Below are 112057 nucleotides of genomic sequence, written 5' to 3'. Positions count from 1 at the left end.
TTATACCAACTTACAATTAAACCCTTACCCCAATAACCAATTGGACTTGTTCTGTAATGATAATCTCTCCTTGTAATACACGACTCCCAGTACATGACTAACCAATTGTGCGGATCCTAGTACGTGACTTCAATTACCAACTAGAGAAGGTTGTTGGCTGCAAAGTTCTTCAGTTCATCCAAACGATGAATATCAAGAAGATGCTTGGTCACAAAACCCAACGATGCACATACACAGCAACTTCTTCACAAGAATGATGAACTAGGGCAAATTCTGTCTCTGGTCACAATTTGCTTGAACAAAATTTGCTCAACACTTGTGCAACTTGTGTTACCTTTGATTGCCCTTAAAATAATCTTTTTATATGTCTAGGGTTGTGAGAAAAGAAAGTCCAAACATACAATCACGGATTGGAGTCAAAACAGTCCTGAATTTTTGTTTTTCATAAACCTTGATAGATACCCTATCTGTCGAGCTGCTGTCGAGCCACGGGTTTCAACTACTCTTCAAGTCTCGATAGATAGCTAGCTGTCGAGCTTTAATGAACAACATTTTTCACACTTGAATCTTGGACAGACTTGCATGCCTTCAACACTTGAACTTGAAACAAGGTTTCTTGAAATATTAAACACATTCTAGATCTACCCGAATACAAGCAAAGTGCGTTTTGTCAAAAGATTAGCCAATTATATAAAATAATGAAATATGTTTCTAACAAATGAATCACATATGTCCTAACACATTAGTTGAATATATTTAAAATTTATAATGAATATTTCATTTATATATGTATATCTATAATTTTTTATAAATTTTATTGAGTGTTTGTGTATCTTACGATACATGATACGATACAATACACGATACGGAAAAATAAAAAATCAATTTACAATACAATTCACGTTTTGACAACTATGATAGTAATAAACATCAAATTATTCAAGTCATATTATGTAATAAAATAACTATATTATTATATACTATTTTTTTTAAGGAAAATTACTATATACTGTCTTTATAATGCAATATTATAACATCTATAAAATCAAAGAGAGTAAAAAAGATAACAACTTAAAAACATAAAATTTAATAACATCAACCTAAAGTAAAGTTCCAAATAATACAAAAATTCATTAAACTAAAGTAGAGATACAAGAAAAAAAAATCAACCAAAAAAGAGAAAAAAAATGAGAGAGAGAGAGAAATAATCTTTTGTGTGTGGGAAAACTATGTATAGAATAGGAAAGAGAATTATAAATTTATAATAAGAGGAGGGGAATAAGAAAAGCAAAAAATAGAGGAAGATAAAAAGGATAGTGGAAAAGTGATATTAAGGTAGATAGTAATGGAGAGATGAAAAGGTAAAAAGAAAGAGAAAAGTTAGAGAAGTATAACAATAAGTTTGGAAATTAATAAGAAAATAAGAGAGTTTAAAATAAGAGAGAGAATGTTGAAAATGTGTGGATAATATGATCGTTGATGTGGCTTAACAAGAGCGTAGTAACAATAAATACTACGCTTCAGCTTTTAGATGTTGTAAGATAACAATCCCCACCTCCTTCATTTGTGGCCCCAGTTGTCCATGGCATGCTATCTACATTACATGATTTTCGTAGAGTTAAATTTCCCCGTGTTCATAGTCAAGATAACAAACTTGCCCATTTGCTAGTAAAATATGTTTTAGGCATTGTTAATTTCTCTGCTTTAATTGAAGAAAGTCATTGTTTTCTGTAACAAACTCTTCTCCATGATGATACATACATACATACATACATATATATATATATATATATATATATATTAAGAAAGTTCTCCATGATGTAATTTCATTTTCTATTTCTGAATAATATTCATTGTCTTCCCATATAAAAAAATAAAAAAATAAATAAAAAAATTGAAGTGAATTTAATATTTGTTATGACTTTTATGCATCGAATTTTCAATCATTTTTAATTTTGGTACATACCATCTGATTTCCCCAACAAGTAATAATAATAGTTGTCAAACTACTGAGCAAAAAATAATAGTTGTAAATTTGAACAATTTTATTAACAATAAACACCATTCGTGTACTTATATAGTTGTACCATCTCTTTTCTTCTTTAAAAAGAGTTATACTGCCTTCTTTTTCTTCTTTCCTATTTTTTGAATAGGGTAGGTCAGCTTTGTGCACATCATATATATATATTGAAGTTCAAAATTGGACCAACCATTTATTGATACAAAAAACTTTGAAGTTTCAAGAATTTGGAGGAAAAGAAACTGCAATTAAGGATTCACTTCATCATTGTTACCTAATAGCATCCCAAGGCTGATATGTGCAGTATTGCGATCTAAAAGAGAGGCAACTTGCATAATTTCCCACCTTTTGGGAGTTATTTTGCAACAGAGGATGTGCACATCAGAAAATCTACAGCTTTGAAGAAGGTTTCTTTGAGCTCCGACCTGCTATGAATTGCTGCATCTTCTCAAACTACTCCTTGGTCATTCCGTTGTAATAGTCATGAGCCCTCTCCTGAAAATAACAGTGGTGCACACAAAGTTATAATAAAGTAGGAGAAATAATAAATTGCAAACTAGGTTCTTAACAGATACAACATTCCAACTAGTCACGAACAAAGAAGACAGAAACATAAGAATTTTTCAATATAGCCGTGCAGAACAGAAAACAAATACTTAATAGAAGTAGAGTAACCTATTTACAGCTCATATAATTCTATGTGATGTGTAATTTAACTCTTGACTACTCTGTGAGGATCTGGGGGGAAATAATGACATACTGAAACTGAGTACATCTCTCTTGCTCAACTAAATACAAATCCAGAGCTGAAGAGGCTCTTCTTCTAATTAATGCAATGGCTGTTCATTCCACCTAAAATAATGCAAACTTGAAATGCTCACAGCCATGAAAAAGTGATGTTACAAGCAATATGAGCTCCATACATATCATCTATTAGTCTGACACTGTTTTGATATTCTTGTAGACGCCACAGATAAAAAGTGATGTCACAAGAAACATGAGCTCCATACACAACATCTATTAGCCTGAAATAGCTACACTAACACAAATTTCATATGCTTGCACACACCACCAAAAAAGAAGTACGTTACAAGAAACGTGATCTTTTAAAATACAGTACACAGAAAATGCATGTAATTAAGCCCATGCTTCAGAACAGGGTAAAGGCAGACCACAGCACCTTAGAAAATTTTGGTGAAAGCCTCCAACTATTAAAACAACTTTAGGATAATCAATTTCAAAAACAGTTTATTAGTATAGAAAGGAAAATGGAACAAGGAGAGAGAGAGGCTAGATAGGAGCCATGTAAATCATCATAAGAATAACACCAATTTGATATTAATGCATTATATAATATCATTCTTAAACGTATACCAATGAAATGGACATATTACCTTTTCCAATGCAAGAGCGTGACCCAAATCCAGCTTGAGGCCATCATTTATGACTGATTTATAACTCAACACCAAGTCTTGATTATTTTTCAAAATGCCTTCACCAATTTCTCTGGCTTTCTTCAACAACATAGTTGACAAAGCCCAACCTCTCAGCTACTTCTGCAGTTAGTGGCGTTGCTGTTAGGGAAACCTCACGCGCTTTGTTGGGACCAATTATGCGCGAAAGCTTCTGAGAGAGACCCCATGAAGGAAATATTCCAAACCTGCAAGGAACAATTTTGAATGTACACATTCATTTACATATCTAAGTATCTCATTTACGATAATTAAAAAAAAAAAAAAAAAATCATATCTAGGTATCCCATTTCCCAGAAGCACAAATTTTGTCTTTGAGAATGAAGCGCCTTATATTATAACATTAGTAGCCGAGGCCCAAGGGGCTTATTCAGTTATTATTTCCTCTCAATCAACAAGGGCTTGAGTCCCTTACAATCAACACAATGCACTAGCAGCACCTACTATAAAGGAAATTGTCATTGGACTATATTCATTGTAATTACGCAATTGTTTCTTGCGTTATCAGTTTTTTGCTTTTGGTACTGGCGTACCACTTGAGATAGCAACCCATATGATCTAATATATCTCAGGGTACTCCTGTTTATTCATACTGATAAAGTCTTATAAAATACGCCTGTTATTGTCATCCAAAGTGTACTAATATCCAACTAACTTTTGCTCATATCAATCTTGGAATGCATCTCGTTACAATCATTAGGCTTTTATCACAATTGAGCAAGTTGCCTAATGTTCATAGGTGTAATGTCATTGGTGTCACCATCCATGAAACGCCTTGCAATGAGAACATTAGTAGCTTCAGTAGGATGAAATGGATCCCAATACACATACTTGGATCTGTCACTACAAACTTTTGAGAGAGGACCACAGGGCGTCAAACCCCCAAAGTGACCGACAAGATAGCAGCATGCCGAATTGGCATTCTCAAAACCTGTTAAATAAAACATGAAGTTCTCCTTAGAGCGAAGACATGGTTCAAATTCTTCTAAGTATACCGAAAGCTTAATCTGTTAGGAAATCGTAAATTTAAATGAGCATGACAATTTAAGATAATCCTATCCTATGTGGCCTGGCAAAAAAATCTTCTGCATACTCACCATAGGATATGTAGTTTTTCAGGATATCTTCTACGATGCTATAAGCATCTGCATAGACAAATTTTGATCCCTGAAGATTAGAGCTGAGGTCTGTGATAAGGCATTTCAGCTCGGCGTTGAATAATTGAGCCAACTGATTTGAAAAACTAACACAGTCGGGCCCCGTAGATAGATTGATATCCCTTTGATAAGGTATACACCCTATAGGTCCAATATTTGCCACAATAATCTTTCTAGCACCCAAATTGTAAAGCCTCTGGTAACAGAATCAATAATATTTGAATTGAACTTCTACAGTTGAAATAACGTGGCTTTAAAATAATAGGTTTTAAAAATATTACCATAAGTTGTAGTCTGTATCTTGAAATCATGGCACCAACAAATACATTTGGGGTGACTAACTTTTGCTTGACGGCTGAGATGACTGGTGTCAGGTAGTTATCAAGGAAATCATTTGAGCCTATTGTAACAGAGAAAAATGCTTTTCCAAACAATGTTAGAGCTTCGGGTGCTCCAATGCTTGAGATTATGTCTTGCCTGCTGTTTGCAAAATTGTCTATCTGCGCATCTAAGTTGATTCGACCTCCCTATGCATCATATACAAATTTAACAGTTTATGTAAACCTGATGATAGCTGTACACCTAAGTCCTAACACAATGAAGATAATGAAATGCTGCTCAAAATTATTTTGAATTCCATATTTATCAAATAGGACAAAAACTGCAAAGGGTACAAGCGTACGACTGATTAGTTTACTGGGAAGTTTACAACTTCATCTTCTTTCAGTGTTTCATTCACAACATCATTGGAATGGTTATGAGAATAGTAGTGTGTACGTCAAGCAAAATAGAAGTCTTAACAACCACAGGAACATAATTGTTTTACAGTGCTTACTGGGGAAAAATATTATACTAGTGGAGCAGAAACCTTACAAAGATCTTTCCAGTGTCATTAAGAATTCCACCTCCACCGGAAGCATAATTGACACCCTGCAGAATCACTACTCCTGCTGTAGTGGGAGCCAAGTAAGGAGGCAGGTAGTCTTTAAAACCCAATTCCTGACCTGGTGAGAAAATTCTGATGAATAAAATACTATTCGCATTTGCATATCTAGTACTCTAATAGCTTGTACTTTATGCAAAATAGAATTAGGCATGCGAAGTGCAGGAGAATTAGTACTTGCCTATAATGTCAACAATTGTTCTTCCATTTGTGAATCGGCCTGTTGGCATTCCAAAATCAATCCCATTAGGAATATAATTAGCCTTGGTTAGTGATACAATGTAGTTATTATTTCCAGGATCAGCCAAGGAATCCCCGAAAACAAAAAAAGCAGGAACATTCTGTGCAAAGCATATTTCCACTAGGATTGAGACTGTCAACAATGCAGGCACAATCCCACCAATGATTTGTCTATTCAAGGTGAAAGCCATTTCAAACAATATGAATCTAAATATTCCTTTTCAGTTTGGAACTTGGGGATTGTGCATATAAGAGGCAAGAGAAGATATTGAAAAAACGTAATGATTAAAAGAAGTCGAGAAAACTCAGTTGGAAGGCCAATCAAAAAGGAAAATAATATTAGATCAAAATAAAACACTAGTGTGGAAGCTATTAGCAATATGAGCTTTTCAGTCAAGTTGTGTGGAACAATTTAATGGATGGGAATGTAAAACATTCAATGCCCTGCATGTTCAGCACCAAACCTTATCTCTTTGTTAAAGTTTCAAAGTGAATTATATTGAAGAAAGAAGCAAAGTGAAACAGCTATGTATTCTAGCTCACACTATGATATTGGGGCTTTGGAGTATACAGTAAGGGTACGTTTGGTAGACTGTAATAGGCATTGTAATGTAATAGCTATTCCTATGGTATAGCTATTCAATAGTTTGTTTATGTTTTTATTACAGGGAATAGTCATTCCTTATGAATAGCTATTCTTTAAAATGAAGAATAACTATTCCTCTCTAAAAGAGTTGTAATAGCTATTCCTTAGTAGATGTAATAATTTTTAACATTAATATATTTCCAAATAAATAAACTTTTCATATCCACCTAACAATTATGAAAATAAAAAAATCATCAAAAAATAACTCATCTCTCTAAAATTTAAAATATATTATTTTCTAGGAAATATATTTGTATGAATGAGATATTTCCTAAAATAGATCATCATAAGTTTTATTTTAATGTTACAACTCACAACCAAACTAATGAATAGGCTTAGTTATTCCATTACAACACTTTTTATTCCTGGTAATAAAGATTACCATTCCTGTTGAAATCCACATTCAGTGTACCAAACGTATCCTAAACATTTATAAATGTTCACGGCTGCCAAATAAGCTAGAAGATGGTTTGGGTTTCAAACCAACGTGATGACATACCTTGGAAATTAACTGCAATTTTTAGGTTCTCTTAAAATGGTGTTGGATATATATCAACAATTTACTTTGTGATTAAGCAAAAGGAACAACAATTTACTTTGTTAGGTTCTCACATCTTTCTTTTGTTTGTAGCCTTCTACGACTAGTCTTGCCTTGTAATAGTCAATAATTCCATCAACTCTCATATTCTTAGGTGCTAGCTCCACTAATTACTATGCATAGATTTCTAAGATGGATTTAACGCACTATTTACAGTCTCTTTTCCAAGAAAGCACCTCAGAATATCGCTTCTTTAAAACTTTAAGTTCATCTTCTAACATTTAAATTAGAAAATTTGGACCAAACGAATTTGACGTTTATCCTTTTACTATGCTTAGGCTCAACTTCTCTTCGATCAACTCTTGATCATGAGAGATACTAAACACGGACTCAAACTTTCTTTTAAGAAAGCTTAACACTTGAAATATATTTTAATTAATTTTCATGCATATAAGAATAATAGATTCATAAATTAGAAAAGTACTATGCACTACTATTATGACCATAACCAATGAAAACATAATCAATGGTTCTTTATCCTTTAAGAATAGGAATCACTACCGTCATCAAACACCCCCACATTTAAAGAATTTATAGAAAGACGATCACTCTTTCCATAATTCACAAGGTGTCTTAGTGGTTTTCTTTTAAGGCATTTCAATGAAAAAATAAAGTGGAAATAATAGCTTTCTCCCACAAGTTCTATGGTAATCAAGAACTTATTACATTCATTGAATTATTTCTCAACTTCATTTTTATAATAAATGGACATCTCTAATGTCTCATCATTACTTACTTAATAAGCACTCATAACACTCTTATGCATACCACATTTTAGACAACTCAAGTATGTCAATTAAGGCATGTAACATATATTTCATCCAATGAAATATTATAAAACATATATTGGGATTAAACACAATAATATCCAATCAAGTTCACACATGCCCAAAAAAAGTTCACACATGCCCAAAATATATATACATGTATGTAATTAAATAAGACTATATTTACTCAAATACAACTATCATATATCCTCCATGTCAATACAAATAATTCTCTAAGATTTTATAAATAATATATCTGGCCTAGGGTGAACTGTACAGCCCCACTATCGTGCAATCCATCTTTTTTTTTTTTTTTCAACACCGAATTGCAGAAATAGAGCAGCACGGTACGAACACAGTAAACATAAGAATCTAAAAGCCAAGCCAAGCAATAAACCCTAAGAGACAAAATAAGCCTAATATTATATAATATAATCAAAGCCACCAACACTGACAAGCACGAAATCAGCTTTCTCAAATGCTTAGAAAATATCTAAGACACCAATCCAATGATTCTGTACAAATATCTAAATTCAACCCACGGAAAACAAAAATCCACAAACAGTATCAAAAGTAAAACCGACACCAAAACGTAATAAAAGACAAAGACCATTAACTTTATGATAGATCAAAGTAGATATTGCGTGACAAATCCACAAAATCAAAACCCAGTTTTTTAAAAATTGCCGATAACGATTTTCAACCAACCCGAAATTCCTTTCACCATAAACCACAAAATTAAATTAAAATATATAAGTCTGTTTTAAGATGGTTGGATATGTATCAACAATTTACTTTGTGATTAAGCAAAATGAACAACCTTATAGATCTAAATATAAGTAATAACACAAATAGATATGATAAACAAAACAATAAATAGATATGGTATATATAAGAAGAAATCTGCAAATAATTAAAAATCCATAAACCAAATGCGTGAAGAATGAATGATTCATATAAAGTTTTGTATTTGACACAATCTCCTTAAAGCAGATTTCGCCCCTCACACAACACTATGGTGCTTTTGAGACTCACGAATGCCTGCCTCCCAGGATAAAAATGATCTATAGCATGAAAACGAAGCACACAAAGTCATGCTCTACGAATTACTCAATGTCTCTTTCTCTCTCTGACACAAAATGAAAATACACAAAAATATTCTCCCCTAGAGAGTTTTTTGAAAAGTAGTTTTTATGAATGAGAGACTATGAAAAATTATATGTTAGACACTCTGTTTCAGTAATAACTGTTGTGCACAGACTAACTAACTCAAAAAATTAAAATAATAAAATATTATTATTTGGACAAGTAGGCCTAGTCCACATATATCAAAGGCAAACTCATATATTTTCTCTTTCCTTTTTTATGTGGGACTTAAAATTTTTACCACTTTTAATAATATTTTCACGTGAACATAGAAAAACACTAATCCAATAATTCTATACAAATATCTAAATTCAACCGACGGAAAACAAAATTCCACAAATAGTATCAAAAGTCAAACCGACACCAAAACGTAATAAAAGACAAAAACCATTAACTTTATAATAGATCAAAGTAGGTATTGCACGACAAACCATATATCAACAATTTACTTTGTGATTAAGTAAAAGAAACAAAATACATATCTAAATATAAGTAATAACACAAATAGATATGATAGACAAAACAATAAATAGATATTGAATATATAAAAAGAAATCTGCAAATAATTAAAAACTCACATACCAAATGCGTGAAGGATGAATGATTCAGATCAAGTCTTGTGTTTGACACAATCTCCTTAAAACAGATTTCACCCCTCACACAATTACGGTGGTGCTTTGAGACTCACGGACGTTTGCCTCCCAGGAAAAAATGATCTACAGCATGAAAACGAAGCACATAAGGTCGTGTTCTGCAAACTACTCAATGTCTCTTTCTCTCTCTTTGACATAAAATGAAAATACACAAAAATATTCTCCCTTGGAGAGTTTTCCGAATAAGCACTCTATTTTAGTAATAACTGTTATGCACAGACTAACTAACTCAGAAAATTAAAATAATAAAATATTATTATTTGGACAAATAGGTCTAGTCCACATATGCCAAAGGCCCAACCTAATATCCAACTCATGAGCATATAAACTCATATATTTTTTCTTTCCTTTTCTATGTGGGACTCAAGATTTTTATCACTTTTAATAACATCTTTAAGTGAACATAGAAAATACCAATTTCTTATTCACTCCATGTTATTTTTCCAACAAATGGTTACTCTGACCAGGAAAAAAAAAAAACAAAAAAACCTTTCTACCAAGCGCACACATTGACATAGGTATCATTTTTCTTTGCGTGCCTCACAAGGAAGAAGACACTATTACTTCTGTAATGACCCCATCCAAATTGTGTAGATATTGTCCGCTTTGGGGCCTCATACCCCTCACGGTTTTGTTCTCTCCCAAAGCACATAGCAGTGGGGGAAAATGCCTCTATACATTAAAGGGAGATCATTCCTTATAAACACATTCACATGTGCTTCCTTAGGTGATGTGGGATTCCATGGAATGCAAGACCCCCTTTTTTGGGTCACTACAATGCACCCCCCCTTACGGGCACACGCGTCCTCGCATGTGGGACCCACACTTCCGGCTAAGGTATGGCTCTGATATCATTTGTAATGACCTCACCCCAACTGTGTAGATATTGTTCGCTTTGGGGCCTCATACCCCTCACAGTTTTGTTCTCCCCCAAAGCACATAGCAGTGGAGGAAAAGACCTCTACACATTAAAGGGAGGTCATTCCTTATAAACACATTCCCATGTGCTTTCTTAGGCGATGTGGGATTCCATGGAATGCAAAACCCCCCTTTTTGGGTCACTACAACTGAATAGTGAACCATCCAGAATTTATGGCTTTTACAACACATGCTTATGGGTTTGGTAAGTTGGTTCATAATTTGTTGCCTCTAAATGTTAGGCATAGTACTGAAGCCAAATTTGGGTTAAGAGAGGGGCATCGCAATAGTGCCCGCCTTCATGCTACCAAGAGTTTGTTTTTGTTTTTTCATGAGTTTCATGCCTTTGGTGGCTTGATCTCTTCGACTTCAGCATCTTGACTCCCTAGAGAAGCCACCAAAATGTCAGGGTTGATTTTTTCGAATGGAAAAATAAATTTGATATTTGCCCAATCAACCTAGGTTTAAAAAAATAAAGTCAAGTACAAACTATTTGATCTTTCTAAGAAATAAATTTGAAACTTCAGTTATTTTATAATGAAAGTAAAATCAATAAATGACAAATTGTGATTGGTGAAACATAGAGTGGTACACAACAAGTGATACAGAGGGTTTGTATTCCACTTTACTAGGCCGATGAAAAAATAGACAAGAGAATATTTCAAATTTTAATTAGTCATAAATATAGCAAGATGAAGAAAATAGAGAAGATTATAAGAGAGAGGGACATAGAGTAGTATTTTACTGCCACATACACAAAATACCCTTAAAATATTTTGCTTATTATATATTGTTCAAAATCTTAGGTAGACAAAGTATTGTTGGTGCGGCAGTTGTAACTTGTAATGGCTTGATAATGTTAGGTTTGATAAATGATAATAAGGTTTTGTAGCTAGTTTGGGTGTTCTTTTCTGAATAAGGATCCAATATTTTACTGTTGTATTTCTAGAAAGATGTCAACCTTCATATATCCTTTTGCTAGGATCTTATGGTGATTTGGTTTAGTCACTATTTAACTCATTTTGTTTCGATGAAAAATATTTTTCTATTTTACAGTATTTGTTTTGTAGTAAAATATTTGGTCAAACTAAAATATTTTCAGTCAACCAAATCAACCTAGGCAAATTTGTGTAAAATATTTTACACTTAAAATTTTGGAAAAACATTTTACATTTGCTTTCCCTCTCATCTTGATAATTATCACTCCCTCACTACCTTTCACGCTCGTTCTCCCTCTCAGTTCCCTCCATAACCCAACCACTCCAATCCCTCTCTCCCACCTCCAATCCCTCCCTCACACCCATCACTAGCTCCAAGCTCTACTCGGCACCACCAACAAGCTCCAGCCTCCGCTGGCGAAACCCATTTACGTTTTCTGTCTTTTTAGATTATATTTCTTCTTTTCTTTTCGTTATTCTTCATCTCTAACCCTTCTCTGGTTCTTGTTAGGTTCGATCTCTACTTTCCTTGCTAGAAAAACACCTCAAAGTTTCAAGTTTTATTTTTGATGAATTATAATTTTTACACATATTTGATCTCTTATCATTTTTCATATGGGTTTTTTGGTGTTGATTTGGTTGTGTGAGATTTATTCATTTCTTTGATGACTTTGGCATTGGTTGTTTGATATGAGTTAGGGTTTATGATTTTTAGATCTGGCTTTTCTTTTTCTTTTTCTTTTTGAGTAAATGGGGGGGGGGGGGTTGTTATGTGTGGCATTATGATATTTGTATGATGAAATTAGTGTTGAATACTAGTTTATAATATGTGTTTCAGATCCAAGATCGCTTGTTAGAATTTGAAGTAGCAGCTCTAATATGGATTTATTGTTTGATTCCCTTTGAGGCCATGTTTGCACTTTGGTCCTTGGATTTCATGTAATTGACATTTAAAGGCTGTTGTAATTCTTTTAATCTTTTTCCCTGGTCCATCTTGATTACTATATAGTTTTTCTTTTTATTCTCTTTCAATTATTTTTGTTCTTCTATGAGTATATAACAAATGAAATGTATGTAGGTTTGATTATTTGGTTTCGGAAAACATAGAGTTCTTGATTTCTTTTTCTCTTCTTTTTCTCTGGATTGTTGTTGTTCCTGTTTTATTATTATTATTTTTTTCAGTGTTTCTTTGTGATATATATAACATGATTTTTTTTTTTTTTTTGTTTCTTTTTTGATTAAGCTTGATTTTTTGAACCCTTTTGGACAAAAACGACACCTACAATACAAAACCTGCTAAATTTGTCAAAACTTGTCAGAGAAATTTAGATAGATGTTTTCACTTCACTAAAAGTGGTTACCCCAAGACATGGGCTTGTTCATGGACTCCTATATTTTGCCATTGTCACCAGCCTATTTGACAAATCCTATGTCTTGAGCTCGTGATAAACTCCAAAATTGGCCAATATTTACCCGGAAAAATTACACTTTACCATTTTGAACTATGCCCTAAATTACGCTTTGCACCCTAAACTATTCGAGTGCACAATTTATACCCTAAACGATGACCATTATTACACTTGCACATGTGTATTGCTTAAGTGGCACAAATTTAAAAGACCAACCCCCCCCCCCCCTCTTCCCAATTAATTAAAAACAAAGATTTTTTTTTTTTAGCTCTTTCATGCGCATCAGCCCCTCTCCTCAAATCCAAATCCCTTGTAACCCTAAATCCCCAAATCAAAACCATATTTGGTAGTTTTGAGTATGTATACGCTGCTATGAGGTTTTTATAGTTTGGTCATAGTCCTCATGGTGGTGTTGTGAATGATATTGGTGAAGACTAAAGAGAATTGATGAGGCCAACAAAAGGACGTGGGAAGGAGACCTGCTCTAAAATACAGAAAGGACCAAAAAAAAAAAAAAAAGGGGAAGAAGAAAGAAATTAACACAGAGAGCCACGCTAGTTGCAATCAAATAAAGAAATTAACTCAGTTTTTGTGATGAGAAGGGGCTTTGGGTAAATGAATTTGGGTGAGCCACGCTAGTAGTAGTGGTATCAAATAAATAAATGAAAAAAATAAATAAATAATCAATTAACATAGTGGTGGAAAAATGGTGTGCCAAGGGGTTGATACACAGCCCCAGAGAGAGAGAGACTACGTATCCAAATAAGAGATGGTGCAGAGTATAATTTATAGTTTAGGATAATAAAGTGAGATGGTGCAGAGTATAAGAGAGAGAGAGTACGTAATTTATGAGTGCATAGAGTATAATTTGGGGCATAGTGTATTTTTCCAATTTACCTCCATCAAATTAATGTGCTCTAGTCTCATGTCACGCATAAAAAAAAATTACTAATAGAGATAATGGGCCCAAAAGGGATTTGGGCCTTACTTTGTGTGACCTGGAAAGAGTTTTAGCAAAATAGCCCCAACAATATGCTAGTGATATTTTTCTTTTTACCGAGACTATTATACAAAACAAGACCTCCTCCAGTGAAATGGAGATGGTGCAGAGTATAATTTGGGGTATAGTTTAGGATAATAAAGTGTAATTTTCCCAATTTACCTCCATCAAATTAATGTGCTCTAGCCTCATGTCACGCATAAAAAAAAAATTACTAATAGAGATAATGGGCCCAAAAGGGATTTGGGCCTTACTTTGTGTGACCTGGAAAGAGTTTTAGCAAAATAGCCCCAACAATATGCTAGTGATATTTTTCTTTTTACCGAGACTATTATACAAAACAAGACCTCCTCCAGTGAAATGGAGAAATCCATTTCATAGTTAAAATTTTAGTTTCTGGATGTGTCAAAGTACGAATTGCCAGATCATTTAAATTTTATATGAAATATTACTAGATACAAATTTAAATTTGACATATTTAATCTAAAGCAGAAAAAGAATTTATTTCAAATGGATTGAATTATCAGTGTGATTACAATACATAGAAACTATGTCTCTAGTTGGAAGTTATCGTTATAACTTATAAGTTATCAGTCTGTTACGTGTTATGATTTCTATTTGTTGTGAAGTTACATTGTATCGAATTAAACCACATGCTCCACCGTTTGTGCAGGTCTTGTCCATTCCTTTGATCTTATTCTTAGAAAGATCATACCATTTTTTTTTATCAGGTTGCACAGAAGGGAGAGTTGATCACATTGAAATCCAAATTGCATGTGATTGAGTGCTTGACTGGAACAATGGCCTATAAAGACCGTAATTACACAGATAGTTGCTCCTTTTTTTTTTCTTTTTTTTCTTTCTTTTTTTAAAGGCTTTAAGGCGAACCGTGTGGTGGTTTCAATTGTTATATCAAAGTGTTTTGTCTCCTCCATAAACAGCTGGATGTGGCCACCACCTCAGACAATTTTGGTTACAAATGTTGATGGGTCCAATTGCTAAAGAAATGTAGGAGATCTTTGAAACGAAGGGTTATTCAGTGTGGCGGCCTGCAATTGCATGTGCACTACTAACACCAAACGTGTAAGATTATCTTTTGAGGGTGTGTGAAGCACTTCAGATTGTAGCCCAAAAATCTTCCCCGTCCTTGCCTTAGCCACATGAATCATTGATGGCACTGTTGTTTCCTTTCCCTAATTAAAGGCTAATGCTGTTCGCCTATTGCTATAGTTCTTAACGACTGCACAATTTGCCATAACTTGATGATGTGATTAATGTGAGTGGTGGAGAATCACTTTCACACGAACTTACTACATTTTTCCATCACTCATGGTCAATCACTTTAAAGTTATATCATAAAAGTTATCCCTAGACTTTCTCCACCTACAAGAATTGTTATATATATTTAAATTAAGTTCATTGTTTTTGCAAGTTGCACCAGCAATTACTGAATATAAAGGATTCCATGTGCTTGTTTGGGAGAGTTTATTAATAAGGTGGCTCAAAAATACAATTATACTTTAAAAAAAAAAAAAAAAATTATACACAAGCCAAATAAACTCAAATATATATATATATATATATATATATATATAAGTTTAGGGTCAAGTTACACCTAGTGTAACTTTAAGTAAAGTTATACCACTCAATATTTTTTAATTAGATGTGAATTTTGATAAATCCACTGTTGGATTACATTATTTTTGTACATTCTTCATGCTTATAAAATTTAAAAATGATATCAAAGATCAATAGTTATGTCATTAATTAATTTTTTTAATTCAAGTTTTTATAGTTAAAATAATACATAAAAGATGAGTTTATGGATTGTATAGTAAATTACATTTGATTGACATAAAAATTGACATGCATGTTAAAAACATATAAAACATGTAATTCAACGGTTGAATTTTTAAATATGAATTTAATAACAAGTTATTGGATGATGTAACATTGTTTAGAGTTACACCATGTGTAACTTGAACTCAACTCATATATATAAATATATATATCAATGAATATTGTCCATCTGACAAATTCACCTTCAACTAACCACAAACAATCAACCATAGACTTTTTTTTTTTTTTTTTTTTTGTGAGTGCGTGCGTGCTCTTTGGTGTTTCGGTAGCCTGTAGTATTTATTTATTTTTAGAATGATAGCCTGTAGTATTTGTTGTAGAGAAGACTGTCATTATTTTATAGTGAAATTAGTTTTTACTGAATTAGATCTCATGGTAAATTCTCAATTGGAGGGTTTTCTATATAAAAATTTGATATCTTAATTGATGCTGAATTTTTTGTTTATATTGGCTTTTTTTGATTGGCTAATCGACGTGAATCATCAATAAAGTTTGCACCAAAGAAAAATTGAGAACAAATTTCCATTTCGTATTTTTATATTAATAGTCTAATTTTTTTCAAAAATTCTAAGACCACATAAAATACCACAACTTGTTCTACAATTATCCACGTGACAAACTGTGAGCAGTGGAATGAGTTCATATGAAAGTGACAAGCAACCAGTCATAATTTGACACATAAAATAGTTGTGACAAAAATTATAGTATTTTTTTTTTTTTTTGGTAAACAACGAACTATATTAAAAGCTAAGAACCAATTACATCAGGGGTAGCATTACATAATCTAAGCCGATACATTCCCATAGAATCAGCCAACAACAGGCGGATAACACAGTGGGGGGGGGGGGGGAAGCAAAATGGGAATTAAAATTTGTAACTGCAGATCCCATACGCGCAAGAGCATCAGCACAAAAATTAGCCTCTCTAAACACATGAGACAGCTTCACTTGAGGCAGTTGCAGCAACAGTTCCCTGCAATCATCAATAAGACTAGAAAGGTCCCTATTAGAATTGATATTGCTGGCCAGTAAGGAAATTGCTGCAGATGCATCAAGCTCAATTTCTACAGCTTGAATATGCGCATTAACACAAAGATGAAGGCCCTCTCTTAAGGCCCAAAGTTCAGCAGCGATACTTGAGGTAGTGTTTATGGACATTGCAAAGCCGTTAATCCAACACCCATTACTATCTCTAATTACTCCACCACAGCCAGCCAGACCATTAGCTCCCACCAATGAACCATCAGTGTTCAATTTATGCCATCCAATTAGTGGTTTGCTCCAACGAACCTCCTTCTCAATTGTACCCCTCTCTATGCCTGGATCAACTATACAATAAATAAATTCTCTGACCTGCATCTTAACAATTTTAAAGAGGTTTGGATTTGCATCTTTCTGTTTGAAGGCTTTGTTATTTCGTTGAAGCCACAGTTGCCAAATTCCAAAAAGAAAGAAAGAGCTCCAAATGTAATCTTTCCCTACTGTCATGAGCTTGGATTTGGCGTTCAAACATATCCAAGTCCTCCCTAAACGAAGGATCAAGGGAGAGAGGGCACCCGAACATCCTCCAAACCTTTTAGCAATCGGACAGTCCCTTAGGACATGAATTATGGTCTTCTCAGTAGTAGGGCAGAAATCACACCCACCCAGACCTTCAATACCTCTTTAGGTGAGGATACTCTTCGCGGGCAGACTATGGTGAAAGCATTTCCACAAGAAAATATGGATTTTTGGGAGGGTTTTGAGTTTCCAAAGCCATTTTCCATTAAACTCAGGCTCCACAAAATCTTCTCCAACCGCAATCAAATAAGCATTTTTTGGATCAAAACCTCCACTTGGGCTAGAAATCCAACTCCTCTGATCCTCCCTCGCTACAAATCTGCGTAAGGGAGTAGATAAAATGTTCCCTAGTAAGTAGGGTGGGAAGTAAAAAGAAAGGGTGCCCAAATTCCACTTCCCATCCTCAGTCACATTCTTGATGGTTAAGAACTCCTCCTCTCGGTTCAAAGGACCTTCCACGAGCTCTCTCATCGTTCCAGCACCCATCCACTTGTCAAACCAGAAGCTTAAGGAACTATTATTGCCAATAGTCCACTTGGAACCATTATTACATACTTCTTTGCCCTTTAACACGGCTGTCCACACTCTAAAATGTGCCTTGCTCTTCCGATCAGGTCTGACTTGGTATTTTTTTCGCAAAACTTCTGCCCACTTTGCATTGGTGGATTGATCCATCCTCCAACAGAGCTTGGCAGCAAGGGACACATTTCTACCTTTCGCATCATGGACTCCAAGGCCACCCCTTGCTTTTGGTTTTGTGATTTTTTTCCAACTCACCATATGCATCTTCTTAACCTCATCAGTAGACCCCCACACAAAATTCTGAATAATCTTGTCAATGCTACTAAGAACTCTTTGAGGGAGAATGCAGCCTTGCATAACATAGGCTGGGGTGGCAGAAAAGATTGCTTGAGATAAAACAACCCGCCCAGCCATAGACAAAAGCTTAGCTTTCCAACCTTGGAGTTTGTTTTGAACCCGTTCAATGACAAAGTTGAAATCTTGGGAGGTTGCACCCGAGTGTTTGAGGGGAAACCCCAAATATTTTCCTAGGTTAGGGGTGGAGCTGAAACCAAGCACATCACTGAGCTCGCTACGCTGGTCTATATCCACATTGGGAGAGAAAAACACCTTAGATTTTCTTAGGTTGACCTTCAAGCCTGAGAGATCACAGAAGGAATCTAAGGTTTCTCTAATATTCGTGCAATTTTTCAAATCAGCCTTTGTAGAAAGCACAAGATTATCAGCAAAGAAAAGATACGAGAAGGCTGGTCCGTTCCTTGAGGCTTTCACCGGGTCCCATAACTTTTCCTCACATTTCCCATTTATAAGGAACCCCAAAACCTCCATACACATGATGAATAAGTATGGAGATAAAGGGTCGCCTTGCCTAATACCCCTCGAAGGCTGGAACGGTTCCAATTTGCCACCATTGAAGAGGATAGAAATAGATGAGCTAGAGACACAGCTCATAATGAGATCAATAAGGCAGGAAGGCAGTCAATAAAGATTAAGAACATCCCTTAAGAAGTGTCACTCCAACCTGTCGTAAGCTTTTTCCAGATCAATTTTTATGGCCATAAAGCCTGCCCTCCCCTTCTTAAGACTCATAGTGTGAATAATCTCCTGGGTTATGATCATGTTATCCAAACCCATTCTTCCCGGAACAAAAGCTGTTTGAAGGGGAGAAATAAGTTTAGGAAGCAGTGGTCTAAGTCTTTTAACTATAATCTTTGTAACTACTTTGTAAACCGTATTGCAGAGACTAATCGGCCTAAAAGAGTTCAAGCAATCTGCCCCCGGGCATTTTGGGATGAGGGTGATTAAAGTTTCATTGAGATGTGGGGGGATGGTAGAGTCCCTAAAGGCTTTCCTCACTTCATCAAAGACAGAATTACCCACTATGCTCCAGAAGGATTGGAAAAACCCTGCATGGATGCCATCAGGCCCCGGGGCTTTGAGGGGTTTGAGACACCAAAGACCATCCTTAACTTCTGGCATAGACACCCCCAAGGTTAGCCCATTTGCCTCCTCCTCATTTAAAAAACAAGGCCAGGAAGGGATATTCCAGATGCTTCTTTGCACGCTCACATCACTTGTAGAGAAAAGATCATAAAACCCTTTCCTAACCAAGCTAGCCACCTCCCCTTCCTCATGAACCCAGTTGCCCTGATTATCCATTAAACAAGCAATTCTGTTCCTTTTTCTTCTGATCCGAGCAGATGAGTGAAAGAACTTGGTGTTTCTATCACCTTGAATAAGCCAATTGAGTCTGGATTTAATTGACCAAAACTCCTCCTCTTGCTGAAGAATCCCCAAGTACTCCTTTCTGAGCACTTCCTCAAGAGTCAAAAGATAATCACTAGGTCCATCAGCAAGGCTGGCTTGGATACCTCTAAGTCTTGCCTCCATCCGATTCTTCCTATGGAAAATGTTACCAAAAACATCTTTATTCCATACAATCACATCCTTAGTAAAACTCTCAATGTTACCCTTCAAAGCCCTGTCTTGCTCCCAGGAATCACTAACAACCTTTGGAAACAGGGGATGAGACATCCAAACAGGTTGAAAGCGGAAAGGTCGAGAGAGGTAAGAAGAGGGGGGGGGGGATCAAGGTTGAGAAGAACAGGGCAATGATCCTAATGAGTACGGGCTAGATGATACACAGCAGCCTCAGGATACAAATCCCTCCACTCAATATTGGCAAATCCTCTATCAAGCCTTTCTTGGATGAAATGACCCACCTCCCTCTTATTTACCCAGGTAAATTTAGGTCCATGAAAGCCCAAATCCACCATCCCACATGAATCAAGGCAGTCTTTAAACATCTATACACGTCTAGGGTTGAGAGGGTTACCACCAAGTTTATCATTACAGGAAAGTAACTCGTTGAAATCCCCCATCATCAGCCAGGGAAGACGATGGAGGAGTGCAACAGAAGATAAATTTTTCCACAGCAATTTCATTTCCTCTAATCTAGGGCTAGCATAAATAGAAGAAAGAACCCAGGAAAGGTTGGAGGGGCGTACCTTAACTTCAACGTGGATTTCTTGCTCAGTTTTTGCAATGTGAGTAACCTCCACTTTGTCCGAGTTCCATAAAACCCAAATGCCGCCAGAGTAGCCAACTGTATCCGCGTGCAAAGCTCCGTCAAAAGGAAGCCTACTAGTAATCTCTGTTGCTCTTTCCCCTCCTACTCTAGTCTCAGTGACAATCACAATGGAGGGAGAGTGAGCATTAATCAGCTCCATCAAAACCGTATGAAAACGAGGGTTTAAAGCCCCTCTACAATTCCAGAGAATGATCTTTATTGGACTAATTATTGGATAAAGGTTACTGACATCAAGCTGGGTTTGAGCCTCCGCAGTGCTCAATAATCTCCATCCCACTTCCCTCAGCAACTTTCTGGGCCAATCTACCCCTTTTGCAAAGGTCGCCACATGCTCTAAAATCCCTATATTCTTCTCCCTCGAGCATAGCATCAGACTGAACCTCGACATTGATGGGTCTATCAGGACCAAGGCCTTTGATACTTCGTTTCCCCAGCACCTCACCGCCATTGTTCTGGGTATCCATATTCTCCTTCCCACACCATTTTCCTCTACACCCAATTCACTCAAGCGTTGCGCCAACAAAAGCGGCGATAGGGCTCTCCAATTGAATATTTTCACTTCTGCTACCGATGGTCTGTCTGAGGGGAATATCCACTAAGGGTTTTCCCACTCCAGCCAAGCCGGGTCCGATAGTGGTAGGTACCTCAGCCTTCTGCTCTCCGATGTTAAGGGAAAGATGAGACGCCACGCCTTCATTTCTTCCAAGTCGAACCATCCCCAAATCATGGTTGGGCTTGCTCTTACTTGTGCCATTAGAGATGGAGAAAGAGCCATGATTTTCCCTTTTCGGAGGATTGCCCATTCCTGCCTTGGCTTTGTTTCCATTAGCTCTTACTTGGGCCTTAGTTGCAGGAGCAGTGCGCGTTTGGCGGTTCTGTGAAGACGGTCTGCCAAACTCAGTCCACTTAGGTTGGTCAAGAGCAATTGAGGCCTGATCTGAGCTTTTTGAACTAAACAAAAAATTTGAGGGAGGAGTTTGCTTCTGTAGCAGGGTAAGCAAAGGTGCCTAGGGTAAGGCATTTTCAGACGTGATGGGACTTGTCTTAACCCCACTATTCAAGGTTTGTTTCGTGTTGCCAAAATTGCCCTTACTCCTTAGACCATCCACAGGTTCACGGGCTCCTCTAGCATTATTTTTTGGACTAAATGAAGTCACATGAGAACCAATACCTTCAGTCTGATGGTCAGACCCATGTACATTGCCCACATTAGCTTTTTTATTAGGATTACGTGAAATACTACCTTTTGGTCCTACTTTCTCCCGTCTGACAAGAACCCAGGGGCCATACTCATCTTTCAAATTCGCATTACTAGTTCCCGCCTTTTGGAAGTTGTTACTTGCCATCACGTCAACTTCCTCTTCCCCAGGCATGCTCTCCTGCTCCGACGTGGGGGTAGAAGCGTTTGTCTTAACAGAATAGGGACACCCCTCTTTCCGGTGTCCTACGCGACCACAGGAGAAGCACAATGTATTAATACCCTCATATTGGATTTCCTGAATCGTACCTTCAAGCAGGATGCTCCTAATAAGAGGTTTACTCAAGTCCACTTGCACACAGATTCGTGCATACCTCCCTCTGGCCTCCGTCGTCGTGTGTGAGTCAACCTAAAGCACAGGACCAATGGCACTACCGATTTCTTTGAGAACCCCCGGGTCGTAGAACTCAAAAGGGAGCTCCGATAATCTCAACCACACTGCAACAAGATTGCATGTGGCGTTGGAAGGCCGGAAATTTGGTTCCCACGCTCTGATGGTGAGGAATGCCCACCCACAAACCACGGTCCCCCTTTAATAACGTTATCGTAGTCTTCAACGAGGCCAAACCTGATTAGAAAGTAAGCTTTGCCTAAATCAACACAGTCCAGTCTACCCACCGGTTTCCAAAGGTTCCTAACCTTTGCATGGAGGAAGTGGAAACCCATTGTCCGTCCAAAGACTTTAACGATAATGGCGTGTGTCCATCTTGCCTGAATGGCCTTCCTCGTATCTGGATTAAGTGTCACAGCTATCATACCCTTCATAGCATTTCCCAAATCCACCGGTTCAGCCGAAAAACCTTCATTACTAGTGCTAAGATTAAAAGCCTGGGCAAAAGCACCCGGAATCTCACCCACGAGTTTGTCCCTGTAGGAAGGTGGTGAGCCAAACTCAGGGGCGCCCGTGGACTCCTTGACTTTCTTAGTGCTCCGTTGAAGCTCGTCTTCTTCCTCTCTCGTTCTTTCTCTCTCAGTGAACTCACAGTCCATCTTTTTACTTGAGGCTTCTTTTTTAAAAAAAATTATAGTATTTTATGTAGTACTAGAACTACTTTTTTTGGGGGGGGGGGGGATAGAAAACAGTTTATTTTTCAACATTGACAACTAGTGCTTGTCTATAGGGATGGCAAAAGGGCGGAGCGAGGCTGAAGGATGTGGTCTTTGCCCCCAACTTGCATGACGAGAAAAATTTTCTTCCTACATCCTCACCCCATCCCTTAAAACTCTACTTTTTTGTTAATTTTCCACAACTATTACAATTTAAAAAAAATAAAAATAAACATCCTTCATTAATAAAATATATATATATCAAACTAATTTTTAGCAAAAATTGAATAATATTATCGAAGTGTTTAACAAGAGAATATCACAACAGAAACTAAAACCTCATAGTATAACAAACAACAAAATAAAGGCAGAAAGCCATGTTGGAGAGAATAAAATAAGTTAGCATTGATATGTTTGTTTAATAGTAGTGTTTTAGAGTATGAAAAATTTACCATTATAATATTTATCATCACATGACAAAATTGTCATCCCTACTTGTCAACAAAAAGAGTTTGTTACAGCAGCTACAGTATATTTTTATTTTTAATTTTGCATGTGAGCATGTATGTGTTTTCTTTCCCCCTAGGAATTTCACAAGCACCATATAGTTTTGCATGCTTCAAAATTGTAATCCATCACAAAACAGGCTTAACTGCTCAAGTCTTCCTTGCCACATTTTGGATTTACCTTTGGGCAAAAATGGGCTTTTGCCCCTTTCACCCAAAAAATGTAGCAAAATACCCTTATTTTGAAACTCGATTTTCTAAAAATCAAGTTTTACATTGTAACTCGATTTTTAGAAAATCGAGTTATAGGCAATCAAACTTATAAAAAATAAAAATTAATGGAACTCAAGTATGTGAATTTTTCCAAATAACTTGATTTTCATCGAATCGAGTTTTACATTGAAACTCAATTTTCAAAATTCGAGTTTCAAAACAGAGACATTTTCCTAGATAGTTTTAGAACTGAAGCATTTTGCTATATCTTTTAGACGAAATGGGCAAATGCCCATTTTGGCCTTAACCTTTGTCTTTCTTGTTATTCTTCGTACCTTCTTTAAGACGAAGTCAAGCTCATATGCTACATAAAGAAGAAAGTTATTTTTTAATTTATTTTCAAAAAAGATTTTGTTAAATTTAACTCATCTACTACGTAAAGTAAATAGATTTGTTCTTAATAAAGTTTCACATGGATTATGTTGTCATTTATTTTGCACAAAACATAATACATTTAATGTTGAATCTTTTTTTTTTTTTTTTTTTTTTGAATGGTAAATGTTGAAACTTAAGTAAATGGTAAACTCAACTTGTTGGCATCTCATTGTGTTTTTAACGGAAATATTCAGGGTTCAAATCTCCCAACTCTCAACTATCGAATTATCAACAACAAATTTTTTTTTTTTTTTTTTTTTTTTAATTTAGATTTTGGATCCAAAGTTAACTCTCAAAATTTTGAAAAAATAGTTATTAGTTTCACATTTACTTGTAACTAATTAGGCAAATTACAATTTTTCACCCTAAACTATCACACCAATTTCACTTAACCCCCTTAACTGAATGAAGTTGAAGGCCAACTTCACCTTATAATAATGTCGTCTACCAAGAACATATTTTTCTACGAATGCCGTCAACAAATTCGATGAACTACTGACTACTGGTGTTAGTCATAGAAATGAAACGTATTCCTTCATTACTACATCCAACACATCGCTAAGAATAATATGATAGTGAGAAAACTAGAACAGTGTACAACATACCTACTCAAATATTATGTGGTTTCCGTAAGCTTCATTGTCACTATTCTTGGAGTACCTCTATTTATTCTTACGAATTAATTACACCAGTTATTGTCATTAAAAGAGTACTAATCTCCTACTAACTTTTTCTCAAATCAATCTTCGAACGCATCTGGTTACAATCGTTAGACTTTGGGTCACAATCGAGCAAATTGCCTAAGGTTCATAGGTGTAATGTCATTGGTGTCACCATCAATGAGACGCCTTGCAATGAGAAAATTAGCAGCTTCAGTAGGATGAGCCATATCCCAAAACACATACTTGAATCTGTCACTACAAACTTTTGAGAGAGGACCACATGGAATCAAACCCCCAAAGCGCCCAGCAAGATTGCAGCATGAGGAATTCGCATTTTCAAAACCTGTTAAGTTAAACATGAAGCTCTCTTTAGAATGAAGACATGGTTCAAAATTCTTTTACTTATACCAAAAGCTTAATTTGTTAGGAAATCATAAATTTAAATGAGCGTGATAATTAAGATACTCCTATGACCTATCCTGTGTGAACTGGCAGTAAAACCTAGAGCATACTCACCATAGGATATGTAGTTTTGCAGGATATCTTCTACGATTCTATGAACATCTGCATAGGCAAATTTTGATTCCTGAAGATTCGCACTGAGGTCTATGATAAGGCTTTTCAGCTCAGCATTGAATAATTGAGCCAACTGATTTGCCAAACTAACACAGTTGTCCCCTGCAGCTGGATTGGTATCCCTTACATAAGGTATACACCCTATAGGTCCAACATTTGCCACAATAATCTTCCTAGCACCCAAATTTTAAAGCCTCTGGTAACAGAATCAATAACATTTCAGTTTAACTTTTACAGTAGGAAATGTGGCTTTAACATAATAGGTTACTAAAAGATTACCGTAAGTTGTAGTCTGAATCTTGAAATCATGGTGCCAACAAATACTTCTGGGGTGATCAACTTCTGCTCAGCAGCAGAGATGACAGGTGTCAGGTAGTTATTGATGAAATCATTTGAGCCCATCATAACAAAGAAGATTGCTTTTCCTAACAATGGTAGTGCTGCAGGAGCTTCAATGTTTGAGATTATGTCTTGCCTGCTGTTTGCAAAATTGTCTATTTGTGCATCCATGTTGATTCGATCTCCCTATGTACAAATTTACTTGTTTATGTAAACCTATAGATTGTTTTACATCTAACACAATATACGTACTGAAATGCTGTCAAAAATGACTTTGAAAATCATAGTTATCCAAGATAGGGTAAATATTGCACGGGTAAAGCAGATTAATTTACTTGAAAGTATACAACTTGATCTTGTTCAGTGATTCACAACATCGTTGAAATGCTGATGAGAATGGTTGTTTGTACGTCAAGCAAAATAGAAGTCTTCATAACCATTGGAACTTCAATGTTTATAGTGCTTACTTGGGAAAAAAATTATACATGTTAGCAGAAACCTTACCAAGATCTTTCCAGTGTAATTAAGAATTCCACCTCCAGCAGAAGCATAATTGACACCCTGCAGAATCACAGATCCTGCTGTAGTGGGAGCCAAGTAAGGAGGCAGGTAGTCTTTAACACCGAATTCCTGACCTGGTGAGAAAATTTTGATGAATTAAATACTATTCACATTTGCGTATACTTTAATAGCCTCTACTTTATGCAAAATAGAACTAGGCATGCAAAGTACAGGACAATTAGCACTTGCCTATAATGTCAACAGTTGTTCTTCCATTTGTGAATCGGCCTGTTGCCATTCCAAAATCAATCCCATTAGGGATATAATTAGCCTTGGCAAGTGACAAAATGTAGTTATTATTTCCAACATCAACCAAGGAATCCCCGAAAACAAAAATACCAGGAACATTTTTTGCGAAGCATATTTCCACTAGTATTGAGACTGTCAACAATGCAGGCACAATCCCACCAATGATTTGTCTGTTCAAGATGAAAGCCATTACAAACAATATAAATCTAAATATGCCTTTGCAGTTTGGAACTTGGGGATTGTGCCTATAAGAGGCAAGAGAAGCTATTGAAAAAACGTAATGATTAAAAGAAGCCAAGAAAACTCAGTTAGAAGGCCAATCAAAAGGAAAAGAATATGATACTTATATCGTTGGAAGTTTTAATGTAAAGAAGGTAAGCATAAGCTATATAAGCTTTTCAGTCAAGTTGTGTGGAACAATTTATGGGATAGGCTGTAATCGTGTAAAACATTCAATGCCCTGCACATTCATGACCAACAGTATCTCTTTGTAAAAGTTTCCAAGTGAATAATATTGAAGAAAGAAGCAAAGTAAAACAGCTATGGGGTTTCCAACCGTACTTCTAGCTCACACTATGCTATTGGGGTTTTGGATATATAGAGTAAACATTTATAAATTTTCACAGCTGCCAATTAATCTAGATGACGGTTTGGGTTTCAAACCAACATGATAACACACATCGAAAATTAAATGCATTTTTTTCTTTTCTTTTTATAAGGAGAATGATAAAACAATAAATATTATTGACAACTTTTTATATTTCTCATAAAAGTGAATGTCAAAACTTTCCTATTATAGTTTATTAACAATTGCCCTAAGGACATATGTTACTATGACCTTTTATATATTAGTAAATGCACTCGTTATGTTCTTATGTTCCCTTTCTACCAAGGGCGCACATATATAGCATTACTCTTTTCGTGCTGCACATGGAAGATGACACTATGACTGGACCGTGAACCAAACAGCATTTATGGCTTTTGCAACACATGCTTATGGGTTTGGTAAGATGGTTCATAATTTGTTGTCTCCAAATGCTAGGCAGAGCGAAAAAAATCTTGGGTTAAGAGAGGGGCATCACAAGGGAGCTTCACCTTCTTGTTACCAAGAGTTTTATTTTTATTTTATATTTTATATTTTCGCTTATTCATTCCTTGTCCTGATCCCTTCAACATCGACCTCTTGACTCCCTAGTGGAGTCGCAAAAATGTCAGAATTTATTTTTAGAAAAAAAAATAAAATGGATATTTGTTGATCAACCTAGGTTTTAAAAAATAGAAAGAGAGAAGTCCAAAACTCACTTTACTTGTCAAATAAAGGCAGATGTTCCGAGGTAGATTCAAGGGCACCAGCTCACAAAAGGGAAAAATAGACAAAAGAATACTTCAAATCTTTATTAGTCATAAATACAGCAGGATGAAGAAGAGAGACAGAGAGAGTAGTATTGTACTACCACATACACAAAAACACCCTCAAACTCAAAATTTGTTGCTTCGAATGTTCAAAAGCTTAGGTAGAAAAAGTATTTTTGGAGAGGTAGGCGACCCTCTAATTGTGGCGGTTCAACCGCCACAATAGAAACTCCTGCTAAAGACAGTTTTAGCAGCAGTTTTGAAGCGTCGCAATAGACTCTTTTTTTGTGGTGTTTGTAGCTAGACTGGGTGTTCTTAAGATCTTTTTTTTTTTTTTTTTTTTCACAATAAGGATCAAAGATTTTATTGTTGTATTTCTAGAAAGATCAACCTTAAAATTTGTTTTTGCTAGGATCTTACACGTACGGTGATCTGGTTTAGTCATTATTTAAGTACTTTGTTGATTAAGCCTGATTTTCTGAACCCCTTGGACCAAAACAACACCTATGAAACCTGCTAAATTGAATTATCAGCATGATTACAGAGGACTATATCTCAAGTTGGAATTTATCTATGTAAGTTATCATTTTGTTATGTGTTATGGCTTCTATTTGTTGTAAAGTTACGTCGTATTGAACCACCGCTTGTGCCCTACTAACACCGAACGTGTGAGATTATCTTTTGAGGGTGTGTGAAGCACTTTAGATGCAAGCCCAAAAATCTTCCTCTTCCTTGCCTTAGCCACATGAATCATTGATGGAATTGTTGTTTCCTTTCCCTAAAGGCTACTGCTATTGCTACAGTTCCACACCATTTGCCACAACTTGATGATGATGTTGTTGATGTGAGTGGTGGACAATCACTTTCACTAAACTTACTACATTTTTTCCACCACTCGTAGTTGACCATTTTAGAATTCTATCATAAAATTTGTCCATAGACTTTCTCCACCAGCAAGAATTGTTGAATTTAAATTGAGTAAGCTCATTTTTTTAGGTTCTAAATATTTAGAATTAAATGTTTAGGTTCTAATTTTATGTATGTTAGCAAACCGAGTACAATAATGTGTCTAGTATAAGATATTTATGTCTTAGAACAGTTTTAGATATTGCTCAAGTTGATATAAATCAAGATTCAAGAACATATAAGCTGCAGAAAGAAGAATCTAGAAACTGCTAAGCTCGATTGATTGAGAGATCAGTTCAACCGATCGAATTGCGATGTCTGTAGATTTTAAATCAGGTCCAAAAGCCCGCGAAACATTTAAGGTTTGAGACCAACACTACTAGGTATATAAGCAAAACCCTAATACACATTTTTCAAGACTTGTGAGTTACTCCTATAAGATTTGAGAGGTTTTGTAACCTTCTAACTCAACAAGCATATATCTACCGAAAAGAAAAGCAAACACAAGTACAGATGGAGATAAGTTGCTTCAACAAAATCAACTACTACTGATAATCTAAACCTTTGAGTGGGTTCTCAAAGTCACAAACATGAGTGTTTCTGTGCAACAAATTCATAATAGAAGAGTCCATAGATTCAAAACTGCGTATGGTCACATGAGTAAATACTAAAAAAGATGGCATTAGATTTAGGGTTATGCCTATTGTAAAACTTACATTCTATTAGTGAATTGTTGCCTTGTGGATTGTTTAGGTTAAATCCTTCACAGGTTTTTTAACTTGAAAATGGACAGTTTTATTAGTTTTCTTGGGTCATCATAATGCTTGTGTTCTTTACTGTTAGGGTCATATTTTATGTAATTGGCTAATCATTTGACAAAATGTACTTTTCCTGTAATTAGGTAGATCTGAGTTGGGTTTAATACATCAAGAAATATGTTGTTCAAGTATATCAAGTGTTCGTATTAAAAACATGAAGATTGATCCAAGAAACAAGTAAAGAAAAGCTGTTTCATTAAGTCTCAACAGATAGCTCAACAAATACTACTATTGAGAATAAATGAGTAGCTCAACAGTGGCTCGATAGAAGCTTGATCTATCGAGAATTACAATTTTCAAATTTCCAGTTCTGAAATTTGGCCCAAGCTTATGTATTTGTTTAGGGTTTCTTTTCTCTCAACCCTAGACATATATAAGGCTTATTTTAAGAGCCGTCACACACGGATACAGAGACCAAGAGTTTATTTTTCTCTGTGAGAAGCTACTGTATTTGTACATCATAGGGTTTTGTAACTAAGTGCTTCCTAATCTTCATTATTAATGAAATGAAGAACTTTACAGCCAAAAACATCCATTCAAGTTGCTGGAGTTAGTCACGTACTAGAATCTATGTAAAAGGGTTATTCACAGATTGGAGATTTATGCATCAAAGGAAAGAAAGCTACTATAAGATCAAGTCCAATTGGGTATTGGAGTAAGGGTTCAACTGTAAGTTGGTATTTCAAGATAGACCAAGGTAGTGTTAAGATTCCTTATACTTGTAATCACTTAATTGTTGATTAGTAGATTCTTGGGAGTGATGACCTTAAAATCACCTGGTGGGGTTTTTGTCTCCATTTGTCAACAAATCACCATGTCAATTTAATTTCTGCTGCATTTAGTTTAATTGGTGATTTGTTGATGCCTTCACGATTTGCATGCAATTTAACCTAATTAATCAACTTGAGTAATTGAATTAATTAACTAGGGTTAAGCTAATCTTAATCCAACATTTACTTTTTCGCTTTATGTGATATGATTGATATTTGTTTAACCTAGATCTGTTTAATTGAACTAAGTAATTACTTGGCTTTAAATTAGGTTAAATAATCTAAGTTTACAGGGGTCTAAAAAAACTAACAATTAATTTGGTTGCAAGTTGTACCAGCAATTATTGGATATAAAGGATGCCATGTGCTTGTTTGGAAGAGCTTATTAATAAGGTGGCTCAAAATTAGAATTATACTTCAAAAAAGTTGTACAGAAGCCAAATAAACTCGAAAAGAATATTGAGCACATAATATCGTCCAGCAACTAAGAAATTCTCCTTTAACTAACCACAAACAATCAATTATTGACTCTCTCTTTTTTTGGTGTGTTGTTGAAGAGAAGATTGTCATTATTTTATGGTGCAAGTTTTTACTGAGTTAGATCTCACAGTCTTTCCATTCTCATTTTAGGGTTTTCTATATAAAAAAATAAATATCTTAATAGGGGATTGATGCTGGATTTTTTCAGTTTATATTGGTTATTGTGTTTGGCAAATCGATGTGAATTACCCATTAAATTTGCACCCAAGAAAAAAAGAGAAATTTTTCCATTGCACCCAAGGAAAAAAAATAAAAAGGAGAAAATTATTGTTATATTAATAGTCTTTTTTTTCCTGCAGAAATAGTTTTTTTTTTTTTTCCAACATTGACAACTAGTGCTTGTCAACAATAAGAGTTCACAAGCACTAACTAGCATTGCATGCTTCAAATGAAACCCAAAAAAAAAAAAAAAAAAAAAAAAAAAAAAAAAAAAAAAAAAAAAAAAAAAAGCAGTTTATTATCGCTCGTTGGTCAATATAAACTAATTAAACCAAACTACCCAAGCCAATTATTGTGGTACCTGTTACATTATATGGTTTTTCAGTTAGTTAATTGTTAGGACATATGTGGAACTTGTTAGAATATATGTTATTGCAACTTGGCTAATCTTTTGACAAAACACATTTTACTTGTAATTGGATTGATCTAGGATGGGTTTAATACTTCAAAAAATATGTTGTTCAAGCCAAGTATTAAAGCCATGAAGATTGGACCAAGAAACAAGTGAAGAAAAGTTGTTCATTAAAGCTGGATAGAAGCCATGGACAAATTCTCGACAGAAGCTCGATAGAAATATCTATCAAGATTTACGAAATCAGAATTTTCAGATCTAATTTTTGGCCCATGCCAACATGTATGTGTAGGGTTTCTTTTCTCACAACCCTAAACATATATAAAACTTATTTTAAAGGTCGTCACATAAGAGAATACAAGGAGAACACATGCAAAAAGTAACCGAGTGCCTCATTCTCTCTACAAGAAGTTACTGTGTCTTTTGCGCCTTAAGGTTTTGTAACCAAGTACTTATTGATTTTCATTATTGATGAAGTGAAGAACTCTGCAGCCAACAATCTTCTTCAAGTTGGTGAGTTAGTCATGTACTAAGAGTTGTGCATCATTGGTTAGTCACGTATGGGGATCCGTGCAAAAGGGTGGCGTTCATATATTGAATAGTTTAGAGGTTTTGAAGCGGTAGAAGGTTTTTACTGTGGTAGAAGGTTTTTGTTGTAAGTTCATTTTCGGGGATTGTAGAGTCTAGGGACAAAAGTTTTGTACTAGATCTGAAACTTCTCTTTATTATAGTGGATCTGAAACTAATTTGTTTCATTGGTTTTCTTGGGTCATTATATCTTGTCTTATTTACTATTTCGTTGTGCATGATACTGACATAATATTGATGTTTGTTTGTTTTAACAAGATTTATTCATAATAAATCTAATTAACAACTTGGGTTTAAAACTTGTTAATTCTATCAATCGGGGTCTAAATTTCCCAACACTAATTAATATTTTGAGGTAGGAACAGAAGGAGGTATGAATTGAATCCCAAATTTCGCCCTTCATAAACACACTAAAAATCAATTACACCAAATAAAACAAATTCAATGTTCTCTACTCATTCTATTCAAAAAATTTATCGCTCTATCAACTATTTTACTAAATATCTTATTCATGATGTACGTGGTAGCTAGATGTAACAATAGAAAGTAAATGAGTAATATATAATACATTTGTCATTTAACCCCATTTGCTACTCCCTTACATCATTGTTATATATGAAAAAAATAAGAGTAAACATTAGGTCAGGCTGTGGCGTAAAACACAAGTTTTACGCCAGCCAATAGACCTTCACCACGTCACCTTTTGTATTCTCATCACTTAAATCAGATTTAGAGAAACAGAACAAAACGATTTTTTTTTTTTTTTTAAAAAAAAAAAGTTTCACGCCATTTGGTTTGGATCTACTTCACCTCTGCTTCCTTCATGTCATGTCCTCTCCTTCACACCATGATAGCCAAGACCCAGTTCCTGAGACCAATAAGAGTTCAAAGGCTACATATTCGAAGAAGATTGGCGATGAGTTAGGGAAAACTAAAGCTATTGCATCAACTGGCGTGAAGAAAGCTAAGGAAGGAATCGTTGTGGGTCTTCATTTGATCAGAGACAAGTACCAGAAGAACTAGCTGATGATGCATGTCTCGTTTTCAATAATCATCATCTTTTTTTGTTCTTCAATTTTACTGGGGTGTATATAATCTTCATTCTTCTGATACTTCTATTTATTTTCTTTGCTCCTACTTTTGTTTAATAAAAACTCGTTGTTGTGTACAGATTTGATTAGAGCCAGATCGATTACACTTGTCTCTTTATATATATGCAATTTTTCTTTTCTTCTTCTCTTTTTTATATTTATTTATTTTGTTATTGAGAGGGGTAGCAAAATCAGAAGGGATATAATCGTGGCAGGAAACCAATATATCATTATCAACAAAATCTGTATGAGAACTGTTAAAAAAAATCATGAAACCAGATTGTAATGGCATTTTATGTTTCCAATTTTTGTTTTGCAGACGACACGGCATGAAGGAAGCAAAGGTGAAGCAGATAAAATGGCGTGAACCTTTTATTTTTTATTTTTTATGAAATCGTTCTATTCTGTTTCTCTTAAATCTGATTTAAGTGATGAGAATACAAAAGGTGACGTGGTGAAGGTCTATTGGCTGGCATAAAACCTGTGTTTTATGCCACAGCTTGACCTAATGTTTATTCAAAAAGTAAATAGATGTTTAAAAGAAAGGAACACTATTTTTTATATATAAAATAACACTTAAAACAACTATAATCCATCACAAAACAAATAGGCTTAAGTCTTCCTTGCCACGTTTGGATTAACATTTTGCCATTCATGTTATTCTTTGTACCTTCTTTAAGACGAAATCAAGTGAAGGAAGTCAATATCATATCGGTTGTATGGGAAAATATATTGTACTGGCCATTAAACTAGTACCAATACTCCTCTAAAATGTACCCAAAAAATACCGAATTGTATCGGCTGTACATGACATATTTCAGGCATTTTGGCCAGTACAATTAAAATTTTTAAAATTTTAATTTTTTTTCAAAACATGTTATTTAAGCTTATATATTGGTAAATGTACTTAAAATGATATTTAGTTTTATAAAATATGTGGATTTTAAATTTTATGCTAACTTACATAAATATTTCATACATTGGTATCAATTGATATTGAAATATTTCATTTCCTTAATCAAACCGAAATAGCTTCCAATATGAAATTGACTCTCTTGAGTCAAGATCGTATGCAACATAAAGAAAAAAGATTTATTTATAAAATAAAAAACTTTTGATAGACTTAACTCGTCTTCTGCGTAACGTAAACATGTTTGTTCTTAATAAAGCTTCATATGGAATATTATGTTGTCATTTATTTTGTACAAAAGATAATACATTAAATGCTGAATCTTTTTTTCTTTTTCTTTTTTTTTTTTGAATGGTAAACATTGAATCTTAAGTTTTATCTACTAAGAACTTTGTAACTTAACTAGTTGGTATCTCTTAGGGTTTTTAATGAAAACATCTAGTATTCAAATTCCCAACTATCAAATTATCAACCAAAAAAAAAATCTTAATTTTTTTTAATTTAGATTTTGAATACAAAGTTAACACCCAAAATTTTGAAAGAGTAGTTATTAATTTCACATTTACTTGTAATTAATGAGAAAATTTACATTTTTTTTTCACCCTAAACTCTTGCCCCAATTTTACTTTTTTTTTTTTTTTTGGTTGAGAAACCACCCCAATTCTACTTAACGCTTAACAATCAAAACACATGATTAATCCCCCAGAGTTAGAACTTAGTTTTAATGCCTCCCTTGTTGTTTGTTTTGGTGTTGAGTCTAACGGGATTTAACATTTAAAGATCAATTTACCCATTTTTCTAAAACAAACAACTAAGAGGTAAATTGGTCTTTTAATACTAAATTTCATTAGAGTTGATAAAATAGATTACAAAGGGTTAAGTTTAATGTATTTTTAAAATTGAGAGGTTGATCATACGTTTCTTAGTATAATTGGGGTTTAGGGTGAAAAGGTGTAATTTACCCTAATTAATTATGTAAGATTACATATTTTATAGTTTACTATCACCTAAGTCTTTAAATGAAAAAATAAATAATAATAATAAAAAAATAAATTGGCCTAAACGAAAATCGGTTCCAAAGTTGTGGTTCTTTTTTAAAAAATGTTCTTATCACCTCAAAGAACTTTTTTATTTTTTTTTAATACAAGATAGAAATTCTACTCTAGCCTAATCTAAGTGTATATATGTGTGAAACTCCCTCCTAGAGAGTTAAACCCCGACCCTTGCCCCCACACCCCACAAGCACTTATACTTGTGGAGTGACCATCGCATCAAGGGTGTGCGGTGGTGCCGCAAAGAACTATTTAAAAACGCTTTTCTCCTACACCAGTACAGAAGGATTTGTTAGCTCCAACTTTCTTGTGTTATCAACACAAAATTACCTCTATAAGTCCGACACACAAAAATCGTACTACCATTGCTAAAGTGAAAATCTATAGTTAGATTTCTTCGTCTAGCCAGGCTCAAGATTCGATGGATGAATCCTACATAAGAGAACAACTAATAGGTTATGGCTTGAACACTGGTGGGTGTTGACCAAGGGCCCTCTGATGCCTTTGTCAAGGTAGTATAATTGTAAGCCATGTAAATCATACCTTTCTATGTGGAGTGGTGTTTCCTTTTATATGAGAGCCTTTGTAGCCGTTTGGTTGTTAACTCCCATAAATGGTGTGCACTTATAAGATTAGTGTAACATCTATCTCATTAATTGTGGCAATGACTATTTATTTGTCTATTGCTGGGAGAAACTATAGATCTTGGCTTTAAAGGCCAAAATTGGAAATTAACACTGGTTTTCAAACAATATAATTAGTAGACGTGGTTTTCAAACTATAATTTTTACTAGCATCTCGAGTCTAAGAGACTCGATTTAGGGCCTAGAAATCGAGTCTCAAAGACTCGATTTTCATGGTCTGATCACGTCTGATGTGGCATTTTTTCCACCTGAAAATCGAGTCTCTAAGACTCGATTTGTATTTGACTGAAAAGATTTTCACAAGTGTTTGGAGTACAAAACACAAACACAGATTAGCCACCATTAAATACAAGCACAGACCAGCCACTATCAACCCACAAATCTAAGCATTAATCCAACAATTCAGCATAAATCCAACCAAATCCACCCCTAACAACCACCTAAAATCTAGATTAAAAAAATAAAAACCCCAAAACCCACGACCCATTTGGCTTGTTGATCGGGGTTCTCTGCAAGAAAATCCAGAAACCCATGACCTTAAAAGTCGGACTGTCAATAATGGGTGGAGGTGGAGGAGGCGCAAAAGTGGTGGAGGCAAAAGATAAAGGGACAATGAGCGGTGGAGGAAGATGAGGACGAGAATCAGCAGAAAAAGAAGGGGCCAAATGCAAGTGGTGGTGGTGGTGAGAAACCTCGCTGTAAGCGTAGTCGCTGAGGGCGGCACCGGTGTTCTTGAGATACGTGGCGTAAGAAGAGTGCGTGGCGGCAAAGGCATTGCACACAGACATTGCCTTTAGAGCTTTCGATCTTTGCATCAAGACACAACTTCTTCGTTCTCGATCTTTGGCTTCTTCGCAGACATTGCCTCTAGAGCTCTCTCTCTCTCTCTCTCTCTCTCTCTCTCTCTCTTCTCTGATGATAAGGAGGCTAAAGATGCAGGATTTTACTTGTTTAGTAGGGTTGGCTTATAAATCGAGTCTTAGAGACTCGATTTCCAAGTGGTCGCCACGTGGAAAAAGCACCACATCAGACGTGATCAAACCATGGAAACCGAGTCTTTGAGACTCGATTTATAGGCCTAAATTGAGTCTTTCAGACTCGAGATGCTAGTAAAAAATATAGTTTAAAAACAGTGCCTACTAATTATATTGTTTGAAAACTAGTGTTAATTCCCAATTTTGGCCTGGCTTTAAATGTCGATATCTAACTGTTTGTGTTGGTATTAAAGGTTGCGTCTGGACGATGTCATTTGACTTTGGACAATTTATTCTGCACTTATCAACAACAATGTGTTCAACTCCATTACTTGGAGTATTATATGACTAAATTTCATACAATCAAACAATGAGATAGTTTTTCAAATTTTAATTGTTGTCCTTTGCTTCCTCAAAATTTCAAAAATGTTTCTGAGATCTCCCACATGCTCAGGCACCATCTTGCTCTTCGCCACCATGCTCAGGCACCACCTCAATTAGCTCTTCCCTCTCTTGGGGAGGTAGCTGGGAGCCGACCTGAAAGAACTTCTCCGGATCATCGTTAACAATAACCTTTTCTAGATCTTCGCACTTCGCTTCCTCGGTTAATCTATTATCTGACAATACTAGAGTTTTTGATTGCTATAAGCCCCTTTTAGCAAAGGCCAATGACTCAGTATTGGGCCGATGTAAAATGGCAGCCACCATGCACTGCCTAGCCATGGACTGACTCCCCACAATCTCTTTAACCTAGCCCTCCGACGAATATTTCACCTTATGGTGTAGGGTAGAAGAGATGGCTCCTAAGGCATGAAGCCAAGGTCTAACAATAATAGTTGTGTAGGGTGAGTAAGTGTCCACCACAATGAAATCCACTTCCACCACATCCGAACCGGTCTGTATGGGTAATCTAATCTGACCTTTTGGAGTAACAGTCTTCCCCTCGAAACTTACTAGAGGGGAATCATACGCCGTTAGGTCCTCAGGTTTCAAATTCAGCCCCTTGTACAGGTCAGGGTACATTATCTCGACAGCACTGCCCTGGTATACCAAAACTCTCTTCACATCATATCCCTTTATCCAGAGTATGGCCACTAGAGCATCGTCATGGGGTTGGATGGTTCCGATCTTATCTTCGTCCGAGAAGCCCATAACTTGTGGGGCTTCTTTCCTGGCTCTTTTTGGCTCCGAATTGTTGTCTTCGGTGGGTAGCCGAGCCACAGACATCACTCTGAAGGGACGAGAACCGGTCCTACCAAGAGCAGCAAAGATGACATTGATCGTTCCCAGAGGAGGTTTTGAATAAGCATCTTTCTAGGGGTCCGAACCTGTTTGCTCCGCTTGGCTACTGGAATGGTGCAGCAGATGCTTCAACTCCCCTTCTCGAACCAACTAGTCCAGATGGTCCCACAAATTCCTGTAGTCTTCTGTAGTGTGCTCCTGGTCCTAATGGTATTGGCAATAATGGCTCTGGTTGTGCCTCATGGGGTTTCCAACTATCTTGTTTGGTCATTTGAAGAACAGCACGTTCTTAATCTTCTCCAGAACCTGATGCACCAGTTCTCGGAATACTGCATTAACTGCCTAGGTGTTAGCAAACCCTGACTATCCAACAAAATCTCTCCAAGGTTGGTTATTATTAAATTGATTCGACCTGAAATCCCTCATTAAATTAAGAACAGCACGTTCTTAATCTTCTCCAGAACCTAATGCACCAGTTCTCGGAATACTGCATTAACTGCCTGGGTGTTAGCAAACCCTGACTGTCCAACAAAATCTCTCCAAGGTCAGTTATTATTAAATTGATTCGACCTGAAATCCCTCATCTCCTGAGGGATAACCTTTGCTGTACCTTTCTCTTGCTGTTGGTCCTCCTCCACCCTCTTGTATTTATCAATCCGGTCCATGAGTTGGATCATACTGGTAACAGGTTTGCCAGTCAGTGACTTCCTTAAATCGTGCTCGGCCGGGAGGTCGACCTTAAAAGTTGTTGATGGCCACGTCATCAAAGCCACCATCTATCTCATTATACATCTCTCAGTATCTATCCGAGTACGTTTTCAAGGTCTCTCCTTCTCACATGGACAAGGACAATAGTGAATTCAAGGGTCGAGGTACCCTACTACACGTGATAAAACGAGAGCCAACGGCCTGGGTGAGTTCCTTAAAGGAGTTTATGGAATTGGCTCTCAAACCATCAAACCATCTCATCGCCACAGGTCCGAAACTAGAAGGAAATACTTTGCACATCAAAGCCTCGTCCTTAGAGTGGACAACCATCCTCTGGTTAAACTAGCTCACATGTTCTACAGAGTTCGTTCGACCATTGTAAATGGTGAACGTGGGCTGATGGAACCGCCGAGGAAGTTTTGCCCTCTCTATCTTACGTGTGAAAGGTGATTTGGAGATTTAATTCAACGCCTTGCTCATAGCGTTGTTTCCCAAGCCTTTACAAGGGGGGCTCTTGTATTTTTGCCTGTGGTGGTGCTCTTCATTGTAGGAGAAAGACTCGCTTGGTGGAGTTCTTGACCTTTACCTATAACTAGCATCCTCTTCATCATTGGAGGAGACATCAGAACTGGAAGGGGTTCGTTTCCGTTGTGCATGGCGCAACTTCTTCTTTAAATCGTCAATTTCCCTTTGCATGGCTCTTTCATTCTTTTCTTGAGACACATGACTCCCAACCCGAGAATGACTTTTACTAGCATGTGTGGTGTGTGCGCTACTTTCTCGATCTCACTTGCGTTCAAGGTTAAGGAAATCATCCTATCGTCTAGAACCCATGGATTCTTTTTGATGAGGACCTGATCCTACCATATTTAGACGTCGTACTCACTATCACACCAGTTCTCCCCATAGACGTCGCCAATTGTAAGGACACGATTTACGGCACAAGCCCAAGATGTATGGGATTTTGGTCCAATGAACCCAGTACAACAAATTTGTAGAGAGTGGGTCAAAGAATTAGGCCCTAATGAGTTAGACAACGGCTAGTATTGAGTTAAATATCAATCAAACACAAATAAAATGATCTGATATCAATGGACTTTCAATCCGAAGAGGTCACCCTTGTATAGATTGATCACAATTGGATACAAAGACAATTTAGATTGTTACAATATTTTTTCTCCTTTTCTTCCAATCCTTTTCTCATGAAGGGTCTTTCACATTATATAGCTCCCTTAGGATTATCTTGATCCTACACTTATTGATCGTCTGAGCCCTTACTTGAGGGCCTGTCCCATTTAACACCCTCTTTAGCTTTCTGTGAGTTGTGGTAACTAAGGCAGCACTGTTTAGAGGTCTTCTCCACATAAATGCGACTAGAAAAGTAGCTGCAATGCATTTAATGCGGTGGTAGTAGCTTTTCCTTAGATATTTTTGGGTTTCCTTCCTTCTCGTATGTTCAAGAGGCACGTCCCTATCATTGGAGCTTTCTGGAGAGTCATTCTAATTGCTAGAATAGATACTTGAGCTCCATTCGTTCATTACTTATGAGACTTTAAATTGGAACCCCTAATAACTATTTGTTCCTCCTTGGACCTTTCAATGTTCTCGAACAAAGCCCAAGGCCCAATCCATGATCTTGGGCCCTTATCCCCATATATATATATATATATATATATATATATATATATATATAAACTAGATTAATAAAGGTTTCACGTTGGGATCGAAATCCCTAAATCAATCACGCCCATGGCCCCATCCCCAATTTGCTACATGTTTTGGTCCAAAGAGGAGAACGTGAATCTTGAAAACACATTTAGTAGATATACTTAAACAATGCCAAACAAGCTAACGCTTGGAGAGATTTAGGACATGAAAGAAGGGAATTGAGTTGCAATTGACTTCTTTGGATGGTTACGATTAGAGCCCTCTATTAAACTCTTTTATCTCCAACTCAAATGTTTGCTTTTATGGGATTTTTACTCAATAAGGTATGGGTACTGTTGGTGTGGGTAGGGCTTGTAGGTTTGCAACTAAGCTGGAGTGGACAATTTTGTATGTCTTGGCTGATGATGAGGATGGTATTGGTATGCTAAATCTACCATGTCCCCCCAATGAACCAAACGGTACTGTTCTTTACTTTGAGATCTGTTGAATTCCTTTATTAATGACATAAAGTATTCTCTGAACTCCTTTTGTTGGGATTTCTCCTTCGCTTGCCTTTGAACTCCTTTTGTAAGGATTTCTCTTTTGTTAGGCATGTGAAATTTTTGAGGTCTCACTGTTCTCTTCTCTTTGGACCAAAATGTGAAATAGATTGGGTTTGGGGTGTGGACATAAAGGGGGGGGGGGGGGAGGGGGGAGTCCAATGGCAACGCCACGTTGAGGCCAGGGTGTTCCCAGGAACACCCTGACCTTAAAAAAAACAAAATTTTATATATAAAAATTTAAATTTTTTTTTTTGTTTACTCTTAAAAAAAAAAAAAAAAAAGGAACACCCTCAAGAAAAATCAGGAACACCCTTAAAATTTTTATGCCAAACAAATTTTGAACTAAAAAAAATTGTAGCAGAGCAAACCCCAAAAAAAATCCCAACATCAATCCTAAACAGAATCAACCCTAACCAGATTTTTAAATCAAAATAATTATTAACTAAATACCAACAGCCCAACCCAAACGTATTCTCAAAAATAAAATAAAAAACCAACCAAAACCCAATACGAATACGCGTCCACCGATTCATCAATCATCAAATGGTAAAGCTAAAGCAAAACCTAAACTCAGAAACCATACCTAACCTAAAGAAAAAAACCACATCAACGACAACGCCTTACGCCTCCGCCTGAAACCTCATCACTGAGCACAACCCATTTTGGGAGAAAAAGAGAGGCAGAGATTGGAGAGGCCAAAGCTTAGCACGCAAAACGCAGCACCGACTAGGGGTAAACGGCATTGTAATGTTGAGGAAGAGAGGAGGGTGGAGAAGGACGAGGTTGCTCTGGATCTGGAACAGAGCGTAGATACCATATTTTGGTTTTGTTGTTGTGTCGTTTTTTATTGTGTTGGGTTAAAGTCCTTTGCTTTGCTTTGATTGATGCTATCGTTGTGGAATTCACAGAGAGAGGCAAATTGCCGGCTCTAAAAGGTACTAATTGTGCTGATGTTGTTTGATTGTGCCACGTAAGAATGAAAGTCTGATCATACGGTGGCCATGTTTCCAGTTGGATTGATATTTTAGTAGTTAGCAAAAATAAAAAATAAAGCAACTAAACACCAATAATTAATAATTTAATTAACCAATACATTATAGTTAGTTTTGACCCTTTCTGTTGCAGTAGTAACAGTAGAAAAAAGTTTTTCAACAATGAAATATATAAAGAATGAACTGGGCAATTGAATGAGAGATTAGTGGACAAATGATTGCTTGGTTGTGTATATTGAATGAGATGTAGCTTGTAGCATTGATAATAAGACTATTATACAACAATTTCAAAATATAAAAACTCTTAAAAGACAATTGTAAATTTTATGTATTTGCGTATTTTTTTTATTATTGTTGTTGTCGTCAATATATGAATTTCTCTTTTTATTAGATTGTGTAATTTATATTTTTTAAGGAACACCCTGAGAAAAATTCCTGGAGTCGCCACTGGGGGAGTCGCCACCTAATTTTTGCAATGGCCTAAGAACCATATATATAGCATCCTCTCAAGTAAGAACCTTTTGATCTTACTAGCAGAGATATGGGTTCAGAGTTAAGATACAGTCTTAGGAAAGTGTTAAGCACCCAAAACCGCCTAACCCTAAGATTGACTTCCCATCATTGTATCTTATGTCTTAACCCTATTAAAGGCACACTCAACATTGTTATCTAACTCACACACACAGTAACATACATCTGACAATCAATCATGGCATCAAACATCCCTAACCATACATCTATCATGCTCACAAACAAAGCCTACCATACATCTAACAAGGCATCATCACATCACACCCTAATCATACATCTAAGTATGCTTCATCACAAATCATATTACATCATAGCATACCCTAACATACATCTCATCACATCATCTTAGCATTCATCTAGCATGGCATCATATCATATTCAAGGCAGCAACATGTAACATTAAACCAAGGCAAAAACACAAACATAAGAAAAGATCCAAGCAAACATGTGATTAAGCATAACTCAACCAAACAAGCATATTCATCTCTATCATCAAAGCAAGATCATATCACAAATGTGTGAACATTACAAATGCATGACTTACCTTTACTTACCTTGCAACAACTTAGCACTTATTGCATTATGCATGAGCATGTGAATGCATGTTCATAGCATTGAAACCATAAAACCCTAATTCTAACATGCGACAGCAAACAAGCAATTAAACATGTGAAACATAGAAGTTGGAAGCATAAAAACATGGAAAAGGAAGCTAAACAAAACAAACATGTGAAAATAGAAGCAAAAACAAACAAATAAAAATTAGGGTTTCTGGACAAGTTCATGCACACGCATGAACTTCCCTACATGAGCATAATCAAGCCTGCATGTGCAAGTTTCCGACCAGAAACCCTAAAAACACAACCAAGCTTAAAACACTAAATCTAACACCCTAACATGCATTTTAAACATACAAAAACCGTAAACCTAAGCTAGATAAACATGTTAAAGCATATTTCAACAAAAAAACAAGACAAACAGAAGGATTAAAAGCATAAAAAAGAAAAGAAAAGGAAAAAAAGCAAAGTTTGAACTAATACCTCAAAGAAAAGCTCTTCAAACTTGATTTTTGATCATTACCCTCAGTCAAATCATGAAAGGCTACATATAGTGTGAAAAAAAAGGTTTGGAACAACTCCCAAACAATGTCGGATTCGTTCCAAACCTCAACATAAATGCAGAAAACTTGCCTTATATAGTTTCTGGAAATCGCTATGTGTGCACAAGATCAGGCCTGCGTACGCATGCAGAAAATCGTGTGTGCAGGCTGATTCTTGTGTGCGTATAGCGAGGGTTTCCTTTGGACTTATTTTTCAAAAATAGATTTATTTGCTCATTGAAAGTTAAATTTTTCATTTTAACACTCCTCAAGTCAATTTAACTTCTGATTGGGCCATAAACCAACCTTGAGTCTTAAAATTTAACATCATTGGTGAACGGAGGCTTGAATTGTAAGGGGTGAAAAATGCGGTGTCTACAAAGGGCGTGATTGATTTAGGGATTTTGATCCAAATGTGAGACCCCTTAGTTTTTATTTTCATTTTTCTTAAGTTTAATCAGCACACTTAGGATTTGAGTTAGCATAAAAATTATTTTTCATTTTAACCGATAGCCATGTCAGCATTTCTCATCCATCACTTAACGGTAGGGGCTAATTTGATCCAATAGCGAAAGATTAAGGACTAAATTGACACATTTGAAATGTTGGGGACCAAATTGACATTTAGCAAAAAGAATAGGGACTAAATTTGTAGTTTACTTAATAATTATTTATTTTCATGCAATCGCATGGGTCTGCAACTAATTTTATTTTTATGTGTATGAAGAAATTTGAACGGATGTATTTAGGAGGTGAGATGTATGAGTCTATGAGCTATGCGCCATTTTAACCAAATTAGAAATTACCAAGTAGCAAATAGCTATCATTTGGGCTCGTGTTGTTTTAGCTGAAGTGACGAATGGTTTTAGTATGGCCCAAGTACACATTAAAACAGGGAATTTTGCATGATTGGAGAGGAATTGTATCCCTAATTAGAAAATTTTGCGAGTTGTAATTTATGAAATTTTGTATGAACTTATCAAAGATGTTGATCAATGATGGCTCCAATTTTCCAAGTAATTAACTTCCATAGATTTTTGGTATGGCCAGCCTGTCTGAGAACTGCTACAACAAAGATATAATGTGAAAAAATAAGTTTTGGAATGTGTGATCCATTTAAGATGTTAGTCATTGAAATGAACCGAATGAAGTTGATGATCACTTTCACCTTATAATAATGTCGTCTAGCAACTTACATATTTTTCTTTGAATATCCTCAAAAAATTCAATCAGCTACTGACTACTATTGTTAGTCATAGAAATGAAATGAATTCCTTCATTACTGCATCCATTACATCTCTAAGAATAATCTTTTTTTAAGAAGAAAGACTGAATTTCATTGAAAGAAAATCAGCCGTGGTCAACAAAAAGAACAGAGTACAGGTGTGGAGTAACATCCTCCGTCTACACCGAGAAACCTCTAAGAATAATTTGATAGTGAGAAAACTAGAACAATACAACACACCTAAAAATATTATATAGTTTTCCATAAGCTTCTTTGTCACTATTCTTATGGCACGTCTATTTATTCTTTCTGATAAATTCCCATAAAATACGCCAGTTATTGTCATTCAAAGAGTACTAATCTCCTACTAACTCTTTTCAAAACAATCTTTGAATGCATCCCGTTAAAATCGTTAGACTTTGGGTCACAATCGAGCAAGTTGCCTGATGTTCATAGGTGTAATGTCATTGGTATCACCATCCAAGAGACGCCTTGCAGTGAGAAGATTAGTAGCTTCAGAAGGATGATATGGGTCCCAAAACACATGCTTGGATCTGTCACTACAAATTTTTGAGTGAGGACCACATGGAATCAAACCCCCAAAGCGCCCAGCAAGATAGCAGCATGCGGAATTCGCATTCTCAAAACCTGTTAGATAAAACATCAAGTTCTCTTTAGAGTGGCGACATGAGGATCACCTACTATGATGTTATGATAAACTTCTACTTATACCAAAAGCTTAATTTGTTAGGAAATGATAAATTTAAATGAGCGTTCTAATTTAAGATACTCCTATCCTATGTGAACTGACAGTAAATTCTACAGCATACTCACCATAGGAAATGTAGTTTTGCAGGATATCTTCTAATATGCTATAAGAATCTGCGTAGACAAATTTTGATTCCTTAAGATCAGTGCTGAGGTCTGTGATAAGGCTTTTCAGCTCAGCATTGAATAATTGAGCCAACTGATTTGCCAAACTAACACAGTTGTCCCCTGCAGCTGGATTGGCATCCCTTTCAAAAGGTATACACCCAATGGGTCCAACACTTGAAACAACAATCTTCCTAGCACCCAAATTGTAAAGCCTCTGGTACAGAATCAATAACATACATTTCAGCTTAACTTTTACAGTACCAAATGTGGCTTTAACATAATAGGTTACTAAAAGATTACCGTTAGTTGTAGCCTGAATCTTGAAATCATGGTACCAACAAATACTTCTGGAGTGATCAACTTCTGCTCAGCAGCAGAGATGACAGGTGTCAGGTAGTTATTGATGAAATCATTTGAGCCCATCGCAACAAAGAAGATTGCTTTTCCTAACAATGTTAGTGCTGCAGGAGCTCCAATGCTTGAGATAATGTCTTGCCTGCTGTTTTCAAAATTATCTATCTGCGCGTCCATGTTTATTCGGCCTCCCTACAAACAAATTTTCTTGTTCATGTAAACCAATAGATAATTTTACATCTAACACAATATACGTACTGAATTGCTGTTCAAAATGATGGCTTTTAGTTCTTATTAGGGCAAAAAAATTAAGTGGAAAAGAAGCCTTACAAAGAGCTTTCCAGTGTGATTAAGAATTCCGCTTGCACCAGAAGCATAATTGACACCCTGCAGAACCACAGATCCTGTTGTAGTGGGAGCCAAGTATGGTGGAGTGAAGTCTTTAAAGCCCAATTCCTGACCTGGTGAGAAAATTTTGATGAAGAAAAAAAGAATATGCCATTAACATTTGCATATCTAGTACTGCAATAGCCAGTAGTTTTGTAGAAAGTACTGGAGAATTAGTACTTGCCTATAATGTCAGTAATTGTTCTTCCATTTGTGAATCGTCCTGTTGGCATTCCAAAATCAATCCCATTGGGGACATAATTAGCCTTAGAGAGTGTTAAAATGTAGTTATTATTTCCAGCATCAAGCAATGAATCCCCGAAAACAAAAATAGCAGGAACAATTTGTGCAGAGCACATTCCCACTAAGATTGAGATTGTCAATATTGCGGGCACAATCCCACCAATGATTTGTCTATCCAAGTTCATGAAAGCCATTACAAACAATAGAAATCTAAGTATGCCTTTTCCGTTAGAACCTTGGGGCCCTTGGTTTTATCTAAATTTAACTACACTTAAAACTATATGAAGCAAGAGAAGCTATTGAAAAATTTTAATGATTAAAAGAAGTAAGAAAACTCAGTTGGATGTATCAAAAAAAAAAAAAAAAAATCAGTTGGAACTTGGAAGGTCAATCATAAAGGAAAAGAATATGTTACGTATAAAGTTCGAAGTTTTCATGCAAAGACAGTAAGCATATTCACTCAGAATATAAAGGTGAGCAGCAACAACTAGAACAACTAAATATGAATTGAGAATGTACGTGGCCCATCCACATAACCAACCCAAAATTTTAGGACTTTGGCTTTTAAGAAGGATGGAACAAAACACTAGCGTGGAAGCTACTCCATTAGCTATGAGCTTTTCATCTAGAGGGGCCCGTTAGACTTTGTTATGCCAACAAGGATTATTAAACTGACACACATCTAAATAGAAGATTACACCACAAAATACTGGGGGGGGGGGGGTGTGTGTGGCAAAAGAGAAACATAGCCTTATTTTTGTCTGGAAAAATTTAAGGGATGGGATCGATGTAAAGTGTAAACATTCAATGCCCTAGCACATTCAGCACCAACCCGTGAGAGTAAACTTAAACTATCTCTTTGTCAAAGTTTTAAAGTGGCAGTTATTGAAGAAAGAAGCAAAGTAAAACAGCTATATACTTCTAGCTGACACTATGCTATTGGGGCTTCGGATATATATAGTAAACATTTTTTAAATTTTCACAGCTGCCAACTAACCTAGATGACTGTTTGGATTCAAACCAACGTGGTAACACACCTTGGAAATTAAATGCACCTGTTAGGTTCCCTTAAAATAGTAACTTTGGCCCGAAAGATGAAAAAACCTTCCTACGAAGCACACGCAAATATATGATATATCAGTATTCTTATCGTGCGGCACTAGGGAAGCTGACACTATTGCTGGATAGTGAGCCAAGCAGCATTTATGGCTTTTGCAGCACATTATTGTCTTATGGGTTTGGTTAAGTTGGTTTCAAATTTGTTGCCTCCAAATGCTAGCCCATCTCATGAGTCATGATCATAATGGCACCCCATGATTTCAAGTCGAGGATGCGGTTTAATAAAGCTTCAAAGGGTCTTTAGGTTAAAAGAGAGAAAAGAGGGAGGAATTGGAGGAGGGAAGGGGTATGACTTATGAGTAAAATTTAGGCACAATTATTTAAATGTTGTAATTTAGATTTCTTCATCAATTCCAATCGAGAAATACTACAATTACAAACTATTGAAGGAGAAAATTCTTACAAGTCTTTATCAGGATCCATCATTAACATCATTTTTTTTATTTACCAATAACTATTTACTACATTAGCAATTTGTTACAAAAATTGTAAAATAATTTGTGTCTTTAACATTTTACATTCCAATCATGTGGCCGCAATGGCCAATAAACCATCAAAAATTATTTATTAATTTAATTGTCATTAAGAGAAAATAATATTATTTGTATCATATTGCTCAATGCAGTCAAATTGTTGAATTTAATTGAAAAACTTTAGATATAATACTAAAAAACTATTCATATTTTTCCCAAAGGGTATTATAGAGCTTATATCTTCATAAATAAGTTCTAAAATCAAGCTAAACTAACTATTTTAGGCTACACTTTCACTATTTATTATTAATTTAAGTTTCATAGTATTTTGTGCTTAGCTTATTTTGATTAATTAGTTTTGGGTAAATAATAATAGATCATTTTTGTGTTGATCCAAAAAAAAAAATTAGTTTGATTAGGATGAGTTATAATTTGTTTTGTTGATAAACTTTAGGAAGTTGAAAGTTTTTAGGTTTTCGAGTTGGCAAATTTTGTGTGACAACTCTTTGAAGGTATACGTATGTCAAAAAGTTGATTGAAGACATAGAAAATGTGAAGGTTCAGTAAAGCAAAATCAGGATTTGCTTAAGTGATCATTAAAGTCAAGCATAAAGTTTGCAAGACAGTTCATCGACTCTCGCTCAAGCAAGATCATGGAACCTTGGTTCCTATTTCTATATGCAAGACACACACTCTCTCTCTCTCTCTCTCTCTCTCTCTCTCTCTCAATTGCATACAAGTTTGTGCGTGGAGGAAATTTTATATAAGAATTCCATAATTTCGTAGCCACTATGGAGGGAGGCAAAAATGGCGTTTGTTGAGATTGCGTAAAGAATCTAGATTACAATGGTTTTGTATATTCTAATTCTAGTAACCTTTTTTTTATGTAGTAAATCTCCTAAGAAATTGGGTACTCCTAGAGTGGTTTTTTCTTTGAAGAGTTTTTCATAGGTTATCCATTTCATCACCAAATCTATGTTTTACTGATTTTATTACTTTTAGATTATTGTGCTATATTTGTGATTAATTTAATATTGTGATTGCACAATCTAATGATTTTCTAACTTCAGTCTTAATCATGTATCTACTCATAGTTAATCAATTAATACTTAAGTTATTAGGGTTTCAATCAAGACTTTTCAAAATTTTAACTTTATTTAATTGAAATTCATGTATAAGTGGAAAATGAATTAAAAATATATATAAAAAAGAAATTTGTTTCTAGTTTAATTTGAAGGTCTATTTTCAACAGTAGTATTTTGTTTTATTCCTACCCAACTTAGTCTTTTGTGTTGGGCATGCAGTGCACTCCAGTTGAATAGACATCGAAGTTTAACCGACTTAAGGATTATTATTCTTTCTCTATATGAATATGTGTGTATTAATGATTGTCCCAAAAATTTAAACTGTTAAAAAATAATAAACTTAATTTTTTAACCGTAATTTCTAACAGTGCAAGAGCTCTTCTGACTAGTTTCCGAACTCATACTGCATGATAGATTGCATCATTTGGGCCCATTGCAACAAAGTAAATCGCCTATGTACATATGTTGCGTGAACAATTTCTTAGTTGTAGCCTGCAGCAGCACCAATTTAGAACCATATATGTTATGATGAGGGCATACATGTTGATCTTCTCTCTCTCCTTTTTGTTTTTTTAAGATTAATGTTGATTTATACTACTCGTTCTACATTTTGTCATTTTAACCACTGAAATATGACATGATATGGCATATGCTACAATGAGACGTACATGCATTTGATTATACAGCTTATATGAGTCATATCAAAATCAAAGAAAATCGATCCCATTGTTATATATGCATGCCCATATGTGCATGACATATGGCAGAAATTACACATCAGTATTGTTGTAACTCATGCTATTGTCTGTTCTACTTTATAAGAAAATTCAGGGCGTAAATTCTCCCTCCTACTTGTTGTAACAATTGTACTAACAAAATGCACTTAAATTTTCTTTTTCTAACATAAAATGCCCATACTTATTACAATGTTTTTTTTTTTTTTTTCTAATTTTTTTTTTCTATGTTTAGAAGAGTTTTTAGGAATATCTTAGTCAAAATTGAATTTTAATTTGGTAGGATACTAATTATAATATATTTAGATATATTTTTGCTTAAAAAATAAATTTTTAGAGTATTGGAATTAAACCTTTTAGACACTGGGTTCAACTATTCAAATGATAATTTAGTGGCAATAATATCCTTTGTGGTGTCCTTCAAACATCACCTCTCCCTCTCCCACAATTAATATATATATATATATATATATATAGGATTTCAGATCTTTGCCTTAAAAATGATGGGTTTATGAATTCAAGATGATGGGTTTAGTAATATACTAACCCTTCTTTCGATGCATCATTTCCCCCACAAACAATCATATTCAACTAATACCATCTTAGCATTATCAAATGTGATATACTAAGAACTTTATTTTTTCTGAATTTGAATATTTTCCCCCCTTTAAGGATTTCGAACTAAACATGATACCACTTCAATGAAAGCAAACTTAGTATACCCTTGAACAGGGCCTGCTCAAAGTATTGTGGGGCCTAAGACGACAACTTTAAATGAGATATATTCTTATACTTTAAATACTAATATAATATTTATTTAACTTTTTTTTTAATTTAAAATCAATTTTTTTAGAAAAAAAATTACAAATTAAAACGAACCCATTGCATTACTCAAAGGCTATACAACTAAAATAAACACTATTTATTGAATGATGTAACCAAATACTAAAAAATTATGATTGAAAATTTTAATAAAGTTATATATTTGATATTTTTAAATAGAATTTGAGTATAAATTTATTTACTAGTGTAAGATTAATGAGGTCTTTTAACATTTATATGTGAGATTAAATGATTGACCCATCCAATGAAAATATTTTTCTTTAACTGGTTTTTCTTTGATAAAAAATACTTTTTATTTATGGGTAAATATTTAAGCCTTAATTAATACTTCTATTGGTACAAGAATATCTCTATTGGTAAAAATTTAGGAGTCTTTTTTCATTGGGGGCCTTAGACGGTTGCCTATTTGGCTCACCCATTGAGCCGCCACTGCCCGTGAATCGCATTGACATACACTACACCCCACATTAGTGGCAGCTCCAGAAATTTTTTTCAAAGGGTCATTAAAAAAATTTAATAATGATAAAACTTGAATATATTAACATCACAAAGTAAAAACACATGCAAATACATAAAGTTTTAAAATTTCCTTTCACAAGTTTTCATATTTTGAAATCATTGTGTGATATAATAGTCTCAATATCAATATTATCAGATACATCTTTTTTAATGTACACAACCAAGCAATTATTAAGCTACTGATCTCTCATTCAATTATTAACATATTTCCTAAATAACTACTAATATAAACAAAATGCATTATCTTTTCAAAAAAAAATATATCACATAAATCCAACAAATTCGGCTAAAGACTAATGTAAGCACTAACATACTAGCTATTTAAAAAGTGTGCATTTTTTGTATAAAAAAATAGCGATATTAAAATATGCCATTTGAAAACACAATTTAAAAAATCACAATTAAACATTTGATTTGAGATTTTAGGCTAATTTGTTTGTTTGGGCAATTTTTGAGCACAACATTTTTGCAACACTTTCACAACAAAGTCTAAGTGGTAAGTTTTTACTGGTTTTAATTTGAACTTACCATTGAAATTATTATTTTTTATTTACGACTAATAACAACCTGCTATTTAGGATTGTTATGAAAATATTGTAAAAAATATTGTGAACATTGCATTTCTTGTAATTTTTTTTGTTCAACATTCAATGAACCAAAATTTTGAAGAGATTTACTTTTATTTTTAATGGGCTCAATTGTTATTAAGGGTGTTTAAGTTTTTTTTTTTTTTTTTTTTTTTTTTTTTTTTTTTTTTTTTTTTTAAGGGTGGTAAAGTTGTTTTTCTAGGGTGGTCAAAAGACCTATATTAATTTAAAACTCAAAATTTTTTAAGGTATATTAAAAAAAAAAAAGGATGGTCTTGTGACCACCCTTATAAGTATGTGGCGCCACCCTGCTAAAGACTAAAGCAAGCACTAACATACTAGCTATTTAAAAAGTATGCATTTTTTATATAAAAAAATAGCAATATTAAAATTTGTCATTTGAAAACACAATTTAAAAAATCATAATTAAATGTTTGATTTGAGATTTGAGGCTAATTTGTTTGTTTGGGCAATTTTTGAGAAGTGTTATATCCACAACATTTTTGTAATATTTTCACAACAAAGTCTAGGTGGTAAGTTTTTACTAGTTCTAATTTGAACTTACCTTTTTTTTTTTTGGTACTAGTAACAACTTGCTATTTAGGATTGTTATCAAAATATTGTAAAAAATATTGTGAACATTACATTTCTTGTAATTTTTTTTTGTTCGACCAAAATTTTGAAGAGGTTTAATTTTATTTTTAATAGGCTCAATTATTATTAAGGGTGTTTAAGACTCCGTTTGGTAAAGTTGTTAAACAACTTATTTTCAGTTTTTAAACAACATTACACACTTTTTCACATACTTTTTCACCCACACATATTTCGAAAAACTACAAATAACATTACTCAAATTCTTCTACCAAACAGGCCCTAAATTTTTTTTTAAAGGTTGGTCAAGTTGTTTTTCTAAGGTAGTCAAAGGGCTTATATTAATTTAAAACTCAAAATTTTATAAAATATATTTTTAAAAAAAAACCATTATTAGTACGTGGCGCCGCCCTGCCCCATATTATAGGACCATTGGACCAACCCCATGAATGCAAACTTAAGTATCCCAGATTAATTAAGGTCTCTGATATATATAGACTGGTACTCCGGTAGTGGTCGGTGAGGTGCAATATTGCATAATTGGGATTTATTAGCTGCCTATTGAAAGTCAGCAATCAATGAGTAAAGATCGAACACTATGGTGATAGTTTGCATGTGTCTTGTATTAATATCTAAGCACCAGTTGGGAGTTGTCATGATGCCGCGCAGAACTGACTTTCATGAAACTGAAAGGCGGCCTAGCCCGCTGGCCTATATAATTCACTCTGTTGTAACTTGGAACCAATGTTGGGACAAGAGAGGTAGGGTTGTAAATGGTTAGGTTGTTTATCCGCGGTTCTAGCTCGGCTTGTGAAAAAAAAAATGTTTATATTTGATTTGTTTAGCAAACAAACTAAGGCTCGTGTCTAAGTTTTGTAGGATTTATTTTGTGAGTTCCAGTTAGTTTTATTAGTAAAGTTTCTAATGGTTAAATAAAATATCTAAGGTTCACTAGTGCTACACTGTTACGTCCACAGAGTTCACAATATCAAATAGAATAATACAATGGCACCAAAAAAAAAAAAAAACTAAATTAAAACCATAACGCTCCCAAGTCGAGTCCAAACCACATAAAACCAAGCTCCATATATATAGCCTATCAAGTTTAGGCTTGAGTATTAAATGAGTCAAACCCAAACTTAATAATTTGTTAGTGAATATGAGACTCAATTTAACTATATATAACACTATATTTTTATATGTATATTTGTCTATAAATTTGAGATTAGATTGTATAAGTTTGTAAAAAAGTTTATATGATACAAGTTATTTTTATGGTTTATTGATAATATAAATAATTTATTCAAACTAAAAAAACACATGGATTTGTGAAGGGGTAAATTTTTTTTGTCATAGTTTATTTACGGAAAAAAATAATTTAATCAAGTAGCACACAAACAAGGTCAAGTTTATTCGATAAGAAAATGAACTAAGTTTGAATATGTAATCTTATTTGGTGATGAGGTCGAGCTCTGTTAGGGTCATATTTTCTATGTAATTGGCTAATCATTTGACAAAATGCACTTTACTTGTAATTAAGTAGATCTAAGTTGGGTTTAATGTATTAAGAAATATGTTATTCAAACATATCAAGTGATATCATTAAAGACATGAAGTAATCCAAAAAACAAATAAAGAAAAGCAAGTGAAGAAAAGTTGTTTCATTAAAACTCGACATTAGCTACTATTAAGGATTAATGGAGAAACTTGACACAAGTTCGATCTGTCGAGAACTACGAATTCAAAATTCTCAGATCTGAATTTCGGCCCATGATGACTTGAATGATTAGGATTTCTCTCTCTACAACCCTAGTCATATAAAAGGCTTATTTTAAAAGTCATCAAGTATGAAAACAGAGACCTAGAACTTATATACTCTATGTGAAACCACTACGTTTGTATGTCTTAGGGTTTTGTAACCAAGTGCTTCCTGATCTTCATCGTTTATGAAATGAAGAATTTTGCAGCCAACAACAATCAATTAAGTTGCTGGAGTTAGTCACGTACTAGGATCCGTGTAAAGGAATTAGTCACAGATTGGAGATTTTTGCAAAGCAAAGAAGTCTACTACAAGATTAAGTTCAATTGGGTATTGAAGCGAAGATTCAACTGTAAGTTGGTATTTTGGAATAGGCCAGAGTGGTGGAAAGATTCTTCATACTTGTAACCACTTTATTATTGATTAATAGATTATTGGAAGTGATGACCTTAAATTCACCCGGTGAAGTTTTTGCCTTGCAAGAGGTTTTCCCCATTTGTCAACAAATCACCGTGTTAATTTATTTCTACTGTATTTAGTTTATTTAGTGATTTGTTGGTGTCTCCACAATTTGCATGTAATTTGACCTAATTAATCAACTTGAGTAATTAAATTAATTAAACAGGATCAATCTATTTTAAACCAACAAGCTTGACTCTTGTTTGAAATAAAATTAAATAAACAAACCTAAACTTTTAATATTCAGCTTAGCTCAACTCATTTTCAACCCTAAAGATAGGAAGCCAATTATTACATTTTTTTTTCAATCAGTTTTACTCTGTTAAAGATGGAGTTTTACTTGCTAGAACATTTGGGCTCACTCACTTGACACATAATGGTGGAATTTTTTTTTTTTTGGATAATTTGATTGTTGAAAGTGGGAGGATTTGAATCTTAGATGTTTCTATTGAAAATATCAAGAAGTGTCAATCAATTGAGCTAAATTAGTTTTGCATGGATCTTAGACTAATCTTGGCAATGCTTAATAGTAGAACTCAAATGCTAAATTAGTTTTACATTTTTCAAACCATGTGTGGGGGTTCGAGGACTGAGAAGGATCAAACTAGGGAATAATTTGCATAGTCCAAACTCGAAGAGATAAATATACTCTGAGGATTTTGCCCACCTGATGATGGAAATAGAATCAAGACAATTGGTGTCCTGTGGTGTTCCAAGGTAAGGAGAAGAGATAGCGATGGAGGCAAGGATGGTGGGAGGAAGTTTCCTGGAGGGTACACTTCCCCCCTCCGCATTGAATGTCCTACACTAACCTTATCAGCTGCATTAATGTGGAAATAACCCCTGAACAGTAATTTCATAGCTAGCAGCTCCTTACACCACCTTCAGTAGAGTTTTGATAGGACAAGTATCCTTAGGAATGCCTGGAGGGATACAGGTGGAAGGTTAGGATGCAAATAAATGGGATATAAAAGTAAGGGAATCTCCCAGAAAAAAGGGGATGGACAATTTTTTTAAGAAATAGAAAAAGAAGGAAGTGAATAGTTTATTATCTGGTGTAAAACCTGAACCAAATATATATAAGAGACTAATCCTCAAACCAGCCTGAGGAGAACATTATTCTCAATTACTACTTAAATTTCACTCATCTATTGCTCTAGACTCTTCGGCCTTAGACTTGAACTTAGCTAGGAATTGCACTTAAAGTATTTTCTCACTCTCTTCTATTGTTTAGGCTTGGTTTGAAGGATAAGGTACCACTATTCTTAGTAGGCTTGGCCCTTTATTTTCTGAGTACTTACACCATGCTATCACTAAAAAAATATATATGTCATTATTATAAGGGATTGTAAATCACTAAATCTTTCATAAGGTTGATATCCCATCTAGAGCTAACTAAGTCCTATTGTGAAAGAAATGGAAAAATCTTGTATGTGCCGATCTCTTGAGACCTATGTCTCACTGACATGTGGATCCCATGCGTGTGGGACCCACATGTCAGTGAGACATGGGTCTCATGAGACCAGCACAGGTAATACTTTCTCAAAAGAAACAAATAGTTGATTGTCTATAACCATTTCAACCCGTTTTGTCAATATTCGTAATAGGTAAAACTTAAGAAAAAAAATATGGGGAAAAGAGGCGAAAAAATAAAGAAAACAAAGGAGGCCAATGAATTAAATACATGAAATATACTATAAATAAATAAATAAAAAGATAATTTTTTTGTTCTCTCTTTCTTTTCAAGTTTCAACAAAACAAAAAAAATCAGCAAAACATAAAATAAAAAATAAATCTCCAAACTTCTTTTTCTTTTTTCTTTTTTTGTTAATATCATAGGAAAAAATTATTTATTTATTTTTTAAAATTGTTGGGTTAAGATAGCTTAATCCCGATTAATTAATTCAATTACCCAAGTTAATTAATTAGGTTAAATTGCATGCAAATCATGGAGGCACCAACAAATCACCAATTAAACTAAATGCAGCGGAAATTAAATTGATATTGTGATTTGTTGACAAATGGGGAAAACCTCTCGCAAGGCAAAAACCTCACATTTTAAGGTCAGCACTCCCAATAATCCACTAATCAACAATCAAGCGGTTACAAGTATAAGGAATTTTACCACTACCCTGGCCTATTTTGAAATACTAACCTACATTAAATCTTTGCTCCAATACTCAATTGGACTTGATCTTGTAGTAGTCTTCTTTCATTTGTTGCACAAATCTTCAATCTGTGACTAACCCTTTTGCATGGATCCCAGTACGTAACTAACTCCAGCAACTTGAATGATTGTTGTTGGCTGCAAAGTTCTTCACTTCATCAACAATGAAGATCAAGAAGCAATTGGTTACAAAACGTTATGGCGTACAAACGCAGTAGCTAGTAGCTTCTCACAGAGAAAAATAAACTCTTGATCTCTGTATCCGTGTGAGACGGCTTTTAAAATAAGTTTTATATATGTCTAGGGTTGTGAGAAAAGAAACCCTAAACAAATACTTCAACATGGGTTGGAAATTTTGACTTCGTAAAGCTTGATAGATCGAGCTTGTGTTGAGCTGCCCAGTAAATTTCGATAGTAGCCTTTTGTTGAGCTATCTGTCGAGTTTCAATAAAATAGTTATTTTTCACTTGTTTCTTAGATCAATTTTCATGTCTTTAATATAACCACTTAATATGTATCAAACTCAACTTAGATCTATCCAATTTACAAGTAAAGTGCATTTTGTTAAAAGATTAGTCAATTACATAGAAAATATGACTCTAACAAAAATCTTGGCCTAGCCCCCACTTAATTTTATCCATTTGTAAATTTGTAATAACTCTTATTTCGTCGTTATAATACAGCCTTATAAGCCAAGGGCATTGTAGCTAAATCGGTACCTCTCTATGCACAAACTACTTTGGGGTCTAGGGGAAAATGATTTGAACCGTGAAATTAGCAATATATTATAATTATCCATAAATAAACAATACCCCCTTATAAACCCCCCCCCCCCCCCCAAAAAAAAAAAAAAAAAAAATCCTTATGAGTCTCTTAGGCCTGGTGATAAATTAGAAAGGCTGTGAATCTAATGGACGGGTTTCAGTCAAAAAAATGGACGGGTTAGAACTTAGAAATGCAAGATAACAAACCCAACTCTATAAACGCACTAAAAGTCGGCCCAAGCGGGTGGATTTGAATTAAGCCCAGCTCGAAACCATCTAAACTTTATGAGACTCAGCCCAGCCTTAATTTGGAACCAATCTAAAGACCCGAACCTTAAGAAATTCAGCCCAACCTTACTATCATTGTTTTGTGTTACATCTCACAAGTATAATGCTGGCGGTGATAGCAACATAGTCAATGGTTGATGCTGGTAGGACTAGCAACCATAATGGTAGTAGTTGCTGTTACGTTAATGGTGATGTTGATGGTGATTGTAGAAGCTACAAAATTGATACTGACAATGACGGTGGCAACTACAATGTAAATGATGGGTGGCATGAGAGAAGAAACGTGGATAGAATTCGTAAAATTACACTTCGCCAGGAAATTTGAATTTGGAATTTGGATGTTTGGAATCCACATTTCCACTAAATTTTCATATTAACCCGAATAAAGGAAATCAAGTTTGGAAAATCCCTCTTTTGTTTCCTATAAAGAAAAAAGGTAATTCCCTTTCGTATAAAATTCCCTAATAAGAACTTGGAGTAAAATTTCACTTCAAATTTTTTTTCTCCAAAATCAGTAATAGGATTAAGTTTCATATGTTAAAGTTGTCAGAAACCAGCTGCTGATAAAAGATTGAAGCCCTAGCCCCTATGTCGTGTCCTAGCGTTCTCACTGAATGCCTAAAGCTTATAGCTAATTTTGATAATTTTTAATTAATCTTTGATCTAAACTCTAGATCTTTTCTGTTTCCAAAAAAAAAAAAAAAACCTCTAGATCTTTTCACAAAATTTCGATCGTTACAGTTAAATTAGACCCTCACAATTCAAATAAAGTTAGAATTAACCCATTTAATTATTTAATTGAACTTTTGGACATTCTTAATCTACTAAGAGAAGGTATATTAAATAATAAATATTGATTTTTTTTTAATAAAACTCTACACATGATAACCTAACTATAAGCAACTAATCTATCTTAATGCTTGCTCAAATCCCAAAGAAAAATCTTGCAGAAAAGTTATGGACATGTTAAAGGTGGATAATGAGCTTTCGAAGAGTCAGAAAGCTTTAGTAATTCAACAAATATAAGAACATAATATTTTTTATAACTTTTTTACTATTACTAATATAATTTATTATGATTAGTGCATAATAAAATAGTGTTATTTGTGGACTCATATAAAAGTATGAAATTAGTATTGCTCTAAACATAACAAACCATATTAATTAGTAATTATGAAGAAGAAAAAAAACAATTGTAAAAAATGTGTTTTTAGCATTACTTATAATAATTAGAAGCCTTGTGACAAATTTATAATAAGTTGGTCATGACTATAAAATTGTCAGCTTCTTGAAACATAGACTTGAACTTTAAGATATAGGGATCATGTTCATTTACATCACGTGACTACGTAAATATAAAATAAGTTGATAGTAAACTATCATCTCTAGTAGTTCAAAACCACTTAGTCTAATACATTACAACGCTTTCTAATAACACCTTGATTCAGAGAGCCTGAAGTAGAGAGCTTAACAAAGGCCGAGGAAAATGCACGAAAGAAATCATCCCAATCACTAGCAAAATGTTTCACAATTTGAGCCGTTCGAGGATCAGATACCATTTCAGCATCAATTCTCAGTACACCACGGCCTCCCATTGCATTCTTGTAATATAGGTTATCAAATATAAAGGCAGTAGGATCATTAAGAACAAAACTTATGTTCGAGGTTAAAGACCATTCAGGACAATTTAACATCAAGAATGCTTCACACCCAGGTTCCATTTCTTGATGAGCCTTGTCACCTTCAGCTTTGTACAGACGATTCAAAATGCTTGCACAATGTGTAACTCCTAGTGTATGCGCACCTGCAAATTTCACAACCATCCTCTTTAAGTAAAAAAAAAAAATTCCTAGACAATTATTCCAAGGCATAGGGTAAGAAAATCAAGATAGGCAACAATGTGTATATGCATAACAGCTGGAAACATGCCAACATGTATATTTTAAATTCTTGAAATAAACATATTTTTTTTAAATATGCCTAAAAACATATTAATTAATTGTCATAACACTGCTATGTAATTTTTCAAGAATTGTTGGTCTAGTGTCTTCTTGTGTTTCATGTTTGCGTCCATGTATATATTATGTATGACAATGAAAATTTCATGATCATTTGATTATATACCGATTAGGGCTACCGATTCTTGAATGGTCATTCCTTTACTAGTGAAAATGTGAAGCATGTCATCAACTCCAGTTGTGGCAGGAGGGATCCAAGCATCAGCTTGTTGATAGTTTGGAGCAGTGAAGGAATCCTTACGTCCCAAGGGAACCTCTATATGTGGCCCTCCGGACATAGCAACTGCCTCACGAGCAGCCAATATGAGAATGTCAGCACAAGAAACTTGCTGGGGACATGCTGCTTCCACCATTGATTTTACTATGCTGATTAACTCCCTTTTCTGAATTCCGAAATTTCTCCCTGAAGCCATTTTGGATGACACATTTCCCTCAATTGGATCAACAAGAATTGAAGCATCACACCCCTTTTTAATTATGAAACAATTAACTATATGTTAGTGTCACAATTAAGTCTAACCAAATGTAGTTGTCTGTGTGTAAAGGAGAGAGAGAACCTGAACTTGGCAATCATGCATGAAACATGAGCCTCAACAAAGCTGCAGGTGAGGTGGGATCAGTGACAAAGAGAGGTACTAGGCCAGCTCTAACAATGTTCTCAAGTTGTGGACAAGACTTATCATAAAAGTTATAATGGAGAACTTCCCCCTCAGTCACATTCCCAAGTACAAACAAAAGAACCATCAAAACTGTAGTTGTTAGATCCATGTTATCCCAGTGCCAAACCACATGGGAACTTAAATGTAGATATGCACTATTTATAAGCAGAGAACCACCACAGTACCACTAACTTAACAATAAATAAATCAATTGTCCTAGCAGTTACGTATTTACTTGAAAAGGAATAGAGGAGATGGACAAAATACTGTGGGTGGTTGAAGAAATGGATCCTTACCCACTGTAATTCTAACTTAAGCAATTAATTAATAGAGAAATCAATTGCCCTAGTTACGTATTTACTTGAAAGAGAAAAGAGGACAGGTAAATTACTCTGGGTGGTTGAAGAAATGAATTCTTATGGTCTTTGTTTGATATGAATATATTTGATTGTGCAAATTAAAAATTATTAAATTAGGATGTATCCAATGCCACTTAATTTAATATATATTAAATGGTGTGACACTATGTATGTTGTTAAATTCCTGAAAATAAATTCTTAATCATATAATGAATTCTTAGCATGACACTTTCTATACTATTAGAATATGAAAATTAAATCTTAACCGTAAAATAAACTTTCTATTTCAAGTGAAATCAATGAATGAGAACAATAGAGACATGTAAATTATTCCAATCTTAACAAAAATGATCATATTCACTTGAAATTATTTTATTTCATAATTCAACTTAAATATTATAAATTAATATAAAGATTTATCTTGTGTCCAGTTATCTAACATTTTAAATAACCTGGCATTTTATAATCTATACTTTATTATAAAATGAGTATAATTTTAATAGTGAAGTATTAACCAACTAAAAAAAAAACCGAATTTCCTGTAAAAGTTTGGTGGATGATAAGTAAGTAATTAATAAGGACAATGCCCAAAAACTTTTGTCAAAAGAGACTTCTCTTAGGATACACTATTCCCTCAAGAGTGAACATTAATTGATTGAGGGAATAGTTACATTTGTACACAAAGTAAAGAGCTTGAGCCTTGTACAGCTTAGCTTCAGCAATTGCTATGTGCCTCAAAGTGCTGACCAGTGAACACATAAGGAAAATTGTTTTCCGTGTGATGACAATACAAGTTCTAATCTTGAATCCCTGTAAAAGTTGCACTTCTAAAGCATCTTTTGCTTTAAATTTAAAATGTTTTAAATGCCATCTACCATGTTATAATTGTAATTTTATTCACTACGTACTTAAAATAAATAGGTTTAATTATTATTTTGGTCCATAAGATTTGTGATATGTTTTAAAATAGTATCTAACGCTTAAAATGTGTTAATTTAGTTCTCACAATGTTTAAAATGTGTTAATTTAGTCCATAACTTTTTGATATTATATCAAAATAGTTCATGTCATTAAGTAATGGATGAAAAAAAATCTAACATGGCCGATGGCTATATTAAAATACTAATTTTGATGTCAGGTACGGCCTTTATTCCCCTCCCACAAAAAAAAAAAAAAGGACACTTAGGGTCCGTTTGGATACAGCTGAAAACTGAAACTGAAAACTGAAAAACACTGTAGCAAAATAATTTTTAAATATGTGAATAGTATCGTGGGACCCATTTTTAATGAAAAAGTTGCTGAAAAATGTATTTTGTGGGACCCATGAACAGTGCATAAAAGCACTGTTCACAACAAAAAAATCAAAAAGTTTCGGCTTGACAAAAAAAAAAAAAAAAAATTTCTGAAACGTAAACGTGCGTCTGGGAAGCAAAACGCGCTTCCCAAACGCACTCTTAATGTACGTTTGGATACCGCTTATTTTACTGAAAACTGAAAACAATAAAAAAATATTTTCCGATTACTGTTCATTAATGAAAATATTGTACATTTGCCTTGATGCACTATTCATGTCCCATGAATAGTACACCAGGCGCTAAAAAAAAATATTAAAAAAAAAAAAAATCCAAATGAAGCTTTAGCCCATGTAAAGTTGTAAACATTTAGACCCTGTTTGAATTTTTTTTTTTTTTTCATCATCATCACTCCTTACTCAATTTTCGTCACTCATCACTCATCACTTAAAATACCCCAACTCCCTACACGAAGTCTGTTTGGCACCATTACTCAATTTGTCATCACTTAAATTTGTCAATTGTTTGTGGGCCCCATACTTGTAACTTGGTGCAGCTTTTACTTTCTTTCTTTTTTCTTCCCTCAACCCCCAGTACCTAAACTCACCGAACCCAGTGAAAAAAAAAAAAAAAAAAAAAAAAAAAAAAAAGATGAAGAAGACCAGACCAGACTAGCGTGAAAGGAAAAAAGAAGAAGAAGATCACCTAAAAAAAAAAAAGCCACCTAGTGTGAAAAAAAAAAAAAAAAAAAAAAAAAAAAAAAAAAAAAAAAAAAAAAAAAAAAAAAAAAAAAAAAAAAAAAAAAAAGATGAAGAAACCAAACTCACCGAACCCAGTGAAAAAAAAAAGGGTCAAAAGTTGCCACTGGACTCTAACCGTGGGACCCATTATATAGTTTTGATTACGAAAATGCCATTGAAAACAGAGTTATGAAAACTGAAAACACCTAAAATGTGTTTTCAGTTTCTATAACTTATCACTTAAAAATCAAAGAATTGAGTAATATATGTGAACAAAAACTGGAATCAAAAAACTAAACAAACTTCTTAGCCATGAGTCCCACCATTTTTGAATTATGGGTGATGGAAATAGAGTTATGAGTTAAGAAAACAGCAAATCCAAACAGCACCTTAGGATCTGAAAATCCCTAAACGTTTAAGAGATTTTGAGAGATTTGGGAGAAATTGGAGATGGTATCATAGTAATTCTTTTAGCTGTTAGAATCATTTTCTTTGCCCACAATGAGGTCAGACAGTAACCGAAAATTTTCTAATCTGCTTTTTTTTTGGCAACTCATTCAAGCCAGTTCCACCAATATCAAGATGATGCTAGTTTGAAAGATCCCACATGTTTTCACGCAATTCATCAGTAAGAGGATGACAATATGACATTATCATTATTTGTAAAAGGCCGGGAGCACAAACTGATTCAGGTAATTGAAGTATGAGAGAGCTCTATGTGCGGTAACTGTTTCAAATTGCCAATTGAATCAGGTAGTTTAGTGATATGATAAAGTGAAAAAGAAAAGCACTCGTAAGAATTATAGTTTGCACAATAAATTTGGGAGAAATTTGGAACCCATTTAACGGTATGGACTATTTTACAACAATATCAAAGAATTAGAGATTATACTTCAAAACTATTTGAGAGATGTGGCAAACGTCGAGGACCAACATGGTAATTAAAGTTGCAATGTCCATGCAAAGGATTGATATGGATTGCAGGATTGGTAACATTTATTTCTAGAAAAATAAGCCATGCAGGTCTATAACTTAAAATTCAAATTGGAATCCAACTAAGCAAATGACACAGGAAATGGATATAGGATAATTAATGTGGTTCTCATCATCAATTGTTGATGGTAACATATGCACCATTAGGTCCACCACAAATTTTTCTCATTTTGTTTGGCGCAGAAAGCCAGCATGACTCTTAGTAAGCTTCCTCAACATTCACATGGTCAATTTCAACATTGATTTCCTTTATTGGTTCAATCAGATTCCCACTTCTTTCCTCATTTATTTGCACATCTGTTATAGGATTGAGATATTATCCTTTCCTGCTCTTGAAAATTTCTTCATATTGAAAATATTTGGCATACCAACCAATTAATAGATTGGTTCTTGGTTTGAAAATGACTGGCTATCAGCAAGTATCAACCGTTTAATTCTTAATTAATGATTTGAGCATCCTCCTCACATGTTTGGATAACATCAATTAATAAAGTGTTAAAGTTTTAAAGAATTGGACATAAGCATGGTGCTTGATAATTAGAAGGTGATCTTGATAATTTTTTGAGGTGGATTACCTTTGGCATCTTCAACTTCACTGATGCAAAATCTTGAATTTTGTAGCAAAGTGAGAGTTAAAAGACAAAAGAGGAGAAACAGACTATGAACAAAAACGAGTGAAGCCAAAGTCTAAAAGAAGTGGGGGCTATTCAGCAGAAAAGAAAGAAAGAAGTGGGGGTAATAGGTAGGGAGGGTAGGGATATTTAATGGGGTTTTTAATTACCAGTAGTAAATAGAATTTTTTTTTTTTATTATTCATATATTCAGGGGTGTTTGGTTTGCCGTGATATTACATTACACTGTAATATTATATTATTGTAATCTTACATTAATATAATCTCAATACAAGAATACAACATCACATTGTTTAGAAAAGTGGTGTGATATATTTTGTAATTTTAGATTATGGTAATATTAGAAAAAATAAAATAAACAAAAAAATTTTAATATCACATCATTGTAATATGCATCAACCCAATGGGGTTGGCCGAGTGGTTGGGCACTCAGTCTCAAAGTGGCTACCTCGGGTTTGACTAGAAACTCCCTAGTTCAAGTCCGGGCACCAGCACTTTGAAAAAACTTTCTAGGCCAACGATTTACCCCGCTATGAGCTCACCCATCGCAAACAGTAATTAGTCTCTGGTTGCAATTTTTGAAGAAATACTATGGGAAATAAAAAAAAAAAAAAAAAAATTGTAATATGCATCACATCAAAGACAAACCAAACGTCCCATCAATATATTTATAGAGTCTAACCAAATAATTTTATATTATTTTGAAAACTAATTAATATTATTATATATTACCTAAGTAATTATACATTAAATAAGTAATAAACATATAATTATGATTAATCTATATATATATATATATATATATAACCGAAACCTTTGCTGGCACTACAATTTTCCACGTCAGCACAATATTTAAAAAATAAAAAATAAAAATAAAAACATTATAACTCCTCAAAACCCTAGCAACCTTACCCCTCTTTCAAGTTAAGAAATATAAAGCCAAGATTTCTGCAAACTCTCTCTCTCCAGACGTTCATTCTGAGTCTAGGGAAATACTATGGGGTGGACCTATCATGAAAGCATCTGGAGTGTGTCCACCTCTTTTGGGTCTGCGAAACCTTTTCTGTTATGGGTGGTCCACCAAATTTTATAGCTAATTAAGGTGGATCTCCAGTATTCGGTTTTTATATATTTTTTGAGGGTTTTCAAGATATACTGTTGGTAGTCTTCCTGACAGTTGTAGGGGAAGAACAAGAGAAATACATTTTGATAGGGTCCTAAGTGTCATTGTTTTTATGTTGGTATGCTCTGCATAATTAATTTGTGGAATATGTTCTTTCAAACGTTATGGTATGCTTGATTTCATGCTTCATTCTGTTATCTTTTTCTGTCACTTGAAGTCCACGGCGATGATTTTGTTGACTTTCTTGTGGATATTTATTCTTGTAAGATTTGCCATGCAAGATTGTCAATCATTATTTTTATTTTATAAAGTAATCTTTATTCCTTTGATGCTAAAAAGTTCAGGTTCTGCGTAATGCAACTATAATGATTTGTTGGATCTGGCACAGTATAGATTTTAGCTTATAAAGTTCAGCTTTTGTAAGGTTAGTTTTGTTTATATATTAATTAATATATAGTACTTTGTTCACCATTGAATACTCATATAATCAATTTCCAATTCAGTATTCAAGAATTAAACCAAAAATTGCTCATAAAGATGTATGCACATGATCTACTTCCCTTTGCTTTTAGTGAAAGATTAAATGCAAGCCAATGTTGAGATCAACCACTCTAAAAAAATAGTCTATGCAATCATAAAATATTATTATTAGTATGAATTTTATGGAGTTGCGGTGTTCAGAAATTAAACCAAAATTCTTTTAAATTATCTTTAATATTTTGTCCTCTGAAAATTTTCTCTCTTTAATTTTATTATATTGTGTTTCTTAAGCTATAGAGAGATTTTCTTCTTTATTTTAAATTTTATGGGATGTAAAGAGATCTTTAATTTCGTGAAATAATTTATACTCTCTCCTTCTTTGATTTGATTTACTTACTATCTTTGGCACTTGCCATCGGCAATTACTTAGGGCTACTCTTATGGACTAAATCAACTTATTCTCCAATCACCATCATTGATAAATGAGAAATCAAATCAAGGTTATAGTTTTTCTATTTGGTTGCTAGGGTTTTTGTTCAAGAAATTGCTATTTTCTATTTAAAAATTGCACCTGTAGATCAATATTTATATTTCTTAACTTGGCATTTTGCACATATGGCTAAAATTTGTGTGGATCTTTGGAAGTACAAAAATCTTTTCTCCATTCACCATGGTTTTTCATTGAGTAATTTCTTTCTCTCTTACTCCTCTTGACGAGTTTTGTTTTTGACTAGAAGAAAGCTTTTTTGCTTTGAAGGTCATGCAGCACCTGTCTCATTTTATTTGTCCTCACCACAAGGAAAACATCTAGGTAAGGCAAATAATCTATTTTAAAGTTTGAATGGAAATTACCAAGTACAAGAGGTAAATCTTTAAGGGATGAGCTTAATTGTTTCTTATTTTCAATAATAAATCATTTTATTGCAATACCGGGTTTGAGAAATCCAATATGTTCATATCTCTATAGAATAGAGAATAGTAGAACCCAATTTTATTACAACTACTTAAATTGAGTTGACTTAATTTCGTACAATTACAAAGTATAACATGAAAGATAATGGAATTAATTGTTGTAATTTTTATTTTCTTTCCATGTTTTGAATTTCCTCTATATTATTATTACAACTGAGCAAAGATTGAGAAAGTAACATTACTACTCTAATTTGAAGTTTAATGCGTCCTTCTCTAGTCATAGTCTTTATTTATATATTTGCAGTTTATATTTCTAATCGTTGATGAGAAATTAAGGCTAACACGAAACCAAAAGATGAAAAGCTTTATTTTTTATTAAAATGAATCAATGAGTACAAGCTGTATATATATACAAGCGTGAACAATAACCACCTAAACAGACTTGGAACCACCTTCACACGTGCTAGCTACAAACTATCTCACGTATCAACACTTAAAAGCTTCTAATTAACAATTAAACTACATGTCGTATATACAAAAGCTCCAATGCAGAAACACTGTCGTTTTAGTTTTACTGCTCTGTGCTTAAGGCTTTGTTCTCCGCTCTTGCATCTGATCTGATATCTTCACCTTGCTTCTGATCTGATAGCTTCATCTTCTCATCTTTACTCGGATACTCCCCCTCAAGAGCAGCTGGTTTATGTATATTAATCATTCCCATCTTACAAGTAAGATTTGAGAATTGATTATAACCCAAAGCCTTAGTGAGCATATCAGCCAACTGGCAATCAGTTCTAACATGATTCAATTTGATTACCTTTTCTAAAACCTTATCTCTAACCACATGACAATCTATTTCTATGTGCTTTGTTCTCTCATGGAAGATAGGATTAGAACCAATATGAAGGGCTGCTTGACTATCACAAAACAACGAGGCCTCTCTTTCATGATGCACTCTAATGTCCTTGAGGAAATATAAAATCCACACTTTTTCACAGGTTGCAACTGCCATGGATCTGTACTCAGCTTCTGCCGAAGACCTTGAGACTGTGGATTGCTTCTTGGACTTCCAAGACACCAAAGAATCCCCAAGGAAAATGCTATACCCAGTTACAGACCTCCTAGTATCAGGGGATGCAGCCCAATCTGCATCTGCAAACCCTTTTAAATGCAAATCTGTGGTAGCAGAAAACATAAGCCCCTTGCCTGGTTCACTCTTCAAATACTGCAATACTCTCTGTGCTGCATCCAGGTGTGGCCTTCTTGGTTTGGACATAAACTGGCTAAGCTTGTGGACAACAAATGTAATGTCAGGTCTTGTGATTGTTAAGTACAAGAGCCTGCCTACCAGCCTTCTGTAGTGGCTAGGATCCTTGAGCACTTCTCCTTCAAACTTGCTCAACTTTTGATTTTGCTCCATAGGAGTATTAGCACACTTACATCCTAACAATCCAGTATCATTAAGCAGCTCAAGAGTGTACTTCCTTTGACAAAGAGCAATTCCTTTGTCTGATCTAGCAACCTCCAAACCAAGGAAAAACTTTAAATCCCCCAAATCTTTTAACTTGAACTTATCACCTAGCATGATCTTAAACCTGTCAACTTCAACCTTGTCATTACAGGCTATCAAGACATCATCCACATACACCAATGGAACCATGAAAATATCACCGCACTTCCTTGTAAACAAAGAATAATCAGCTTTGGACTGAATGAAGCCAAGCTGAATTAGTGTGCTTGAAAACTTGGCAAACCATTACCTAGAAGCTTGCTTGAGACCATAAAGGGACTTGTTGAGCTTACAAACAACCTCCCCCTGGCTGTGAAACCCTTGTGGAAGAGCCATATACACCTCTTCATCCAAATCCCCATGTAGAAAAGCATTATTAACATCCAATTGACTAAGAGACCACCCTTTGATGGCAGCCACAGCAAGAAGAACTTTGACAGAAACCATCTTAGCTACTGGTGAGAAGGTTTAAAAATAGTCCACTCCCTCCTTTTGGGTAAAGCCCTTAGCCACTAACCTGGCTTTGTACCTCTCAATAGAGCCATCTGCCTTATATTTAATTTTATAAACCCACTTGCAACCAATGGGCTTCTTACCAACAGGCAAAGGTGTCAATGTCCATGTGTTATTAGCTTCAAGAACTGCTATTTCAGCAGCCATGGCTGCTTGCCATTTGGGATCAGACATAGCTTGGTAATAGAAAGTAGGTTCAACAAGAGAGGAAATGGCACAACAGAAAGTCTTATATGAAGAAGAGAGATGCTGATATGAGACATGAGAAGAAAGAGGATGAGAAGTAACTGACTGAGGTGAGGAAACAGGCATGACAGAAGATACTTGATTGCAATGGAATTCCTGCAAATAAGAAGGCTTTTTGATGGACCAAGAAGACCTTCTAAGTGGAATAGGATCAGCAATAGGTTCAGGAGGTTCTGCTGGCACCTCATCAAGAAAATCATCACCAATGCTATGATGAAGTTGAATAATAGAGTCATGAGAAAGAGCAGAAGAAGCAGGCTTGGACAAAATAGGATCATCAAGCAAGATAGGAACAGAAGGAGCACAAGGTAAAGGCAAGGATGTTGAGGAAGTAGAATCACTTGAAGATGAAGAGTAAGGAAATACAGACTCATGAAACATAACATCTCTTGAAACAAAAACAGAATGAGTGTCAAGATCAAAAAGTTTATACCCTTTGACATTAGGAGGATAACCAAGGAATATACACCTTCTTGCTCTTGGAGAAAACTTATTTCTATTGTGAGCAATGGTAGAAGCAAAGCATAAGCACCCAAAGACTTTGAGATAAGTATAATCTGGTGCCTTATGAAATAAAAGCTCAAAAGGTGTTTTATCATGCAACAAAGGGGATGGAAGTCTATTAATGAGATAGGCAGCAGTCAAGACACAATCACCCCAGAATTGAAGAGGAACTTGAGACTAAATTTGTAAAGCCCTTGCAATGGAAAGTAGATGCTGGTGTTTTCTCTCCACAACAGAATTTTGTTGTGGAGTGTAAACACAGCTATGTTGGTGGATGATACCATGAGAATTTAGAAAATCTGACATATCAAACTCATTGGCATTGTCAGTTCTTATGGACTTTATATTTTGACCAAACTGAGCAACAACCATAGTGTAAAAAGAAAGAAACAAAGGCCTAACATCAGACTTAGATTTCATCAAAAATAGCCAAATGGCTCGGGTTGCATCATCAACAATAGTCAAGAAGTATTTAAAACCATCCAAAGTAGGAATTGAATAAGGACCCCAAACATCCATATGAATCAATTTAAAAGCACAAGAACTGATTTTATTATTAAAAGGAAAAGGCAATCGTTTAAGTTTGGCCATAGGACAAACTTGACAATTCTTATTACAAGATGAGTGCAAAAAAGGAATAGCATGACTTAAAACTCTAAGTTTAAGGTCTGAAGGATGACCAAATCTTGCATGCCAAAGATATGTTGATTGAGAAGAGGTATTGGTGGAACTAGTTGCAGAGAAAGGAGGTAAGACAGCATTGAACTTGTGATTGACCAAGTAATCAGCAAGTGAGGAAGCAGGAGTATGTTGAAGACTGTCACACTGCAGCAAGTATAAACCATCAATTGCTTTGCCCACCCCAATCGTTTTCCAAGATAAAAGGTCCTGGATAAAACAGTAAGTGGAAAGAAAAACAAGGCAATAAGGTTAAGAAAGGGTAAGGGTACTAACAGATAGCAAATTAAAACTAAAAGATGGAACACAAAGAACATTAGTGAGGGTAAGAGAAGAAGAAAGAGTAACAGTGCCAATGTGAGTGACTTGTGCTGATTCCCCATTTGGCAATTGAACCAAGGACTACATAGTAGCAGTAATTGAAGTTAACAAATCAACTGAACAGAAAAAATGATCAGTAGCTCCAGTATCCAACACCCAAGTACATCCATCATAAGCCCTTCTATTGATCACTTGTGCAGAGAAAACACTGTGGGAAAGATCAATACCTGACATTGGCACTCTAGCAGAAGTGGAAGAAGAAGCTACATTGGCCATGGAAGCTTGTTTGACTTGAGATGGTACTGCAAGAGATGAACTTGAAGCACCAAACAAGGCAAGAAGCTGTTGACACTGTTCAGGTGTAAAGGCAGAATTCTGGTGATGCATTGGAGAAGCAAAGGGCAAGAATTCCGAAGAGACTTGATGAGCCATAGAAGACTTATTCTTGAACTTAAACCCTGGTGGAAAACCATGCAACTTATAGCATTTATCCACTGTGTGACCAGTCTTGCCACAGTGAGTGCAAACTGGCCTGTCCTTGCCCTTGCCACTAGAATTAGTACTATGATGATCATTGGACAATTTAGCAGCTAAAACAGTAGAATCCACTTTAACAACAGATGCATTAGGAGCTATTCTTTGTGTCTCTTCTTGAATTAACAAAGAGTAAACCTTACTAAGAGAAGGAATTGGATCCATAAGCAAGACTTGAGTCCTAACTTGGGAAAAAGAATCTTTCAATCCCATTAAAAATTTCATCACAGACTCTTTTACTTGCAAATCAGTGAGCCTCTTGTTAATATTGCAAAGACATTTACCACAAGTACAAGTAGGAAAAGGGCTGAGGTTCTGTAATTGATCCCAAAACACCTTCAACTGTGTAAAGAAATCAGTGATGGACATCTCACCTTGATGAATTTCTGTGATTTGCTTTTGAAGATTGAAGACTCTAGGCCCATTAGTCTGAGCAAAACGATTCTTCAAGTCATTCCAAATTTCCAAGGCAGTGTCTTCATAGATGATGCTTGCTTGGAGTTTTGGTGAGACTGAATTGGTTAGCCATGTACCAACCATGTTGTCACATCTGATCCAAGCTTGCAAATTTGAAGGAGTAGACACCAATGGTGCTGAGAGAGTCAAAGTCCCATCAATGAACCCTAATTTATTCTTGGTGAGCAAAGCTTTTCTCACAGCACGAGCCCAACCTGAGTAGTTCTCTCCACCTGTTAAAGGCTGTGTAACAAGAACTAGACTTGGATTTTCTGCGTGATGCAAGAACAGAGGGTCATCCATTAGCGAATCTTGTGGAGAAGAATGAGATGGATTCTCAGATTCTGTAGCACCATTCGTCGCAACAGAAACCATTGTTGGCAAAACAATTCTCAAGAAAACAAAACAATTCTAAAGAAAAGAAATTTTCTCAAGAACAGGGGAAATTTTCTCAAGAAAATTGAGAAAAGGAAACTGAAAATACAGCACTGAAAAAGAAAACGAAACCCTAAAGGAATTTGGGAATCTGCTCTGATACCATAACACGAAACCAAAAGATGAAAAGCTGTATTTTTTATTAAAATGAATCAATGAGTACAAGCTGTATATATATACAAGCATAAACAGTAACCACCTAAACAGACTTGAAACCACCTTCACACGTGCTAGCTACAAACTATCTCATGTATCAACACTTAAAAGCTTCTAATTAACAATTAAACTACATGTCGTATATACAAAAGCTCTAATGCAAAAACACTGTCGTTTTAGTTTTACTGCTTTGTGCTTAAGGCTTTGTTCTCTGCTCTTGCATCTGATCTGATATCTTCACTTTTCTTTACTCTGATAAAGGCTCAATTGCACAATATGTGTAAATTCTTCAGAAGGTTACTTTAAATAGTAAGTCAATGTGTCTCTTACATTTGGGTATTAGTTAGAATTGTTTTCAAATGATTGCACTAATAAAGGTGAATATGTATAAATTTTGTTTAACTATCCCGTGCATCACACGGGTTAGCGACTAATATATATAAATTAAATAATGAATGAACATTTGTATAACCTTGAATATTAAGGTAAAACAACTATGGGCCTCCACATCCAAGGCTGATTTAAGGTAAAACAACTGGATAAAACTAGTCTTGTAAACTTGATTGCGGGCCTTATTGGCCAGTTGGCAGAGTTCAACCCAGCCTAGTTTCAGCATCATTCAATCAGCATTAGATTGTTTTGAATTCCACCATGTCCCACCCAAACCGCCAGAATTTTCCATTTCAATTAATTACCTGGTATCAACCATCCCTCTATTTTATCTTGTTCTAAATTTTAACCCAATTTACTCCATTCAACCTGTATTGGTCCATTAAATTCACTATATTCTACTCCGTATGGTGATTTCAAATTTTCAATCGATAAATCGTTATTTTTTTCGATACTTATTTTTTTCCTATTACTTCACTCACACATAACATTTCATTATTATTTTCCTTTAACATTGTTTGTTTTACACACATATGACATAGTTTTTTTTCCTTATTAATTTTTTTCTTTACTTTTATATATATGACGCATATATTTATATTATGTAATTATGATATTAAAAATGTGTATTATTTGATTTTGAATAATAATTTGATATGGTATAATATCATCTAATACAAACTTAGGTATATAAATTTTTTAATGCAAACTTAGGTAACTTCGAAATAGTACCTTAAAATAGGTCGATATCGAAATATTCTATTTCAATAGATAAACCTCCTGATCTGACGAGTATGATTCGTAACCTTTGGTGGGGACAAAGGAAGAATGAGAAGAAGATAGCTTGGCTTAGTTGGGAGAAGATGTGTGAACCGAAGGCCAGTGGTTGTATGGGGTTCAAAAAGCTACAACAATTCAATTTGGCTCTTCTTGCAAACCAAGGATGGAGACTCCAAACTGATCAAAACTCTCTGATGTACAAGGTTTTAAAGGCTAAATATTTCCCACGTTGTGACTTTGTTGAAGCTAAAATTGGTTGTAATCCTTCTTACACTTGGCGGAGTATTCTGGCTGCGCAAAATGTAGTCAAGGAAGGTATGAGGTGGAGGGTAGGGAATGGTGAGCGAATCTAGGTATGGGAGGATAAATGGTTGCCATTATCTTCCATGTATAAGGTGGTGTCTCCTAATTTGTTTCTGCATGTGAATACTCAGGTTAGTGAACTCATTGATTCATCAAGCGCTAGTTGGAAAGTCTCTGTCATTGATGTTTTGTTCTTGCCTCATGAAGCTGAATTGATAAAGAGCATTCTGTTAAGTTCTAGGCTGCCTGAGGACAAACTGATCTGGGCCTTGTCTCCTAATGGCCAATTCAGTGTTCGAAGCGCTTATACTTTGGCTGTGTCCATCTCCCAAGCCATAGGAAGAGGTGCTAGTTCGGATGCAGGTTTGGTTAGGAGGTTTTGGAAGAAAGTTTGGAGTTTACCGGTTCCACATAAGACACGTCATTTTGTATGGAGGGCTTGTCGTGAGGCTCTTCCTACAAAGGTCAATCTTGCTCGACGGAAAGTGGTGCTGGATGACACTTGTGAAGCATGTGGGTTGATGGCTGAGTCTACAAGCCACGTGTTATGGGGTTGTGTCAAGGCACAAGAGGCGTGGTCATGTTCAAAGTTGGTGGGCTTGGTTGATTGGTATGAGTGTTTTTCTTTCATGGACCTACTGTGGAAGATGGTTATTCTTGATCGGGTTGAAGAGGATAAGGTGGCTAGGATGGTTACCATAGCTTGGGCCTTATGGTTTCATCGGGATGAGATCAGACTCGAAGTTGCAAGGAAGGCTGGCAAGGATGTGGTGAGGTGGGCGACGCAATATTTGGAGTACTAGGTAGTGAATGAGTGTGAGAGGTCTGTACCAGTAGTGGTGGAGAGGACTGTGTCTTGGCTTCCTCCTCGAGCAAATTGGTTTAAGATCAATGTGAATGGGGCTGTGTTTGCATCTCAGAAGGCAGTGGGCTTGGGAGTTATAATTAGGGATGATAGAGGACGAGTAGAGGTAGCGATGAGCAAAAAGGTTTTGGCTCCGTTGGGTGCGTTGGAGGCAAAGGCCAAAGCGTTTGAAGCTGGGTTGCTCCTTGCAAGAGACATTGGTATCCAAGATGTTATTTTGGAGGGTGATTCATTGGTCATTTACAATGCTCTTTGTGAAGCTTCCTTACCGCCTTCACCAGTAGCTTTGATTGTGGATGGGATTCGGGATTTATGTAAGGCGTTTAGGCGGCTTGAATTTTCTCATGTGAAAAGAAAGGGCAATAGACCAGCCTATTTATTAGCTAAGTATGCGGGAGGCATAGATGATTTTATTGTATGGATGGAAGAGAATCCTTGCATTCTTGAGCAAGCTCTTTCACATGATGTTCTTTCTTGAGTACTTTGAATAAAGTTTGCAGTTTCCTATCAAAAAAAAAAAAAAAGATAAACCTCCTAACATAATTAATAATTAGAAAATACTAATGAATGTTCTTAGGGTATTAATTAATAATTCATTTAAAGAAAACTTTTATGGGGAAAAAAATTAATATTTTGACAGTTTTTTTCATTTCCCATAAAAATGGTATCAAAATTTTCCTAAAATAAATTATTAACCAATACCCTAAAGATACTCGTTAGCATAACCTTATTAATTAAGAAGAAACCACCCAAGTAGTGTAGACCAGTGAGTTTGCATGGGAAATTTTAGCCATGTAAGAGCATTCGCACTAGCACTGCTATATGCCATATGTTGGCAAATTTTACCATTTTTGCACAAAAACCAAGCTTCATCTGGACTTGTATTCACTAACTATTGCAAGATTTTTTTGCAATAGTGCTACATTACAAATCTAAAGGAAGAATTGCATTGTAACACTATTTAAAAAAAAAGAAAAAACTAATATTTTATTGTGTAACTTTATCAATTCCTCTCTTTCTCACCAGATTTTGGGTTTTTGTTTTTAATTAGGTTTTAGGATATATTATTTTATTGTATAAAAATATTATTTTAATATGTTATATTGTAAAATAAAAATTGAAATATTAAAAATATTGTAAAATGATATGATATAATTGATAAAATAATCTTTTGAAATAATAAAATAAGATGTGATAAAATTTTAAAATATAAATATTCTATTAACTCTTCATTTTATTCCAATTGGTGGGTGCCTCATCTACATTAGCATTATTGGTGTATCAAAAGTCAAAACGAATGAATGCTCTTAATTAGCCATTTAATTCGATTTGACCCAAGGAGAGAAAAAAATAATAATAAAGGCTAAACGTGTTGCGAACACACATTTTCACGTATGTCTGTATACACGCGTGAAAAACAATTGAAATGGTTATAGGAATCAATTTTATGGTTATAGGCTAATCATAAATTTTTTTTTTTTTTTTGAGAAACTTCTTAATCATAAAATTGATTCCTATAAACATGGCATCTGGATACATAGCAAAACTTTTAGATCAGTAATATTTAATCTATGGAATAAATCCATCGTTTTTTTTTTCCTATCACCTAGATCATCCATATCAAATGTAGTAATAATTGGTACAACTTTGGATGCAGAGCTATGAGATCCTTGTGATTGGAGACAAGACTAGAGGGTGAAGATTCGTGGACTTGTCACTGCTTAAAACAGGGCAAGTGAAATGGGTTTGTATTTATCAAAGATTCGTGGACTTGTCACTGCTCAAAGACCATTAATGTACCACATGGCTGGACCCACTGAAGTAATGAACTAATGATGGTAGCACTGAGTAAAGAAAGCTCAAGCTCTACTTGCCCCTATGGGTTCTTCAATTAATCATACTTGATTTATAAACCAGCACATAGGGTGTTAAAAAAAAATAATAATAATAATAATAAAACATAGATGATCTGGTCCAAGCTAACACAATTACAAGGGCTAATGTTCTTACTTCTTTTCTGTGCTACAAACACTTCTTTTTTGGGTTCTAACATTGAAAATAATTTAAATTAAACAGGATTCTATACCACGTGGAGTTCAAGTGCCATGGACCAGGATCCAAGTCAAAAGAGCGAGCTCCTTGGTCAAGAAAACTGACTGAGCAAGTAGTTGCACCCTCTGTATTAATAGATTTACATTGATGGCACCTAATGGCTGCCAGTGTGTTGGGCAGCTATGAAGTTGGTCTTTAACTCTTAAGCAAGTAGAAGAAACTGTTGGGGCTGTGCTTTACAAATGACATGCATGCATGCATGCAGCACATGCAACGACCCTGCAAGTCTCATGACGACTTTATATATGATTCATATCGTGTATTACGCACTCTAGTGTTCTCAATCAATGTTTCAAATCACACTTTTGGCCTTTAATTTTAGGCTAATTAGGCGAATTTAGGTGGCACAGTTTGGTTACCATTATTGTATGGATATTACGCATGTACAATGCGAGTGCAGTGCAGTCATATGTTAATGTAACTTTTGAAATTAATTTAAAACTCTAATTAAATTGATATTTGTTTCTTGTTTTATTGCTACTTAATTTGAAATCTTAACTTTTTCAATGGTACATATACCGGAAAGTGCCGTGACGATTGTTTTGTTTTGTTTTTTTTTTTTTTTTTTTTTTTTTTTTTATGGGAGCCGTGACGATTGTTAGTTTGTCTAAACAAAACTTACTTTTACTTTAAGATTATATGGAACTGATAGAATTATAATTTTGCATGGAAGAAGTGAAAAAAACCATTTAAAAAGCACCTGCTCTTTTGTTTATTCCATTTGTTTTAACCACTAACCATGCAGGAGCATGGTATTACATTGCATTACAAGCTATATATTTTAACTTTTGGTTTAAAATCCACCACCAATGCCCCCTCCAGCACCACCACCAAAGCCACCGCCAACACCACCACCGGCACCCGCACCTCCACCTGCACCACCTCCACCACCAACCCCTCCTCCAGCACCACCACCAGCTCCCCCACCCACACCTCCACCAGCACCTCCTCCTACACCTCCTCCTACACCACCACCTGCACCCCCTCCAACACCACCACCTGACCCACCTCCAATTCCTACACCACCTCCTTTTCCACCCCCAATGCCTCCACCTGCACCACCTCCACCTCCAATGCCACCACCTGCACCTCCACCAACTCCACCACCGGACCCACCTCCAATTCCTACACCACCGCCCTTTCCTCCCCCAATGCCACCACCTGCACCGCCACCACCACCACCTCCACCTCCAACGCCACCACCTGCACCTCCACCAACTCCACCACCAGACCCACCTCCAATTCCAACACCACCACCCTTTCCTCCCCCAATGCCACCACCTGCACCCCCACCAGCACCACCTCCACCTCCAATGCCACCACCAGCACCCCCACCAACACCACCACCATGGCCAGCACCACCTCCCACTCCCACACCACCACCATGGCCAGCACCACCTCCACCACCAAACCCTCCTCCAGCACCACCCCCAACTCCCCCACCATGCCCAACTCCTACGCCACCACCTTTTCCACCCCCAAAGCCACCACCAACTCCTCCTCCAGCACCACCACCTCCGCCAACTCCTCCTCCAACACCACCACCCTTTCCAAATCCTCCACCAACACCTCCATCACCTCCAACGCCTCCTCCACCACCAACACCACCACCTCCTCCACCACCCAAGCCACCTCCTATGCCATCAGAAAATGTGTCTTTTTCAATTTTCCTACATTCTGTTGTCCCTGCAGTTATCACTAACAACACCAACATCACACCAAACACACCACAGTACTTAGAAAACCTCCCCATCTTCTATTTTAGAATAAAAGGAAACAAATACCAGTACGTACAAGGAAAAGGAGGTTTGCTAATTGTTAATATTAGCAATGGGTTGCAGTAGCTTTTATACTGTCAAGTACGGAGGACAACATTAATGCATGTAGTTGAAGTGTTCTCAGTTTTCTTCACTTCTCTGTACATTTGATTGTGGCCAACTAAGCCATGCTTAATGAAATGGCGCCATATTCAACTGGTTTTGAAAATGAATGATCATTGGCCGGTGAAATCATTAATATTGTAGTAGCCTAGCCTTATCTGCCAACTACTTCTAAATCGTACGTACAGGCTCCCACCGTCAGTGACCCAACTGTCTGACTCTAATCAGTGGACTCAAGCCCAAATTTCTATTCAAGCCCAAGCTTTGGCGGACACCAGCCCATTTTAAAACCCTCCGAATTCGTAAAACTCATCCCAACGTTCCTGAAGCCTGTTGTTGTTTCTTAAACAATTGGAATTAATTTTTGGAGCAATTCTAATACCACATTAAAAGTCACCACTTCTACTACAATTATTCTACTTAATTTATTGTGATCGACCGTTTATCAATTTCATATACATCCACAATTTTTTTCTCAACCACTCCAGACAGTTGTAGCAAGAGTTTTGTGGTACTAGATTTTTTGTAATTTTAGACCCTGCGATCAACGCCTGAGACTACGTGTCATGTGCTATGGGAATGCCCATTTGCTAGAAATGTTATTTGGACAATGGCTAGAGGAAGAATACAAAGTGCTCCAATGCTGCATCAGAATTCTTTATTACTGTTTAGGCTTTATGGAATGCACGCAACAAGTACTATTTCGGAAAAATCCAATTAAAACCAAAGGTCACTTTCGATGGAGCTACTGGCTTCTTGACAGAATACCCAACAACTCACTGCCGTACAAAGGACTTCTTAATTTCCTTGTTCCGGTTTGTCATTCATTGTATGCAGATCGTGATCTGGAGATGAGAGTGATCTGTTTTAGTGAAGAGAGCTGTTGAAGAGACCCATCAAAAGCAGCGACCTGATGTGATGTTGCTCTGACCGTGGGTCTCTCATTGTGTATTTAATTATCAAAATGTCATCGTAAATCTGTTTTTATAATTTGAAAGTACCTAAAATGTGTTTTTAATTTTTATAACTCATCATTTAAAAATCAAAGAATTGAGTGAAAGAAACAAAAACTGGAAATAATACCAAACACACTTCTCAATCTATGGGACCCACATATTTTGAGTTATGGGTGATGGAAACAAAGTTATAGGGATAGAAACACAAAAACCAAACAGCACCTTAGGCACCTGGGTTAGCCTTGAGGTTCTTTTTGTTTTATGTCTTTCTGGGCCTAACTTTTTGTATGCCTCAGACTTTTACTTCTTTTCCTTGTTTCGATATCTTAATATAATTTCTATCTTTATCCCAAAAAGAAGGAATATACATTTAGGAATTATTAGAATGGTTGATCTGCTTCGGTTAATGAATATGAAATTGGAAACCACTATGGCTTTTAAGTTTTAACTGCATTCTTAACAGAACTAAACCAGAATTATATGATGATTTGCATACTTTTCAGTCAAGCCAAAATCGTAGTTCTTTGAGTTTCTAACCTATATTTCCTCTTTAAATTGTGACAAGCTTTTCTTTTGGGGAGGGGGGTCGAAATTTAATTGTTACACGATAATGGGGAAGGGGAATGGGAATTTGAACTAAGTTACCAGGTTCTTGACCTAAATTATTACAAAGTTAAACTTCAGTTACAACAATAATCAAGCCTTAGTTCCAAAACATTAGAATCACCTATAAATTCTCAATAAACTAATGATAATTCGTTACATATAATTTTGTAGTCAATGCCCTTGTACATATAGTAGACTAGACCCTTTATAAAATAGCTAAATTTTATGTTAGTTGTCTACCTACATCTCTTCCTTTTTCAAGCTTTGAACCGATTGTAAACAAAATATGACACTAACCATAGACACAAGTGAATTTTTTTGGGTAATAATTGAACTTCATAGATTAAATTAAAGCAAGAGAGTTAGGAGGACAAAGCCTCTTATATTACGTGCCGAAATTGTCATATAGGATAACATGTAGATCTCCACAGGCAGACTATCACAATTCATAAACAACAAAATCGTGTGCTAAGTCTGGTCCTTTCCTAGCAAGATAACACAGGTGGAGTTAGGATACATAAACCTTGATTCTGTGATTTGATGTGTCGAGAAGCTTATAAGTTCGTGCGTACACGTGTCGTGTGTTTGACTACAACGACCCCTTCTATTTTATGTTTATGGGGTTTGTGGACCTGTGAGTTTGCATGGGAAGTTTGGGCAGGAACCAAGGAAATGATGAACCTCCCAGAGGAAATTTTAAAATTTTAAGATTGATATTTGTTTCTTCTTCTATTGCTGAATTGAAAGCATAAACCGCAAAGTGCTATCAAGTTTGTTTGCTAATTTTTCCTTTTTCTCTTTTTATTTTTGTAATTTTGTTTGGGAAAAATGTAATTTTGCATGGAAGCATGCAGAGAAGCCATGTAACAGCTCTTCATTTTATTCCAATTGGTGGCGGTGCCTCGTATTAGCATTATTGTTGTGTCAAAAGTCAAAACGAATGCTCTTATAATCTTAATCATTTAATTCGTTTTGACAAAGGGGTAAAAAAAATAAGAAAAAAAGTTAAGAGATGCATCCAGAGCATTGGTTTTAGGCTTTAAACTATATTTTTAGAAATTTTTTATGTGAAAAAAAAGACAATTGATTTTTTTTTTTTAGGTTTGTTAAATTTCTCATAATAAAAGTTGTACTAAAACTTTCTTAAAATAATCAGTTAACAAATGCCCTAAAAGCACCTAGGCTATTAACTGAATCTAAAAAATAAAGGTTATAAATTATAACCTGTTGCGCATGCACGTCCGTACACATGCACGAAAAACAATTGAAATTTCTCAACACATGATTTCAATTGTTTTTTCATATGTGTGTAAGAGCATTCTCATCAGTATGTGCAAAGTTGTGCAAAATGGAAAAGGTAACTGATTTTACACATTTTGAGCAAAAAAAACACCAATATCAATGGGTGTAAAGTTGTGCATAAATGCACAATTGCTACAGTAACCGTGCATATATGCACGGTTACTGTAGCATGTGCATTTAATATTTTAACAATTTTTTTCTCTCTCTTGGTCTTTGTTGCTTTCACTCTCCCTCTCACCTCACTCTCCGTGATCAACATCAAACCACTGCCGCACGAAGAACTCGCCTGATCAACATCAAACAGGCGACAGAGAATGACGATAACTAGAAAAACAAAACATTAAGGCAAGTTGGGTCGGCTTCGCATCCCAGAACATTAAGGCAAGTTCTGGTTCTCAAATCTCAATCCTTCAAAGCCCTTGCCATACTATCTTCGCATCCCAGAACGGTCCAGTTTTGCATCCCAGAACGACAGTGTGTCGAGAAGTCAAGTGGGTGGATGGGTGATGATTTGGGTTTCAAATTGAGTGGGTTTCGGCTTGAATGGGTTTTTGATATTGGGTTGGTTTGATCTTGAATGGTTCACCGATCAGGTAGTGATGATGACGGTGGTTGGGTCTGAGAGGGAGAGAAAGGCAATGAAGAAAATAATAAAAAATGGTAAAAGAATAAATATTTTGTTGAATAAATGTGTAGAATAGATAAATTGATGGAGGTGTTTGATATTTTATTGAATAAATGTGTAGAATAGATAAATTGATGGAGGTATTTTGTAAAATTAGATGTGTAAAATAAAAAAAAGTATGTTTTTTGTGCAAAATAGAAAGAAAATTTGCACTCACTCACTTATGTGAATGCTCTAATTTCAATTGTTTTTCATGCATATGTATGGACTTGTGTAAAAGTGTATGTAATTAATAATGCCCAAAAACAAAGTTGTTTTCTATTGCCATAAAACAACATATGGAAGTTTTTTTTTTTTTTTTTTTTTTTTTTTGAGAACACAAACCATAATTTTCATTATTCAACAAAAACTTCTATCACTGAGCACAAGTTGGGTTACATCACTTGGGATGTCATGAAATACGTGGGGAAGAGAAGAGCTTTGCTATCTCAACAAGTTTGTCAGCTACACCATTCACTATCTGTCTTACGTGAGAAAAAGAGATAGACTCAAAGTACAACGCCATGCTTTGTGAGTCTTCGATGATATGGCCAAAGGGTTTAAGGGTGCCAGGCACGTTGGGTCCATATTCATGTACTTTATGACCTTTTCAGAGTCTCCTTCCACTATCACGGACTTGATTCCTAGTTCCTTGGCAAAAGACACCGCTCTTCGACACGCCAGAGCTTCAGCAACGTCTACAGTGGATGGCAGAGGTATTCTTTCCGATAACGCACCAACTGCCTTACCTGAATAGTCTCGCACCACCACGCCAATTCCAGCCGTTTGAGAGTTGTGGAATATGGCGCAATCAAAGTTTACTTTGAGGGTGGGACTCCTAGGAGGTATCCAATGGGCCGGCTCTGGCAGCGGGACCGGGGTGGCTGGGAGGTCCTGGACCGTTTGAAATTCTTGGAGTCTTTCTAGCATGTCTTGATATATCATTGACAGGGGTAAGTGGGTGTAGTTCGTTCGTGCCACGTTGCGATTGTACCAAATGCTCCAGGCTACATAGGCAAAACGTTCAGCTAGGTTGTGTTCTTTATAATTTAACACACCTGTCCATAAGTCCCTGAAATCCACAAAATGAGTTGTTAGCTGACTCCTGAAACACTGTTCTTCCCACCAGATTTCTTTAAGCGGTTGGCAACCCCATATTGCGTGGACTGTATCCTCTGTTTCACAATGGCATCTCTCACATAAAGTACTACTATAATATTTTAGAAAAGAAAATTAATCATATTTTAATAAACCATTTATAAGGTAGCGGCCCAGCGGGGAAAACAATATATGTACCAAGTTCAACATCAAACTTAAATTTGTCTCTGTATTTTCCAATAATGATATCTCATTCAATGTTCAGCATTAACTTTATTTATTTTTTGTCTTCAACAATGCAGAATGAGGCCCCCACTAGGATCGCTATACCTCACAAAATCAATCAGTGGCTGCGGTTGTTGCTGCGCAGACCAAATTGCATTTTACCATTGCACATTCTTCAGTACACATAACACTCTCTTTGATATCCCTTTGGGGACATCCGATGAAATTGAAACGATATAGAGAAGATTAGTATGGCCTCTACGTAAGGATGACATGTATAAATTGAGAAATTGTCCAAATTTTTATCAAAAACAACACTCTCTTTGATTACAAAGGCAGGCATTACTATGACAGTTGTTACATCCAAGGTTAAATTGACTTTATCTTTGGCCGTGGCAGATCTGTCTTCCATGTAATTCATTAAATTCACTTTCTTTTCGTTCTTTACTTCTTTATATCATGAATTTTCGCTATGAGTGATTTCTGCAAAGACATAGCTCTAAAGACCATTGTACCACAAGGCTGGACCAACTGGAGTTATGATGACGCTGAGTAAGAAAGCTCAAGCTCCACTGGCCCCAATTGGATCTCCAATCATACTTGATTTATAAACAAGAACAAAGGAATCAGGATATCAAAAAAAAAATCAACCAAACTAACATAGATGGTCTAATCTTCTTTTTTCTTTTCTGTGCAGCAAACTCTTTTGTGTGTGTGTGTGTTCTAACATCGAGAATATTGTAAATTAAACAGGAATCTAAACATGTGGACTAATTTAAGTGCCATGGAAAGTCATAAGAGCGAGCTCCTTTGTCAAGAAAACTGGCTGAACAAAGAAGTTGCACCCTTCGTATCCATAGATTACATTGATGGCACCAAATGGGCAAATGGCTGCCAGTGTGACTATGAAGTTGGTCACTATTAGCAAGTAGAAGAAACTGTTGGGGGTGTGCTTAACAATTTACGAATGACATGGAACTTAAGAATTATAATTTGCATGGACGAAGTGAAGGAAGCTATTGAGAAAGCTCTTGCTCTTCAATTTATTTCAATTGTTTTAACTTTTAATAAGCAACATCCATGCACTAGCACGGTACTACATTACATTACATTCCAAGATTTAAACTTTTGGTTTAAAATCCACCGCCAATACCCCCTCCAGCACCACCACCACCTCCAATGCCACCACCTGCACCCCCACCAACACCACCACCAGACCCACCTCCAATGCCTCCACCTGCACCCCCGCCAGCACCACCTCCACCTCCGATGCCACCACCTGCACCCCCACCAACTCCTCCTCCAATTCCTACACCACCACCAGACCCACCTCCAATGCCTCCACCTGCACCACCACCAGCACCACCTCCACCTCCGATGCCTCCACCTGCACCACCACCAGCACCACCTCCACCTCCGATGCCACCACCTGCACCCCCACCAGCTCCACCTCCAATTCCTACACCACCACCAGACCCACCTCCAATGCCTCCACCCGCACCCCCGCCAGCACCACCTCCACCTCCAATGCCACCACCTGCACCTGCACCCCCACCCCCACCAACACCAACTCCAACTCCTCCCCCAGCACCACCACCTCCTCCAACTCCCCCTCCTCCACCACCCCCAACGCCTCCTCCACCTCCTATGCCATCAAAAAATGTATCTTTTTCAATTTTCCTACATTCCGTTGTCCCTACAGCTATCACTAACAATACCAACATCACACCAAACACACCACAGTACTTAGAAAGCTTCCCCATCTTCTTTTCTAGAATAAGAGGAAACAAATACTGGTAGAAGAAAGAAAGGATATGTTTTCTGAGTTAACAGATTAGCAAAGAGTATTAGTAGCCTTTATAGTGTCAAATACGGAGGACGACATTAATGCACGTAGTTGAAGGGGTTCTCAGTTTTCTTCACATTTCTGTACGTTCGATTGTGGCCAACTAAGAAATGCTAAATCAAATGGCTGAATATTCAACTGGTTTGGGAAAATGAATGCTTATTGGCATATTGGCCGGTGAACTCATTAATATCGAAGTAGCCAATGGCCTCATCTGCCAACTACTTCTGAATCGTACGTACATGACGCCCACTGTCACTGACCGGACCTAACAGACAGACTCCAATCAGTTGACTTCAAGCCGAGATTTTTATTCCCAAGCCCAAACTCTCCGAAGTTAGAAAAACCCATCCCAACTTTCCTGAAGCCTGTTGTTCACAAACAAATGGAATTAATTTTAGACTCTAAGATTCATAGTTAGAAGGTATATATACATATAGGAATTATTAGAATGAATTGTCTTTGGTTTGCTTGGGTTAATGAATATGAAATTGAAAACCCCGCTATGGCTATTAACTGCATTCTTAACAAAACTAAACCAAAATTTTCGAGTCAAAGTCTTAGTATTTCGAGTTTGTTAACTATATTTCTTTCTAAGCTCCTAGGCACTTGGCCTAAATTGTGAATAATCAAGCCTTAGTTATTCCAAAACTTTGGAATCACCTATAGATTTTCAATAGACTAATGAGAATTAGTCATATATAATTTTGTAGGCGATGCCCTAACTTGTATATGTTGTAGATCTATTCATGATAAAAATAACTAAAATTTTATGCTAGTCAACCTACCTTCTTTCTTTTTTCAAGCTTTAAATCGATTGTGAAAAAATATATGATACGGGTATGTTTGGGATCCGTTTATTTTGTAAAAATTGAAAACTTTTTGTTGAAAGTATTGTAAATAAAGATAAAATTTAGTTGAAATAGTACAGTGAGACTCATGAATAGTACCAAAAAATGCAGTGGGGTCCATAAATAGTAATAAAAATAAACTAGTAAATTTTATCATGCTAAACGCACACTAAATATAAACACAAGTAAAGGTTTTTTTTTTTTTTTTTTGGGTAACGAAAGAGCTTCATAGATTAAATCAAAGCAGATGAGTTAGGAGGACAAAGCCTCTTACAGTACGTACGTGCCAAAAATGTCATAAAGCAATAACATGGAGATGTCCATAGACTGACTATCATAAACAGCAAAATCATGTGCTAAGTCTGGTCCTTCCTGGCAAGGCAACACAAGTGGAGTTAGGATATATAAACCTTGCTTATGTGATTTGATATCTCGAGACGCTTATAAGTTTGTGCGTACACATGCCACGTGTGTGTGTGTGTTTGACTACAACGGCCCCTTCTATTCTATGTTAATGGAGTTTGTTCTCTTGAGTAATTTTGAGTATTTGCTTTGCCTCACATGTTCATTTTTATGCATACTGTGAAAGTTGAGCTCTATAATTCCAATCTCCTTCCGCGATTACATGTTAACATTTTTTAAACTTGTAATACAGGTCCAAATCGTAACATGGTCAGGGCATTCTTGATGTTACTTTAGCTTGACATGCTTGAATGGATATGATAATATCGATGTTTTATTAAATATTTTTATTTATCTAAAGGAGTGTATGCTTGAATGGATATGAAAATATCAATGTTTTATTAATAAGTTTATTTATTAGAAGGGGGGACACTGTAGAAGGAGTAATTAGACCATTAATATTAGGTTCAATAGAGTTTTCGCGAAATCTAACATAAAAATTCCGTTTTTTTTATCATTATTCACATATATAGTATATTGACATCAACCTCTCTACTCAGTCTCTATTTCATTTAAATATTATTTCAATCTTCACTACACATTTACACTCCAAGACCCAAAATCACAACTTGAATTACACTAATTTGATTTTTCCATTCACCCCACATCAACTCAAAAAAAAAAAAAAAAAATCCCAATCTTTCCCATACAGCCTGCATTGATTCAATTTGATTTCCCTGCTCTACTTGCATCAATCCAGAAAATTCACAACTCACTCAATCACGTATGGTGTTGGGAACTGCTGTATGCAATGACAACATACATGAACAAAGATAGTGGGCTCACCGATGTAACGAGAGTCTTGAGAACGTCTACTAGGATCGCTAGTGGTTGAATTTTGTGGTGATTGAAGGTGTTTCAAATTGAGGGTGGATTAATTGTGGTCTGTGGTAAGGGTGGATTGTGGTAGTCTAAGGTGTGAGAGAGAGAGAGAAATATAAAATTATTTGTTGGTGTTTTGTTGATGAACAATGTCTCAATACTTGTATTGAGGTACTGTTCATAAATAAATTTGGCCTACAAATTGTTGAGTTTGATGCAAACTGGTTTTAGGTGAGTTTAGCCATGTTTATTGTAAAAGTTTTATTTGTTGAGCCTGATGCTAATGCTAATATTAGTGCATACCGCATACCATTTGTTTTCTTTTTCTTTTTCTTTTTCTTGAATAGCATTTACTTTTATTAAAATAAATAAAATAAAATAAAATAAACAAATCTTCTGAAGTGTGTTCAAGGTAAACTTTTTAAGTTTTGCTTTAGTTACATATGGGCCAAACTATGGTGCAATAGTTGACTCTTGTCATAATCATAAGCACATGCTAAAGCCAATGTCATAAGCCCAATCACATTCTTGAGACCACCATATCTGTGTTCGCAAAACAGCAAAAATGGCATGTGCTTACATGCTGCTGTCTACAATTAAAATGGATGAACTCATTTTTGGCAAAAACCTTCTTATGTGCCCACTTTATGAAGCAGAACCCACATGTTTGCGAGTGGCCCATTCCATAGAGAGTGGGCACGCAAGATACCTTCTCCATTTTTGGCCATATCATTTTGATACAATCACAATATTGTTTTCCCATTCTTAAATAGACTTTTTTTTATCTTTTATTTTTCTTCAGGTCTGGAGATGGGATGTTTATTTCCACTGTGTTTGCCACATTATCGTAGCTTTAAGTAATATCTTAGAATCGCCAATGAGCTGTGACTCAATTATTTTTTCTCTCCTTATTAATTTTAGATAAAGGGTGAGGTTATAAGTTCAAAATCCATTAGGATCGTGTGTGACTTAACTTTGTTAATTGGGGATTGCAGCATGAAGTTTTATTTAAAATTTCGTTTCACTCTCTTCTATTTTATCAATTTTTTTGTGGCTGTTTTTCAAGCAAAGATGGTATTTTATTTGTTGGAGGGAGAAAGAACTTGCTGCTGTTAAGATCAAGGCAGTTAATGTTGACATAATTGCAAATGAGCTAGAGGTTAGTGCCTCACTGCCTCTGCCTCCTATTTAAATCCATTCTCTAATATACATATGCCTTTGGCTTCCAAAGGCTTACAATATATTTATTTTTCAATATCTAGAACAGATAGACACAAATTGGGCTGAGCTGCCATTCTACATTTGCTTCGATAGAGAGCCATTGGAGGATTTTACAGGAATTTGGGTTTTCAAATTTGGTTAGAAACATTTGCATGCTATTGCAATATGAAATGGTTAATGCTTACAGAGATAATTTAGTCAGTGGAATCGTCTAAAACTACCCAAAAAAAATGGTGTCCTATAGCTGCGTTTTTAAAACGCAGCTATAGCTCCTAAAAACACAACTATAGCCCCATTTGACCTATAGTTTCTATTGCCACATTTGAAGATGCGGCCTAAAGTCTGCAACTATAGGTCTGACATGGTTTCACTACAAAAAACGCGGCTATAGCCCACGATTTTTTTGTAGTGAAACTATGTTTCTGTGTAATGAATCGTGTTTGCATAATTACATGCTATTTTTGTTTTGATATTGATGAATCTTGTTTTACTCAATACCAAAAGAGAAGTAAAAATTCTAAAGTGGGATGCCAATATTTATCATTTCAGGCACTATACCCCGAGTGGCTTTGAAACAAAATCTCGTAGTGTTAACAAGGTTAATCTTGTTAGTATTGCCTAGTTTAAATTTGGTAGCAAAATGATTGGCCTACACAATTGGTCCCTGAAGTTTATCCTATGTGCGCAATTAGTCCCTCAAGTTTAAAGCGAGCACAATTAGTCCCTTAAGTTTTAAATCTGAGTTGTATTGGTCCTTTCACTAACTTCTGTTAACGGTGTTACTTACGTGGCTAACTTCACAATGACTTGGCATTTTTTTTAATAATGTGGCATATTTTTAATTAAAAAATTATAACCTAATTGAGAAAAAATATTAACCGGTGTTTACCAAAAAAAAATTCTATATTTTCTACATACTGTAAAAACCCACAACGAGAGAGAAAGGGAGAGAGGAAAGAAATCAAACCCCAGCCCGCCTGAAATTTCATGCCCTAGCCACCGCCGGTAATAGTCCAAGCCGTAGCTACCGCCGGCGACGGCACAACAGCTAGCAGCCGCCGACGACAGCCACTACCCTAGCAGCCGCCGGTGACAGCCACTGACTCGCCTCCCTCATCCTCTCGCACAACCACTGACTCGCCTCCCTCATCCTCTCGCACAACCATTGACTTGCCTTCGTCCTCCCATCTCAGGTATTACCCTCTTTCCTATGGTTTCTCACCTCAATTTAGGTCCATGTAAGATTGTTTTTTTTTTTCCTGTTTTTGTATCTATGTGGTAGATTCAGAACACGAAATTATGTGGTATGAGAAACAAATTTGGTTATGATGTAGGATGCATAATTATCACCAAATTAGAAAACTTCCTGTGTTTGTAAATGTGGTTGTGCAACCCATTTAGGCCATAATTATCTTTGTTTTGTGTTCCACTAATCTTTTCTGCTGGACTAGTGGGTTAATCTTTGCTGTACTGTTGTTTTGGTAACATTTTTATCTATTTTGCTTGGGGTTTTTTACTATGTTTTTCCTTATGTTTTTGTTTGTCTTAAAAAAAATTGCAGGAAAATGGGGTTAATCTCCAGAAAGATTTTCCCAGCATGTGTGTTTGTTGTCCTGCTTTGAGATCAAGCTCTCGAGAACCCGTTAAGCGATACAAAAAACTGCTTGCAGAAATCTTTCCTAAGTCTCTTGTGAGTATCTTTTTCTGATCTGTTGCTTAAATGTGTTAATTTTTTAGTATTCCTATGGTTTAATTTCTGATAGTGGAATATAAGCCTATAAGGTGCTATGTGTATGGTGTGGTTGAGCTTATTTTTGAATAAATAAGCAGGACAACAAACATATAAATATATAAATATCAGTGCCGGTTGTGTCAATAAGTCAGAAAAGTTTACTTTTGAATAATGGTGGACCCATTTGTGTCAATAAGTCAAATAATATCACACAAGGAGAAGGACCACATATTGTTTATTGTTTAAATGTTGTATTCATGCATAGTTTTAGTTAGAATTCCATGGTTTTTGGTTTCTTAAATACTACTAAATAGGGTATGATAATCAAATGCTTTGAGGAAGTGTGTGAGGTTTTGTAGCTTTGTTGTTTTTCTGTATTGTGCTGAAATGGTTTGACAGAATCAGTTTTATTGTGTAAATGTGTTATTTGTGTATAATTATCCAAATGTTACCGGTTGTGAATGTTAACACAGGTTTTGTTTGAGTATAAATGTATTGTGCACGTGAGGCAAATTTTTATTTGTTAAATTTAATAGAAGAATATTACATGTTGGTTTTGATTGAGTAATACCTATATAACTTGACAAATCTAATTTGGTTTTGTCTAAGTATTACCAGTTGTGAATATTAGGACTTAGGAGGCAAATTTAGTTTGGTTCAATTTTTATCCCTTAAAGTATCCAACAAAATGGCCTTTTGGTTCAATTTTTATCCCTTAAAGTATCCAACAAAATGGCCTACATACATAAAAAATAAATTTACAGCTCAAATGATGATTCTTTATTTTATTATTTAATTTATATTGAAATTGTATAGTAACTTTTTAAAAATAATCCAGTCCTTTGCTATGTCTATTTTTAATGGTAAATTCCTTGCTCTTGTTGTAGGGATGGATGACTTTGACTTCACAATCACCCTTTACTATTGGGGGAAGATTAGGAATAATCCATACAGATACGAAGGAGGGGAGATAAAGATATATGAAGATAATAATTCTGATGAAATGTCACTTGTTGAGATATGGAATAAGGCCAAAATTTTTGGGTATGGTGAAAATGATGTATTTATGTATAGAGTGCCTACTATGCCATTTGCAGGTGGTTTAAAACCTTTGGAGAATGATGTTGATGTAATGAACATGGTGAAGTGTATTAAAGGTTATAATGAAGTGGAAGTATACGTTATGTTTTTAGATGATTATAAGAATGCTATTTGTAATGAGGGAGATGGGGAAGATGGTGATAATGAGGGGGGTAATCTTGATGAGGGAGATAATGAGGGGGGTAATCTTGATGAGGGAGATAAAGTAAATGGAGCTGTTAGTGAAGATGATAGTGCTCATAAGGTTCATTTTGGATGCAGTGAAAGTGATGACGATGATATGTTTGCACAGTATATTAGCAGTGGTGAAATAGCCTCCAAAGTAAATGGCTTACTTGATGAGACCTTGTGTCTTAGAAAAGATAAGCAGATGAAACTCAAAGAGGGGAGAAAGGGAAAGGCTATTGCATGTGGGGTTAGTCCTAGTAGGGTTGGTGGCAGTGGGGTTGATCATAGTGGTGTTGGTCAAAGTGAGGTTGGTGCAAGTGGTGTTGGTCCTAATGGGATTGATGCAAGAGGTGTTGATCCTACATGGATTGATACAAGTGGGGTTAATCCTAGTGCAAGTGCACTTGTTGCATTTGGAGCTGATAGGGATGAAGATAAGTGGGAGTCAGAGACATCTGCAAGTCTGGTTAGTTTATCTGATGATGAAACTAGGCCTAGATATCCTCAATACCATCCACCAGAATCTTTCTCTGAGGTGCACTTTGAACTTGAGATGCAGTTTGCCACCAAAAAGGACGTCATAGATGCTATCAAACTCTACTCTATTTTCAAAGGGGTTCCAGTAAAGTTTAAAAAAAATGACAAAATAAGGGTAAGAGTAAAATGCACAGATAAATGTCCTTTTGAGTTGTATTGTGGAAAGATGAAAGATGAAGATACTTGGATAGTGAAGAAATTGAATCCTGAACATAATTGTGGGAGGCGATTTAAGAACAGATTTGCATCTTCAAATTGGCTAGGGAAGCATTTGGTGGATGATGTGAGGAGTGACCCAAATGTGAAGATGTCCGTTATCAAAGACCGAGTTGTAAATAAGTTTAAGGTTCATATTAGTAGGTATCAAGCATCTAGAGCAAAAGGTAGGGCTAAAGAATTAGTGCATGGAACTTTTACAGAACAATATGCCCAGTTGGGGGATTACTGTGAAGAATTGTTGAGAAGAAACCCTGGGTCTACTATACTAATCTCTACCAATAGACCTCAACCACACTTGCAGCCAAAATTTGAGAGATTATATGTATGTTTGGATGCTTGTAAGAGAGGCTTTTTAGCTGCTTGTAGGCCTTTCATTGGTGTTGATGGATGTCATTTGAAGGGTGAGTATCCAGGACAGATCTTGACAGCAGTTGGCAAGGATGGCAATAATGGTGTTTACCCAATTGCATTTGCCGTGGTTGAGGCAGAAACAAAGGACTCATGGACATGGTTCATGAAAAGGTTACTTGATGATATTGGAAGTTTAAGGGATGAAGGGTGGACCTTCATGTCTGACCAGCAAAAGGTGAATTGAACTTTCATTTTATTTTATTCTTTAAATTTGGATAATGTACCTTGCTATAAATTCACACCAAATTAATTGTATTTTAATACATCCAATAATTTTGTATTTTATGTCTTCATTGTAGGGATTAACACAAATGTTTGATGAGCTCATGCCAGGTGTGGACCATCGATTTTGTGTTCGACATCTATATAATAACTTTAGTAAGGATTATAAAGGTAAGCTACTAAAGGATCGCATGTGGGCAGCTGCTAGGGCCACTAACATGTCTGAGTTTCAGTTTGAAATGGGGAAGATCAAGAAATTAAACATAAAGGCATGGGAATGGTTGGTAGGAAAGGAACCTAGGTTTTGGACAAGAGCAGCTTTTAGAAGGTATCCCAAGTGTGATGCACTAACCAACAATGGATGTGAAAATTTTAATTCTCAAATATTGGAGTATAGGGATAAACCAATAATTACTATGTTGGAGGAGATTAGACTGCATCTGATGGCTTATTATATTAAGAAGAAGGAGAAAATTACAAGGTATCATGGCCCTATATGTCCTAGAATCCAAAACAAGTTAGAGACTGAAAAAATTAATAGTACAGATTGGGTTCCAGTTTGGTGTGGGGATAGCAATGAATCAAAGTTTGAAGTATCAAAATTGCCTGATAAGTATGTAGTTGACATAAAGCAGCGTACATGCTCATGTGGATCATGGGACTTAACTGGGATTCCTTGTGCACATTCTATAGCTGCATTGGGATATATGGGTCACACAATTGAAGATTTTGTGCATCATTGCTATAGTATGGAGTCCTTAACCCAGACTTATGGGTCATGTATATACCCTATTAGTGGTCCTAAGTTGTGGCCACGGAGTGACAGAGAAACCATACTCCCTCCTAAAAAAATAAGACAAGGGGGAAGGCCTAAAAAGAAGAGAAAGAAGGAACTTGGTGAGCTAAACAATCCATATAAGATGAAGAGGAGAATTGGTCATGTTAAATGTAGCCAATGTGGGACAGTAGGCCATAACAAGAGGAGGTGCAATCCCGCTACTCAAGCTAGCAAACAACTACGAGTAAGGCTTGTAATAGTTAGATTTTTTTTTTCTTTATTTTTCCCTTGTTGATAATGCGCTAATAAGTTGTGACCTAACATTTATAGGTGAGAGAGCCAAATGTAACAACACATAATTTGGAAAACCAAGAACATGGGACATCTTCAAGCCATGTAGAACCTACTAATAGGGCAGCACCTCCACCGCAAGTATATATTTATATTTATATTTGAAGTGGATTGCAAGTATATATTTATGTTTGTTAGTCTCATATGAAAAAATCAAAAATTTATTGTTAATGTACTGATATGAAACTATAATGCATTTTCAGGTTAGGAAAAGAAATGTCACAACACAAAGTCAACCAACACCCCAATGTGAAGGAGTACATCGAAGTCAACCAGCATCTCAGGTTATTATTATTACATTTATATGTTTCAACAAAATTACCAATGTTGTTTCTAGTAGATTAATATCCTTGTGCACCTGTTCAGGTTGGACCCAACGAAGTTACAAGAAATTATAGTTTTGGAGTGTCAGTAGAGACAATGACTGCTGCAAGTGAGACATCAAGAAGAATTACAAAATTTTATAAGAATGCACAAGGGCAAAAGTGAACGACATTTCTTGTGGTTAAATGTGCAGAAGTGAAGGTGCTTGCGGAGATAAATGTGTATTTTGAAGTGGATAGAACATTTAGATATTTATATGTTATTGTTTGAAATAGTTCGAGGATTACTAATATTTGGAACAATTTGAAGAATAGGTTATTTGATGTTACTATTTTGAACATTTTAATCGGTGCAATTAATATGATGTTTATTGGAAACCTTGTCAGATTATGCAATTGGCTATATCAATTGTTTAGATATATTGTTATTCCTTGGAATGGTTTAATTTGCTTTATTGAAGGAAACCAAATAGAAAGCAGTCAACAATTGGCTTATTTGCTTTATTGACTTGGCTTATTTGCACGAAACCAAATAGAATGCACTAGTAGAGCAAATATATTAGAATGCTAGAAAGAATTTGCTTATTTGCTTTATTGCTTTATTGGCAAATTGCATGATTGTCATGGTAACAAGCATGGACAAAACTCATATATATTCACAAAAAGTAATACAAAGTAGAATGGGAAAGTAACTTTCAGCCTTCCTTTATCCTTTTAGGCCCCATGATTATGATAATGCAGAGCAAATTAAAACCTAATACAATCTGTCCTGCCCTTTTGAAGAATCTCATGGGAACCAAACACAATTGAATTTATCTTCCCAAAATTTAATCCCATCGCATTCTTATACAATAGGATAGTCTTGAAAGTTGATACATTGATTGGCAGCAAGGAAAGAAGCTAGTTTCTACTAAACTGTAATTGATTGTGTGCCTTTATATTTCTAATTTCTTGTAATGTTTCAAATTGAACAATTTTGATGTTGCCTATACAGTCATGAATTGATGCAAGAGTTTTATCCAATAATGAACAAAACTTTATTGAAATGTATACTTTGATTACAAGGCTATTAGAACGAGCCCTAATTAAATACACAGTCATGGGCAATGATTTATTTCCCTCAATAGGAACCTAAAACTTGCATCCACAAATTCTATAAGGATGCAAGTTGAGGCCGAAGTGTAATGAATAAGATAATACCCAAGCAAAATCTTCCATTCAAAACAATTTTTGAATCATACAAGTGGCTGCTAAAGGTAAATGTTGGAAGTTTATGCATCCAAAAGAAAAATATATTTCTACAATACTTCTTAATGGTAGAACTTATGCGAGAACAACAAAATACAACCCAAGACGTAATCAAAGCAATCCTAAACTTGTGCACTTTCTCCTCAGCAATTCGGGCTGCGACTCTATACTTCTCAGATCTGCGCTTGGCTATACGTTCCCGCTCTAATGCTTCTGTTTCCATTTGTCGTGCATTGTCCCTCTCAATTTTGGCTGCTTCTTCCTCGGCTGCCAGTCTCGTAAACCTTTCCCACACAATATTGATGAACTTGATGTGCCCAACTCGCAGTTCTTTGTAGCACCTTTCTTCAAGATACTTTGCAATCTGTTTAAAAAAGTACCAAAAATATTCAGCACTGGGCTCACTAATTTCAATGAAAGTCACTTTTACTGGGAGACACACAAGTAGAACAACAAATTTAGAGACCATACCTTTGGGATCCAAACCGGGTTTTTTACAGCATATTCACATAACGTAACAATTTTTCTTTCATTTGGAGGGCCATCCTGCCATATATTTTGATCATTTTTCTAGTTATTGATAGGTGGAAATAGTAAAATAGACTAAATTTCCAGGCAAAAGATCTATTAAGAAACACTTCGAGTAGCTAAGTATCAAACTCATAATACTTAAACTCAATTTAATTTCCTATATAACTAAGATAGAGTAGGACTAAAGACTCAAGCTTTCTTTGACCAAACAAAAAAGGAAAAACTTGTGGAAAGAAGGATAATGAAAGATAAAATATAGACACATTTATGTCACAAGGATGAGACAATGCACATATTTGCTTCAAAGACTAGCATCACTCTTAAGCATATTAACCAGTTTCAGATCCTATTCCGAGATCCGATGATCCAATCAGAGGGCTGGCATTCCAAAACAAACAAATGGTAGAGAAGGTCAAGGCCAGCTTTTCTTTAAAAAAAAGCCATTCCAAGGGTGATATGCGAAAAAGACATGCATAATCTTTGCCTCAAAGAAGGAAGCATATTGTCCTAGTCATGGGAATATAATGGCACTACAACTAACTTTTGTTAAATAAGAGTATAAGCCACAGCGACACTTGTACTACATAATCTAATAGTCACATTGACAACCACTTGTTAGATTTAATCTTAATCAAGGCTTAGCTACCTTGGATGTCTGTAAGCTCAACCACACCATACACATAGCACCTTATAGGCTTATATTCCACTATCAGAAATTAAACCATAGGAATACTAAAAAATTAACACATTTAAGCAACAGATCAGAAAAAGATACTCACAAGAGACTTAGGAAAGATTTCTGCAAGCAGTTTTTTGTATCGCTTAACGGGTTCTCGAGAGCTTGATCTCAAAGCAGGACAACAAACACACATGCTGGGAAAATCTTTCTGGAGATTAACCCCATTTTCCTGCAATTTTTTTTAAGACAAACAAAAACATAAGGAAAAACATAGTAAAAAACCCCAAGCAAAATAGATAAAAATGTTACCAAAACAACAGCACAGCAAAGATTAACCCACTAGTCCAGCAGAAAAGATTAGTGGAACACAAAACAAAGATAATTATGGCCTAAATGGGTTGCACAACCACATTTACAAACACAGGAAGTTTTCTAATTTGGTGATAATTATGCATCCTACATCATAACCAAATTTGTTTCTCATACCACATAATTTCGTGTTCTGAATCTACCACATAGATACAAAAACAGGAAAAAAAAAACAATCTTACATGGACCTAAATTGAGGTGAGAAACCATAGGAAAGAGGGTAATACCTGAGATGGGAGGACGAAGGCGAGTCAGTGGTTGTGCGAGAGGATGAGAAAGGCGAGTCAGTGGTTGTGCGAGAGGATGAGGGAGGCGAGTCAGTGGCTGTCACCGGCGGCTGCTAGGGTAGTGGCTGTCGTCGGCGGCTGCTAGCTGTTGTGCCGTCGCCGGCGGTAGCTACGGCTTGGACTATTACCGGCGGTGGCTAGGGCATGAAATTTTAGGCGGGCTGGGGTTTGATTTCTTTCCTCTCTCCCTTTCTCTCTCGTTGTGGGTTTTTACAGTATGTAGAAAATATAGAATTTTTTTTTGGTAAACACCGGTTAATATTTTTTCTCAATTAGGTTATAATTTTTTAATTAAAAATATGCCAAATCATTAAAAAAAATGCCAAGTCATTGTGAAGTTAGCCACGTAAGTAACACCGTTAACAGAAGTTAGTGAAAGGACCAATACAACTCAGATTTAAAACTTAAGGGACTAATTGTGCTCGCTTTAAACTTGAGGGACTAATTGTGCACATAGGGTAAACTTCAGGGATCAATTGTGTAGTTTCGCCTAGAATTTTTGGCGGCATAACCTGGTCTAGTCCCCCTTATGGATTTGAGATTGAACCCCACTGCCCCATTAATATCTTCTCTTTAGAAACCAAAATAAAGGCCCAATAAAACTTCAAGACAGTGCGTATCAAGATTGGCTGTTGTCATTTAGAAGCCCGAGGTGATGTTGGCTGTTCTCTCATTTTTGAAAACGTTCCATGTTCATTAAGCTAGACCATGAATGGGGTCCAAAAATATTTGTAATGTACAACTAAAAAGTTAAACTTACGTAGACACTCCATCCATTGAAGTTCAAGAGTGAAATTTTTCTAAAAATGGATTTGCCAAAGAAAATCAACTTCTCAACTAATATCAAAATTAACAATTTAATAGCGCTAAATACTTATCCTTCTTTCTTAATACTCTTGCAACCGCTCTCCCCCTTCTTCTCTCTTATCAACATCGATGCCATCTCATTAGCAATAGTAAAATTTCTTCATTAGTCCCAGCTCAACCTAACTTGTGCCCACTTTGAATGGATTTTCTCTGCCCCAAGGAGGAGACAAGATGGGAAAGAGACCTTTATGATCCGATCCGGCACCACCATATTGGCATCTCTATCACTAATACCCCTACAAAATAGTGTACCATACAATTGTCCTTTAACATGAATTTTTGTTCTTTTTTTTTTTTTTTTTGGTTAAAACAAAGATTCATTGAAAACTAAAAAATCACATCAGGTTTAGGACACAGCCTATTAAAGTACATTCTATTAAGATCTTGCTCAAAAACACTAAAAATGTCCACAGGTGGACTTTCAAAAGACACAAAATTTGGCTCCTAGTCAGCACTCTTCTTTGCGAGCACATCAGTGCACCTATTCGCCTGGTGGTAGTAGTGCTTAAATTGGATCCGATGAAACTGGGACGCCAACAACCTACAATCATCCAAAATTGGGGAAACCACATTATTCACATAACCTAACCTACTTAAAATATCCACAACAACTTTAGTGTCAAGTTCAACAAGAAGGAAAATGATATTTAGATTGTTGCACAGAATCAGGCCATCCCTTAAGCCCCACAATTCTTCCACAAAGCTATTAATTATCCCTATAAGCCTAGAAAACCTAGATACCCAACTTCCATGGCTATCTCTAACAATGCCTCCACAACCAGCTTGCCCCAAACTACTAGCAGCACATCCATTAGTATTCTACTTTATCCAACCATCAGGGGGTTTCTCCTAGCAGATCCTTTTCACCCTATTTTGGATTGGATTTCTCGAGGGGTTGACACAACACATGAACTCCATTGTTTGATTCACAATCTCCGATGACAACTTGGGATTTTGCACTTTCGGAAATCACAATCTGGTTTCTGCTCTTCCAAATCAGCCAAACAGTAAAGGAAAATAGCACACTCCACAACACTCCCCCATTGCTCATCCTGCTACTTGCTTTCCCATTTATACCCAACCAATCTTGAAGGTTGCTCCCCCAAAACACTTGATTCAACTCCTTAACACCCAACTGAAACCACACGGCCCTAACCCGAGGGCAATCTCGCAAGGCATGCACTATGGATTCCGGCTCGCTTCGACATATGGAACACACATCCTCATCCCCTATTCCTCTTCTAGCAAGGCAAGTCTTCACCTTGATACTATTATGAACACACCTCTAAATAAAAGTTTTGATCTCGCTTCGACATATGGAACACACATCCTTGTACCCTATTCCTCTTCTAGCAAGGCAAGCCTTCACCCCGATACTATTATGAACACGCCTCCAAATAAAATTTTTGTTTTTTTCTTTTTCTGTTTCTCTCTTTTTCGGTGTTTTTTTAATGTGCATTTGCTTCAGCTGTTTGCTAGGCTTCCTTAGTTGTTGCAATTGCACCTTGTGAGCCTCAACATTTTAACTTGTTTTTGCTCTTCTTTTTTAGAATAGATAGTCAAGAAGTAGAAGGTGATTTTTGAACTATAAACATGAAGCACTATAGAAGATACCACAACACTATTCTTTTTTTAACTCACCTGACAAAAGAAAATAACTGCTTATTTTTTCACACCTTGCTCATTTCTACACCACTTTTAGCAAATTAGCAAAGTAAACCACCCAACAAAAGCAAATAAACAAGGGCTTTATTTTATTTTTTGTACTTCCAACTTATTTATACACCACTTTCAACAAATAGGCCAATTCAAATGCACATTAATGTAGGGAGGATTAATAGATTAATACCATATCATTTACTACTTTGCTGGAGAACCTGTCTTCTTTCAACAAAGCACATTGCCACGTCCCAACACCATTGTGCATTTAATGGTAACCATGATTATCAAAATCTCGATTTGGATCCTACGATCCTACAATTTTACAATCCCACCTACCCAAAACGATCCTGATCTTTCAAGGATCTTTGCAATTGTTCAAGATCGGTAGGATTGTATGATTCTAACGATCTCAAACAACTTTGATTTCTTGTAATCTTTTTTAACATGATAGAAGGCTCAATTAGACCCAAATGAAAAATAAAAGCTCAATAGGCCAAGTTTTTTCACTCTAATGTAGAGAGAATGTCATTTAGGCCCAAATAATAAATATCCCAATAAAGTGTCACATTTTGAGATTTTTGACCTCTTTAAATGGAATCCAAATCTTCTGTCTCACTTTTCCTGCTCTACTTTATACTCCACCAATGAAAGTTTGCCACATGTAAACATAATTAATTAAATACTATCATTGTTGACTTATTAATTTTATCATTATTAATTAATGATAGTATTTAATTAATTAGATGAATACATAACAAGCTTTTATTGGTGGAGTATAGAATGGAACAGGAAAAGTGAGACAGAAGATTTTAAATTATGCTTTCAAATAGATATAGTGTTGTATGATAATTATATCAATTAATATATAATTTATGTAATTATTTAGCATATCAATGTGTATTTTTTTTTTTTTTTCAAATAATGTAAAATTATACAATTCACAATTCGATCTTATGATTTACAATCTCACTTACCCTCACAATCCTATCCTACATAAGGTCCTGATTTTGACAACCCTAACTCAATTTAAAATACCAATGGTAAAACGTAAAAGCTGACTCTGGAAGGAATCATGCGTGCCCATCTATGCTATTCCATCTGGCAAAAGCCAAAAGCTGCTGTTGATTCAAGACGACAAGGCAGCTAATTCACCCTTTAAACAGTGAGGTGGCAAATTAGAGACCCAACAAGATCTAAACTAGTAATCATAAAAGTGAAGAAAGTAATTGATGGCACTCTATTTACTAAAATGTAAAATTGCGTTTCTTTTGTACAGCTTTTGTTTAACTGGTCCTGACATTTCTCCATATAAAACCACAAGTTGGGTGACATATAATACCAACCAACATGATTCCCACTACACAGCATTATGAAGATTTCTTTATAATGTCATGTAAATAAACAAGCATCACACAATCAAACCCATATCACCACCAAAATTAGGTAGCTCACATGGATGACAACCACTCTTTCTCCTTTCGTTTTCACCCTTCATCTGGCCTAGTGGTAAGCAAGGATGGATTTGACTCTCAACTATGTGGTTCGCAAGCCACGGGCTGGTCAAGGCAATCTGTGGTCACCACGCGCCAATAATGGGTGCAAATATTTGTGAAAAAATGCCACAGGTGTCAATATTGCACATGAAATCCAAAGCCACGATGAATTGGGTCTACAATTCCTACTGAGCGCCATCTCCAGCTGCAGAACGGGCTGCCTGGAATTGAAGGGCATATTGTCTCTGTAATTCTCTAAGCCTTTCCAACAGTTCCTGGAATGTTGGTCGGCTTGCTGGATCACTGATTTTGACAAAGTTTTAGATCAGCATGTTCCCCAGATTTGCAAGTTGATAATGATAAAAAATGTTTTAATAACTAAAAACTACAGAAAATGAGATTAAGAAGAAAACAATGCTTTGATCATTGTCACAATCATATTCCTATCATAATCCATAACATCCTAACCCGAACATGCCAAGCTACTTAACCATTGAAAAACCAAGCATCTGACATGACCTTCTAAAGTTGTATAGGATACATAAGATACGTAAACTCACTAGTAGAATCCCAATCCAAATATTTTGTGCTCCAGTTATACGAATCATTTATTTAGCTCCAAGGGTTATAGCTTTTTGTGGCTCTAGGTAATAAAAATCAGACAAAGTGACAAGCATAAAGAGAATAAACACCTGTGCCAGCAGCTTTCAATTATAGAAGCCCACTGTGGATCCACATCCGTAGGAATCTCTAGCCGTTGGTTCATGAACCCTACAGCTCCAATCACCTGCAAGTATCCTAAAGAAGTTGCTCATATGTGCAGCACATTCTTGTTGTTTAGAAATGCCATATAAAAAACCCAACGGAGAACACAATTTTCACTTATTGCCAGGAAATTTATCTACTTTTGAGTGCTGAGGAATTTAATTTGTCACAACAGTTTGGTCACGTGAAAAAAGATTCTTTCACAGATAAAACAGAGATGAATATACTATAAACACAATATTTATTGCATAAGAATTTGAAAAGTGGTTTTTTCTTCTTCTTTTTTTCTTTTTTTTCTTTTTTTTTTTTTTTAAATTTTCTTGGATAGAATGTCCTGATATTTTCTAAATGAAAACAATACCTGCATTGAGTTGAGATTATCCCATGGGATCTTCTCAGTGGCAAGCTCCCACAATATAACCCCATAGCTGTACACGTCAGACCTAAATGTATCCAAAATTAAGGCATCAAGAAATGTACGTTTAATTTTGGAGATTTAAGAGAAGAAAAGAAACATTTCAATGGCAAGATTCAAAGTCAAGTTAAATGTTGACCCAGCTTAGAGATCATAACATACTTCTCATCTGAAGGTTCATTACGAAGAACTTCAGGTGCCATCCATTGAGGCTACAAAACATGAAAAAAGTAGAATGCAGGTCAACAGAAAATTTCTATGGAGATTCATGCAAGATAGTTTAGAAGGACTAGATTGATATAACCCACAAAGAAAAAATTGCTCAGTGCTAGCTCATACCGTTCCCTTCCCAGTCTTAGTTGTGAGATATGTTTCATGCTTGAGACGCGACAGACCAAAATCACCAACCTGTTCAGATGACAAACGATGAGATTATGCTTTGCCTTGATAGGGAAAGAAAAATATATATATATATATATATATATATTATATACACCATAATAAAAGGCAGACCTTCACAGTCCAGTTCTTATCAACTAAAAGATTTGAAGACTTCAAATCTCGATGAATGATTGGTGGGTTGCAATGATGAAGATAATTCATGCCACGAGCCTGTAGAAGGATTGGACAATGTAACAGTCAATAAATCACTAAGGAGAAGATAATACAAGACCGTAGACCAGCTTGTGCACACAAATTCATGCAACCCAAATCTAGAATAAAAGTAACAATGCAAACAGAATGCTTGAGAACACCACAAAGGGGATCACTGAAAAATTAAAGCAATTGCACAAAACAGACGCAAACCAACACATCCACTATGCCCAACATACGTAGAGATCTTCACTATTTAAAAATAAGAAAAATGAAAAACCAAGAAAGTACTCAAAACTCACTATATCCAAAGCCATATGAACACGCCGTCTCCAATCTAGTTTGGATGTATTCCTTTGTAGTAATCGAAATAAACTTCCACTGCATTGATAGAATATATATATACAAGAAATATCCTTCAGCACATACAACATTCTTGAAAACTTCCAAATCAATATGGATATAGTTACATGGATGAACATGAGAAATATGAATTAGAAGATTTGTAATATAGTATTTTGAAAGGAGAAGTTGAGGATGAACCGTGGGAGAAACTCTGTAACAATGCAGAGACGTTGAGCAGAGGTTACTGCTCCCATAAAGAGTAAAACGTTTGGATGTCTAAGTCTTTTCATAAGAGATACCTTGAGAGCAAAAACCCATACCTTGACATCAGTCTTCAACAAAAAATGTACTCACCAAAAATGGAAAAAATGTGACATGCATATGGGTGGGTATGTAAAAGTTACAAACCAAAGAAGAATCCAGATATGGAGCATGCTCTATATATGAACAAGAGTCCAGAAAATATGTCATTTATGACTTTATGTCCCAATTACATGAGCAACTATGATAACAAGATAACTAGAAAACCAACCTCTTGTCTAAAGGAAACCAATATCTCATCTGAATATTCTTGCTTGGAGAATACCTTGACTGCAACATCCTGCAATAACATGGATACAATTTCAACCACACAAAGATGACAAGTCACAACAGTGCTTCTTGTTTTTGTAATTAAAACAGGAAAAAATATCTGAGTTCATGCAACAGCATCATCAGTTTATAGGAGTAGAATAGTGGCGTCTAGTAACCCACATTTAATGTAACACTGTATCCTCATGTGCATGACATGCAGAGATGAAATCTCAATGCGTAGCCTATGGACACAAGCCCCGGACTTGCCTATTTAGAAGTCAATGCTGCAGCATCTCATCTCAAATAATTGGAATCATGTTTTGTATTTATGCATCCACATGAAATTGAAGTTAACTAAAGCTAGAGAACAAGGAACATACTGATCCATACCACAGACCATGATATACAGTTCCACAAGAACCTGCAGAAGAAGAAAATTCAGTAAAAAAATAAAAAATCAGATTGGTATGGGACCAAGCAATATATCATGGTACATATTTTATGGACAAAGAAGCATGAATTCAAAGGAAAAATAGGAAAGATCAATAATGGGTAACTGCTTACACTCATTGACATTCTTGCCATTCAGTCACATGCTTTACCATCATTAACTTAAATGGCAGAATTTGAAGAGGGGGGGATCCATATTTCACAAACACATACTGTTCACTTAATATAAAATTACCTTGCCCAATTTGTTCTCCAATTGTCAAGTCCTCCCATAGGATTTCATAGTCAAAGCAGTCAGTATCCAAGTCGACCTTATTTACAGTACTGCTGGTACTTCCGCAGCTGCTGGCACTGCTTGTACTGTTAACATTAAATGAGGACCAGGACCCTGATGCCTCGTTATTGCCAGGCCGGTTACTTTCACTTGCCTGGCATTCTGGTTTTGGCCCAGAAGAGGAAGTCTTCTGATGAACTGATTCATTCTCTTGATCATTACGCAACCAGGGCCAGGCAAAACGGGCAGTCCTTGCATCTGAACCTTCTCGCTCATTCCCTTTCCATGGCCATGATATCCCTTTCTTACCCATCCACGCTTCTGCCTTTGAGGTTATGATCTTGTGAATGGTAGGTTTCCCTTCACTCTCATCACCAGAATCTCTGGAGGGTTTTCCGGGCCACTTCTCATCACCATGAGAAAATACACCAAAGGGAGATGGAGGTACATCTCCTCTGGGTGTGCTAGCTCCACTTGAAGTTGCATCCTCCCTATGGTCAGAGAGAACTGTGTCTGAGAAAGCATGATCAGAATGATGACTATCGCCACTCCCACCTTCATGATCAATGTTATTCTCTCCTGTCCGAATTCTTGACTTAACTTTGTTGCTCACCTTGGATGCCTATTTTGGTGGTTTAACATTCAAGAAATGCCACACTATAAACTATAATAAAACACAGGAAACTGAGAAAACAAAAACACTAACCAGATTTGAAATTTTTGATGCAATTGCAGATTGCAGAGGCTGTTGAGGATCAAGACCAAGTTTATTTGTGATTGAGACACCACTTCTGGGACGACCATAACTAGAATCTGGTTCCGGGTGCTTCACACTTGTCATTTCTTGAAAGGGCCGTGAATCACTTGATACACAAATAATCCCAACCAAAGTACCATCATCATCATAGAACGGAGTGTTGGTTGCAACAGCTAAAATAGTCTCCCCCGTCTTATTCTTGAGAGGAATCTGCCCAGTCCAGCTCTCTCCCATGGAGACCCGATGTACTATATTATTTGCTACGGCATAGTTCTGGGGATCAATTAGAAGTTCAACGGCATCCTGGCCAAGGGCTTCCGCTGCAGAATAACCATATAGATTCTCAGCAGTTCGGTTCCTGCCAAAATTGAACATTCCCAAAAAGACCAAATTGGAAAATTAAGTAAACCAAGCTGTTACCCATATAGTCAATAAGACAAATAACATATCAATGTAAAAATACATTCATTAAGTAGCTAAAATGCAATTTCAAGTTCAGAGTTTGTCATTGGTACCAACCCAATTTCAGAATCACAACCCAGAGTCAATCCCAAATTCTCAATTCCAATAAACACACCATCAATCTACAGTTCCAGCAAGCATTGCAATCAAACAACCACCCAATAAAAACTCAAAACAACATAAAACCAAACATACACTGAAACACAAGAAAAAGAAAATGGCAAAACTTAGGTAGAGTTCCTTAGGTGCTCTAACTTTGGTTCCCTGATTTTATTCAACCAATGCTTAAATTCAACAGTGTAGTTCATTGGTCAATGCAACCGCATAATTGAATTTAAATTGAGGAATCTAAGAAACAGTACTTAAGTTTTGCTAACATTCTCAAAACTAGCAATACCCAAACGAATAAATACCATTAAAATCTGCAAAACAAAGCATTACCCAAATGACCAAAAGACCAATAAAAGAACATGCAATAGAGAATTTAATTAACCAAAAAAGTACTAAAACCACTGACCAGTAAATGATACGACCATTAAGATCGAATATATGTACAGACTGTCCCATTGACTGCAATATATTCAAGTACTGCCTATCAGTGAAATTCACAGCTGATGGCCCACCACCGCCAGCGCCGCCACCACCACCACTCACATTCACATTCACATCCACATCCACATTCGTAGGCTCACGGCTCCGGCTCTCTCTCTGTAACGGCGACGAATGCCGAAACGACGTTGAACCAGCCTTCTTCCACACTCCTCCAGCTCCACTGTCCAATCCTGAAGCACCAGCTCGCCTACGCTGTGGACCAGAGCGCTGCGGGGACACAGAGTGCGACCTCTGCTGATTGTGGTTGTGGTGGTGGTGATGGTGGTGGTGTTGTTGTTCATTCCCTGAGAGAACGAGCTTTGACATCTCTTGTTTGAGATTGGCATGACCTGCTTCTAGCTCCTCTATCTTCCTTAGGAGCTCCTCTGCTGGTGGGGTACCCATGTTGTGATTTTGTGATAAAAATGCAATCTTTTTGTTTTCTCTGTTTCTGTCTTTAGACCATGAAATACCCACTTAGGAATAACACAGTATCTAGAAGATTCATGTGCCTCTCTCTTTCTCTCACTCTTTTTCTGAACAAGACCCAGTTGATAAAATTTCAAGAAATAGTGAAATACTTCATACCCACTATGGAAAATGATACCATATCTAGAAGATTCATGTGCCTATCTCTCTCTCTCTTCTGAAAATGACCCAGTTGATAAATTTCAGAGATTTGAACAAGTATGGGGTTGGAATTAATAAGATATGGAGATTTATGAATATCTTTCTCTCTCTATAAAAGTCTAATCTCTGACTCTCACTCACTCACTCTCTCTCTCATCTGTGTTGGTCAATTGCTAAAATTGTAGAGATGGGGTCAAGGAGTTCTCTACTTTAGCTCTCTATCTCTCTCTCTCTCTCTTTTCCTTTTTATCTTTCAAAAGCTTCCTTCTTCGTTAGGTTATGGTTTTGCTCATTCTACATCTCTCTCTCTCTCTCTCTCTCTCTCTCTCTTTCTATGTCATCATTATCATCTGAATCTAAACTATTTAGACCAGATGTTATTATTTATATTCTAAAGACAGATTGGTAATGGTTTTAGCCACTCGATAAAGGAGCGCGTGGAAAATCGTAGCCAATATTGCTCCATGATTCTTTTCTATAGTTCCAATACTTGAGGCGCGTTTAAGCCACAGGAACTGTTGTGAGAGTTGGGAGTTTCCTGTTTTTATACTTTCTATTAAGTAAGAATCTCTTCCTATTGGTTCATTTCCGCTCCTCTTTCTTTTACACTTCCACTCCATCTCTATCTGTCCGGTCTTATACTATTCATCCCCTTCTTTTGGGCTGCAAATTCTGGATTTTGTTTTGCATTTTTTTTGTTAACTATTTGTTATTGTTATTATGTGTACGTAGTGATTAATTTTATTAATTTATTTTATTATTTATCTTTTTTTTTTATTATTTATAAATTTTACTATATTTTTTTAATGCTATTCATAGATTACTATACTACTTCAATAAACTTTTACTTTTATCTATAGTACTTTTAACAAAAAAATTTTCAATTTAAATAAAATAAACGAATTCCAAATAAACTCTAAGGATTAAATTATAATGGATGCAATATCATTTTATTTTTATATAGACATAGTTCATATTTAATGCATCAATTATAATATATTACCTCAATACAACAATTTAATCTCGAATTTTTATAGTCAGTAATGAATCATTAACTCTGCCACATTCTTTTTTTTTTTCTTTCTTTTTTCATTCTCTCCTGAAAGGAGAATAGAATATAATACCTCAATAACTATGAAAATATTTATACCACTTAGCATATTGTTATATAGTAACTATTCCAAATTTATAAAACTGTGACTTTCATCTCTACTAATAGTTATTTGATAACATTGTGGTCATACCACTACAGTCTCATTCGATCCATCGCTGTCTTTTCAATCACTTATTTGATTATTTATTTATATTTTTCTTTCTTTCTTTCCTTCTCAAAAATTGTAATGAATAAAACGAAATAAAACAATAATGTAAGGGGAAAAAAAACACAACTGTAAGGCGAATCTTACATATGATCCACACACCAGTGCAAGAGTTTCTCAAAGCACTCCCCAAATTATGGATAGAATGACATTTTCATCTCCCTTAGTGAATGTTTCTAAGAAAAATATTATTTATCTATAACTCAAGAGAATGTCATTCTCCCTGTTCCTCATAGTTTGAGCAAAGAATATTTCTTTTAAAGTAGAATATTCCATTAGAAAGTGTCAATCATGGACTTATCTATCATATTTATACAAATATAAGCCTAAAAGTGGAGCATCATTTTGTCCATAGTTTGGTATAGTTACATTTCATGAAAACTTATGTAATTTACCCAAAAAATTTATATGAATTTTGTTTAATTTTAGGCTTAAATTACTTAATTCTCATGTTCCTTGGACTGACTTAGGCCACCCCTATTTGGTTTCAATACAGGTCTTCTAGTTTTATGTATAGCTGGAAATACGATTAGTTTTGCTAGATAATGGATGTAATTAGGCATGAGAAGTTAATACGCATGAAGGTTCATGCATGTCAGAAAGAATTGCAAATTGCTTGTCTCTAGAAGCTGTCTAGATCATATTCATCTGGCTTTGTTGACATTTTAATTTTAGGTATAAGTAAACACTGGGAGAACCACGACAAAAGAACTTGTTTGTTACCTCTCTTCACCCAGACGCCGAAGTTCAATACACAGAGGCTTTATTAATGCAAGTGAAAACAAACAAAATAGAAAACATATAATATATGACTTCGTTTATCTTTTTTGTGTTCTTAACCTTGGACTCTCTATTAATTGTCCCCCTACCTCCTAAGAACAGTGTCTTCTCTTTCTTTCTTTTTTTTTTTCTTTTTTTTTTTGGTACTCAGTTTCCCTTCCTTTTCTAGTAATAAGTCTACTAGCCCAGAGACAAAGTTTTTTTACAACTGCATTTGTCATAATAAAAATAATATTAATAGGAGACAAAGATAAAAGTAATGTTCCAATCACAATATACTATATTAACAATTGTGCAAATTTTAATATACCTTGTATTACTAATTGGGTTTTACTAACGTATGCGCTTAGGGCATACATTAGTAAACTATTTTATGAAATATTTTATGAGAAATTGAAAAAGTTGTCAAATTTTTTTTACAATTTTTTCAGTTTCTCATAAATTTAAAAAAAAAAAAATGAATGATTAATAAATACCAAGGATGGAGGCATTAATTGACCGGGGGGCAATGGCCCCCCCCCCCCCCTAAATTTTTTTTTTATAAATATATTAGTATATATATATATATGCATTAATTTTAGCAATTTTGTTCTATAAAATTACATTTTGGTCCCTTAACAATATCATTTATTCTTTTTAGAGTAACGTTACAGTTACAAACTTATCTATAATATTTTTATAAACTGTTGAGGTACAAATTCTTATTGGTTCGTATCTGGGCCTATCACTTACATCATTTTTTTTACTTATCAATAATCACTCACTATATTAGCAATATATCTCTAGCACTTTCCTCATTTTAAAGGCCATTAAAAAAATTTATAGATCTAAAATCTAAAACAACATATACTAGCCCAAAAACATTTGTGCAACAACAAAAATCACCAATAACAAAGCTAAAAAAAATTAAGTCCAATTAACGAATTTTACTCAAACAAACAACTGGCCCTTTAAAAAGTTTTAAACATAATAATTTTTTCTTTACTTAGCAAATGCACACATAAAAATAAAAAATAAAAATAAATAAAAATAAAAACCTCTACAACTAAGAAGCCACTGAACTAGAGGTTAGAGACACCTCCCTTGAGCCAAAGTCCTGGCTCCATCTTTAATAAATACCTAAAGGTATAGGTTAACCGAATTTTACTAATTTACTCTCGATTTCACGGTTGAATCTTGAAAACCGGATTTTTTTTCAAAATAACTACAAAATCCAAACAATTTTATTACTTAGCAACGTTTTCAAACTATTTAGGAAACTAACAACTCGAGTATGTGAGACTCGATTTCACTGTAGCAAATCGAGTTTAAGAGAATTGATTTCTTTAGGAAATCGAGTATAAGAGAGTCGATTTCACTGTTCATCATCTTCTTCGTTCGTTCTTTTTTTTTTTTTCTCCATCTGCCGTCCCACACCTTCTTCCCAACCCCCAAAAAACCCAAGACAGTGCTTCCTTCTTCAACTATATCCATTTCTCAAAATCCCAAACCCAAATCACAATCGAAGCAGAAATGGGTTTGGATTTTGAGAAATGGATTTAGATGAGGGGTTTGGATTTTTGCTCCAATTGAGATCATGATTTGGGTTTGGGATTTTGAGAAATGGATATAGTTGAAGAAGGAAGCACTGTCTTGGGTTTTTTAGGGGTTGGGAAGAAGGGTGTGGGACGGCAGATGGAGAAAAAAAAAAAGAACAAACGAAGAAGATGATGAACAGTGAAATCGACTCTCTTATACTCAATTTCCTAAAGAAATCGACTCTCTTATACTCGATTTGCTACAGTGAAATCAAGTCTCACATACTCGAGTTGTTAGTTTCCTAAATAATTTGAAAACGTTGCTAACTCATAAAATTGTTTGAGTTTTGTAGATATTTTGAAAAAAAATCCCTTGAAAACCAGACACGAGTCTCTCTCTCTCTCTCTCTCTTTCTCTCTCTCTCTCTCTCTCTCTCTCTCTCTCTCTCCTCATCTCTCTCAATCTTTTTCTTCGTTGTTTCTCGCTGGAACTTTGTTTGCGTGCACAGCATAATTAAGGGCGTGCACGCACAGTAGAATTGTGAGTGTGATAGAGACAACTAGAGGTAGCATCAAATCTTCAAATTTCTCTTTCCCAACTTAGAGGATAACTTTTGCCATTAATAAGGGAAACAAGTGACACTTCCATTACGGCTGAGCTTTTATCATTTTTTAAGGAAAAGCCCTTAATAAGCTCTATAATATGGCATTGCGATGCATCCTTATCTCCACCATATACACAAAAACAAATAAATAAATAAATAATATAAACCCATGATCTTGACCTTAAAAGTTCATCCCCCATTCAAGTTCTGAAATTGCTTCAGCCAGTCACATCCAATTCCCAATTTTAAAAGGTACATTATCTTCAATTAATTATACAGTTTGTGCTTCAGCATATTTTTAA

General features: G+C 35.4%; 9 protein-coding genes, 1 non-coding gene and 1 pseudogene across 10 annotated transcripts; 2 read left to right on the top strand and 9 right to left on the bottom strand.

Moving 5' to 3' along the window:
• Positions 1–4081: 4081 nt before the first annotated feature.
• On the bottom strand, positions 4082–6023 carry LOC115950905 (GDSL esterase/lipase At4g16230-like). The gene is made up of 5 exons (XM_031068179.1): positions 5774–6023; positions 5523–5653; positions 4931–5176; positions 4590–4845; positions 4082–4423 (listed from the first exon to the last, which is right to left on the bottom strand). Exons 1-5 carry the CDS (start codon positions 6021–6023, stop codon positions 4200–4202), a joined length of 1107 nt encoding a protein of 368 aa, XP_030924039.1. The 3' UTR covers positions 4082–4199.
• An 18655-nt stretch (positions 6024–24678) lies between these two features.
• Positions 24679–26474, bottom strand: LOC115994211 (annotated as a pseudogene).
• An 18105-nt stretch (positions 26475–44579) lies between these two features.
• LOC115950887 (GDSL esterase/lipase At4g16230-like) lies at positions 44580–47011 on the bottom strand. The gene is made up of 5 exons (XM_031068164.1): positions 46310–47011; positions 46069–46199; positions 45685–45930; positions 45343–45598; positions 44580–45156 (listed from the first exon to the last, which is right to left on the bottom strand). Exons 1-5 carry the CDS (start codon positions 46560–46562, stop codon positions 44933–44935), a joined length of 1110 nt encoding a protein of 369 aa, XP_030924024.1. The 5' UTR covers positions 46563–47011; the 3' UTR covers positions 44580–44932.
• Positions 47012–59159: 12148 nt separating this feature from the next.
• On the bottom strand, positions 59160–60542 carry LOC115994320 (peroxidase 29). The gene is given in 4 exon segments (XM_031118409.1): positions 59160–59560; positions 59881–60241; positions 60332–60352; positions 60354–60542. Coding segments are annotated over 4 exon segments (972 nt in total).
• Positions 60543–67535: 6993 nt separating this feature from the next.
• LOC115949830 (uncharacterized mitochondrial protein AtMg00810-like) lies at positions 67536–68921 on the bottom strand. The gene is made up of 2 exons (XM_031067104.1): positions 68725–68921; positions 67536–68643 (listed from the first exon to the last, which is right to left on the bottom strand). The coding sequence occupies exons 1-2, from the start codon at positions 68919–68921 to the stop codon at positions 67536–67538; spliced, it is 1305 nt and encodes a 434-aa protein (XP_030922964.1).
• Positions 68922–77450: 8529 nt separating this feature from the next.
• Positions 77451–78703, bottom strand: LOC115950782 (glycine-rich cell wall structural protein-like). Its single transcript, XM_031068023.1, has 2 exons — positions 78166–78703; positions 77451–78135 (listed from the first exon to the last, which is right to left on the bottom strand). The coding sequence occupies exons 1-2, from the start codon at positions 78518–78520 to the stop codon at positions 77561–77563; spliced, it is 930 nt and encodes a 309-aa protein (XP_030923883.1). The 5' UTR covers positions 78521–78703; the 3' UTR covers positions 77451–77560.
• Positions 78704–83699: 4996 nt separating this feature from the next.
• On the top strand, positions 83700–83802 carry LOC115951117. Its single transcript, XR_004083242.1, has one exon. It is a non-coding gene; the product is annotated as a U6 spliceosomal RNA (small nuclear RNA).
• A 710-nt stretch (positions 83803–84512) lies between these two features.
• Positions 84513–85410, bottom strand: LOC115949827 (glycine-rich cell wall structural protein-like). The gene has a single exon (XM_031067100.1). The coding sequence runs from the start codon at positions 85259–85261 to the stop codon at positions 84632–84634; it is 630 nt and encodes a 209-aa protein (XP_030922960.1). The 5' UTR covers positions 85262–85410; the 3' UTR covers positions 84513–84631.
• A 5911-nt stretch (positions 85411–91321) lies between these two features.
• On the top strand, positions 91322–94903 carry LOC115949829. Its single transcript, XM_031067103.1, has 5 exons — positions 91322–93043; positions 93168–94112; positions 94199–94300; positions 94423–94503; positions 94586–94903. The coding sequence occupies exons 1-5, from the start codon at positions 91322–91324 to the stop codon at positions 94706–94708; spliced, it is 2973 nt and encodes a 990-aa protein (XP_030922963.1). The 3' UTR covers positions 94709–94903.
• Positions 94904–95656: 753 nt separating this feature from the next.
• Positions 95657–97864, bottom strand: LOC115950836. Its single transcript, XM_031068093.1, has 4 exons — positions 97597–97864; positions 97101–97229; positions 96262–96336; positions 95657–96154 (listed from the first exon to the last, which is right to left on the bottom strand). The coding sequence occupies exons 2-4, from the start codon at positions 97191–97193 to the stop codon at positions 95696–95698; spliced, it is 627 nt and encodes a 208-aa protein (XP_030923953.1). The 5' UTR covers positions 97194–97229; positions 97597–97864; the 3' UTR covers positions 95657–95695.
• A 3612-nt stretch (positions 97865–101476) lies between these two features.
• LOC115994561 (probable serine/threonine-protein kinase DDB_G0282963) lies at positions 101477–107888 on the bottom strand. The gene is made up of 13 exons (XM_031118766.1): positions 106831–107888; positions 105801–106209; positions 105056–105716; positions 104751–104791; positions 104330–104398; positions 103996–104096; positions 103755–103833; positions 103372–103470; positions 103198–103266; positions 103021–103070; positions 102805–102886; positions 102371–102465; positions 101477–101981 (listed from the first exon to the last, which is right to left on the bottom strand). The coding sequence occupies exons 1-13, from the start codon at positions 107307–107309 to the stop codon at positions 101864–101866; spliced, it is 2352 nt and encodes a 783-aa protein (XP_030974626.1). The 5' UTR covers positions 107310–107888; the 3' UTR covers positions 101477–101863.
• Between the last annotated feature and the right edge of the window lie 4169 nt (positions 107889–112057).

This window comes from Quercus lobata, chromosome 6, assembly GCF_001633185.2.
Source record: "Quercus lobata isolate SW786 chromosome 6, ValleyOak3.0 Primary Assembly, whole genome shotgun sequence".
NCBI classification, from domain to species: domain Eukaryota; kingdom Viridiplantae; phylum Streptophyta; class Magnoliopsida; order Fagales; family Fagaceae; genus Quercus; species Quercus lobata.
The sequence above is the reverse complement of the archived record's forward strand: the minus strand, read 5'-3'. Positions and strand labels throughout refer to the sequence as shown.

What these genes read in the sequence shown, in the direction of transcription:
- LOC115949829 (XM_031067103.1), top strand. Translation starts at nt 91,322, where the DNA reads ATGGATGACTTTGACTTCACAATCACCCTTTACTATTGGGGGAAGATT. An exon ending in AAGCTAGCAAACAACTACGA is followed by an intron (nt 94,113 to 94,198) that starts GTAAGGCTTGTA and finishes TAACATTTATAG; the next exon opens with GTGAGAGAGCCAAATGTAAC. An exon ending in GAAGTCAACCAGCATCTCAG is followed by an intron (nt 94,504 to 94,585) that starts GTTATTATTATT and finishes GCACCTGTTCAG; the next exon opens with GTTGGACCCAACGAAGTTAC.
- LOC115950782 (XM_031068023.1), bottom strand. Translation starts at nt 78,520, where the DNA reads ATGGGGAGGTTTTCTAAGTACTGTGGTGTGTTTGGTGTGATGTTGGTG. An exon ending in AGGAGGGTTTGGTGGTGGAG is followed by an intron (nt 78,136 to 78,165) that starts GTGGTGCTGGCC and finishes GTGGTGTGGGAG; the next exon opens with TGGGAGGTGGTGCTGGCCAT.
- LOC115950836 (XM_031068093.1), bottom strand. Translation starts at nt 97,193, where the DNA reads ATGTGTGTTTGTTGTCCTGCTTTGAGATCAAGCTCTCGAGAACCCGTT. An exon ending in AAATCTTTCCTAAGTCTCTT is followed by an intron (nt 96,337 to 97,100) that starts GTGAGTATCTTT and finishes AATATATGGCAG; the next exon opens with GATGGCCCTCCAAATGAAAG. An exon ending in ACCCGGTTTGGATCCCAAAG is followed by an intron (nt 96,155 to 96,261) that starts GTATGGTCTCTA and finishes TTTTTTAAACAG; the next exon opens with ATTGCAAAGTATCTTGAAGA.
- LOC115950887 (XM_031068164.1), bottom strand. Translation starts at nt 46,562, where the DNA reads ATGGCTTTCATGAACTTGGATAGACAAATCATTGGTGGGATTGTGCCC. An exon ending in GATTCAGGCTACAACTAACG is followed by an intron (nt 45,599 to 45,684) that starts GTAATCTTTTAG and finishes ATTCTGTACCAG; the next exon opens with AGGCTTTACAATTTGGGTGC. An exon ending in GCAAAACTACATTTCCTATG is followed by an intron (nt 45,157 to 45,342) that starts GTGAGTATGCTG and finishes TTTATCTAACAG; the next exon opens with GTTTTGAGAATGCGAATTCC.
- LOC115994561 (XM_031118766.1), bottom strand. Translation starts at nt 107,309, where the DNA reads ATGGGTACCCCACCAGCAGAGGAGCTCCTAAGGAAGATAGAGGAGCTA. An exon ending in CATCAAAAATTTCAAATCTG is followed by an intron (nt 105,717 to 105,800) that starts GTTAGTGTTTTT and finishes CCACCAAAATAG; the next exon opens with GCATCCAAGGTGAGCAACAA. An exon ending in ATTGAAAGCTGCTGGCACAG is followed by an intron (nt 101,982 to 102,370) that starts GTGTTTATTCTC and finishes TGTCAAAATCAG; the next exon opens with TGATCCAGCAAGCCGACCAA.
- LOC115949830 (XM_031067104.1), bottom strand. Translation starts at nt 68,921, where the DNA reads ATGGTTTCTGTCAAAGTTCTTCTTGCTGTGGCTGCCATCAAAGGGTGG. An exon ending in GGTCTCAAGCAAGCTTCTAG is followed by an intron (nt 68,644 to 68,724) that starts GTAATGGTTTGC and finishes TTTGTTTACAAG; the next exon opens with GAAGTGCGGTGATATTTTCA.
- LOC115950905 (XM_031068179.1), bottom strand. Translation starts at nt 6,023, where the DNA reads ATGGCTTTCACCTTGAATAGACAAATCATTGGTGGGATTGTGCCTGCA. An exon ending in AACAATTGTTGACATTATAG is followed by an intron (nt 5,654 to 5,773) that starts GCAAGTACTAAT and finishes TTTTCTCACCAG; the next exon opens with GTCAGGAATTGGGTTTTAAA. An exon ending in GAAAAACTACATATCCTATG is followed by an intron (nt 4,424 to 4,589) that starts GTGAGTATGCAG and finishes TTTATTTAACAG; the next exon opens with GTTTTGAGAATGCCAATTCG.
- LOC115949827 (XM_031067100.1), bottom strand. Translation starts at nt 85,261, where the DNA reads ATGGGGAAGCTTTCTAAGTACTGTGGTGTGTTTGGTGTGATGTTGGTA.